We start from the raw sequence: 144,179 nt of genomic DNA on the forward strand, positions 1-144,179 counted from the left end.
ATCAATAGCCGACAAGAATATTGTTGCTGATACAACAGCTAAAAGAAAAGAGCTTCTTACCTTCCATTGATCAAATAAAGAAGGAATTGAACTTGAAAATTCCAGTAAAAGCCCCAACAGTTTCGGGCTATCTTTGTATGGGATCCTCGCATCCTTTAGTTCTGCAATGTAGGTTTTGTAGATTTATGATGACTGAAAAAATTAAAAATATAAAATGCATAAAAAATTTAGAACTAGAAAACCATAAAAATGATTTAATCAAAACTGGACAAATGTTAGAGGGGTAAACCTCTAAGAACAAACGAAAAAATGTTCGTTTAAGGCATTGCTCATAAGATTCAATGGCCAAAGTTATATTGCCGGCATCTCTATAAAGAGGCCCTATACAAAAATAATTTTAAGAAACTAATCGATAATAAAACTGAGAGAGAGAGAGAGAGAGAGAGAGAGAGAGAGAGAGAGAGAGAGAGAATTTCAAAACAGAACATTATTTTTGTGTCCAAATAATAAAAATGTGTAAGATTGGAAAACCTAGGATACTAGACATCACCACTAAATAGAATCAACAGACACAATATGTAGTATTGATTTTTCAAATGCAGTGTCAACAAGCATTCTTTTTCTCTTCTTCTTCTTCTTCTTCTTCTTCTTCTTCTTCTTCTTCTTATCTCTTTTTTGTTTTTTTGTTTTTTCTTTCTTTTAGAGGTAAATTAATAAAGTGACAACAAAGGGGCACATCCTCCATCCATACACTAGGGGTCTACAAAAAGCCAACTATAATCCATCCACCATAGATAACTCTCCCATAAAATCAACAAACGCAAAAGAAGTGTCACAAAAATTCCCTTTCAGCCAAAAATGAAAACAGCGTAAAAAAGCCAATTCAAGTTTGTGAAATGCAATCCCAATAAAAAATAAAACCATTAACTTCAGTATCAAATGAAAACTACATTTATGTAACCTTGAATTTTGGCAGAGAAGCAACATTCACAAATATAATCTTTTTTTATCCCCCTTGACAAGTAACACCAATAATACCAATGACAACCAAAAGAGCAGCAATAACTACCATGTTAACAAAAAGAGGAAGTAACAGCATGCCAAAAACATGATGACCACAGGGTGAGAGAGAGAAACTAAGAGACCTAAGTTATTATATGCTTCCGCATATGTAGGGTTTGCAACAATAGCTTTCTGAATCATGCTTGCAGCAACATCCATTTTACCCTGTAAAAAGAAATAAAACGTAAAATCGATCAGCAGCTGCATATTGTCCTTTCCAAAAAAATGATTTTTTTGAACGGGTATAGGTATTGAACCTAGACAGTGTAGACGACACCAAGATTGTTCAAGGACTGTGAGAAATTTGGTTTGATGGATAAAGCCAACTGCAGAAGAATAAATAATTTTTATAATATCAAGCGCACGATGATTTGAGACTTAAAATTTGCACATAAGCATCATAATTTTGCCTGATAACACTCCACAACTTTATCAAGGTTGTCACGGTCTTTGTATATCACTCCTAAATTGTTGCATGCCTCTGTACAATGAGGATTGAAGTGGAAAACAAGTTCATAAAACACAATTGCCTGCACAGATATTAAATAAATATTCTCAAGTTCTAGATTTGAAATGCATCAAATTTCTCATTAAAGCAACTAACAGAAAGGAAGAAAATGAACGATGATTGCAAAAAGGAAAAAAAGTAAAATAAAGATAATATACTTTCTAGTAGAGAATAATGTTTGAGGAGATCAGTTTCATTCATGTGAAGTTTGCTTCAGATTGAAAGACATGACAAGCAGAGAGATAGAGAGACACAAAAGTTTTATTTCCGACAACTTTACCATGTCAAACTTCAGCATTTCCCCATATGCAACGCCTAGATTATACATGGCATCAGCATAGTGCCAATTATAATACAGAGCCTTCTTGTAGTATTCCACACCATGGTTAATGTCTCCCTCCAATTTAACCTGAATATATCATTAATTCACAATTTTTTTAAAAAATAAAATTGTGAATGATAAAAAACCAGAACAAAATGATTTCTACAAGCAAGTGTTTAATGTAGGAAGATAGACTATTACAAATGATCCTTGGAGTTTCTCTCCTTCTTCCATGTTTATTATGGGGAAATTTTGGCACTATTGCACTATGTTGTTTCTCAAGACCCCTATAGGTGAACACTAAAAAGTAAAATTTATTTTTGACATCAACTTGTGTCATCTAAATAGATCTAATATGTGTCATTGATGAATGGAAGACTAACAATTATATTCAAGAAACATGAAATGTGTTATAGCACAAAATCACCAAAAAATTGCATCAACTAGAACTAATCTAACATTAGACCATCCAAATTATTGACCATAGTACTGCCAGGAGTCACAAATCAAAGCCTAAGAAAAAATATGGGTACGGGACACGGACACGACACAGACAAGTAGATACGGCATTTTTCCAAAAGTAGGACTAGAACATGTAGAGCACTTTTCCAAAACTAGGACACATACACGTCAAATAATATATTAAAATTTTATTTTATATGTGCATATATAATTTTATATAAATTAAATAAAATCACTTTTTTCAATAAATAATTTTTGTCTAAAATAACCATTATACAATTGAATTTTTATTCTCTAACATGTGGCCAAAAATTGGCCAGGTCGAGGATCTACTACATTAACAAAGCCAACAAGGCACATGAGTCTACAACATAAAAAAAAAATATTCAAAACGATCGCTTTGACTTCTTCCTTTCACAACTCATCTACTACGATTTGTACATTTTGTCTCTAGATGTGTCTCTGCAAGCTCAAGTCGAGCAACTATAGCCTCCCCTCCACTGAGGGCTTGGGTCTTGATGAGGTGTCATCAGTCTAGGAAATCAATTCTGATGGGGGCTTTTGCAAGGGCTTCAATCACAATTAGGTGTGGTCATTCTAGGGCATCGATCACAATGGGGGCTTCGACGAGGGCTTCAATCATGATGCATGCATCTATCTAGGGCTTCAACAAGGGTTTTAATTGTGGTTGTTAAAGCCTTCGATCTAGGGTTCCAATAACACTGGCATCAATTGCAACGAGAGTTTATTTTATCCATGGTCAATTTCTTTCAATAAATTTCTTTCTTTTAGAGGGAAAAAATAAATAAATAAAAGCAAGTATCCGGCAATGTGTCTGGTCTTGTCCATCACATGTCCATAATTTAAAAAAAGAAAAAAGAAAAATTGGATGCTATTTTTCGCTTCTCAAACACAAGTCGGTGGCATGTTCGGAAGTATGTGTCTCAGACATCTAGGACAATAATACATGAGATGATAGTGTGTCGGTGCTTCATAGACCAAAGCTAATAATAAAATTGTCAGGGGATAGCAAAAGTTCTGCAGGTAACTATGGAATGTAGTTTAGCATGTGACTAATTCAACCCTATGTACACAAGAAGAACCTGAAAACAGATGAAAGTAAAAATTGAAACATATAAGAGTAAAAAAGGAGAGAGAATACATTATAACAAAGATGGAGGAGCAAAAGAATATAATATAAAAAAAGAGAGCCCTTTGACATATATAAAGAAAACAAGAGATATGCTAATGACCAACCAATGGGTGGTCATTAGTCATAATGTATGTGTAAAAAGTGTAGAAAATGTATAAAAAGTGTATAGAAATGTGTAAAAATGTTTAAGAATACATGGAAAGTGCATCGGAATTTTAACTATTTTTTCATTATTTTCACCTTAAACACCCATATGGCCATGCATTACCCAAAAACAAAGGGCAATGTGGAAGACCAGAAAAGAGAAATGGATTTGCGTGCAGCAGTTGCCAGCAACAACCAAAAAGATCAAATGCCAGCAAAAATTTTAGAGAGATGACAATATGCAGCTGCTGATTGCAGAGGACATTCCCTGTTACATGGACTCTTCTACTTCTTCTAAAGTATCCGTGTCTACCGGATATGACAAAGATAAGGGTGTAGGACATGTGTCTTCCAAATCCTCAAACTTTTTACGATATTTGAAGAATAAGAATTTCACATTAGCTAGTAAAGAAACATTTGTAGCTCTAACATAGAAAAGAGATGAAAATTCTGTATTTTCTCTAAATTCTATTTAATTTCAAGTACATTTTTACATAATTTACCACATCTTATTCAAGAATATTATACAATATGCAATATATGTGTCATGACGAGTCCTCATTCTCATATCCAACTTTTGGATACAAATCCCTCTTTTGGATACAAATCCCTCTTTTGGATACATATCCCTATATCCTTAGATTTAGATTTACAAAGGTCTAATACTTAGACACACACACACATACACCCCTAGTACTTGTAGCCGAGTCCATGTAACATAGGACATTCCCATAGAATAAGACTAGGATCGATATAAATAAGTGCTTCTGGAGTGATGTGTAACGTGGAAGTAGTGAAAAATGAAGGGGAAGTTTTATATGGCAAGCATGATACCACATTGCACATTCCTTTCTCCTTAGATTTAATCAGCCCCTCCAATTATGCCATAAGTTTAAACTTTACCTAGCCTAATCTGTTCTTACTCATAGAACAGATAAGATTAAGTAACATTTTGGTTTCACAAACAATACCCCTTTGCAAACTCATAGAAGCACTTATACACTAGTAGTTATTATAAGTTCCTAATGACCAATAAAAGTCCAAAATGAGTATCACTACATCAATTTCCTTCATATTCTTGTGAAATGATACATATAGTGGGAAGGATGCCAGCAAGTGACCCTGCAAATGCAACCATTAGTTTCAACTCTTAACAGATTTAAATATACACTACAAACAAAAAAAATCCAATACCGAAGAAAGACATTGCCCTCCAGAGATCAACTCTCTCAGTTCATTCTCAAGCTGAGACACGGATGGAGCTTCCACCACACAATTTGCCTTTCCTTCAATCAAGAATGTGATTTCTCCTTTTGGTTGGCGAGTCAAGAATGCTCCTTTGGCTTCTTCCAAAGTTCCACACCAAAACTATAAAGGCATGATCTATATTAGTAAATCAAAAGAGAACAACACCCGCAGACATGCTGACATGACCAGCAGTGAAAACATGTTTATCCACTTACAAACCATGATTGTCACAGCATACTAACGCGTCTAAGTCATTAAAAGACTATCATTGTAGTATTATAGTCAAGTAAAATATGGGACTAAATATTCTGAAGGGTGTCAATTGGGAGAAACCATTGACTTCATAAATGCATCCTAGATTTGCAGGGTATATAACCAGCAACATAGTGAATTTCTAGAAAAACCATGTGCAACCAATAACAATTATCAAAGAGAAGAGAAACTATAGCAAATAACTTAAAATACAAACCCACCTCTTCATGTATTTTTGTCATCTCTCGAGCTATGGCACATTGTCTGCAACACATCAAAACAATGGTCATAACCAATCCTCAGGCAGCGTGCATCTTTTGGTTAAATAAAGAAGAAATGATAGGAATATATAGAAAACATAGGAGCCAAAATCTTGCACTGCCAATAAAATTAAATTTATAAACCAAAATTTATTTAGTTAGACCCTTCTTCCCGCCTCCTGCCCCAGTGCGGTGCCCTGGGGAATCTATGACAACACATTTATACAGTTCTCGAGTGAGTTATGACTGCAACTGCATTATAGTGAAAACTTATTAGGATTGACTTTTATTCCTTCTTATTTTGATGTAATAAGTGATTTAACTTTAACACAAGGCAACACAAAGATGTCAAGAAGGTCAAGAAGGATGTGGCTTGAATTGATGAGGAACTAAGCAAGGGCCTATAAAACAATGAAGAATCTAGCTTTTGATAGAGCTTATAGACATAAATGGTGAATGGATTTGTGTGCACAACCCCAGCAACATATACAAACTTCATTTAATTTGGTTGAATATCTAATTCTTTCATGCAAACATTTGTCCCAATACCAACAGTTTCCAACGTCATTTTTCCAACTGTACCTGGAATACTAGAGAACATTCATTAATCCAGGTACTTAAAAGATGAAAATACATCAAAGTAAATGAAGGACCAAAGCAAAGAGTCAACTAATAAGCTTACCAATCCTTATCAAGTGATATCTCTGAATAGATATAGTAAATGAATTTTTACAGTGTTAATAGATATAGTTTGCTTGAAATAGTTCTCAAAATTAAATTCACAATACTTTAGTGTTGCTTGATCCAAGAAAATGATGATTACTTCTCAGCAATCCTTCATGTGTTGCACAGAGTTGTGATCTCTTAGAACTACAAGAACAAAACAAAATGCCTAAAGAACACATAGAACGTAACACTGTAATGCCAATGTTCAAAGAAAAAAGAAGCTTGCCCTCTGAAACAAACTAGACTAGACCTAGACATGTCCATCTCTTACTAGATTAAGAACAAGAAAGGGCAAGACCATGGCATATGCTTAACAAGCTGACATGATAAGTTCACACACATCCCCATTTTTTATGTAACTAATTTAGTAGTCATCCAAGACATAAATACCCAATGAAAACATTTTAAAATGAAACTTAAATCATATCAGAGATACTGTAACATAAATTTTTTATATTAAAAAGAATTTTCTAGTCCCTCTACTATTTTTCAAAGTGTATTCAAGTCAACAAAAAGATTTTAAAGAAAATGTATTCGGCTGATAAATATTCTCAATATACATTTAATCAAAAGAATTGCCATTTGCTTGTTCTATGATACACTATATGTAATGCCCTCAAAATAATACATAAAACCCATCACTTTAGACATGCATTGATATAAAAGAAACCAACCATTTCTATTCATCAGAGTAATTCTTACAACTGTATTACATGTTAACAACAAAAGCAAATGCCCTATGGGCTTACAGCTTTCCAAGTCAACACCTGGTTACACAAAAGAAGAGTGCTAACTCTATACAAAATAAGCCCTTGGCTTGATATACATGTAATACAAACAAAATAAATAAAAAGAGTCTTCAACTCTCATCATCATCCAAGCTATGTCCTTGGAGGTGGCATACTACATGTACCTGAAAATAATGTCCCATAAAGGGTGAGCCAACGCCTAGTAGAGATATGCTAAACACAGTATGAGCAATAACTAAGACATTAGCAATTGATAAATGTTCAATTTTCATAAATCAATTCATAACTCATTTCCATTTCATGACCACTATGTTTATGTTTCATTTCAGTTTCCATTTCTTATCAATTTCACAATTTACATCAACGGCTCAGAACCTGGCCAACCACTTATATGAGACAGTGACTCATATTAAACGTTTCCCATTTTACAATAGATAAACATACTAGTTGTATCAACATCTCAACAGATAAGCATACAAGCTGTATCCACATTTCAATAGATAAACATATGAGCTATATCAACACTTCCATAGATAAGCATATAAGCTATATCAACACGTTAACTGATAAGCATATGAGCTGTATCAGTGGAGTCCATCCCTTATCTCCTCCCAAACAACATCCGGTTTAGAGGTCCATCCCCTATCATCCCCTAAACTGTGGAGTACATCCCCTATCTCCTCCCAAACAACATCCGGTTTAGAGGTCCATCCCCTATCTTCCCTTAAACCGTGGAGTACATCCCCTATCTCCTCTCACACATACAACGTATATATACACATAGGTCATATACACAATCAATCAATACATAACGTTGATGTATTCTATCAACCGTCATACTCTATGACATATCCAATTGATTAGTTTTAGTTTGCCTAATCATCATGCATTGTCTACAACAATCAAAACTACCCTCCACCGGTAGCCCAAGCAATTATTTCTAAACAGATAACAAAAGCTCTAACAGATAAAATATCAATGTTTTCAAAAGTGAACGATTAATAAATCCAACTCCACTATTCTACTATATAATGAGTCAATTTCATTATTTCCAACTCAATTCCATATAACCACAATTTTCCCAAATTAATCATACCAATTAATTTATACAACCAATTAGGGTTTTCTACCCCATTTCCCAATATTGACCCAATGGTCTATATATCAACAACCAACAACAATATCATTATTTTGAAACCCACAATACACATTTTAGAATCAAAATAACAAAACCCTCTTTTAACATTTTGAAACCCTAAGTCCCAAAATTACCCAACTTCAACACTTTATCAAAACAACCAAAATCTATGTCAAAGACCATAAGAGTAAGTAGGAATCCCTACCTCAAAAGATGACACCCAACGAAGAAGATGACGAAAACGAAGTTGCTCCAAATCACAAGTTTCTCGGATCAAAATGTAGCCCTCGACGATCAACCCAACTTTTACAAAGGCCAATGGTGAGGAAACAACTCCTACGAGATCAATACTTAGAGAGAAGTTTGAGTTTCAGAGTAAGGTGCTCTCTAATGGCCTTTTCGGAAAAGTAAGAGAGAGAGAGAATGAGAGAAAGTGACTTAAAAATGCCCCACAACCAACTAATATACGACATTCCCGCTCGAGCAAACAACACAACGCTCGAGCGTCAAGAACAAAAACTAGGTCCGCTCAAGCGCAAGAAAGCCCGCTCGAGCGCCAAGACACAAGAATACAGTACCTCCGCTTGAGCGCGAAAACCAATCCGTTCGAGCGTAGATTTTCATCTCCCAGAACTTTTCAGAAAAAGAACTACCCGCTCGAGCTCTAACAAGACCGCTCGAGCGCGACCCGCTCGAGCGCAGTACACCCGCTCAAGCGTAGAAAACACACCTGCAAAAGTTTTTGCAGGGACATGAAATGCTGGAAGGGTGTAAACCACGCTCGAGCGCAGAATGACCCGCTCGAGCGGACCAGACAAAAACTGGGCAACAACAATGGCAGCCAAAGCTCTACCAACCTGTAACAACCAAGCCCAACACAACCTATAACTCAAACAAATGGAATCAAAGGATGACAACAAGGTAGATACAACTACCAGCTCCACGGAACCAAAGTCCAGAATACAACAGATACACAAAGGGAAAATCGAGATCGCTATAACCTTCCCCCCTTAAAGAATTTCGTTCCCGAAATTAAATAAAGGTTTTTCAAAAACAAGATTTTCGCAATTCCCAACATTATTACAATGCGAAATTTAACAACTCGACCCATTACCGGTCTTTCCATCTCTATTCAAGAGGCAATTCACCACATATCTCAATATGTATCAACAACATGCTTTTCCGAAATTCAATAATTTCTACATACATGTTTCACAATTTTATATCATATATCTCCATTTCTACAATACATTGAACACATGCAATGTTATAACAAATTTCCATTAACCAAAACATCCACAATGTTTTACAACTTAAGACATATATAATGCTCTTAAAGTTCAACGATATTACAAAATTACCAATGCATGGTTACACATCAACAAACAAGTCCGGATATTTCTCATGGACTTCCAACTCACGTTCCCAAGTGGCTTCCTCCGCTCCATGATGTTTCCACAAAACCTTTACCAAAGGAATGGTCTTGCCACGCAGGACTTGATCCCGTCTATCCAAGACCCGAACCGGTCTTTCTTCATATGAGACATCCCCATCTACCTCTAAGTCGGTCCAATCTAACACATGCGACGGATCCGGCTCATACTTCCGAAGCATACTCACATGAAACACGTCATGCACTCCGGACAACTGCAGTGGTAAAGCTAAACGATAAGCAACCTCCCCAATCTTCTCAAAGATCTCAAAGGGACTAATAAACCGAGGGGATAACTTCCCACTCTTCCCAAACCTCATCAAACCTCGCCTAGGTGATATTTTCAAGAAAACATGATCACCTACCTCAAACGCCAAAGGCCTCCTCCTACGGTCAGCATAACTCTTTTGGCGACTGTGGGCTGTAACAAGCCTCCTACGGATAAGCTCAACTTTCTCCGTCGTCTCCCTAACCAACTCCAAACCCAACAAAGGTGCATCACCCACCTCGGCCCAACACACTGGAGACCTACACGGTCGGCCATACAAAGCCTCAAATGGTGCCATACCGATGCTAGACTGAAAACTGTTGTTGTAGGCAAACTCCCCCAAGGGCAAGTGCCTCCCCCACGTCCCACTAAAGTCAAGGACACAACCTCGAACCATATCCTCAAGGATCTGAATAGTACGCTCAGACTGCCCGTCAGTTTGAGGATGATAAATCGTACTAAAGGTCAACTTAGTGCCCAAGGCACTCTGCAAACTCTGCCACAACCTAGCAGTAAAATGAGGATCTCTATCTGAGACGATCATCACTGGGACCCCGTGCAATCTCACTATGTCCCGAATATACAAGTCGGCGAGCTGATCTACCGAATCTTTCACGCGCATAGTAATGAAGTGCGCCGACTTAGTCAACCGATCTACAACCACCCAAATGGCATCACTACCCTGCTGAGTCCTCGAAAGACTTAGAACGAAGTCCATAGTGATATGCTCCCACTTCCACTCAGCAATAGGCAAGGGTTGCAACAAACCCGCTGGCCTCTGCTGCTCGGCCTTCACTTACTGACAAATAAGGCACTTAGACACGAGAATTACCACATCTCTCTTCATACCCCGCTACCAAAACTGGCAACCCAAATCCCAATACATCTTAGTGCCTCCCGGATGCACCGCAAGGCATGAATGATGGAACTCTCGGAGTACTTCCTCTCAGCAAGACTCCGGCACAAACAAACGGCCTCGGTATCTCACACTCTGGTCGGGATACACTGTCAAACACTTCTCAACCTTCCCACTGGAGATCTTCTCTCGGAGGGAATCTACCTCAAGGTCACCTCTCTGTGCCTCTAACACTCGAGTCACAAGTGTAGGCTGCGCAACAACAGAAAACAAGGCTGCAGCCTCAATAGATTCGCCCAGAAGCAAATCAGACTCGCCAAGTGCACCCAACATCTCCCATTCCCGGATGGCTATACAAGCTACATCACTAATGGGTTTCCTACTAAGGGCATCGGCCACAACATTGGCCTTTCCCAGGTGATAGTGCAACTCAAAATCATAGTCCTCAATGAACTCCATCCATCTCCTCTGCCTCAAATTCAAGTCTCTCTGTGTAAACAGATACTTCAAACTCTTGTGGTCCGAGAACACCTCGAGCCTCTCACCATAAAGGTAGTGCCTCCAAATCTTCAAGGCGAAGATCACTGCTGCTAACTCTAGGTCGTGTGTAGGGTAATTCTTCTCGTGTATTTTCAACTGACTTGAGCCATAAGCTACCACTTTCCCCTCTTGCATCAACACACCACCCAAACCCTCTCGTGAGGCATCACAATAAATCGTATAACCCAACCCTCTCTCCGGAATAATCAAAACCGGAGCGGTGGTCAATCTAACTTTCAACTCCTAGAACGACTTTTCGCAAGTCTCACTCCACACAAACTTGACCCCTTTCCGCGTCAATCTAGTCAGCGGCGAAGCTAGCCTGGAGAAATCTTTCACAAACCGACGGTAATACCCAGCTAACCCCAGAAAACTACGGATCTCAAACACACTCTTAGGTTGTGCCTAATCTTGCACTGCCTCTACCTTGGATGTATCAACAGACACCCCTTCCCCGGATACCACATGGCCTAAGAATTTGACCTCTCATAGCCAGAACTCACACTTCCCAAACTTGGCATACAACCTATGGGCTCTAAGCAATTCCAGCACCACTCTCAAGTGTTCCTCGTGCTCCTCCTCAGAAGGCGAATAGATAAGAATGTCGTCCACGAAAATGACTACAAAGCGATCTAGGAATTTCTTAAAGATCCGGTTCATCAAGTCCATAAAAACTACTGGTGCATTGGTAAGCCCGAATGGCATTACCAGAAACTCATAATGGCCATACCGCCTACAGAATGCCGTCTTAGGAATATCCTCCTCCCTGACCCTCAACTGGTGGTAACCCGATCTCAAGTCTATCTTAGAGAAACAACGGGAACCCTTCAACTGGTCAAACAAATCATCTATACGGGGCATAGGGTACTTATTCTTAACCGTAGCCCGATTCAACTTTCGGTAGTCGATAAACAATCTCAAGGCACCATCTTTTTTTTTTAACAAAGAGGGTCGATGCTCCCCACGGCGAAACACTAGGGCGAACAAAACCCTTATCTAGCAATTCCTGGAGCTGAATCTTCAACTCACTCAACTCGGCTGGGGCAAAACAATAAGGTGCCATAGAAATCAGCGCTGTGCCAGGCACTAAATCAATAGAGAACTCTATCTCTCGATGAGGTGGCAAACTAACGAGATCCTCAGGAAAAACATTCGAATACTCACAAACCACCCTCGACAATACTATATGGGTCTCATCACACTCACCACTCATAAAGCTAGCAAGTAGACCACTAAGTTTATTCTGCCCTCGCGGATCATACATCGGTGGCAACACACTACCAACCCGATCCCCCAAGAAATGGAAACACTCCCTGCTCAAGGTACATACTGTGACCCTCTGGCGGTAGCAATCAATAACAGCCCGGTATGATGATAGCCAGTCCATACCCAAAATAACATCAAAACCTTTCATGGGCATGACAACAAAAGGAAAAGGAAGCCTATGGTCGGCGACCTCTATATCACAACCTCTACATCCATGTTTCAAAATCAATTCACCCCCAACAGGTGATACAACACAAATAGGAGATGCTAACAGTGCGAACTCCAACTCCAACACAGATGCGAATGCAGCAGATACAAAAGAATGAGATGCACCCGTATCAATCAATACACTAGCAACCGAGTTGCAAAACAGAAAGGTACCTCTCACTACTGATGGAGCCGGTACTAGGTCCTGTGCGGTAACAGCATACATGCACCCAGTAGGCCCCTGATCCACCTGCTCACCTCTAGGAGCAAAAGACTGCTGCACTGACTAGGATAACGAAGCTCCCGGATTGGCCCTCGAGGCCTGCACAGACTGAGCTGGCTGATAACTCTGCGTCTGCCTAGAACCAGACGCTCCTGAAGTGGCAGTCAACTGTGGGCAATACCTCTTCAGGTGCCCAGGCTGACCACACTGATAGCAAGACAAAGGCTAGCCCCTGCCCTGACTCTGGCCCTGAGGTCTAGCTGAAAAAGAAGCAGCTCGCTGACACCCTCCCTTCTGCGGGCAAACCGAAGACTTATAACCCAGCTAGCCACACGTAAAACAAGTCAAGCCTCCCTGACTACCTCTCCCAGAGCCCACACTTGGCACTGGAAAGGTCAATGTAGCCAAACCACCCTGAGACTGCTGAGGGTTAGAACCCCTCTGTCACTTGCCGTTACTCTGACCATCTTGGCTCCTCTTGGAGCCTCTCTGCCGTTTATCCTCCTCCTGCATCATAATCTCCATATGAGCTGCAACATCAACCAAACGTCTGTATTCTCGGATAAAGGACCCTCCAACTCTCAGTTTGAGTCCACGCCTCAACTTCCGCTCAAACTCGAAGCAACAACGTTCCTCGGATGCCACAAGTTCAGGTGCAAACCTGGACAGACTAGTAAAAGTAGCCTCAAACTCGGCCACTGACAGGCCCTGCTGTTTAAGCTGGCAAAACTGCTCCCTCAGCTTCTCCCTAGCAGCTAAAGATAAAAACTTCTCCTGGAAGGTATTCACAAAAGCCTTCCATGCACACCCAACTCTGCCCTTCTCGTATTTCCACCATTGACCCGCATCTCCCTTCAGTTGGAAGGATGCCAAGGTCACCTTTAAAGCCCCGTCCTCGATGCCAAGCATCTCGAACGTCTTCTCCATCTGTTCCAACCACTCGTCAGCCTTAAGTGGCTCCTTCGGATCCCCAACAAACTCGTCCAGATTGGACCGGAAGAATTCCCTCTTCAAGAAGGAAGGCCGTGCCTCAGCTGCGTGGGCCTGTTCCTGATTCCCTGCTCTGAGAATACCCAAAGCTCCTGCTATCCCTCGGGCCAAGGCACTCATAGCCTGCTGACCCGCTGGCTCGGCCACATTGGCCTGACTAACTCCCTCCTACTGTGCCGGAATATCATCTGGTAAAGGCATCTCCTGCCTACCACGCCTACCACGTCCTCGTCCTGACATCCTAATAAAGGTGACCAAGACTATTAGCACATTCACAAATGTGCCGAAGCTATAACACTCACGTCCTAATGCATGGACAACTGCAATTCACTCCACGTAAGCACATAATCACATAAGCAATTACGAATTTCATTTCTGGATAATGATAGTCCCGAGGCGTTAATAGAGTTCCGGTTAGAAACAGCATTGATCAAGTGCTTTTCCAACAAGACTCCCAGAAACCCAAGGATCCAATCAACATCCTAGAAACTACATTCCATACCCACATAGTCACATAAACATGTTATCATATAAGCACATAACACTACATCTAAGTCCCTATCAAGCGAGACAAACCCATTGTGATCCTAATCACTAACCCATCACTTTAGACATGCATTGATATTAAAGAAACCAACCATTTCTATTCATCAGAGTAATTCTTACAACTGTATTACATATTAACAACAAAAGCAAATGCCCTATGGGCTTACAGCTTTCCAAATCAACACCTGGTTACACAAAAGAAGAGTGCTAACTCTATACAAAATAAGCCCTTGGCTTGATATACATGTAATACAAACAAAATAAACAAAAAGAGTCTTCAACTCTCATCATCATCCAAGCTATGTCCTTGGAGGTAGCATACTACCTGTACCTGAAAATAATGTCCCATAAAGGGTGAGCCTACGCCCAGTAGGGATATGCTAAACACAGTATGAGCAATAACTAAGACATTAGCAATTGATAAACGTTCAATTTCCATAAACCAATTCATAACCCATTTCTATTTCATGACCACTATGTTCAAGTTTCATTTCAGTTTCCATTTCTTATCAATTTCACAATTTACATCAACGGCTCAGAACCTGGCCAACCACTTATATGAGACAGTGACTCATATTAAATGTTTCCATTTTACAATAGATAAGCATACTAGTGGTATCAACATCTCAACAGATAAGCATACAAGCTGTATCCACATTTCAACAGATAAGCATATGTGTTGTATCAACACTTCCATAGATAAGCATATAAGCTATATCAACACGTTAACTGACAAGCATATGAGCTGTATCAGTGGAGTCCATCCCCTATCTCCTCCCAAATAACATCCGGTTTAGAGGTCCATCCCCTATCTTCCCCTAAACCGTAGAGTACATCTCCTATCTCCTCCCAAACAATATCCGATTTAGAGGTCCATCCCCTATCTTCCCCTAAACCGTGGAGTACATCCCCTATCTCCTCCCACACACACAACGTATATATACACATAGGTCATATACACAATCAATCAATATATAACGTTGATGTATTCTATCAACCGTCATACTCTATGACATATCCAGTTGATTAGTTTTAGTTTGCCTAATCATCATGCATTGTCTACAACAATCAAAACTACCCTCCACCGGTAGCCCAAGCAATTATTTCTAAATAGATAATAAAAGCTCTAATAGATAAAATATCAATGTTTTCAAAAGTGAGCGATTAATAAATCCAACTCCACTATTCTACTATATAATGAGTCAATTTCATTATTTCCAACTCAATTCCATATAACCACAATTTTCCCAAATTAATCATACCAATTAATTTATACAACCAATTAGGGTTTTCTACCCCATTTCTCAATATTGACCCAATGGTCTATATATCAACAACCAACAACAATATCATTGTTTTGAAACCCACAATACACATTTTAGAATCAAAATAACAAAACCCTCTTTTAACATTTTGAAACCCTAAGTCTCAAAATTACCCAACTTCAACACTTTATCAAACAACCAAAATCTATGTCAAAGACCATAAGAGTGAGTAGGAATCCCTACCTCAAAAGATGACACCCAACGAAGAAGATGACGAAAACGAAGTTGCTCCAAATCACAAGTTTCTCAGATCAAAATGTAGCCCTCGACGATCAACCCAACTTTTACAAAGGCCAATGGTGAGGAAACAACTCCTACTAGATCAATACTTAGAGAGAAGTTTGAGTTTTAGAGTGAGGTGCTCTCTAATGGCCTTTTCGGAAAAGTAAGAGAGAGAGAGAATGAGAGAAACTGACTTAAAAATGCCCCACAACCAACTGATATACGACATTCCTGCTTTAGCAGACAACACAACGCTCGAGCGTCAAGAACAAAAACTAGGTCCGCTCGAGCGCAAGAAAGCCCGCTCGAGCGCCAAGACACAAGAATAAAGTACATCTGCTCGATCGTGAAAACCAGTTCGCTCGAGCGTAGATTTTCATCTCCCAGAACTTTTTAGAAAAAGAACTACCCGCTCGAGCGTGACCCGCTCGAGCGTAGAAAACACACCTGCAGAAGTTTTTGCAGGGACACGAAATACTGGAAGGGTGTAAACCACGCTCGAGCATAGAATGACCCGCTCGAGCGAACTAGACAAAAATTGGGCAACAACAATGGGAGTCAAAGCTCTACCACCTGTAACAACCAAGCCCAACACAACCTATAACTCAAACAAATGGAATCAAAGAACGACAACAAGGTAGATACAACTACTAGCTCCACGGAACCAAAGTCCAGAATACAACAGATACACAAAGGGAAAACCGGGATCGCTATAACCACTATATGTATCAAAGATATGATGAATATGTATTCTGCTACTCTTTAAAACTTATATACATAGAAGAAAAAAAAATGGTCTGCGACTATCTCAAAAAATCATACGAAAGGAAACACAAATTAAGATTTTTTTTTGTTTTTGTTGATGTGGCACATACCCAAAGACATGAAAACTCCTATTATTATCCTAAGATATGATAAAGATCTTCCTCAAATATTTACCTACAGTCACCAAAAATAGAAGAAGCCTCTTCAATAAATTGATGAAGCTTATGAGGAGGAACATAGAATATCTGTGTTGCTACTTCCTTTGCAGATACAATCAACCTCTCCTTCCTTGATCCGGCATGTTTGGGCAGAAATCCAACTACAGACAACCAACAATACATATGATATTAGCTACTACCCTACCACTATCACCAAATTGTTGCCAACACTAAGGGTGTCGAATTCATGAGCAACTTACCAAATGTAAACTCGTCAGTAGCCAACCCTGAGGCAGAAAGTGCAGCAACAAAAGTAGAAGGACCAGGGATAGGAATAGCAGGAATATTTTCATCCACACATAACTTAACCTACATAAAGTTTCCAAAATACATTGTTTATGTCCATATCAATTAATTAACCCATGAAGCATCCAATTATACTGTCATCTCGACTAAAATCTGAGTTCCTTTCAAACCTTTAGAGGACACATTACAAATTAAAGTTAGCAATATTTTTGAATTTACAATTTTAAGGTCATATTATTGCAAAAAGATTATTTAAAAAACTATTAGAATGAAAATTGTGATTGTTTATGGGATCCTACATCTTAAGAGATTTGGTTTATTCAAAAGGAGCATTGCATGCTTTCAATCTATGTGAACTAGAGAAAATACCAAATTGATTGTCAGTTATCACAATATAAAATTTAGTAAACCAAAATAAAAGAAGAAAATAAATTAAAGTGTACGAGTGTGTGGAAATTACAAACAGTTGTCTTCCCCTGCTATATTTGTGCGCTATATTAGCAGACTTGGGTGACCAAATCAGTCGAACAATCAAATATAACCATAAAAAATAAAAATAAAAAATTACATCAACAAAGAGTGTAGGATTAATGTGTGCGGGAATGAAGTGTGGTAAAGTCCATGATAGCATATGGAGGTGTATATATATGCTCTAATACTGTGATGTAAACCTTACAAGCTAACAATAAGGATTCAAATGTAATGCAGTCAAGTAGAGATTGACATGACAGCCGTCATTTTTCCAAAGGAGAACATTCAGTTCTTCTCATCACAAACAAACAGAAAATTATAACATGCTCAGCAATTCCATACCAGGATCACTTATGCCTGGTGTTCCTGCATCATAGATTTGGGCCACAATTTCACCTGTTGCAATCTCTTCAGAACTGCTTGTTCTCTTTGAGACTCATTGAATTTATGATAACTTAGCTGAAAATCTAAAGCTTACCATTAGAAAGAGAATAAGAATGCCAAATATCAGTTAGCGTTATCAAACAAAATCGATAAACCTATTCCCAGTTCAATTCCTTCCTAGATCTAGTTCAAGAACCTGGAATCCCTTAGGGTTCTCTAATTTTAGATTCAAGAAATTTTTTTTTTAATTTTTTATTTTATACAATCACGACTAAGTTAAAGGATCCTAATTTTTGTAACAGAACAACAATTGTTTTAGATTAACAAATTTTTTTAAAAAAAAATTTGTGTTCAACCCATTAAAGAACCCAATTTCACAATACGCAATTGACATTGAACATATTTTTCCCAACTCAGATTCAAGAAGTATATAAAAAAAAGAATAAATTCACAATCTAAAACAATACAGTCGCATGCTTTCAAAATTAATTCAAGAACCTAGAGTTCCTTAAGGTTCTCTAATTTTACATAATTTTGGAGTTGCTCAATCAAAACCTTGATTTTTCAGTGAAAATCCCCAAATCAAAACCCTAGTTTGAACCTACAAACCTGATTGAATGGTGGAAGTGTTCTTCTTCGCGTGCGTTCGTCTCTTCTGTCTCCTCTCAGCTGTCTTCTCCCTCCATCGTTACTTCTCTTTCTTCGTTCTTTTCTTCTAGCTCAGAGCTCCGTCTGTGTGTATTTTCTTTGTCCATCTTCTCCTTCTCACTTGTTGTTATGCCGATTGGGGTTTGGGTTTGGGATTTGGGGTCTGATAAAGAGAGAGAGTGAGGGTTTTGAAGAGTTTTTGCAAAGAGATGAAAAAAAAGAGAGAGGGGGGTTTGGGATTTGGGGTCTGATGGAGAGAGAGGGTAGGGGTTTGAAGAGTTTTTGCAGAGACATGAGGGTTCGAACCCTCTCTCTTCTCCCTCTCTCCTAGTTTTATCCGAATACAACTTTCTATCTTCCTTAACCCAATTAGAAGCCAAACAATTTGATAAAAAAAAAAAAAAATTCTAATATATTTTTGGTCATTGGCGCCACATGTATCTCATTTTGGCACTTTTTTAATTTTCAGTTGTACCATTCACGGCATAAATTATGTGTCGTAAAAATATAATATTTTAAACGGTTAGCATTTTGTGTGTCATAAAAAGTATAATTTTTAACGATTGAATTTTTGTGTGTTGTGGAATATTCAATATTTTTAATGGCTGCTGTATGCATGCCGTTTATAGTTAATGTATTAACGGCATGCCATATGTATGTCACAAAAATGTTTTATTATTTACGGTTAACATTGCAAGCCGTAAAAAAATCATCGTTATTAGCATTCACGACTTACGCAATAGACATGTCATGGTTGGGAAATTATTTACGACATGCAAAAAAAGCAAGTCATAAAAGTGAGAAACCACAGCTTACATTTACTGTATGTCGTTGATGTGAAGTCGTAAAAATCCAATTTTGTTGTAGTGACAAAAAAAAAAGATGGAATTTTAAAAGGGAAATGTCCTCCGCCGATCAGCAGATCACCCCAAAAAAATAAATAAAATAAAATAAAATATTCAAAACAATTTTTAGATTTGTTTTTTTTAAAAAAAATTAAAAATAATTTCAGAGCAATAAAAATCAAAATTATATTTTTAAAATTTTAAAAAGTATTAATGACCTAAAAGATTTTAAAAAAATCAAAAAAAAAATTTAGATTTGTTTTTTTTTGAAAAAATTAAAAATAATTTGAAAGCAATAAAAATCAAAATTATATTTTTAAAATTTTAAAAAGTATTTATGACCTAAAAGATAAAAATATACAAAAATAATAAGTTTTTTTTTTCACCCAATTTTTTTTTTAGTTTTTTAGGAAAAAAAATTTGAAACTAGTTTCTGAAAATAAAAACAAACATATTGAAATTGATAATCTAACCATATTCTTTGAAAAAGTTTAAATTATCTCAAATTAGTCATCTCCACTTAAGAGTGTGTTTGGGCTCAATGGGTTCATTTTGTGATCTAATTCAATGATCATTTTAATTTTACAATTCAGTAACTAAAATATTTAAAACTCTTTCAAAAATTATAATCAAAAACACAAATCACTAAATCACATCATTCCACTAGCAAAACTTTTACCAACGAATAGTGTCATCGTCGCTAAATGGTTAACTCTTTGCCCACGCCAACTTGTCGTCGCCAAAAGTAAGCAAACTAATAGCAACACTCATTGTGTTGCTAAAACATAAGCCTCGTAGGTAAAAGTTTTGAAATTTTGGCGCCAACCAAAAAATTTGGCGCTAAAATAATGTTATGCCATTTTAGCGACAGCAACAAATTACGTCGGTAAAGATATACTTTTACCAACGACATTGATCACTGTGTCGCCAAAAATATACTTTTGGCCATGAAAAATTGACGTCGTTGCCAAAAGTAGTCGCCAAAAGTGCAATTTCTTGTAGTGAAATTTGTTGTAAATTTTCAAGTGTCTATTGTTAAACATTATATTCTACTTGCTTGCTTTGGGAGTTTGGAGTTTTGATCTTTGATCTTTACTTCACATTCATCGTATTGTTTTATTTATTTATTTTCTTCTTGCTTGATTTTGATATGATATTCTTTCATAGTGCATCTCCGAGTGCATTAGTGAAAACATCATATACTTAAAATACACAAAATTACAATATATAGAAAAAATAGAAAAAAAAGAAGAAGAAGTAAGCGATTGCCCAAAACTAAAACTACTTTAGGAAAAAAATAAAAAATAAAAACAAAAATAAAATTGTTTGAAATAGAAAATGATTTATTTATTTATTTATTTATTTATTTATTTTAAAAAATAAACTTTTAAAGAAAACAAAGAAAACTATATTAAAAAAAAAATACAGAAACCAAACATAAAATATAACACAAAAACTAAATGAATTATAGGATTTTCAAGAAGTCTTACTTGATTTACACATGATACTTCTTTCATAGTACATCTCTAAGTGTATTGGTGAAAATATCATACACTTAAAATGCACAAAATTACGATATATAGAAAGAAAAAAAAAAGTAAGTAATTGTCCAAAACTAAAACTACTTTAAGAAAAAATAAAAACAAAAATGAAATTGTTTGAAATAGAAAATGATTTATTCATTTATTTATTAATTTTTTAAAAATAAAGCTTTAAAGAAAACAAAGAAAACTATAGAAAAAAAAAAGTATAAAAACCAAACATAAAATATAATACAAAAAATAAATGAATTATAGGGTTTACAAGAAGTAATATTCACAAACAAATTTTGTAAAATCTTGTCTATTCATATACTTTTTGTGTATGTTTTTTGTACTTCTAATCCCGATAATGACATTGAAATAGTCTGCATTTCTTGCATTAGATCCATCTAATAGCTTTGGCGAACACAAATGTAATAAATTTCATAATAAAAAACACAAATAATTGTGAGACAAAGTATCTAAAAAAAGAAAGGAACGTTCAATGATGATGTAGAAGCACACCTGACGTTTTAATTGGAGGTATAACTAGATAAATCGTTGTAGAAGGGGAAGACAACCTTTATTTTTCATTACAACAATTATATAACTCAATATATAATTTTAATGTCTCTCATTCTTCCTCATGCTCAATTCTCTATCAATATTAGAATAAATGTACGAACCCAAAAAAAAAGGACATTTGAGAAGATAAAGAGATGTAATTTAAGACATTTCAATTGTTGAATTCTATTAATTAATAGTTGTTAGGTTTCAATGGCTGGGCTTCTAATATTTGTTAGCCATTAAAGCTGAGTTCTTTGGTTTCATCTATATTCACTTGATAATTTGAGAGTGGACACGTATCAAGCTTTTACACAAACACTTAGCACATTTTTTTAGCATTATTAATGAAATGCACAGTGTAATTTTTTTTTCTTTTTTTTTTCGCAATGGCAACCTATTATTTTTTAATAAGAATGTATATTTGTTTTAGATATTTTTTAAATATCCAAAGTATTTTTTTTAAGATTTTTTGTAAAAAATAATTTAACAATCTCATCACTAACCATACTGTATGGGAGAAGTTAAAAAGGGTGCAACAGTAAATATGAGAGAAGTAAAAAAGACTTGTGGGTTGGGAGAAATCAATAAATGTTGAGTTTTTTTTTTTTTTTTTTAATCAAAAAATTAGAAAATCAAGATTAGGATATTGAAGCTCCCGCAAGGCTTGTGAGTTAGAAATCCCATTTTCCTTATATAGTACTAGCATAATTACCCGTGCTATGCACAGGTATAAATAAATAATGAAAAATTAATTTTTAAAATTAAATAATAATCTAAAAAAAATCTCTACAATATATAGCAAAAATAATTTAGAATTAATTAAATTTTATTCATTTTTATCATAGTTACATATAAGAGAATTTTTTTTTATTCTTATGTCATTAATTGTGTGTTCTAAGTTCTTAATAACAAATATATGTCATAATTTAAGAGGTAAAAATTAAAAAATAAATCACAAAAAATATATTTATGATAAAATATAAATACATTTCATCTTATGAGTTTCGTAAATTTAATTTATCATATGATAGTGGTAAATTACATTTGTCAATATAGTAATTTTTTCATGTTTTGTGAAGTTTAAAAATTATAATTTATCTTATGTTATAAGATTTACGTAATAATGAATTAAGATTCACTTGTGATATTAAATTTTGGTTTAAAATTAGATTTACGCTAACTTGTCATTCACCTAATCATTAAAAATTGTTTTGTTTTGTTTTGTTCCTAACTTAAATGAATTATTTGACCTATCTTGTAACACCCTCAAAATAAACCCATAAATCATACATTCATGACATCCATGAACTTAAGAGAATAAAGCATAATTCTATTTATCAGAGTATTCATTACAAAAGTATTACATGTTGACATCAAAAGTAAATGCCCTATAGGCTTACAACTTTTCAAGTCAACACTTGGTTCAACAAAAAAATAGAGTTCTAATTCTTTACACAAAATAAGCCCTTGGCTTGATATACATGTAATACACAAAATAATCACCAAAAGGAAGCCTTCAGCTTCCACAACCTCCCAAGCTACGTCCTTGGAAGTGGCATATCACCTGCACCTGAAAATAATGTCCCATATAGGGTGAGCCAACGCCCAGCAGAGATATGCTAAACATAATATGAGCAATAACTAAAACATAAGCATTCGATAAATGTTAACACTGGTTAACCAACTTTCAATACAATCCAATTCCATGACAAATATGTTCATGTTTCATTTTACTTTCCTTTACTTAACCAATTTTCAATTCATAAACATGGCTCAGAACCTGGCCAAACAATTAAATGAGATTACAAGCCATAACAACAATACTTCCATTTCAGATGAGATAACAACTCATATCAAAACACTTCCATACTTCGCAATAGATACACATATTTGCTTTATCAATATCATATTAAAACACTTCCATACTTCACAATAGATACACATTTTTGTGCTGTATCAATGGAGTCCATCCCCTATCTCCTCCCAAATAATATCTGGTTTAAGACTCTATCCCCTATCTCCTCCCAAACCGTGGAGTACATCCCCTATCTCCTCTCGCACAATACAATGTATATAAACAATTATCATATGCATGATCAATCAATAAACATATTTGATGTATTATTCCAATCGTCATATTCAATGACATATTCAATCGATTAGTTTTAATTCACCTAATCATCATGTTGTGTCTACAACAATCAAGACTATCCTCCACCGATAGCCCAAAGCAATTATTTCTAAACAGATAATAAATGTATCAACAGATAAATTATCAACATTTTCAAAAAGTGAGCGATTAATAAATCCAACTCCACCATTCGGTATCATCTTAAGCCAATTTCATCATTTCCATCCCAATTTCATTATCTCATAATAAATGTCATTAGTTTCACAAATGACCCAATTAATCCCAACTAAGGTATTTTCTCCTTTTTCTCAATATAGACCCAAAGTTCCAAATATCATCAATAGACCTCAATAATTTCATTGTAAGGCCCAAATACATATATATAGTTCAATGGAACAAAAACCCCTCTTTACACATTTTAAGGTTTGAAACCCAAACTCCAAAACTTTCCCAAACACAACATTAAATCAAAATGACTACAAGCTTATGTCAAAGGCCATAAATATGAGTAGTAATCCCTACCTCAAATTCGGAGCTCAAAGGAGAAGATGAAGAATTTCGAAGTGCTTCAAACTCCAAGATTTTCGGATGAAAATGTAGCCCAAGCCAAGCTCTACACTTTTTACAAAGACACTAAGGTAGGAGATCACTCAAACTAGATCAAACCCTAGAGAGAAGTTGAAGTTTAAAGTGAGGAGTTCTCCAATGGAGGTTTTGAAAAATTAGAGAGAGAAAGAATCAAAGAAAAGTGATCCAAAAAGTCATTTTTCGGACTGATATAAAAGTCGCCCCGCTTGAGCGTGGAACTCCCCGCTCAAGCGTCAGACACAAACTCACGCTCGAGTATGAAAAGCACCACTCGAGCATCGATCGCACACTACTAGAAGTTTTGCAGACCATGGTCCCCGCTCGTGCGTCAGAATCCCCGCTCGAGTGGAGGAGCAAAATCAAAGGGGCCCGCTCGAGCGTCCGATGACCTGCAGAGAAAAAAATACTAGGAGATGGAAAATCACACTCAAGCGTCAAAATGCCCGCTTGAGCGGAGAAGCAAAATCAAAGGGCCCGCTCGAGCGTGAAGGCCAAAACCTGGGCATCAACTTTTGGTTTCTAAACACAGCCAACCAGTTCCCACCCTGCCCAACACAACCCAAGACTCAAATATAAAGAGTAAAGGATAGAAATAAGAATAAGATAGCCACACACTCACGGAATCAAGTCTGGAGTACAATAAACAAAGAAAGGGAAAACCGGGATCACTATAACCTCCCCCCCTTAAGGAATTTCGTTCCCGAAATTAGGTAAATAAGTTTCAACAATAAGATTTCTCAATTCTCAACAATATTACAATTCAATATCCATCACCCTGACCCATTACCGATCATTCCATCCCTTCTCAAGGGGCCAATTTCAACATATTCTCCAATAAGCATTATTAACATGCATTCCTTTGAAATTTACCAATTTCAACACATATTTCACCATTCAATTACATATTCAATGCCAATCAATATATTTGCATTTCTAAAACCGAATTAACATATGCAATGTTAAAACAAACTTCCATTTCAAGGCAAGTTCCATAATATTTCCATAAACCGAAACATATACAATGTTTTACAACTTAAGACATATTCAATGCTCTTAAAGTTTATCAATACAACAAAATTCCCAATACAAGGTTAAACATTAATGAACAAGTCCGGATATTTCTCACAGGCCTCTAACTCACGTTCCTAAGTGGCTTCTTCCACTCCGTGATGCTTCCACAAAACTTTCACCAAAGGTATCGTCTTGCCTCACAAGACCTGATCTCGCCTATCCAAGACCCGTACCGGTCTCTCCTCATACGAGGCATCCTCATCTACCTCTAAGTTGGTCCAATCCAATACATGCGATGGATCCGGCTCGTACTTCCGAAGCATACTAACATAAAACACGTCATATACCCCAGACAACTGTGGCGGTAAAGCTAAACGATAGGCAACCTCCCCAATCTTTTCAAGGATCTCAAAGGGACCAATAAACCGAAGGGACAACTTTCCACTCTTTCCAAATCTCATCAAACCCCGCCTAGGTGATATTTTCAAGAAGACATGATCACCCACCTGAAATGCCAAAGGCCTCCTCCTACGGTCGGCATAACTCTTCTGACGACTCTAGGCTGTAACAAGCCTCATATGGATAAGCTCAACTTTCTCCGTCGTTTTCCTCACCAACTCCGAGCCCAACAAAGGTGCATCACCCACCTCGGCCCAACACACTGGAGACCTACAAGGTCGGCCATACAAGGCCTCAAACGGTGCCATACCGATACTCGACTGGAAACTGTTGTTGTAGGCAAACTCCACTAAGGGCAAATGCCTCTCCCATGACCCACTAAAATCATGAACACAACCTCGAAGCATATCCTCGAGGATTTGAATTGTACGCTCGGACTGCCCGTCAGTCTGAGGATGATAAGCCGTGCTAAAGGTCAACCTAGTGCCCAAGGCACTCTGCAAACTCTGCCACAGTCTAGCAGTAAAACGCGAATCTCTATCTGAGATGATCGACACTAGGACCCCGTGCAACCTCACTATGTCCCGAATATATAAATCGGCAAGATGATCTACCGAGTCTCTCACGCGCATAGGGATAAAGTGCGCCGACTTAGTCAACCGGTCTACAACCACCCAAATAGCATCACTATCCCGCTGAGTCCTCGGAAGACCTACAACGAAGTCCATCATGACATGCTCCCATTTCCACTCGACAATAGGCAAAGGTTGCAACAAACCCGCTAGCCTCTGATGTTCGGCCTTCACTTGCTGACAAGTAAGGCACTTCGATACGAAAATTTCCACATCCTTCTTCATACCTCGCCACCAAAACTGGCGACCCAAATCACGATACATCTTAGTGCCTTTCGGATGCACCGCAAGGCGTGAATGGTGAAACTCTCAGAGTACCTCCTCTCGGCAAGACTCCGACACAAACAAACGGTCTCGGTATCTCACACTCAGGTCGGGATACACAGTCAAACCCTTCTCAGTCTTCCCGCTAGAGATCTTCTCTCGGAGGAATTCTACCTCAAGGTCACCTCCCTGTGCCTCTAACACTCGATTCACAAGTGTAGGCTGTACAACTACAGAAAACAAAGCCGCAGACTCAACAGATTCACCCAGAAGTAAATCAAACTCGCCAAGGGCACCCAACATTTCCCATTCCCGGATGGCTATACAAGTTACATCGCTAATGGATTTCCTACTAAGGGCATCGGCCACAACATTGGCCTTTCCCGGATGATAGTGCAACTCGAAGTCATAATCCTCAATGAACTTCATCCGTCTCCTCTGCCTCAAGTTCAAGTCCTTCTGTGTAAACAAATATTTCAGACTCTTATGATCCGAGAACACCTTGAATCTCTCACTATAAAGGTAGTGCCTCCAAATTTTCAAGGCAAAAATCACAGTTGCTAACTCTAGGTCATGTGTAGGGTAATTCCTCTCGTGTACTTTCAACTGCCGCGAGCCATAGGCTACCACTTTCCCCTCTTGCATCAACACACAACCCAAACCTTCTCGTGAAACATCACAATACACCACATAACCCAAACCTCTCTCCGGAATAACCAACACCGGAGCGGTGGTAAGTCTAACCTTCAACTCTTGGAACGACTTTTCACAAGTCTCACTCCATACCAATTTGAACCCTTTTCGCGTCAATCTAGTCAACGGCGAAGCTAGTCTAGAGAAATCTTTCACAAACCGGCAGTAATACCCAGCTAACCCCAGAAAACTGCGGATCTCAAAAACACTCTTAGGCTGTGCCCAATCCTGCACTGCCTCTATCTTGGATGTATCAACAGACACCCCTTCCCCGGAGACTACATGGCCTAAGAATTTAACCTCTCTTAGCCAGAACTCACACTTTCCAAACTTGGCATACAGCTTATGGGCTCTAAGCAACTCAAGAACCACTCTCAAGTGTTCCTCGTGCTCCTCCTCCGAAGGTGAATAAATCATAATGTCGTCCACGAAAACGACTACAAAACGATCTAAGAATTCCCGGAATATCTAGTTTATCAAATCCATAAACACTGTCGGTGCATTGGTGAGCCCAAAAGGCATCACCAGAAACTTATAGTGGCCATACCGCGTACGGAATGCCGTCTTCGGAATATCCTCCTCCCTGACCCTCAGCTGGTGGTAGCTCGATCTCAAATCTATCTTAGAGAAACAACGGGACCCCTTCAACTGGTCAAACAGATCATCTATACGGGGCATAGGGTACTTATTCTTAACCGTAGCCCGATTCAATTTTCGGTAATCGATACAAAGTCTCAAGGCACCATCTTTATTTTTAGCAAAGAGGGCCGGTGCTCTCCACGGTGACGTACTAGGGCGAACGAAGCCCTTATCTAGCAACTCCTGGAGTTGAATCTTCAACTCACTCAACTCGGTTGGGGCAAAACGATAAGGTGCCATGAAAATCGGCGCCGTGCCGGGCACCAAATCAATGGAAAACTCCACCTCTCGATGTGGTGGCAAACTAACAAGATCCTCGAAAAAGACCTCTATAGCGATCCCGGTTCTCCCTTTCTGTATCCGTTGTATTTCGGACTTTGGTTCCGTGGTGTAGGTAGTTGTATCTACCTTGTTGTCATCCTTTGATTCCATTTGTTTGAGTTATAGGTTGTGTTGGGCTTGGTTGTCACAGGTTGGTAAAGCTTTGGCTCCCATTGTTGTTGCCCAGTTTTTGTATGGTCCGCTCGAGCGGGTCATTTTGCGCTAGAGCGTGGTTTACACCCTTTTAGTATTTCGTGTCCCTGCAAAAACTTCTGCAGGTATGTTTTCTATGCTCGAGGGAGTTTACTGCGCTCGAGCATGTCATGCTCGAGCGGGCTTGTTGGAGCTCGAGCGGGTAGTTCTTTTTCTGAAAAGTTCTGGGAGATGAAAATCTATGCTCGAGCGGACTGGTTTTCGCGCTCGAGCGGATGTACTTTATTCTTGTGTCTTGGCGCTCGAGCGGGCCTTCTTACGCTCAAGCGGACCTAGTTTTTTGTTCTTGATGCTCGAGTGTTGTGTTTTCTGCTCGAGCAGGAATGTCGTATAACAGAGGGCAGCTGGATATTTTTGAATCATTTTTTACTCTCTCTCTCCCTCTCTTACTTTCCCAAAAATGTTTTTGAGAGCCTCTCTCTTTAGAACCTTGCCCTCTCTCTAGGTATTGATCTAGTAAGATTGTTTCCTCACCTTTGGCGTTTACAAAAAAAGTTGTTGATCGTCGAGGGCTATCTTTTGATCCAAGAATTTCGGGATTTGGAGCATTTCCATTTTCTTCATCTTATTTGTTGGGTGTTAACTTTTGAGGTAGGAATTCCTACTCACTCTTATGGTCTTTGACATAGATTTTTGGTTGTTTTGATAAAGTGTTGAAGTTGGGTAATTTTGGGACTTAGGGTTTCAAAATGTTAAAAGATGGTTTTGTTATTTTGATTCTAAAATGTGTATTGTGGGTTTCCAAACAATGACATCGTTGTTGGTTGTTGATATATAAACCATTGGGTCAATATTGGGAAATGGGGTAGAAAACCCTAATTGGTAGTATAAATTAATTGGTATGATTAATTTGGAAAAATTGTGGTTATATGGAATTGAGTTGGGAATAATGAAATTGGCTCATTATATAGCAGAATAGTGGAGTTAGATTTATTAATCGCTCACTTTTGAAAACATTGATATTTTATCTGTTGGAGCTTTTATTATCTGTTTAGGAATAATTGCTTGGGCTACCGGTGGAAGGTAGTTTTGATTGTTGTAGACAATGCATGATGATTAGGCAAACTAAAACTAATCAATTGGATATGTCATAGAGTATGACGGTTGATAGAATACATTAACGTTATATATTGATTGATTGTGTATATGACCTATGTGTATCTACGTTGTGTGTGTGGGAGGAGATAGGGGATGTACTCCACGGTTTAGGGGAAGATAGGGAATGGACCTCTAAACCGGATGTTGTTTGGGAGGAGATAGGGGATGGACTCCACTGATACAGCTCATATGCTTGTCAGTTAACGTGTTGATATAGCTTATATGCTTATCTATGGAAGTGTCGATACAGCTCTTATGCTTATCTTTGGAAGTGTTGATATAGCTAATATGCTTATCTGTTGAAATGTGGATACAACTTGTATGCTTATCTGTTGAGATGTTGATACAACTAGTATGTTTATCTATTGTAAAATGGGAAACGTTTAATATGAGTCACTGTCTCATATAAGTGGTTGGTCAGGTTCTGAGCCGTTGATGCAAATTGTGAAATTGATAAGAAATGGAAAATGAAATGAAACATGAACACAGTGGTCATGAAATGGAAATGGTTATGAATTGATTTATGGAAATTGAACATTTATCAATTGCTAATGTCTTAGTTATTGCTCATACTGTGTTTAGAATATCTCCACTGGGCGTTGGCTCACCCTATATGGGACATTATTCTCAGGTACAGGTAGCATGCCACCTCCAAGGACATAGCTTGGATGATGATGAGAGTTGAAGACTCTTTTTGTTTGTTTTGTTTGTATTACATGTATATCAAGCCAAGGGCTTATTTTGTATAGAGTTAGTACTCTTCTTTTGTGTAACCAGGTGTTGACTTGGAAAGCTGTAAGCCCATAGCGCATTTGTTTTTGTTATTAACATGTAATACTATTGTAAGAACTACTCTGATGAATAGAAATGGTTGGTTTCTTTTATATCAATGCATGTCTAAAGTGATGGGTTTTATGTATTATTTTGAGGGCGTTACAACTTGGTATCAAAGCTACCGGGTTCGAATACTTTGGGTACGTGGGACGTGATTAGGATCACAATGGGTTTGTCTCGCTTGATAGAGACTTAGATGTCGTGTTATGTGCTTATATGATAACTTGTTTATGTGACTATGTGGGTATGGAATGTAGTTTCTAGGATGTTGATTGGATCCTTGGGTTTCTGGAGTCTTGTTGGAAAAGCACTTGATCAATGCTATTTCTAACCGGAACTCTATTAACGCCTCGGGACTATCATTATCCGAAATGAAATTCATAATTGCTTCTGTGATTATGTGCTTATGTGGAGTGAATTACAGTTTTTCATGCATTAGGACGTGACTGTTATAGCTTCGGCACATTTGTGAATGTGCTAATGGTCTTGGTTACCTTTATTAGGATGTCAGGACGAGGACGTGGTAGGCGTGGCAGGCGTGGTAGGCAGGAGATGCCTTTACCGGATGATATTCTGGCACAGCAGGAGGGAGTTAGTCAGGCCAATGTGGCCGAGCCAGCGGGTCAGCAGGCCATGAGTGCCTTGGCCCGAGAGATAGCAGGAGCTTTAGGTATTCTTAGAGCTGGGAATCAGGAACAGGCCCACGCAGCTGAGGCAAGGCCTTCCCTCTTGAAGAGGGAATTCTTCTGGTCCAATCCGGACGAGTTTGTTGGGGATCCGAATGAGCCACTTAAGGCTGACGAGTGGTTGGAACAGATAGAGAAGACGTTCGAGATGCTTGGCATCGAGGACGGGGCTCTAAAGGTGACCTTGGCATCCTTTCAACTGAAGGGAGATGCGGGTCAATGGTAGAAGTACGAGAAGGGCGGCGTTGAGGGTGCATATGAGGCTTTTGTGAATACCTTCTTGGAGAAGTTTTTATCTTCAGCTGCTAGGGAGAAGTTGAGGGAGCAATTTTGACAACTTAAATAGCTGGGCTTGTCAGTGGCCGAGTTTTAGGCTACTTTTACTAGTCTGTCCAGGTTTGCACCTGAACTTGTGGCGTCCGAGGAACACCGTTGCTTTGAGTTTGAGCGGAAGTTGAGGCGTGGACTCAAGCTAAGAGTTGGAGGGTCCTTTATCCGAGAGTACAGATGTTTGGTTGATGCTGCAGCTCATATGGAGATTATGATGCAGGAGGAGGATGAAGGGCAGAGAGGCTCCAAGAGGAGCCAGGATGGTCAGGGTGACGGCAGGAGACAGAAGGGTTCTAACCCTCAGCAGTCTCAGGGTGGTTTGGCTAGATCGACCTTTCCAGTGCCGAGTGCGGGCTCTGGGAGAGGTAGTCAGGGAGGCTTGACTTGTTTTGTATGTACATTGAGTGGGGAGTGTTTCCATTTCTTGGGGGATCGGGTTGGTAGTGTGTTGCCACCGATGTATGATCCGCGAGGGCGGAATAAGCTTAGTGGTCTACTTGCTAGCTTTATGAGTGGTGAGTGTGATGAGACCCAGATTGTATTGCCGAGGGTGGTTTGTGAGTATTCGGATGTTTTTCCCGAGGATCTCGTTAGTTTGCCACCTCACCGAGAGATAGAGTTCTCTATTGATTTAGTGCCCGGCACAGCGCCGATTTCTATGGCACCTTATTGTTTTGCCCCAGCCGAGTTGAGTGAGTTGAAGATTCAGCTCCAGGAATTGCTAGATAAGGGTTTTGTTCGCCCTAGTGTTTTACCGTGGAGAGCACCGGCCCTCTTTGTTAAAAAGAAAGATGGTGCCTTGAGATTGTGTATCGACTACCGAAAGTTGAATCGGGCTACGGTTAAGAATAAGTACCCTATTCCCCGTATAGATGATTTGTTTGACCAGTTGAAGGGTTCCCGTTGTTTCTCTAAGATAGACTTGAGATCGGGTTACCACCAGTTGAGGGTCAGGGAGGAGAATGTTCCTAAGACGGCATTCCGTATGCGGTATGGCCATTATGAGTTTTTGGTAATGCTATTCGGGCTTACCAATGCACCAGCAATCTTTATGGACTTGATGAGCCGGATCTTCCGGGAATTCCTAGATCGCTTTGTGGCCATTTTCGTGGACGACATTCTTATCTATTTGCCTTTTGACGAGGAACACCTGAGAGTGGTGCTTGAATTGCTTAGAGCCCATAGGCTGTATGCCAAGTTTCAGAAGTGTGAGTTATGGCTAGGAGAGGTCAAATTCTTAGGCCATGTGGTATCTGGGGAAGGGGTGTCTGTTGATACATCCAAGGTAGAGACAGTGCAAGATTGGGCACAGCCTAAGAGTGTGTTTGAGATCTGCAGTTTTCTGGGGTTAGCCGGGCATTACCGTCGGTTTGTGAAAGATTTCTCCAGGCTAGCTTTGCCGTTGACTAGATTGACGCGGAGAGGGGTCAAGTTTGTGTGGAGTGAGACTTGCGAAAAGTCGTTCTAGGAGTTGAAAGTTAGATTGACCACCGTTCCGGTTTTGATTATTCCGGAGAGAGGGTTGGGTTATGCGGTTTATTGTGATGCCTCACGAGAGGGTTTGGGTTGTGTGTTGATGCAAGAGGGGAAAGTGGTAGCTTATGGCTCACGTCAGTTGAAAATACACGAGAAGAATTACCCTACACACGACCTAGAGTTAGCAGCAGTGATCTTCACCTTGAAGATTTGGAGGCACTACCTTTATGGTGAGAGGTTTGAGGTGTTCTCAGACCACAAGAGTTTAAGGTATCTGTTTACACAGAGAGACTTGAATTTGAGGCAGAGGAGATGGATGGAGTTCATTGAGGACTATGATTTTGAGTTGCACTATCACCCGGGAAAGGCCAATTGTAGTGACCCTCATTCCTCACCTTAGCTTCGGGCATGAGCATTGTATAATTTTGTTTTGCTAAGTTGCAGTAGTGAATTTTCTTGACTTGTCTTAACTAGAATGAGATTTTTGTCTTGGTTGTACTTATGTGAATTTACTTGTAGAGTCTTGTTCTTTTCTAGTGAGTCTAGCTGAGGTCACCTTAAAGCCAGAACCACCTTGAAACCACTTTGGTTGACCTCTACCTTCGTCCTGGCATATTGGCCGAGATGTCATTTTCTAAGCCGAGGTGTATCATCAAGGCCGAGAGGTGTATCATCTAGGTCGAGATGTTATCCTTGAACCCAAGTGATCTTGTTCCGGAATGGTGCGACCTAGACCGAGGTGTGGCACATCTAGGCCGAGGTGTGGCACAGCTAGGCCAAGTGTTGTCCGTCCTAGCCGGGATCATAGATACCTCACCTACCGGAGCCGATGTTTTCACCCGATGTCAGTACCTTGTCAGAGTGCCATGCCGCTTTTCTTGTTAAACACCCTTTCGCCATACTTTGTCTAGTCTGTCAGCCACCTTTTCGGGGAGAACCAACCAGCCGTTGCCACGTGTCCGAGCTGAGTGTTAAATCAGCCGGCAGTGAGTAGAACCTATCATTTTGTATCATATCTTTGCCTTGAGAGAGAGAAGCTCTAGAAGGAGTTTTAGAGTGAAGGAGTGGATCTTCGAGCTTGATTCTTAGAGATCTAACTGTTAGATTCGTGTATTAAGGTTAGATTCTTGACCTACTCTTGTAGTCCTTGTTAATCATCTAGCTGCATTGCATGATCGAACCTGATTTGCAAGCCATGCATTGATTGAAAGTTTGGCTTTAGAAAGAGAAAGTAGTATTCATATGTTCTTGAATAAAAGCCTTGTTTGATCCAAAAGTTTGCATTAAGATTCATGCTTTTGTGTTTGTTTCCATAAGATCTTCGAGTATGGGTACCCAGGTCCATGTTTTTGAATTCATAGCATGAAATCTCGGATTTTGTAATAGCAAATTATGATCTTGCATTCATCCTCCTCATGTTCATGTTCTTCATGTTTGATATGTTCTTCAAGAGAGGGAAACCCAGATTTTCCCGACCTCATTTCCTTTAATGTGGCCATCGAGGCAACACCTTGGCAAGGAGGTGTAGGACCTCGGCCTAGACCTGGTAGTCGCCTAGCATGTTTTCCCGAGATGAGAAACTGTGTTTTGTTTCGATTTGATTTAGCCTTTGAAGAATGCCGAGGTCATTTGCATGCATGCTAGACTTGTTTTGAGAAGTGCATTCAACAAACTTTGCCATGTGTTTGTAGGACTTGGACTTGCCTTGACCCCGACGTCTGAAGACCTAAGTGAGTGGTATTTTTAATAAAGTTATGTTATTAAGTTTTGATAAAAGTTTTTCCTTGACTGTTTTGGAAAAGTATTTTGTGAAGATCCCTATTTTGTATATCAAGTATTAGCCTTGTTTTGAATGACAATCTTGAAAAGTCCATACGTGCTAGGGGTCTATAAGCATTTGTAGCACAATCTTGAAAAGTCCGTACGTGCTAGGGGACTATAAGCATTTGTAGCACAATCTTGGAAGTCCGTACGTGCTAGGGGACTATAAGCATTTGTAGCACAATCTTGAAAGTCCGTACGTGCAGGGGGACTATAAGCACTTGTAGCACAATCTTGAAAGTCCGTACGTGCTAGGGGACTATAACCATTTGTAGCACAACCTTTGTTAATGTTATCCCTTGGAACTTGAAAGACTTTAATTGTCGAGACTTAAAAGATTTGCTAGATAAACTTGATTTACTCTTGGATTTTGTACAAGATGTGTTATGCTTTGATTTGATAAGGATCTCGGATATCATTCATGTAAACCCCTTTATTATCTGTACCATTCACTGAGTATCCAAGCTCACCCCTCGATATATATATGTAGGTGACGAGCAGCGGTGACGCCTAGATGTACTTGCCACTTGTTTTGGACTTTGCACTTTTGCTGCATCTTGAAGATTATGCTTCTTAGTTGTATTTCATTGTATGTTGTATTTGATGGCTGAGAAGCCTTTTGGTCAAGATGTATTTTTGTACTTCATTTGTTGTATTAAAGCTATGTAAAGATGTATGCCATTCCATTTAAACTTATGCACTGCTCCCATGGACTACTTAGCTTGAAATTTATTGCTTCCGTATTTGTAAGCCCCATATGTATACTCTGATTATGTGTGAATCTTGAAAGTTGGCCTTCGGCAATCACGAATTACTGGCCATCATGGCACCATTCTACTAGGGGCGGAATGGGGTCGTGACACCACTGTTGTGGCCGATGCCCTTAGTAGGAAACCCATTAGTGATGTAGCTTGTATAGCCATCCGGGAATGGGAGATGTTGGGTGCACTTGGCGAGTTTGATTTGCTTCTAGGCGAATCTGTTGAAGCTGCGGCCTTATTTTCTATTGTTGCGCAGCCTACACTTGTGACCCGAGTGTTAGAGGCACAGAGAGGTGACCTTGAGGTAGAATCCCTCCGAGAGAAGATCTCCAGTGGGAAGGTTGAGAAGGGTTTGACAGTGTATCCCAACCTGAGTGTGAGATATCGAGACCGTTTGTTTGTGCCGGAGTCTTGTCGAGAGGAAGTACTCCGAGAGTTCCATCATTCACGGCTTGCGGTGCATCCAGCAGGCACTAAGATGTAACAGGATTTGGGTCGCCAGTTTTGGTGGCGGGGTATGAAGAGAGATGTGGCTGTTTTCGTATCAAGGTGCCTTACTTATCAACAAGTGAAGGCCGAGCATCAGAGGCCAGCGGGTTTATTGCAACCCTTGCCTATTGCCGAGTGGAAGTGGGAGCATGTCACTATGGACTTCGTTGTAGGTCTTCCGAGGACTCAGCGGGGTAGTGATGCCATTTGGGTGGTTGTAAACCAATTGACTAAGTCGGCGCACTTCATTCCTATGCGCGTGAGAGATTCGATAGATCATCTCGCCGACTTGTATATTCGGGACATAGTGAGATTGCACGGGGTCCCAGTGACGATCGTCTCAGATAGAGATCCTCGTTTTACTGCTAGGTTGTGGCAAAGTTTATAGAGTGCCTTGGGCAATAAGTTGACCTTTAGTATGGCTTATCATCCTCAGACTGACGGGCAGTCCGAGCGTACTATTCAGATCCTTAAAGATATGCTTCGAGGTTGTGTCCTTGACTTTAGTGGGACGTGGGAGAGGCACTTGCCCTTGGTGGAGTTTGCCTACAACAACAGTTTTCAGTCTAGCATCGGTATGGCACCGTTTGAGGCCTTGTATGGCTGACCGTGTAGGTCTCCAGTGTGTTGGGCCGAGGTGGGTGATGCACCTTTGTTGGGTCCGGAGTTGGTTAGGGAGACGACGGAGAAAGTTGAGCTTATCTGTAGGAGGCTTGTTACAGCCCACAGTCGCCAAAAAAGTTATGCTGACCGTAGGAGGAGGCCTTTGGCGTTTGAGGTAGGTGATCATGTTTTCTTGAAAATATCACCTAGGCGAGGTTTGATGAAGTTTGGGAAGAGTGGGAAGTTATCCCCTCGGTTTATCGGTCCCTTTGAGATCCTTGAGAGGATTGGGGAGGTTGCTTATCGTTTAGCTTTACCACTGCAGTTGTCCGGAGTGCATGACGTGTTTCATGTGAGTATGCTTCGGAAGTATGAGCCGGATCCGTCCCACGTGTTAGATTAGACCGACTTAGAGTTAGATGAGGATGCCTCGTATGAAGAGAGACGGATTCGGGTCTTGGATAGGCGGGATCAAGTCCTGCGTGGCAAGACCATTCCTTTGGTAAAGGTTTTGTGGAAACATCATGGAGTGAAGGAAGCCACTTGGGAACGTGAGTTGGAAGTCCGTGAGAAATATCCGGACTTGTTTGTTGATGTGTAACCACGCATTGGTAATTTTGTAATATCGTTGAACTTTAAGAGCATTATATATGTCTTAAGTTGTAAAACATTGTGAATGTTTTGGTTAATGGAAATTTGTTATAGCATTGCATATGTTCAATGTATTGTAGAAATGGAGATATATCATGAATGTTGAATATGATATAAAATTGTGAAACATGTATGTAGAAATTTTTGAATTTCGGAAAAGCATGTTGTTGATACATATTGAGATATGTGGTGAATTGCCTCTTGAATAGAGATGGAAAGACCGGTAATGGGTCGAGTTGTTAAATTTCGCATTGTAATAATGTTGGGAATTGAGAAAATCTTGTTTTTGAAAAACCTGTATTTAATTTCAGGGACGAAATTCTTTAAGGGGGGAAGGTTATAACGATCCCGGTTCTCCCTTTCTGTATCCGTTGTATTCCGGACTTTGGTTCCGTGGAGTTAGTAGTTGTATTTACCTTGTTGTCGTCCTTTGATTCCATTTGTTTGAGTTATAGGTTGTGTTGGGCTTGGTTGTTACAGGTTGGTAGAGCTTTGGCTCCCATTGTTGTTGCCCAGTTTTTGTATGGTCCGCTCGAGCGGGTCATTCTGCGCTCGAGCGTGGTTTACACCCTTCCAGTATTTCGTGTCCCTGCAAAAACTTCTGCAGGTGTGTTTTCTACGCTCGAGCGGGTTTACTGCGCTCGAGCGGGTCGCGCTCGAGCGGGCTTGTTGGAGCTCAAGCGGGTAGTTCTTTTTCTGAAAAGTTCTGGGAGATGAAAATCTATGCTCGAGCGGACTAGTTTTCGCGCTCGAGCGAATGTACTTTATTCTTGTGTCTTGGCGCTCGAGCGGGCCTTCTTGCGCTCAAGCGAACCTAGTTTTTTGTTCTTGACGCTCGAGCGTTGTGTTTTCCGCTCAAGCCGGAATGTCATATAACAGAGGGCAGCTAGGTATTTTTGAATCATTTTCTACTCTCTCTCTCTCTCTCTTACTTTCCCAAAAACGTTTTTGAGAGCCTCTCTCTCTAGAACCTTGCCGTTTCTCTAGGTATTGATCTAGTAAGAGTTGTTTTCTCACCTTTGGCCTTTACAAAAAAAAGTTGTTGATCGTCGAGGGCTATCTTTTAATCCAAGAATCTCGGGATTTGGAGCATTTCCATTTTCTTCATCTTCTTCGTTGGGTGTCAACTTTTGTGGTAAGGATTTCTACTCACTCTTATGGTCTTTGACATAGATTTTTGGTTGTTTTGATAAAGTGTTGAAGTTGGATAATTTTGGGACTTAGGGTGTCAAAATGTTAAAAGAGGGTTTTGTTATTTTGATTCTAAAATGTGTATTGTGGGTTTCAAAATAATGATATCGTTGTTGGTTGTTGATATATAGACCATTTGGTAAATATTGGGAAATGGGGTAGAAAACGCTAATTGGTAGTATAAATTAATTGGTATGATTAATTTGGAAAAATTGTGGTTATATGGAATTGAGTTGGGAATAATGAAATTGGCTCATTATATAGTAGAATAGTGGAGTTGGATTTATTAATCGCTCACTTTTGAAAACATTGATATTTTATCTGTTGGAGCTTTTATTATCTGTTTAGAAATAATTGCTTAGGCTACCGGTGGAGGGTAGTTTTGATTGTTGTAGACAATGCATGATGATTAGGCAAACTAAAACTAATCAATTGGATATGTCATAGAGTATGACGGTTGATAGAATACATTAACGTTATGTATTGATTGATTGTGTATATGACCTATGTGTATATACGTTGTGTGTGTGGGAGGAGATAGGGGATGTACTCCACGGTTTAGGGGAAGATAGGGGATGGACCTCTAAACCGGATGTTGTTTGGGAGGAGATAGGGGATGGACTCCACTGATACAGCTCATATGCTTGTCAGTTAACGTGTTGATATAGCTTATATGCTTATCTATGGAAGTGTCGATACAGCTCTTATGCTTATCTTTGGAAGTGTTGATATAGCTAATATGCTTATCTGTTGAAATGTGGATACAACTTGTATGCTTATCTGTTGAGATGTTGATACAACTAGTATGTTTATCTATTGTAAAATGGGAAACGTTTAATATAAGTCACTGTCTCATATAAGTGGTTGGCCAGGTTCTGAGCCGTTGATGCAAATTGTGAAATTGATAAGAAATGGAAAATGAAATGAAACATGAACACAATGGTCATGAAATGGAAATGGGTTATGAATTGATTTATGGAAATTGAACATTTATCAATTGCTAATGTCTTAGTTATTGCTCATACTGTGTTTAGAATATCTCCACTGGGCGTTGGCTCACCCTATATGGGACATTATTCTCAGGTACAGGTAGCATGCCACCTCCAAGGACATAGCTTGGATGATGATGAGAGTTGAAGACTCTTTTTGTTTGTTTTGTTTGTATTACATGTATATCAAGCCAAGGGCTTATTTTGTATAGAGTTAGTACTCTTCTTTTGTGTAACTAGGTGTTGACTTGGAAAGCTGTAAGCCCATAGAGCATTTGCTTTTGTTGTTAACATGTAATACTGTTGTAAGAACTACTCTGATGAATAGAAATGGTTGGTTTCTTTTATATCAATGCATGTCTAAAGTGATGGGTTTTATGTATTATTTTGAGGGCGTTACAATGTCCGAGTACTCACAAACCACTCTCGACAATACAGTCTGGGTCTCATCACACTCACTACTCATACAGCTAGCGAGAAAACAACTAAGCTTACTCTGCCCTCGCGAATCATACACTGGTGGCAACACACTACCAACCCGATCCCCCAAGAAATAGAAACAATCCCCGCTCAAGGTACATACAGTGACTCTCTGGCGGTAACAATCAATAACAGCCCAGTATGACGATAGCCAGTCCATACCCAAAATCACATCAAAACCGGACATAGCCATTATTACCAAAAGAAAATGGAAGCCGGTGGTCGGCGACCTCTATATCACAGCCCCGACACCCTTGTTTTAAAATTAACTCACCACCAACAGGTGACACAACACAAATAGGAGATGCTAACTGCGCCAACTCTAACCTCAAAATAGATGCAAATGCAGTAGATATAAAGGAATGGGATGCACTCGTATCAATCAACACATTAGCAACTGAGTTGCAAAGCAAAAAGGTACCTCTCACAACAGATGGAGCCAGTACAAGATCTTGTGCAGTAACAGCATACACATGCCCTGAAGGTCTCTGATCTACATGCTCACCTCTAGAAGCAAAAGACTGCTGCACATACTGGGACGATGAAGCTCCCTGATTGGCCCTCGAGGCCTGAATAGACTGAGTTGGCTTAAAACTCTACCTCGACCCAGATGCACCAGATGTGCCACTCAACTGCAGGCAATACCTCTTTAGGTGTCTCGCCTGACCACACTAGTAGCAAGAGAGCGGCTGGCCTCTGCCCTAACTCTGGCTCTGAGGACGAGCCGAAGATGAAGCTACTCTCTACCCTCCGCCCTTCTGCGGGCAAGCTGGAGACTTGTGGCCCAGCTGACTACACTTGTAACAAGTAATGTCTCCCTGACTGCCTCTCCCAGAACCTGCACTCGGCACTGGAAAGGTAAACCTCACAAAAGCTCCCTGGGACTGCTGAGGGTTAGAACCCCTCTGCCTCCTGCCATCCCCCTGGCCATCCTGACTCCTCTTGGAGTCCCTCATCCTCTCCTCCTCCTCGTGTATCATAATCTCCATATGGGCCGCGGCATCCACAAGACGCCCATGCTCCCGGGTCATGGATCCCCCAACTCTAGTCTTGAGTCCATGTCTTAATTTCCTCTCAAATTCCAGACAACGGCGTTCCTCAGACGCCACAAGCTCAGGTGCAAACCTGGATAAACTGGTAAATGCGGCCTCAAACTTGGCCACTGGCATACTCAGCTGCTTGAGCTGACAAAACTGGTCCCTCAACTTCTCCCTGACAACTGGAGACAAAAACTTCTCCTGGAAAGCATCTACAAAGGCCTCTCATGTATCACCAACACGACCTCTCATGAACTTCCACCACTGACTCGTATCTCCCTTCAACTGGAAAGACGCCAAGGTCATCTTCAAAGCCCCGTCTTCGATGCCAAGCATCTCAACCGTCTTCGTCATCTACTCAAGCCACTCATCAGCCTTCAATGGCTCTTTCGGATCTCCAAAAAAACTCGTCTGGATTAGACCGGAAGAACTCTCTCTTCAGAAAGGAAGGCCCTGCCTCAACTACATGGGCCTGGGCTTGATTCTCAGCCCTGAGAATGCCCATAGATTCCCTCGACGCTCCTACCATCTGGTGGGCTAAGGCGCCCATGGCCTATTGACCTACTGGCTTGGCCACATTGGCCTGACCAACCCTCTCCTACTGCGTCGAAATTTCATCCGGTATAGGCATCTCCTGCCTCCTAGGCCTACCTCGCCTACCACCACGTCTACGTCCTGACATCCTAATAAAGGTAACGAAAACATTAGCACATTCACAAATGTGCCAAAGCTATAACACTCGCGTCCTAATGCATGGACAACAGTAATTCATTCCACGTAAGCACATAATCACATAAGCATTTACGAATTTCATTTCCGGATAATGACAGTCCCGAGGCGTTGCTAGAGTTCTAGTTAGAAACAGCATTGATCAACTGCTTTTCCAACAAGACTCCCAGAAACCCGAGGATCCAATCAACATCCTAGAAACTAAATCCCATACCCAAATAGTCACGTAAACATGCTATCACATAAACACATAACATTACATCTAAGTCTCTAACAAGCGAGACAAACCCATTGTGGTACTAACCACTTTCCGCATACCCAAAGTTTTCGAACCCGGTACGCTCTGATACCAAGTTATAACGCCCTCAAAATAAACCCATAAATCATACATTCATGACATCCATGAACTTAAAAGAATAAAGCATAATTCTATTTATTAGAGTATTCACTATAAAAGTATTACATGTTGACATCAAAAGTAAATGCCCTATAAGCTTACAACTTTCCAAGTCAACACTTGGTTCAACAAAAAATAGAGTTCTAACTCTTTACACAAAATAAGCCCTTGGCTTGATATACATGTAATACACAAAATAATCACGAAAGGAAGCCTCCAGCTTCCACAACCTCCCAAGCTACGTCCTTGGAGGTGGCATATCACCTGCACCTGAAAATAATGTCCCATATAGGGTGAACCAACGCCCAGTAGAGATACGTTAAACATAATATAAGCAATAACTAAAACATGAGCATTTGATAAATGTTAACACTGGTTAACCAACTTTCAGCACAATCCAATTCCATGAGAAATATGTTCATGTTTCATTTTACTTTCCTTTACTTAACCAATTTGCAATTCATAAACATGGCTCAGAACTTGGCCAAACAATTAAATGAGATTACAAGCCATAACAACAATACTTCCATTTCAGATGAGATAACAACTCATATCAAAACATTTCCATACTTCGCAATAGATACACATATTTGCTGTGTCAATATCATATTAAAACACCTCCATACTTCACAATAGATACACATTTTTGTGCTGTATCAATGGAGTCCATCCCCTATCTCCTCCCAAATAATATCCGGTTTAGGAGTCCATCCCCTATCTCCTCCCAAACCGTGGAGTACATCCCCTATCTCCTCCCACACAATACAATGTATATAAACAATTATCATATACATGATCAATCAATACACATATTTAATGTATTATTCCAATCGTCATATTCAATGACATATTCAATCGATTAGTTTTAATTCACCTAATCATCATGCAGTGTCTACAACAATCAAGACTATCCTCCACCGATAGCCCAAAGCAATTATTTCTAAACAGATAATAAATGCATCAACAGATAAATTATCAACATTTTCAAAAAGTGAGCGATTAATAAATCTAACTCCACCATTTGGTATCATCTTAAGCCAATTTCATCATTTCTATCCCAATTTCATTATCTCATAATAAATGTCATTAGTTTCACAAATGACCCAATTAATCCCAACTAAGGTATTTTCTCCTTTTTCTCAATATAGACCCAAAGTTCCAAATATCATCAATAGACCTCAATAATTTCATTGTAAGGCCCAAATACACATATATAGTTCAATGGAACAAAAACCCCTCTCCACACATTTTAAGGTTTGAAACCCTAACTCCAAACCTTTCCCAAATACAACATTAAATCAAAATGACTACAAGCTTATGTCAAAGACCATAAATATGAGTAGTAATCCCTACCTCAAATTCGGAGCTCAAAGGAGAAGATGAAAAATTTCGAAGTGCTCCAAACTCCAAGATTTTCGGATGGAAATGTAGCCCAAGCCAAGCTCTACACTTTTTACAAAGACACTAAGGTAGGAGATCACTCAAACTAGATCAAACCCTAGAGAGAAGTTGAAGTTTAGAGTGAGGAGTTCTCCAATAAAGGTTTTGAAAAGTTACAGAGAGAAAGAGTCAAAGAAAAGTGATCCAAAAAGTCATTTTTCGGGCTGATATAAAAGTCGCCCCGCTCGAGCGTGGAACTCCCCGCTCGAGCGTCAGACACAGACTCACGCTCGAGTATGAAAAGCGCTGCTTGAGCATCGATCACACACTACCAGAAGTTTTGCAGACCATGGTCCCCGCTCGAGCGTCAGAATCCCCGCTCGAGCGGAGGAGCAAAATCAAAGGGGCCCGCTCGAGCGTCCGATGACCTGCAGAGAAAAAAATACTAGGAGATGGAAAATCACGCTTAAGCGTCAAAATGCCCACTCGAGTGAAGAAGCAAAATCAAAGGGCCCGCTCGAGCGTCAAAAGCCCCGATTGAGCGTGAAGGCCAAAATCTGGGCATTAACTTTTGGTTTCTAAACACAACCAACCAGTTCCCAACCTGCCCAACACAACCCAAGACTCAAATATAAAGAGTAAAGGATAGAAATGAGAATAAGACAGCCACACACTCACGGAATCAAGTCCGGAGTACAATAAACAAAGAAAGGAAAAATCGGGATCTCTACATATCTATTTATTAAATTAGTAAACAAATATTTGTAAATATTTTTTTATAATAAAAATAAGAAATATGGACTTATTTTATGCATACTTATTAAAAAGTTTGAAATATAGTTTTTTTTTTAAAAAAAAAAAACTATATATTTATGTTTAAAACAATTAAATGAATAGTTATATTTATGTATAAAAAAAAAATATTTAAGATAAAGCCACCCTAAATTATAGGTCATATTCTAGTCCCAATAAATTTAAATTTTATATTTAAATTATATCATAATTTATCAGTTCGTAACTGATATGAGCTAATTTGGGGGTTTTAATATTAGATTAAACACTAAAAATAAGCCAATAAAATTTAGCTCAAGTTGATTTTTTTGCCAATAATTCTTGATTTAAGCCCAGTCCTTAGAGAATCGTCCAGTTCATGTCCAATCCATGAGTTAGTAGGCCTACCTATTTATTTAATTTTTAATTAGTAAATATATATTTTTTTTTAAAAATTATAACAAAAATAGGAAATATGTACATATTTATTTGGTATATTTATTAACAATTTCAAAATTAATTAAGAAATTATGTACTTATTCTTAAAAGGATAAATTACATTGGTAATCCCTATATTTTAACTCTTGTGTTATTTTTGTCTTTGCAATTTTATTTTGCTCAATTTTGATCCTAAATTTATAATTTTTTCTCAATTTGGTCCAACTGTTATAATTGCTAGTTTTACATATATATATATATATATATATATTGAAAATACACGCATGAGTAGCATCTGTTATACTTTTATAGACAAAATTATAAACTTGTTCAACTCAATAAGTTAATCTCAACCAACTCAATAACTATTTTCTTTCAAAAATCTTAACCGACATTATTAATTGGACCAAATTAACATAAAATCTAAAATTAGGGGTAAAAATCAAACTAATTGAAAGTACAAAGACCAAATTGACAAAAGAGACAAAATGCGGGGACTATCGATATAATTTACCCTTCTTAAAATATGTCTAATATTGATTGTATTAATATTAAGATATATTTATATCTGAAAAACTATTTAAAACCAGATGAGGCTAGAACCTAAATAAAAAATTAATGGCTTATTAAAAATATTTAATAATTATAAATTCAAATTTGATCAATTTTTCATTTAAGTTTTTTCATAGAATTAGGTTGTTTGATCATTTTAATTTATAGTTCCAATTTTTCCTTGTATTTTTCTAAAAATATTTTTAAATTATATATAATTATAATTTCTTTTGAAATTTCCTTTTCAATCTCAAATTAGTTATAACTTGAATTTGGTTAAAATTTATTTTTGACTTCTCATCTACAAAAACTAACAATAAACATAAATTAATTGTTTGAACATTGTAAAAAGGTAAATAAAGAAATTTATTATCAATAATAATAATAACAAAAAATATTTTTATTTATCTTGTGACGTCTCACCACTGCATTGATAGTAGACATTAATAATAAAATTCATTACGATAATACAACAATAATATATCAAATGATGAGTAACATGTGATCACAATAATTTTTTATAGTAATACAAAAGTACCCAAAATTATATATAAAAAACAATATATGATCCATATTCAATTTTTATTTGGTAAAATTCACAATTAATATCAATCACACATTAGTTTTCTAAATTAATTCATCACCCAAACTATCTATTATTCTTTTAATATTCACCTTTTCAAAATCCACCCAAACAATGCTTTTGGCCGAGCTCATCATCACCCTTGTTGTTGCCATGCTCACCACTTCCACTAACCATTATGTAACTCTAGTCTAGTTTTTTTATTTTTGTAAATATAAAAAGACAATGTTGTGGAAATAAAAAGGTACTGTTAGAGTTTTAAAGAGTTAAAAATGAAAAATAGAAAAATGCGTGATTTTAGGTTTTCTTATTCCATATATGGGTTTTAATTTTTTTTTTAAATCCATAAATTATGGTATAGTATTCATTATTTAAAATTTTATTTATTGATGGGCAGGTCAATTAAATATTTTTAATTTTTTACAAATAAAAAAATTGAAAATTTTGTTTGAGAAATTTAAAAAATGGCCAAATCATAAAGAACAATATAAGGCGCCTTATTCTATAAAAAATAATAATAAAAAAAAACTCATAACTATATTATCAATTCACATATATCAAAAGAAATAATAACAACAATATAAAAAATACACAAACATCCACCCAAAAAAAAAAAAAACTTCAAATCAACTCCCAAAACAAAGATAGTTAACAGAAATATATTTATTATCATTTTTGTTGGAAAAAAAATACATTGGAAAAAAAAGTCATATAGAGAAAAAAAACTATTCACACGAAAATATAAATTTTAAAAAAAAAATCTCAAACAAACAAACTTGAAATAAGTTTGGACAATTGGCAAAGAGAGAGAAAAACCATTGCATCATTACATTTGGGGAGGAGTTGGCCAGACTGAAAAAAAGATCAAATATTGAGTATTTTAAAGAGAGAATTGTCTTGAATTTTTAATTTGATTGGGTTTTTAAAATTTTAGATTTATATTATTTTCGGAAAATGTGAGAGTGGGATGAAGGTGGCTTAGCATATTATTTTGAATTTTGAAATTCAAAATCACAGATAATTAGTGTCTTTATTGTTTTTTTATTTGAATTGTTTTGATCAACATTAGTTTTGGAAAGAGTGAGGGTGACTTATCATAATGTTTTGAATTTTAAAATTCAAAATTTTAGATAATTAGAACTTTTTTTGTTTTTGAATTTTTGACTTAAGGAACTAACCAATAGTTTTTTTTTTAATTTCTTTAAAAATTAACAAATTAACAAAATTAGTTTGGGAGTTTGGAACTTCCACAATCATTGTTTTTAAAAAGACCCTTTTACTTATATATATATATATATATATATATAAATTAGGCTTCAATGGTCGGATTTGTAATATTTGTTAGCCATTAAAACTGAGTTCTTTGGTTTCATCTATATTCACTTAATATTTTGAGAGTGGACACGTGCAAGCCTTTACATAAACACATAGCACATTTTTTGAGCATTATTAATGAAATGCACAGTGTAACTTCTTTTTTCTTTTTTCTTTTTTTGCAATTGCAACTTGTTATTTTTAATAAGAATTTATATTTATTTTAGATATTTTTTTATTACTCCCTCCGTCCCAAAATATTAGTCTCTTATTCTATTTTTCATTATCCCAAAATATTAATCCCTTTTCAAAAATCAAGGAATAAAATAAACTATTTTGCCCTTTTTTTAAAATTCATTAATAACACAAAAACTACAATTATGACAATTGATGTTCTAAAAAAATGTACTATCAACGGGTAATTTTAGAAAATTAATATTTTTAGAATATAATAATTGTACTATCAAAAAAAAAGTTGGATTCCTCAAAAGGGATCATTATTTTGAGACAGAGGGAGTATACAAAGTACTTTTTAATATTTTTTATAAAAATAATTTAACAATCTCATCACTAACCATAGTGTATAGAGAAGTTCAAAAGGGTAAGGTAGTAAGTATGAGAGAAGTCAAAAAGGTTTGTGGGTTGGGAGAAGTCAATAAATACTGAGTTTTTTTTTTAAAGTAAAAAACTTAGAAAATTAAGATTAGGATATTGGAGCTCCCACAAGGCTTGTGGGTTAGAAATTCCCTTTTCCTTATATAATATACTAGCATATCACCCGTGCTATGCACAGATTGTGTTTACAATTATCTATATATGTGAATTGTGATTTTTAAATTTTTTTTTTAAAATGTCTTCTTTTTTTCATTTTTTTATATTATATTAAAGTTTAATATTTTGATAATAATAATATGTGTTTGAATTTTCAAGGAATTAAATGTCTTTTTTTTTATTATATTATATTAAAGTTTAATATTTTGATAATAATCATATGTATTGGACTTTTCAAGAAATTTTTTTTATACTTGTTCTTAATGCATTAAAGTGTTATTATGAGATATAATAATCATATGTGTTGGAACTTTTCAAGGAATTCATATGTGTTGAATTTCAAAGAATTTTTTTTTTTGCTTGTTCTTAATGTATTAAAGTGTTATTATAAGGGTAAGACTTGGGAGTTGGGAGAAGTTAATAAATGCTAAGATTTTTTTTTTTAAATCAAAAAATCAGGAAATTTAGATTGGGAGATTGGAGCTCCCACAAGTCTTGGAGTTAAAAACCCCCCTTTGCATAATATATAGTACTAGCATATTACCCGTGCTATGCACAGATTGTGTTTACAGTTATCTATATATGTGAATTGCGATTTTTAAATATCTTCCTTTTTTTTTAAAATGTCTTCTTTTTTTCCTTTTTTATATCATATTAAAGTTTAATATTTTGATATTAATCATATGTGTTAGACTTTTCAAGGAATTAAATGTTTTTTTTTATTATATTATATTAAAGTTTAATATTTTGATAATAATCATATGTGTTGGACTTTTTAAGAAATTTTTTTTCTGCTTGTTCTTAATGCATTAAAATGTTATTATGGGGGATAATAATCATATGTGTTGAGACTTTTCAAGAAATTTATGTGTTGGATTTCAAAGAAATTTTTTTATGCTTATTCTTAATGCATTAAAGTGTTATTATAAAGGTAAAACTTGGGGATTGAGAGAAGTTAATAAATGCTAAGGTTTTTTTTTTTTTAATCAAATATCTTCCCTTTTTTTTTTAAAATGTCTTCTTTTTTTCATTTTTTATATAAAAAAGATTGGGCAAATTACATACACTCCCCTCGAAGTTTAGCAAAGTTACAGATACCCCCCTGAGGTTTGAGAAATTACAGATACCCCCTGATGGTACTATTTGCGTAACAAATTAGGGAGCAAATTGTTATAAAAATATAAACCTCATGGGGCAATTTGTTATGAAAATATAAACCTCAGGGGGGTATCTGTAATTTTCGAAACCTCAGGGGGTATCTGTAATTTAGCTAAATCTCGAGGGAGGTATATGTAATTTGCCCTATATTAATATTTTGATAATAATCATATGTGTTAGACTTTTTAAGGAATTAAATAATTTTTTTATTATATTATATTAAAGTTTAATATTTTGATAATAATCATATGTGTCACGCCCCACTTTTTATTACTCGGAGTCATTACCAAATTCATTAACTTAATACAATTTCAGAGATATCATGCGGAAATAAACTCATACATAAGTGATTAACAATACTCTCATTCGTATGCAAAGTAAATATTACATGAACTAACTTAATAAATTGCCCTTGGGCTTACATCATTAAAAGTACAAGAAGAAGGGTGTAACCCTTTACAACAATGGCATTCCGCCAACATAACAGAGGCCCCGTGGCCAACAAATAAGAAGATCCAAATCTTGTAGCACACCCTGCTAAACACCTGAAAAAAATTCAACAACGTGGGATGAACATATAGTCCAGTAGGGAACTCAACATGCGCCTTAACAATAACAACATTACAGATAGCTATGATCATGAACACCCATTCTCATACTAGAATAATAATGTGACAGTTTATACAAAATATATATATAAATATATATATAAATATATATATGAACTTTTCTTGAAAACAATCATTTAATTCACCGCTATAAGCGATTTATCCTTCCTTTTTCCTTTCATTAACCCCCGTTCCCAATCTTTTATAACATAAACAAATATTTAGAAAAATAGATCCACTAAGCCCATTACTCTTCCATTTGCCACACATACAACAGATGTGCCTTTTCAAAACATATTTGGCATTTCAATGCAATTCCAATTATATCATAATTATCCATACACACCTCTATAAAAGATAACAACTCAACTACATCCATAAAATCAATTAATGAGTCAACTCGTCCCTCTAACACTGTAACAAATACAATCCACAATGTTTCTAGATACACTGAAACAATAACAAAACAACAATGCACTACTAGCTATATGCGTAGTAAGCCAAAGATACACTTCTCACAACAATCTACCAGTTTACCAGGCGCTAGCTGGAAGGGTATGGTACCTTAGATTATCAGCGCGTCAGTTCTCCAGGCGCTAGTTGGAAGGGTATGATACCTCTGATTATAAGCGCTGAACACATAAGTGTGTGGAGTTCATCACCTATCTTCTCACACACACTGGAGTACAACCCCTCTCTTCTCCTCAACCGGTATACAAATATAATGTAGTTCAGCATTTCATTACATATGATGTTCAATCAACAATGGTGTAATACATACACAACAATTCAACACAACCTTATCATCCTTCACCGATGACCAGAATCTCCAGATGCATGCATATTATACATCAATTAACAGATCCAACTAACATGAGATTACAAAACTCAGCAACAACATGAACATGGTAGTTAAAGTTATACCCCACACTAATGTGTTCAACACTCAAGATACAACATTCCAATTTTCTTATACTTGTTTCAAAATATCTTTCCCATTTCACCAAATGAATTCCACTTCCTATGTTTTCACAAAAATCAATCCCATGGACAAAAGCCATACCTCATTTAAATTCACTACATTCTTTTCAAAGCCATTTCAAACTAATTATGCAAATTAAGCCAAAACAATAAATTCGGGTCTTTCCTTCCTCTTTCTCAATATTGATCAAAAAGGCCCAATTAACATCAACAAACAACAATAACCACAATTTAGACTCAAAATACCTAAGTATTTGCCCAAAGATCTAAACCCCTCAATTAATCTATTAAATCAAATAAGAAAATTTAGGGTTTCCTCTCCTTTCAACAATCACATGCTAATTAACACTCCAATTAGCCCAAACCACAACTAATGATAATAAACCCAAATTCAACAACCAACCCAAGGTTCAGTCCCATGATTTTCACAAATTCAACATGATACAATTTTTATGCAATACACAAACTACCACATGTCTATCTATAGATGAAGTATTGAAAAGAAACAAGGAGAATCCCTACCTCAAAAGAGAACTCAAAAAGAGATGATGACCCGAAATCCAAGTGCTCCAAATCCACTATTTTTTTCAGATTAGAATGAAGCCCAAGCCGCCCTCTATCTTTCTTACAAAGAACTTAAGATGGATCCACACTAGAAGTAGATGAAAACCTAGAAAGAAGATGAGTTTAGAGAGAGAGAAGTCGGACCTAGGGTTTGGAAACTAGAAGAGGATGAAAAGACTGATCAAAACCCGCTGCTGCCTATTTAAACTGGACAGGCTCGCTCGAGCGAAGACTTGGTCGCTCGAGCGACCAGACACAGGAAAGTCTCACTCGATCGAAGAAACGCTCGCTCGAGCGGAGAAACACTGCTCTCAGGTCTATACAAGACGCAAACGCTCGCTCGAGCGAAGGAACCCTAGCTCGAGCCACCAGACACAAAACTCAACCCTCGCTCGAGCGACCAAACTCCCGCTCGAGCGACCAATCCAAATTCTGGACAGTAACACCTGGTTTCCGAACCCAACCAATCTAAAACAAACCTGCCCAACACATCCGATAACTCAAAAAGAGAAAATAAAGGATGACAACCACAATTATACAATGAGAGAATCCAGGGAACCTAAGTCCGGATACAACAACCAAAAGGAGAAAGACCGGGGTCGCTATAATATGTGTTGGACTTTTCAAAAAAAAAAAATTTATACTTGTTCTTAATGCATTAAAATGTTATTATAAGGGATAATAATCATATGTGCTGGGACTTTTCAAGGAATTCATGTGTTGGATTTCAAAGAATTTTTTTTATGCTTGTTCTTAATGCATTAAAGTGTTATTATGAGGGTAAGACTTAGGGATTGGGAGAAGTTAATAAATGCTATGGGTTTTTTTTTTTTCAAATCAAAAAATCAAGAAATTTAGATTGGGAGATTGGAGCTTCCACAAGGCTTGGGGTTAAAAACCCCCTTTTGCTTAATATATAGTATAGTATAGATAGATAGATAGATTGAGTTTAATAACTAAAATATTATCTATACTATACTAGTCTATCACCCGTGATATGCACGAGATAATTATAGATATTTATATTTGTGTTAGATTTTTTTTAATATATAAATTATGTTTTTAAAGATTTTTTATAAAAATAATTTAACAATTTTTATCACTAACCATAGTGTATGGAAGAAATTGAAAAGGGTACTGCAGTAACTATACACAGGTTGTATCTATAATTATTTGTATGAGGAGATTTTAAATGCTGATCAAGAGATTTTGACCAAATCAATAAATGCAGGCATGTGGAAAGACATGTGGAGTGAAAAAAAGTTAATAAATGCTGATCAAGAGATTTTGACCAAATCAATAAATGTTGAGTTTTTTTTAAAAAAAAATAAAAAATTTAGAAAATTCAAATTGTGATATTGGAGCTCCCACAATCCTTAGGGGTTAAAACCCCCTTTTGCTTAATATATAGTATAGATAGTATAGATAGATAGATAGATTGAGTTTAATAACTAAAATATTATTTTTCTTTCAATTTTACTTAACAAAATAAACAAATGATTTAGATTGAAAGCAAATTAAAAGATTGGGTTTTTAATTAACAAAATTAAAAATTCAAGATTTATTTTGTTACAAGTTTCAAATCCTATATTTTTTTTTAATTTTTTAATTTTTATAATTGTCCCAATTAATTTCTTAAAAGAACACTTGGTTTATTAAACAATTATTTCTTAAAAAATTTCAATTTTAAATTTGCACTGATTCTAAGTGTGAATTTGATTTTTGGTGTAAACTAATTTTAGTATGTTTTATTAATTTAAATGATTTGATTTTGGGGATTTCAAGAGTATGTTATTTTAGCTTGACTTTTGGTGCTCCTTTCGGATAAGCCTAGCTCTACAGTTCGGACTCCCGTGGTTCTGAATCTAATTCCACAAGTGCAATGTGAAATAGATGAACACAAATGAGTCCAAATCCAGCAAAACTTTTGAAAAATCAATTTTGAATCAAAATGCCAAAAATGGATTGCTTTGCCAGATACAGAGTCGCCACCTAAATGTTTTTTGGAAAATTTAGGAAACCCGGGACTCGTGCCAAAGGCCACTTATCCGTCATCACCAAAGTGTCTCAGCTTGGGAACTTAGGTACGAGAGGCGAAGGTCATGAATTGAGCACCCCTGCTCGCCCGATCAAAGATCGACCTCTACTAATTATGATGTGATTCTTACTTACATTATATGCTCTTGTTCTGTTTATTAGACTGACTTTACTATGTGTTGCTATAGCGACCCCGGTCTTTTCCCATTTAATTATTGTATCCGGACTGTTCCGTAGATTCTGTCATTGTATAATGGTTGTTGTTGTTATTCCTTATTTTCTCATTTGGAATTATAGGATGTGTTGGGCAGGTTTGTTTCAGGTTGGTTGGGTTTAGAAACCAAGTGTTGCTGTCCAGGTTTTTGGTTCTTCGCTCGAGCGAGGAGTTGTTCGCTCGAGCGAGAGGTAGTGTTTGATTTGGACCTGTAGCTGTGCATTCTTGGCTCGAGCGAGCTTTTCTTCGCTCGAGCTATAGTTCCTTCGCTCGAGCGTGTGTCTGGGTTCAGACCTGAGGGTTTGAGTTCTTCGCTCGACCGAGCTTTCTTTCGCTCGAGCGAGCATTTGAGTTGTTGGCTCGAGCAAGGCTTCCTTGGCTCGAGCGTAGTTTCTCTGTGTCTGGTCACTCGAGCGACCAAGTCTTCGCTCGAGCGAGCCTGTCCAGTTTATATACACAGCAGCGGGATTTGATCAGTCTTTTTCATTTTCTTTTGATTCCAAACCCTAGGTCCGACTTCTCTCTCTCCCTACTCACCTTCTTTCTTAGATTTGATCCACTTAGGGTGTGTTTCTACCCTAGATCCTTCAGTAAAAGATAGAGTGAGGCAAGGGCTACCATTTAATCTGAGCATTTGGCGATTTGGAGCACTTTGGTATTTGGGCACTCATCTCTTTCTTCACCTTTTGGGTTGTTTTCTTTGAGGTAGGGATTTCCTACTCCATCTTATAGGTTTTGTTCTAAGTTTTGGTAATTTGATATGTTGGGAATAATTGGGTAAATTTTGGAAAAAATCCTAGTTGTATTATTGAATTAATTTGTATAAGTAATTCATGAAATTGGGAAAAGAGGGTTAAATTCACGGAATTGGGGAATTTATTGATTAAATGGCATAATTGGGTAATTGGTATCATTTGTCCATTGAATTGTTGACATGGTTATTTTCAGTTTAGAAATAACTGTTTTGGGCTATCGGTGGAGGATAGTCGTGATTGTTGTAGACAGTGCATGTGAATTAGGAATAACTGAAACTAATCACATTGGTTAAGTCATTACTTTTGACTGTGGCATTAATACAGATAATACGTGTATTGATTGAGCATTGCATTTGCATATATTGTTTGTGTGTGGGAGGAGATAGGGGATGTACTCCACGGTTTAGGGGAAGATAGGGGATGGACCTCTAAACCGGATTTTGTTTGGGAGGAGATAGGGGATGGACTCCATTAGCATCACTTTTATGTGTGCTTATTTATATAGAAGTGTTTTATTGATACAGCACTAAAATGTGTATCAATCTGGAAGTATGAAGTGTTTGATTTGAGCTTGAGTCTCATTTGTTGTTAATATTGGAAGGATGTGAATATGATATATGTGAGTTCGCTGTTATATGTTTGGCCAGGTTCTGAGCCATGTTGATAAAACTGGAAAGTAAAACGTATCTTTGGCAATAATGTCATGAGTCTGTAAAATGAAGTAATTGATTATTTTGGTTAACCATCTGTTGAATGCTATTGCTTTATTCATTGCTTATATGTGGTTTAGTATATTTCTACTGGGCTGTGGCTCACCCTATATGGGAACATCATTTTCAGGTTCAAGTGATAAACTACCTCCAAGGACTTAGCTTGGGAGGGTTTGGCTTCTGGATTGGAGAAGACTACTTTTAGTTAATTGTCTTTAATTATTATTACATGTAAACATTCAAGCCTAGGGCTTTTCTTGTTTTGAGTTAGAACTCATATTTTTGTATCCAAGTGTTGGCTTGGAAAGATGTAAGCCTGTAGGGCATTTTATTTGATGTTACATGTAATGCTTTATTTAGTAATACTCTGATGAATGAATTAATATATATTGTCTTCTTTAAATAATGCATGTCAATGATATATAATGGGTTAATTTTGAGGGCGTGACAACTTGGTATCAGAGCGTACCGGGTTTGAATACTTTGGGTACGTGGGAAGTGATTAGTATCACATTGGGTTCGTCTCGTTTGATAGAGACTTAGTGTAATGTTATATGCTTATGTGATAACATGTTTATGTGATTATGTGGGTATGGAATGTAGTTTCTAGGATGTTGATTGGACCCTTGAGTTTCTTGTAGTCTTGTTGGAAAGGCACTTGATCACTGCTGCTTCCAACCGGAACTATAGTAACCCTTTGGGACTATCATTATCCGGGAATGAAATTCGTAGGTGCTTATGTGATTATGTGCTTACGTGGAATGAATTATTGTTGTCCATTACGTTAGGACGCGAATGTTTAGCTTCGGCACATTTATTAATGTGCTAATGTCTTTGTTTCCTTTATTAGGATGTCAGGACGAGGACGAGGACGCGGTAGGCGTGGTAGGCCGGGTAGGCAGGAGGTGCCTGTGCCAGAGGAGATTCCGGCAGTTCAAGAGGGAATTGGCCAGGCCAATGTGGCCGAGCCAGTAGGCCAGCAGGCTATGGGCGCTCTAGCCCGAGAGATAGCAGGGGCATTCAGGGAGTCAGTAGGCATTCTTAGAGCTGAGAATCAAGCTCAGGCTGGTATTGCGGATGCAGGACCTTCCTTTCTGAAGAGGGAGTTCTTCCGGTCCAATCCGGATGAATTTGTGGGTGATTCTAAAGAGCCACTTAAGGCAGATGAATGGCTCGAACAGACAACGAAGACGTTTGAGATGCTTGGCATCGAAGACGAGGGGTTGAAAGTGACCTTGGCATCTTTCCAGTTGAAGGGGGATGCGGGTCAGTGGTGGAAGTTTACTAAGGGGCGTATAGGAGGTACGTGGGAGGCTTTTGTGAATGCATTCCAGGAGAAGTTTTTATCTCCGGCAGTCAGGGAGAAGCTGCGAGACCAGTTTTGTCAGCTTAAGCAGGCGAGTTCTTCAGTGGCCGAATTTGAGGCTGCATTTACTAGTTTGTCCAGGTTTGCACCTGAGTTGGTGGCGTCTGAAGAACGCCGTTGTATTGAGTTTGAGAAGAAGTTGAGGCGTGGCCTCAAGCTGAGAGTTGGGGGAACTATGATTCGGGAGTATGGGCGTATGGTTGATGCTGCAGCCCACATGGAAATCATGATGCAGGAGGAGGAGGAAGGGCAGAAGGGCTCCAAGAGGAGTCAGGATGGTCAGAATGATGGTAGGAGACAGAAGGGTTTTAATCCCCAGCAGTCTCAGGGTAGCTTTTCTCGATCGACTTTTCCTGTACCGAGTGTTAGTTCGGGGAAAGGCAGTCAGGGAGACATTACCTGTTTCAAGTGTGGCCAGCAGGGCCACAAGTCTCCAGTTTGTCCTCAAAGGGGAGGAGTTCAGAGAGCAGCATCTTCTTCGGCTCGATCTCAGAGCCAGAGTCAGGGTAGAGGTCAGCCACTCTCGTGTTATCAGTGTGGTCAGCCAGGGCATATGAAGAGGTATTGCACGCAGTTGGGTGGCACATCTGGTGCATCTGGTTTGAGGCCGATTCAGGGTCAGCAGCCAGCTCAGTCGGGTTAGGCCTCAAAGGCCAATCAGGGGGCTTCATCGTCCCAGTCGGTGCAGCAATCTTATGCTCCTAGGGTTGAGCAGGTTGATCAGAGGTCGTCTGGGCGCGTGTATGCTGTTACCGCGCAGGATCTTGTGCCAGCACCATCAGTTGTGAGAGGTACCTTCTTGTTTTGCAACTCGGTTGCTAATGTTTTGATTGATACGGGTGCATCTCATTCCTTTGTGTCTGCTGCATTTGCATCTGTTTTGGAGTTGGAGTTAGCACAGCTAGCATCTCCTATTTGTGTAGTGTCACCTCTTTGGGGTGAATTTATTTTGAAACAAGGTGTTAGGGGTTGTGATATAGAGGTTGATTATCATAGAATCCCATTTTCCTTTGTAGTTATGCCTATGAGGGGTTTCGATGTTATTTTGGGTATGGACTGGTTATCGTCATACCGGGCAGTTATTGATTGCTACCGCCAGAGGGTCACTTGTTGTACCGTGAGCGGAGAGTATTTTCATTTTCTGGGGGACCGGGTTGGCGATGTGTTGCCACCGGGGTATGTTCCACGAGGACGGAGTGAGCTTAGTGGTCTACTTGCTAACCTGTCGATTAGTGAGGATGTTGAGACTCAGATTGTGTTGCCAAGGGTGGTTTGTGAGTACTCGGACGTTTTTCCCGAGGATCTTGTTGGTTTGCCACCGCATCGAGAGATTGAGTTCTCTATTGACCTGGTGCCCGGCACGGCACCGATTTCTATGGCACCTTACCGTTTTGCCCCAGCTGAGTTAGTTGAGTTGAAGATCCAACTCCAGGAGTTGCTAGATAAGGGCTTTATACGTCCTAGCGTTTCGCCGTGGGGAGCACCGGCCCTCTTTGTTAAAAAGAAAGGTGGTGCTTTGAGACTTTGTATAGATTATCGGAAGTTGAATCGGGCTACGGTCAAGAATAAGTACCCTATGCCCCGTATAGATGACCTGTTTGACCAGTTGAAGGGTTCCCGTTGTTTCTCTAAGATAGACTTGAGATCGGGTTACCACCAGTTGAGGGTCAGGGAAGAGGATATTTCGAAGACGGCATTCCGTACGCGGTATGGCCATTATGAGTTTCTGGTGATGCCATTCGGACTTACCAATGCACCGGCAGTCTTTATGGACTTGATGAACCGGATCTTCCGGGAATTCTTGGATCGGTTTGTAGTCGTTTTTGTGGACGACATCCTTATCTATTCGCCTTCTGAGGAGGAGCACGAGGCACACTTGAGGGTGGTGCTTGAGTTACTTAGAGCCCATAGGCTGTATGCCAAGTTTGGGAAGTGTGAGTTCTGGCTGAGGGAAGTCAAATTCTTAGGCCATGTGGTATCCGGTGAAGGAGTGTCTGTTGATACATCCAAGGTAGAGGCAGTGCAGGATTGCGCACAGCCTAAGAGTGTATTTGAGATCCGCAGTTTTCTGGGATTAGCTGGGTATTACCGTCGGTTTGTGAAAGATTTCTCCAGGTTAGCATCACCGTTGACTAGACTGACTCGGAAGGGAGTCAAATTTGTATGGAGTGAGACTTGTGAAAAGTCGTTTCAGGAGTTGAAAGTTAGACTGACTACCGCTCCAGTATTGATTATTCCAGAGAGAGGGTTGGGTTATACGGTCTATTGTGACGCCTCACGAGAGGGTCTGGGTTGTGTATTAATGCAAGAAGGGAAGGTAGTTGCCTATGGCTCTCGTCAGTTGAAAATTCACGAGCAGAATTACCCTACACATGATCTAGAGTTAGCAGCTGTGATATTTGCCTTGAAGATTTGGAGGCATTATCTTTATGGTGAGAAATTCGAGGTGTTCTCGGATCATAAGAGTTTGAAGTATTTATTTACACAGAAAGACTTAAACTTGAGGCAGATGAGGTGGATGGAGTTCATAGAGGATTATGACTTTGAGTTGCATTATCATCCGGGAAAGGCCAATGTGGTGGCCGATGCCCTTAGCAGGAAACCTGTTGGTGACATAGCTAGCATAGCCATCCGAGAGTGGGAGATGTTGGGTGCACTTGGAGAGTTTGATTTACTTATGGGCGAATCCGTTGAGGCTGCGGCCTTGTTTTCTGTTATTGCACAGCCTTCACTTGTGACTCGAGTGTTAGAGGCTCAGAGAGGTGACTTTGAGGTAGAATCTCTCCGTGAGAAGATTTCCGGTGGGAAGGTTGAGAAGGGTTTGATGGTATTTTCCGACCTGAGTGTGAGATACCGTGACCGTCTGTTTGTGCCGGAGTCTTGCCGAGAGGAGGTACTCCGAGAGTTTCATCATTCACGCCTTGCGGTGCATCCGGGAGGCACTAAGATGTATCGGGATTTGGGTCGTCAGTTCTGGTGGCGGGGTATGAAGAGAGATGTGGCAACTTTCGTATCTAAGTGCCTTACTTGTCAGCAAGTGAAGGCTGAACATCAGAGGCCAGCGGGTTTATTGCAACCCTTGCCTATTGCTGAGTGGAAGTGGGAACACGTCACTATGGACTTCGTTGTGGGTCTTCCGAGGACTCAGCGGGGTAGTGATGCTATCTGGGTGGTTGTAGATCGGTTGACTAAGTCGGCGCACTTTATTTCTATGCGTGTGAGAGATTCGGTAGATCATCTTGCCGACTTGTATATTCGGGACATAGTGAGATTGCACGGGGTCCCAGTGACGATCGTCTCAGATAGAGATCCTCGTTTTACTGCCAGGTTGTGGCAGAGTTTGCAGAGTGCCTTAGGCACTAAGTTGACCTTTAGCACGGCTTATCATCCTCAGACTGATGGACAGTCCGAGCGTACTATTCAGATACTTGAGGATATGCTTCGGGGTTGTGTTCTTGACTTTAGTGGGTCGTGGGAGAGGCACTTACCGTTGGTGGAGTTTGCCTACAACAACAGTTTTCAGTCTAGTATCGGTATGGCACCATTTGAGGCCTTGTATGGCCGACCGTGTAGATCTCCTGTGTGTTGGGCCAAGGTGGGTGATGCACCTCTGTTGGGTCCAGAGTTGGTGAGGGAAACGACGGAGAAAGTTGAGCTTATCCGTAAGAGGCTTGTTACAGCACAGAGTCGTCAGAAATCGTACGCCGACCGTAGGAGGAGACCTTTGGTGTTTGAGGTGGGTGATCATGTTTTTCTGAAGATATCACCTAGACGGGGTTTGATGAGGTTTGGGAAGAGTGGGAAGTTGTCCCCTCGATTCATTGGTCCGTTTGAGATCCTTGAGAGGATTGGCGAGGCTGCTTATCGTTTAGCTTTGCCGCCGCAGTTGTCCGGAGTACATGACGTGTTTCATGTGAGTATGCTTCGGAAGTATGAGCCGGATCCATCACATGTGTTGGATTGGACCGATTTAGTAGTTGATGAGGATGTTTCATATGAGGAGAGACCGATTCGAGTCTTGGATAGGCGGGATCAAGTTTTGCGAGGCAAGACCATCCCTTTGGTCAAAGTTTTGTGGAAACACCACGGAATGGAGGAAGCCACTTGGGAACGTGAATTGGAAGTCCGCGAGAAATATCCGGACATGTTTGTTGATTTGTAATCTTATAATTAGATTCTGTTATATTGTTGAACTTTAGAGCTTTACATATGTCTTAAGTTGTAAAACATTGAGTATGTTTTGGTAAATGGGTGTATCTTGAAACTTGTTTCATTATAGAAAGATTAGTGTAACATTGTATATGTTGATTACATTGTTGGATGTGGTATATATATCATGCAGTTGAATATGATATGGAAATTGTTAACATTGAAAGGAATAATGCATAATAGTGGTGCAGGTTGAAATATATGTTGTTTTATATATATTGTGGGATGCCTCTTGATAAAGAGATAAAGTGACCAGTGTTGGGTCAAGTTGTTTATTATTGTTATATACTATCTTTGGGTATTGAGAAAAAAAAAAAAAAAACCTGTTTTCAAATTTGTGCCTAATTTCGGGGACGAAATTCTTTGAAGGGGGGGAGGTTATAGCGACCCCGGTCTTTTCCCATTTAATTATTGTATTCGGACTGTTCCGTAGATTCTGTCATTGTATAATGGTTGTTTTTGTTATTCCTTATTTTCTCATTTGGAATTATAGGATGTGTTGGGCAGGTTTGTTTCAGGTTGGTTGGGTTTAGAAACCAAGTGTTGCTGTCCAGGTTTTTGGTTCTTCGCTCGAGCGAGGAGTTGTTCGCTCGAGCGAGAGGTAGTGTTTGATTTGGACCTGTAGCTGTGCATTCTTGGCTCGAGCGAGCTTTTCTTCGCTCGAGCGAGTTAGTTCATCCTTCGCTCGAGCTATAGTTCCTTCGCTCGAGCGTGTGTCTGGGTTCAGACCTGAGGGTTTGAGTTCTTCGCTCGACCGAGCTTTCGTTCGCTCGAGCGAGAATTTGAGTTGTTGGCTCGAGCAAGGCTTCCTTGGCTCGAGCGTAGTTTCTTTGTGTCTGGTCGCTCGAGCGACCAAGTCTTCGCTCGAGCGAGCCTGTCCAGTTTATATACACAGCAGCGGGATTTGATCAGTCTTTTTCATTTTCTTTTGATTCCAAACCCTAGGTCCGACTTCTCTCTCTCCCTACTCACCTTCTTTCTTAGATTTGATCCACTTAGGGTGTGTTTCTACCCTAGATCCTTCAGTAAAAGATAGAGTGAGCAAGGGCTACCATTTAATCTGAGCATTTGGCGATTTGGAGCACTTTGGTATTTGGGCACTCATCTCTTTCTTCACCTTTTGGGTTGTTTTCTTTGAGGTAGGGATTTCCTACTTCATCTTCTAGGTTTTGTTCTAAGTTTTGGTAATTTGATATGTTGGGAATAATTGGGTAAATTTTGGGAAAAACCCTAGTTGTATTATTGAATTAATTTGTATAAGTAATTCATGAAATTGGGAAAAGAGGGTTAAATTCACGGAATTGGGGAATTTATTGATTAAATGGCATAATTGGGTAATTGGTATCATTTGTCCATTGAATTGTTGACATGGTTATTTTCAGTTTAGAAATAATTGTTTTGGGCTATCGGTGGAGGATAGTCGTGATTGTTGTAGACAGTGCATGTGAATTAGGAATAACTGAAACTAATCACATTGGTTAAGTCATTACTTTTGACTGTGGCATTGATACAGATAATACGTGTATTGATTGAGCATTGCATTTGCATATATTGTTTGTTTGTGGGAGGAGATAGGGGATGTACTCCACGGTTTAGGGGAAGATAGGGGATGGACCTCTAAACCGGATTTTGTTTGGGAGAAGATAGGGGATGGACTCCATTAGCATCACTTTTATGTGTGCTTATTTATATAGAAGTGTTTTATTGATACAGCACTAAAATGTGTATCAATCTGGAAGTATGAAGTGTTTGATTTGAGCTTGAGTCTCATTTGTTGTTAATATTGGAAGGATGTGAATATGATATATGTGAGTTCGCTGTTATATGTTTGGCCAGGTTCTGAGCCATGTTGATAAAACTGGAAAGTAAAACGTATCTTTGGCAATAATGTCATGAGTCTGTAAAATGAAGTAATTGATTATTTTGGTTAACCATCTGTTGAATGCTATTGCTTTATTCATTGCTTATATGTGGTTTAGTATATTTCTACTGGGCTGTGGCTCACCCTATATGGGAACATCATTTTCAGGTTCAGGTGATAAACTACCTCCAAGGACTTAGCTTGGGAGGGTTTGGCTTCTGGATTGGGGAAGACTACTTTTAGTTAATTGTCTTTAATTATTATTACATGTAAACATTCAAGCCTAGGGCTTTTCTTGTTTTGAGTTAGAACTCATATTTTTGTATCCAAGTGTTGGCTTGGAAAGATGTAAGCCTGTAGGGCATTTTATTTGATGTTACATGTAATGCTTTATTTAGTAATACTCTGATGAATGAATTAATATATATTGTCTTCTTTAAATAATGCATGTCAATGATATATAATGGGTTAATTTTGAGGGCGTGACAGTTGCACACAAGTATTGTCACGCCCCCAAAATAATACAATAAACCTATCTACCATGCGGAAGAATATAATAGAAATACAATACCTGGATTCATCAAAGTTCAGTGTTTAACAAACAGTTAAATGCCATGTAGGCTTACATCTTTCCAAGTCATTACTTGGTTACACAAATTAAGTCTCGCTCGTTACATCTTAAGCCTTTGGCTTTACAAATAATAAAACATACACACAACAAGACATAATTAAGAAGCTTTTGCTTCCCAAAACTCCATCCACACTATTGCCTTGGAGGAAGCATCTCACCTGCACCTGAAAATGGTATTCCCATATAAGGTGAGCCAATAGCCCAGTAGAAATAATCTAACACAATTTATGAGGTTTAGCAAAGGTATAAATACCACGTACATAAACAATACCGATCCTGAAACATCCACAAGACTTGCATATCCATAGGCCACTAAGACCAACCTTATTCCATTTTCCTTCAATTCATTTCCAGTTCATATATACTACTCAATTCATGAGTTAAATTCATTATCTTCCAACAACCAAAATGAGCCTACAACTCAATGATTTTCCAATTATGCAAAACTCACATGAACACTTCAAACCTGCCATTTTACGAATATTTCGTCCGAAGGAATTGGCACCCATTTATCTACAAAATTTTGGGTCTTTCACCCAAGACACCCCGGCCAACTTGCTTTAAATAGAGGCCATCCCCCTTTCTCCTCCCAAACAAATATACATATGCAATATATTTATAAACATAATCTCATATGGAGTATGTCCCCTTTTCTCCTCCCAATAAACATACATATATAATGTATCTATAACATGGTCGTATTCAATGACACCAACAATGGATTAGCATTAAATCGCATAATCTTCATGTAATTTCTACAACAATCATAGCTATCCTCCACCGAAGCCCAATGCAATTATTTCTAAAGAGATGTTCAATATCAAAATAAATAGTTTATTCAAAACTTCCATAAGTGAGGTAATACATATCCAATATCACCATTTATAATCACAACCTTCCAATTTCACGTTTTCAATGTTAATCCCAATTATTTATGCAAAATAATAATTTAATCAAAATTAAGGCAGAATTCCCCTTTCACCAAATATCAACCCAAACACCAAAATCAACTATTTTGGCACAACATGATCTTATGTTCAAGCCTCATACTCGTTTTCCTCATATTCATCAAAATCTCTTTTTTCATTTCACACCCAAATCCTAGATTTGTCCAAACCACAACCAAATCTCATCATCTATACACAATAGCAAATAATTAAGCTAAAAACCATATTAGAGTGTAGAAAATCCCTACCTCAAATTTGAAGAAGAAACGAGTTGAAACCCCAAAATCAACGACGCCTAAACTCGATCTCCACCGCACACAACGTAGCCCTCGCCTAGATAACCAACTTTGATGAAGGACTTGGATCTAAATCCCAATGGATTTGGAGATATCAAAGATCTTGTGAGGTTTTTGGTAGGAAATGTAGAGAGAAGGGAGAGGAAATGTTTTTAGAGCGAGATATATATATATATATATATATATATATACAAAAAGTGACATTCAATCAGCCCAAAGAGAGAAGAAAAGGAAAAGTTCCGAATCTACCTAACTTCCCGCACTTCCAGCCGCACCTGCCTTTTTAGCAGTGTGCTTCCAGCTGCCAGGGCGCTACCCTTGGACCCTCACTAGCTGACCAAGCAGCTCGACCCCTGACCAGCCCAGTCGCAGTGGCAAAAACATGAAAGAATGATCAAAACCGAGATCGCTACAAGTATAGACTAATTTTCAAAAATTGGAACATTTGATTTCAAGTTTGTTTTTGAAAATTGTTTTTGAATATGTGTTACTTGGAACTCATATGTACTTCGATCAAACTATTTCAGTTTAAGCAATTAGCCTTCATCCACAGGCATTCAAGCAAGTATATCAATTAAGCACTTAGCCTCATGGTAATCATGCTTGTCATGGCAACAATCACACACATGCAATATGCTAAAGCAATAAAGCTTACCCCAATTCCCGAGGTGAGCCAAAAGAAAAGAGTTAGAAAGTGGCATGGTGCTAACTAATGCAAAATATGCCTAATGCAACACATATAAGATGTTATTAATAGGCTCGGCTACTAATATGGCATTTGAAACAACTTGATAGCATGCGGTTTGAACACATTTTCACCGAAGTATGTAAACTACAATGCTTTGTTAGAATGATGAAGGAGCCTCAATTCATGCAAGACAAATGGATACAAACATGGGAAATGCTAGAAGAAACATGATGTTCTAAACTACCCATTATAAGCAAGTAAGGGAGAAAGACGTGGCGTTGGAAGACATACACATTATTACAAGTTTGCCCTCGCGCAGGAGGGTCTGAATAAATGGACTGGCTAATTAATTACCTAATTAACTAACTATTACAATACCCAAAATAAATAAATTAACTATGCTAACTAATTATTACAACACCACAAATTAATTAACTACTTTAGCTAATTAATTAAGTACAATACAAAATTTAAGCTATTTTATTTAGTTTAATACAAAAAACTAACTAGCTAATTACAATGCACAATTATTTAACTAATTAATTAACTATTATGAGCCTGGGGGAACGAGGGTTGATCCATGCATGCACACGGATTTCCACCCAAAAAATCCCATGTTTTACTGCCAGAATGCCTCTGTTGCACAGTTAGAAAATTGCACTGTTTTTCCACCTCAGCCTCTGCTCTGCTTTGTTGGAAAAAGGACATTGCTTGGCTGGAAAAAGTGGCCGACAGGCTAGAAGTAGTGGCCTGCCGCCCGGTAAAAGTGGCCTGTCAGCCACTAATGTTGGCTCTTTCCTGCTGCAACAGAGAACAAACAGAGTACAAACAGAGTATTCTCCGGGGATGTTTGTCCACCCTGCCTCTCCTTAGCATCAAACAGCTCAAAAGAGGGGTAGGTTTGATTCGTAAGCCATCAATCGGCGTATTTTTATTGCGTGACGACTTATGAACCAAGGGAAAAAATTTCAATAAATGGTAAAAGAAGACCAACAAAACCTTCTACTTATCATGGATTGATCAAGGGAAGGGGTTGACATTGACTCTTGAACCGTTTTTATCACTAACAAGTATGAAATGACTCAAGACTCAATAGGCTCAATTAATGTCCGATTGAACCCAAACCATTTTATTATCTTGTTCCCTTTTAAACCCCAATTTTATTACTCCATTTTAATTACCCTCCATTCATTAGTCAATTGAGTCCAATAATGAGCTTTAAGTCCACTATAGGAGGTAAGTACCAAACCAAATGTTGTTTTAGGCATGAAAGAGAGATCATGTTGTTGGTAATGAACCCCCAAAGGGATTAAACCATTAAGCACAACATCACCCTTCAAGCTTAAACAACACCCTTTTTGGAGCAACTCTCAAAATAAAGAGAAAAAACCAAGAAATGAGGGAGATTGCAGATATGCTTAGAGGTGAACACAATTATGGAAAGCAATAAATAAAGGCTATCAACTCAAATAGGTTGGTGTTTAATGCCTAAAACACCAGACCTGTGAAGACTATTACACTACAAGCATACAATACAAAGCATGAATGAAGCTAACTCATATAAATAGTCCTAAAATAGTAATAAAAAAAAATTTAAAAAAAAAGTGTTGGAATGAAGACAAAAACAACTACAACAACAAGCTAAAATATTGAGGGATTAGACCTAGCACACAAGCACAAGGAGGGAAGGCTAACCTCTCCATTTTTGGGACTTCAAAACATGATTTTAGCCTTTGAAAAACTCTAAAATTCAGGGGTAAAAAAGCTCAAAAACAGTTGCTGAGAAGATGGGAAACACAAGGGCAAAGGCTTAAGAAGCAAGGTTCAAAGAAGGGTTGTCAACCCCTCTACCTTTAATGGCCTTAAACCACAAGTTTTAGCCCAAAAATGCAGGTGAAAAAAAAAAACTCAAAAACAGTAAGAAAAGATGAGAGAGAGATGGTACAAAAGAACTAGAATGTATACCTCTTGAAGAGGAATGATCCCTTGAATTCCCAAATCACTATTTCACACTCTCAAGTGCTAAAATGCAAGCTTAAGCACCTCAGCAAAGAGCCCTCAAAATTTGGTTTAGAGTGTCTAGGAAATGGTTATGTAAGTTGCAAGAGAGAGAGAGAGAATTGTAGAGAGAGAAATTTTTCAAATTTTTGCTCTCCAAAATTTTCTAAATTCAAAATTTTTTCTAACCTCTCTAACAAAAGGTAGGGTTATCTATATATAGAAATATATGAGAGACCCTCAAAAATATCCTTACAAACACAGCTGGAATGATGTATATATCTGTGGAGACAACTGGCCAAAAATATATGGTTTTTTGCACTAGTGGCCGGCAGGCCACATTAGTGGGTGGCAGGACACACTAGTGGGTCTGCAGGTCCCTGGATGCACAGGCCTGAAAAACCATTGTTTTGGTCCAAAACAATGCACAGGGTTTGTAGGTTCAAAATTGAGACTTCCTGCTGAGGAAATCAAGCATTTGATAAGCGTACACATTCATCATTGAGCGATCAATCAGTGGCACCCAAGTCTTACGGGATGTCAAAAATAAGGTGTCTACAGTTATGTAAAAAATTTATGGCGTTATGCATATAACAACCTTCATAATCCAAAAATGTGAACTATCATGATTTTCACAAATAATAACATAATGCGGAAAATAAATAACATACGTGAATCAGTTATGCGAAACCTTCAAGTGACCCAAATTTGATTGAACATAAATCTAATAATAATATTAGTAGAAAAAAGTTTTTCTCTCTTGACCCTCTTTAGAATACATTGAATTCAAAATTATTTTAATGGGTAGTTTGAATGTCCTTTTATAGATAAAGAGAGGACCAGTTTCCTTATTCAACAATGATTACACTTTCCCGTCAAAGTAGGATACTTGGAAAACACTCTTCTTTATTTAACAATTAATTGTAGCAAAAAATATGGAATCATAATCCTACCAAATCTCTAATTCATATTACCATATGATGTGGGTCAATATAATGACTAAACAAATAATTTAGTTTTACATTCTCCCACTTAGCCCATATGAGAACTTACGTCAAGATTTAACAAGGTTAACATTAGGCACGCAATAAACCATATTCAATATTATCTTTAATTTGGTCATCATAATAATGCTATAATTAAATAGTTTACTAATATGAGTCATGGCGGTTCTACACCAATAGTGCGATATAGTCCCTTCCATGTACTACAACACTAGTAACTAGTTTAACATAGCCCTTTTAAGTGAAGAGTATAAAGAGGTCCAACGACAATGTCTTTTATGAAAGACTATACCTATTGTCATTTATTCATTCTCATATATGTACATACTCATTTCATAACAGGAAATACATCAGAAACACAATTATTGAGATCTCAATGTGTCAAATAACACAATCAATCATAAACAACTGTTATGGATTACAATCAAGACCCAATTGGCAAGTTTCTTAATTGTCTTTAAGAGTAATCTTTTCATCAATAGATCTGAACTTAAACAGTTCCGTTTTATAGCTCGAATTTTGTTTGGCTCGAGTGGCTCGACTGCCCAAAACGACGTTGTTTTGGGTAGTTTTTTTTTTCCTTTTCTCTCTGCAGATGAAGAAAAAGAAGAAGAATGAGGAGGAGGAGGAGGAGGAGAGAGAGAGAGAGAGAGAGAGAAAAGGGAGCCATCCTCTATTTTTTTTTTTTCTTGAAGATGAAGATGAAGAAGAAGAAGATGCAGAAGAAAAAGAGATAAGAAAGAGAGAAGAGGGAGCTGGGCATCATCATCAAGAGCTGGGCATCTTCATCGACACATCATCATCATCAACAATTTTTTTTTTCTTTTATTTTTCCTTCATCTTCAGATCCATGAAGATGAACAAATGAACAAATGAACAAATCAATGAAGATGGAAGAGCTGGGCATCTTCATCAACACATCATTATCATCAACAAATTTTTTTTTCTTTTATTTTTCCTTTATCTTCAGATCCATGAAGATGATGAACAAATGAACAAATCAATGAACAAATCAACAACAAATGAACAAATCAATGAAGATGGAGGCCTCTACCCTGTCGATCACCGCCGTCACCGCCATCTCCATCTTTTCTCCTTCTTCTCTCTCTCTCTCTCTCTCTCTCTCTCTCTCTCTCTCTCTCTCTCTCTCTCTTTCGCCTCTTCTATCTTTTTGTCTATCTTAGAGAAGAAGGGAAGGGAAAGAAAGAAAAGGAAGAAAAAAAAAGGAACCCAAAATGATGTTATTTTGGGTTTCGAGCCAATTCGAGCCTGTTATTTTCGAGCTACCAAATATTATTCGCACTTAAAAGTCATTTACTTATGTGTTTTATTGACGCTTTCTGTTTTTGAAATTCTTCTTTAACGACAAAGTATTTCAATTCTTTGTGTTTAGCATCATTAGAATACATGTCATTCTAAGAAAATAAAACAATTGTGAAATTATCACAATAAATTCTCAACGACTTGGCAATAAAGGTCGACAATCCCAAGTCCTGAGATAAGGTTTCGTAATAACAATTCATGAATTGTGGTCTCAAAGCACACCACAAATTCAACTTTCATAGAGGATACTTATGATAGTTTGTTTTACACATTTCTTAATAATTGCTCCTCCACATAATAGAAACAAAGAACCAAAAGTGAATTTTTTGCTATCAATATATCATCTAAAGACTAAATCTAAGTAGCCAATCAATTCAAGATTATCAGACTTCATAAATGTGAGCAAGTAATCTTTTATTCCTTATGATTACCTTATCACTTCCTTATTTAAGCATTAAGCTTCTTACAATAAATGTATAAAGAATCATTTCCATTCCAATTGATTTTATAAAATTTTTGCATAAAATTGGACTTATTTCCTTTCGGAACATAGATAACTTTATATGAATATTCTTTCATTTTGAATCTTTATAGAACTTTTAATATATACATTATGAGACAATCTTAACAATTCATGTGATTCATTCAGAAATATTTCAATTTCTATCACATAGATAGTCTTATTAATATATTTCATATCAAAATTCTTAAAGAAAATTTTTTTTAACTCGTGCAATAAATCATGTACATTATTGACAAGCAAAATATCATCAACATACAAAATCGTAAATATAAACTTTCTCCCACTGATCTTTGGATATGTACACTAATAAAAAATGTTTTCTTTAAATCCAAAGGAAAAATAGTATCATAAAACTTAAAATACAATTTTTAGAAAGCTTGTTTAAGTCCATAAATTGATTTCTTAAGTTTGCAAATCACATTTTCATTTTCCTCAATTGAGAAACCTTTGAGTTGATCTACACAAAATTCTTTATCTAAACTCTCTTTCAAAAAATTAATTTTTGCATACATTTAATGCAACTTAATATCATAATGAGTTACTAATGCTATAATGATTCTAAATCAGTCCTTTAAGATACAAATGAAAAAAATATATATATCTCATTGTAATCAATGTCTATTTTCTGAGTAAAATCTTTAGCCACATATCTTGCATTATATCATTTTATATTGCCCTTAGAACAATAAATATTTTTATATCCTTAGGCAATTCAATGAAATCCCAAATTTCATTCTAGTCCATTGATTTCAACTCATCATTCATGACATCAATTCATTTAGTAAAATCAATACTTTCTATGGCTTGTGACAATAAAACCGAGTCTTTACTTATCCCAATATTATAATAAGATTGTTATAGATATACCACATAATCATTCGAAATGACAAATCTCTTTACCTTATGAGATCTTCTTAATATTATTTCTTGTGGTTCTTCTACAACTTTTCATTGGTGATAATTATTGAAAAATCTAGAAATCCCCTAGATATTGATTTGTGATTATGTATCAATTTTAACGAGTAAATAGCAATCCCAATCAAACAATCAAAGACAATCAACACAATGATTTAAAGTGGAAAAACCACAATTGGACTGCCTCTAATTGTGATAAAAAAACCACAGGCAAAAGCCACAACACAATCCACTAAGAAGACATAAAGGAATTACACAAGTATACTTTCAACTACCTAGCAAATCTACGCCCGAATCTAACTGACCCCTATGTGCCTCTTCCAGCCCCGTCTTCACCTCGGAATTGTCTTGCCCAACGTTGAATCCACAACACCGATGTCGAATCACGACAATGAGCCACTTCAGAATCCACCAAAGCTTCAGGCCCGAATTCTATGGAATCTACCGAAGAACAACACTCTCTTTTGTATTGAACGAAACAAACAATCCTTTAATGTATACTTTTCAAACCAGATTTAAACTCAAACAAATATCAAAGAAACTAGCAAAGAAGCTCTAGATATAAACCCTAATATCCAAGAAGAAGATCTGGAAGTCATAAACCTAAAATCTGACTGAACTGCATATTTATAGAAAACAGAACTGCGATCTCCACTTGAGCGCAGGAATGGTCGCTCGAGCGGACCTCGCTCGAGCACAGGAAAGTTCGCTCAAGCATAAAATCCCAATTTTCCCCTTTGGCAATGCCATAACAAAACACACCTAACAAATAAAATCCTAATCACCCCAACCTATTACAGCCAACACTAACAAACTTCTTTCTCAAGGTCTCAACTACATTATTCTGCTGAGGCCTTATGCTGTAATAACCCCGTTCCATGATTAATGTATAATCCATGATTAAGAAGACTTAATAAGTAATTAAGGTGGAATTCTGCATTTCTTGTCTAAGTGCTACGTTACATGCATTTATATCTGTTTGTAATAGGAAGATCTGTTCATGTTTATGTTTTGTTCTGCGAATTGAAAGTTTTTTCGACATCCGATTCAGAAATTGACTTGATTTATGTGTTAATTGGAATTTTTAGAATTTTATGGTAAGTTTAATTGAAATCGATTCGAAACGAATTAATTAGAATAATTTAATGTCTACTTGAGTAATTTGATCAACCGCTTAACTAGACCATTACTTTAGCCCATATAAGGCATTAGTAGACCCTCATTCATACTTTTACGCTCTCATATCTTCATTCTTAGTGATAAAAACGTGAGAGAGAGAGAGAGAGAGAGAAAGAGAGAGAGAGGGTAGGAAGATTTGGTTCTAAGCTTGGGAATTTTAAGAGACTTGGGCTCAATTAAAAGGAATTGCTAGAAAAGTGAAGGATTTGGAGAAAACTTGGAAAACGAAGCTCTTACACTTGAGAATTCAAGGCTTGAGGTAGAAATTCACTCCTTTAGTTGTATATTTGTAGTCCTTAGTGCATGAATTCAAGAGAATTAGTTAATTAACCCAAGAATTAAGCTTATGAAGAAGAATTGAGAAGATAATCATACATGCATGTACATATCATGAAGTTTTGAAGTTGATTTTATAAGAATTCTCACATGCATGCTCATATCCTAGTTTTTTCCAAAGAATTCAACTTGTTTTTGAGCTTAATGACTCATTTGATCTTGTTTTAGAAGCTATGAACTCAAGTGAATATATGCATGTCATGTTCTTGTGTTTCAAGTTGAATTTTGCACAATTGACATGCTTTTGGGCCTTGATTTCATGAAATGATCTTCAAATCATGATATTTTACAAGTTTCTAAATGTTTTCCAGAATTTTAGCCCAAGGAGATGAGTTTTGAGGTGTGAAATTCGAGTTTTGAGCTTGGGAGTAAATCTGGAAATTCCAAAATTCTGCTCCTACGCTCGAGCGACCACTCTGAGTGCGTGAACTTCCGCTTGAGCATGAAATGTATGCTTCCAAAAGTTCTTATGTTTTGCAGTCCGCTCGAGTGACAAAAGTTGCGCTCGAGCAAGGGCATGTCTCTCACAATCGAGCAAGCATCAAGCGGAAAAATCAAACAACCAGCACTTTGGCAAAAGTTTACAAACCGCTCGAGTGATAGATCTTCTGCTCGAGCGGCCCCTCATGTGTTTGCATGTCCGCTCGAGGGAAGGAAGTTGCGCTCAAGTGGAGATCCTGTTTTTAGCAACTTTTGACTAACTTTTTCAAATGCATTTTTACATCCTCATTGCATCCTAGGCATTCCTAGGCCAAGATTAAGACATCATAATGAGGATAATGAAGTAGAAACACACCAAGAGAAGAAAAGAACTAAGTTAATGTTTCTGGGTGTATAATTCAGTACGTGTTCATTCCATAACTGTGTAGGTCACACACCGCAAGATGTCTGATTTGCTTATCCTGTCTGTTTTCCTTGGAGCCCTCTGTTATCTATGAGTAATAACTTTGTAAAGCTATGTTCAATTTATGAGTATTTTTTGAATGATAAGATGATCTGTTTTCTGAATATTATTTTCTGCATGAATAAATGGTTGTCCAATATTTCTGAAACGTATTTGTGGCATTCTTAGCTTTAGATGACATCTATTATCTGTTCTGTATACGTCCTAATTATGGGTCAACTGTACGTCTCATGAGCCAACTGTTATGAATCCTTCTGTATACGTCCTAATTATGGGCCAACTGTACGTCTCATGAGCCAACTGTACTGTCTCCGTGCATGTGAGTCATCTGTATGCATTTATGGTCGTCCCTTTACGGGTCAACTGTATGCCTTTATGGCTGTCCCTTTATGGGTCAACTATTTCTGATAGCGCTAATGAATGTACCACGTATGATTAACTGCAAATTCTGAATATGCATATGATTCTGAATCTGTATCTCTTATGAACTATGATTTCTGAACATGATTATGAATCCATTTCTGATACCTATTGAATTATGTTTTCTATAACTATTATGGACAACATTCATTAAATCCTTTACTCTGTTATTATTCATTGGGCTCCAGCTCACTGTTTATATATATATGTATATATGTATGTAGGTGATCAGGCACGTAACCAGGCCCAAAATTGATGGCCTACGATTTCGTTTTGTCAGCCACCCTTTGCGCCTCCCGAGGAGGTTCCGGATCAAGTCAAGCCTTGTGGCCTTGTTTCACGAAAGTTTAAAACTTTGTTTCCCCTTTTGTTTCTGAACAAGTTTTTGGTTACCTGGACATGGGGTGACATAAAATTACTGTATTTATGTGATGTCACGTATATGTTTATGAATTTAAAACTTATTTTGTCTCATGTATGTCTACACAGCTCGATGGACGTTGTACTTTCTATATTTGCTTCCGCAGCCCCTAATTATAAGTCATTCTGTTTAGAGGCCTTTGGTAATCCATGGGTTATTGGTCGGTCAAATACTAAACCCATAGGGGCGGGTTTGGGTCTTGACATATGCCTTTCATAGAGTTTAGCAAATAGACTTGTGATTTGCACTATCTTTATATTTTTCACATCTTTGTTTAATTGTCTTTCTTCCTTAATAGTGCACACATCAATGTGCCCATTCATTAGAGATCTATTATGCAATAAATAAACAAAATCATAAAGTGAAAATTCATCTTTAAAAGTGATAAAATAATTTTATTTACCAAACATGAAGTGTCAAAAGGGTACATTAATGTCTATTTGGGTAATATGAAGAAGCCATGTATATCTTGTGGCACTTTACATAATGTGATTGAATTGCTTTTCTTTAATACAACCCACACTCCCACTAAAAGCAATAAAATCTAAATTCAAAAGAATCTCATCTTTACTAGTCTTTATAACTTTTTTTTTTTTTTAAAAAGACAAAATAAAAAATAGTACAATCTTTTATGCCACAAGTTTGAGGAGTTTTCATTTATCAAAGCTATATTTAGGATCAACATAATGACGTAAGATAAATTAAATTTTTGAGAAATCATTAAATTTTAATTTATACAAACCATCATATATAATACCAAAATTAACAAAAGAGGTATTTTCAATAAATTAAACTTTTATTCTAAATTTTGAAAATGACCATCAAGGTTATTTAAGTTTGGACAAATCAATAAATAATTTCCAAAATTAGAATCAATATAAATTTTTGAAATAAAGTCTAAATAATGATCAATGTCCAAAAATAAACAATAAGTCCCAATAATTTCAATTGAGATTTTAACATAATTGGTTTGAAAATAATCTTGCACCGAAAACAAACTCATTCACAAATATGCTTAAATTCTTTAATTGAGCAGTCAAGTTAGATAATTCAATGACATGCTCATACATCTCATGCATACCATCAAACTTTATGTTGGTAAGCTTAACCATAAGTATCCCAGCAAAAAAATTTATTAACAGTTCGAAAACATTCTTTCACATTATTTAGCATTATCAATTTAAGGAAGTTAAAACTTAATGTTTGCTATACTCATTCGCATAAAAACATAAATTTTATTTGTTCGATCCTTTTATACTTTATGAAAAGCCTTTTCTTTCTTTTATACTGCTTGAATAATAGCAGTAAATTTCTCAAATAGTAACACTAAATCAAAATTTAGAACATCGAGATAAAACTGAACTTGTTCTATCCATTTTGAGAAATCTTTTTCATTTAAAATCGAAACAAATAAGGTATAAAAATATAACGAAATAAAACTTTAATCAATAATTCATGCTCACTACATTAATGCTAAGAGTAATCAATAATTGACAATTAATCAAGATAAACACATGTTTAAAACAATAACAAATAGTATCACTGTGATCTACCTTCGGGATAATCTAATGTCATACTATTTAACAATTATGGTGATTCCCTTTCACCAATAGAACTAGTTGATAAAATATTCATAATTAAGTAGGTTTGTTACCTTTGGGTATTCATTCCAATATCAACTATGAATACCCATCAACTATCCTATTCCAAGTCAACAATTACTTAGAAGTGGTGCACCTTTGGGCCAACATAATATCTTTGTAATTAAAGAATTGCGATATGCAAAGTCATTATATTTTTTTTATTTTTTTTTATAAATACTTGGGAAGGGTATTAAATTTCAATTATTTGATTTAATATCTACGTGTCATTCCTATTGGATCCCTTTGGCAACTACCAATGGTATCCTAATTTAAATTTCAAATCACAATAAAAACTTTGCATGGACATTATTGAATAAATAATAAATTATTCACAATTATTCATCATCATATGCATATTACTAAATCATAAGAATAATATTAAGACAATAAATATTAATACAATTCATATTCTATGTCACATAAGAATATATACTTTTGTACCTCATCAAACCACCTATAAAAATCAAGCTTATACATAATGGTCGTAATAACATCATACTGAAATAATTTTTTAGAGGTTCCATAAATAGCAATATGCTTAGTACTATAAAGATCACAATAACACTTTAATATGCCTCACAGTAAAATTTGATAATATAAAATTCAGCAAAACATGAATAATAATGATTCATTATGTAATACGAATATCTTTAGGCATTACTAAATCAAACAATAAAATGGTCATTATCCACTAAACCTTTCTCGTAATAAAAATAATTAAATCATTCATAGTATTCATTTATCAAAATATTAAAATATTTGGTTTATCATTAAAGAGTTAGCACTCATTAAATAAATATTAGTTATATAATATGCAATCCAATCTAAAGTAGGAACATGAGAGTTGCATATTAAATTTTATATCATGTTTAGCGAATTGAAGATTTTTTGATCGAAGCAATCATAATTGTAATCAAAATTAATTGATATTTACTTAATCGGAAAACCATAATATTCTGAAACATGAGCTCTAATACCATATGTAAAAAATTTATGGTGTTATGCATATAACAACCTTCATAATCCAAAATCGTGAACTATCATGATTTTCACAAATAATAACATAATGCGGAAAATAAATAACATACCCAGATCAGTTATGCGAAACCTTCAAGTGACTCAAATCTGATTGAACATAAACCTAATAATAATATTAGTGGAAAAAAGTTTTTCTTTCTCTTGACCCTCTTTAGAATACATTGAATTCAGAATTATTTTGATGGATAGTCTGAATGTCCTTTTATAGGTAGAGAAATGACCAGTTTCCTTATTCAATAATGATTTCACTTTCCCATCGAAGTAGGATACTTGGAAAATACTCTTATTTATTTACCAATTAATTGTAGCAAAAAATATGGAATCATAATCCTGCCAAATCTCTGATTCATATTACCATATCATGTGGGTCAATATAATGACTAAATAAGTAATTTAGTCTTACATGTTACAGCATAAACTAAGGGATTTATATTACTCATAAAAATCTGCCATTAGTGTGGGCTTTTAGGACATATATGTATATCATTCACATATTGTTAAGTAACGTTATATCTATCGAATTTGGGCTCGTCAGTCATCCGGACAGATGCCGGCTGACATGGGTAACAGTCGTAATTGACAAGGGTGACGCCGATCATCCATGACAAAGGTGACGCCGATCATCTAGCCAATTGTCTAATTTACGTAATTCAAACAATCTAAGGGAGCCCAAATTAGGTGGATCAGTCATTTTTCCATAGTTTTATTACGACTATTTAGCAATATCTTTTTAAATTTAAAACTGTGTTCATAGATTCCAAAAACTTGGCATGCTTGTTTATCTAAATAACAGGAAACGATTCTTTTTATAAGTCCAATATATGTTAAGTTGATGTGAGGAAAATGGTGAAGATGCTCAAGCAAGCAAGTTGCTGAGAGTCTGAATGACATACATGGTGTCCTAAATAATTGACAAGAAAGACAAAAACCATAAAAAATGTAAATATGGAAAGTTTGAAATTATACACTTTTGACATTATACAAATAGAAGGAATGACACACATTTAATAAAAGAGGAAATACCATTTTGTCCTCCAAACCTTCATGTATTTTTCAATTTGACCCATACTTCAATTAATATCAATTTTATATCCAAACTTCTGACATTTTGATCAATTTGGCATCTACCGTCACATTTCGTCTACAATTAGACGAAATGTGCTGACGTGGCACCAAAGTTTATTTGAAATTTCATTTTACCCCCCAAACTATACCTTAAAAATCAATTTGCCCCAAAAATATAAAAAAATTAAATTTAAATATTTAATAAATAATTTTTTTATCTAAATAATGAAAAAATTAGATTTTGAATAATATATACTTTGTAAAAAAATAATAAAAATTTTCATTTAGAATTATCTTGAGAATATAAAGCATGGGTACTTTGACAAACATGTCGTACTCATATCGGGTATGTACTAAATTTTGAATTTTTTTCCAACTCAATTTTGAAATTGTTATTAGTACACCAATTCTATTGAAATTAATTTGGGTAACAAACTAGTTTACAATTGCGTCTGTGCACACACATAGAGTAGCCAGGAAATTTTTAGCTCAATAAGTTTCTCCGGGATCGACTTGAGATAATTTGAGACCTATGAAACATAAGTACGGGTATGAGTATTGGTATTGGTACGATATGGGTACGTTAAAATGGTAAAATCCAAAAAAAAGTAAGGTACAGGTATGACATAATACGTTTGTAAACAATGATTTAAAACCCAGATCGGATAAACCGGTCGGACCAGGACCCGGGCCTAGTTTCGGTCTGGAAGAAACCTTAAACCCGGACTAGGCTAAAAACTAGCCTAGATTGTCAAAACTGGTAGAATCGCCGGTTCAACCGGGAAAATCGGTGACCTGGTACTATTGTTGAATTGACTAGGAGGTTGGAAAATATTTTATATGTATATATATATGTATTTTTTTTCTTCTTTTCTTTTCTTTCTTTCTTATATATATATATATATATATATTTCAAAATTTTGATTAAAAAATCTTACTTCAAGAGTCTCCTCTTATGAGAAGGAGTCTCATTGAAGCTTGAGGAGATTATGAAAGTCTATTGCCATTTATAGGAAAAGATTTTTCAAAGAGAACCTACAAAATTTTATGTGGGATTCAATCAAATTATTTGAATCATATTGATTGGAGGGAGAGTTGAAAATTTCATTTCCCTTCAAAATTAAATCTAGCATTCAATCAATTTGTTTGGAGGGAATGTTAAAAAAAATTAAAAAATTAATTTCTTTAAAACAAGTGACTTTTTCGTATCAATTATGACTTTATTAAATATTATTAATAAATATTATGCAACAATTTTTATTTTTATTTGAGTATTTATATATATATTTATTTATTTATAATTTATAATTATACTTTTTAATTATATAATATTAATTATGACGTCACGGTTCGACCGCTTTGACCCGACGATCGAACTGGTGACCCGTCCACCCAATCCCTTTTCTGGTTTGCTCACCGGTCTGATTTTCAAAACATTGTTTGTAAAAAATATTTGTTTATAATTTGAAATAATACAAAAATTGATTAAATGGTTTAATTTGTTAAATCCAACATACAATTGACATTTAATGCCACAAGTACAAGTATAAGATAAACCAAAATTAAATATCATTATATATTAAATAACTTACAAACCATAACTTAATTTTAAAACCATGCTAAGCACAAAACTAAAAATGAAAAAGAAGTCTAGTAAAAAGAATTTTATCTTTGTAGTAGAAGAAAATATTATTTCGATTGAGGTACGACACAGCTTGTGTATATACTAAATATGTCTGGGTACGCCAAAAAATTAAGAAGGAAAAATCTGAGTACATGTTTTTGTATCTAGTATGTATGCAGAAATATCATATGTCGGTAAGTACCCGGTATGGGTACGACATGTTTGTCGAATTATTCATACTTCATAGTTTCAAGATAATTCTAAATGAGGATTTTTATATTTTATATATTTTTTTTTTTTGCAAAGTATATATTATTTAAAATTTAATTTTTTCATTATTGAGATAAAAAATTATATATTAAATATTTTTAATATTTTGGGGGAAAATTGATTTTAAGGTATAGTTTGGGGAGTAAAATGAAATTCTAAATGAATTTTGGTGCCACATCAACACATTCCGTCCAATTGTAGACGGAATGTGACGGTAGGAGCCAAATTGATCAAAATTTCAAAAATTTAGGTGTAAAATTGATATTAATCGAAGTTTAGGAGTCAAATTAAAAAAATGTGTGAAAGTTTGGGGGGTAAAATGATATTTCCTCTTAATAAAAAGGACTTTTAATTTTGTTGTTACAACGTGTCAAATTGAATTCACACTTCCCTTTGCATTGAGTTGACGGAGGCGGCATTCCTTGGTTGGAGGATTTGATGAAAGAAAATAAAAAGAAAATGAGAAATAATTGATAGGGTTTGAATTCCAAACTATGTTTGATTGAGTTGAAAAATGGAGAAAGAAAAGAGCCTTAGTAAATTTAAAAGACAAAAAGTGAGATTGTATTTTTCTTTCACTTTATTTTCCCCTAAGTTTTTCATTTTAACCAAATAAAAAATGGGATTACATTTCCTTTTCCCTTTTCATTTCTCTCATCAAATTTTCTAACCAAAGACAACCCAAATGAAGAGGTAGAATTATTTTAGAGGAATTTATTCTTGTTTTACATTTCTTTAATTTTGGACTGGAGTAGAACTAAAAACAGCAGTTAAAGATAGAAAGAGATTGAAACTAACAATGTGTAGAGGTTGATCAATGATAAAAAATGATGAGAAAGAAAACTCTTTTCTCATGTTTGAATAATAAGTTGAGTGAGAAATAGTTAGAAAAGAACATTCTCTTATTAAGGCCTCGTTTGGGAACAGGCTAATTTAGTAACTTTTTGGCTATTTGGCTAAAAGGGTAGGTAAAAAAAACTTGTATGTTTGGGATGACTTTTTGACTAATTACGAAAAGATGTGCAAAAAGTAGAGAGAAAAGAGAATCTTTGACTTTTTGGTATAAGTTGTTGGCTTTTTGGCTAATTTAGTAACTTTTTGGCTAATTGGCTAAAATAGTCTCTTGCCAAACGAGGCCTAAGTTTATTTCATTTCTTGCTAAAAGTGGTGAGATTTAGTGAGAAACAAGTTCATTGGTTGTAAAATATTTATAAGAATATAATACTAAGATTGACTAAAATATTTAAAATGCAAAGGAAGAAAAAGAAATTCCACAAATTTACTTGTTTATATATAAAAAATGACATAAACAAACTAGCACTGAACTTGAAATATCACATTACATGACTTTCTCTTATTTTCTTACTCTTTTAGAATGATAAAGTAATGACTTACTCCATGTCAATATTTGACAGTATCAATTGCATTGCAGCCACCCAGGCCTCTTCATTCTTGCTTTATCAATTTTTCTGATAGTACCCAGATCTAGATGATATGCAAACAATCCTCTTGAATACCAATCCATCAACAACTAACTATTTTGGATTTTCAAAAGCTTTACTTCAAAGTTCAAATAATATGGATCAATAACACTAAACACAAAAAGGGTAACACCTCACATCCCAATCCAGGTTAACCTTGTATGTTTTCACCCATAACCTATTTTTAATATCCTCCAATACCCATATATCAATTAACCTTGCATCCAAATAACCAAAAGATAATTTCCGTCCCATTTTTCGAGACGCATCTTTTCATGCATTTTCCGTTTTTCCGTGAGTGACATTCCTTACCTGGATGAGGCATAGAACAGAATTCTTCAGTGCCCATGTTAAACCTCATGATGGAGTTGTGGCAAGGAGGAACATTGTATTCATTTTCATATGTGTGTTTAATCATCCAGTACAAATCTCTTTTTACAATTGTTGGGGTTGCAAAACACTTTGGCCGATAAGAGACTGAATCAAGTTTTCTATACAACTTGTCCCCAAGGGTAAATATGTAATATTGAAAAGAATTGGCTTTCTGGTGTACATAAAGAAATTCGGGTTTCCATTGTCAGTGAATGATAGAACCCACATAATTTATCTTGTTTTGCAACTCTTTTAAAAGCAAAATATGGTATTGAAGTTAATGCCAACCACTTCTTGTACACCTTTCGACATTCTAAAAGATAATCAGTTGGGAGTCTATTGAGGATGTCAATGATGATTTCATCGGGAAGAACCTTCTTATGAAGAGTATCTGAACAGACTAGTTGACCCCAAAACCATTGAACGACCATCGTATCTGAAGAAGAAGAAATACCAATCAAGCTCACCAAATAAAACATACTAATTTCATAGTAGCAAGATGGAAAGAATCAAAGTTAAAAAGACATCACAATAAGATTTATGAAACATTTACAAGTCACCTCAGTAAAGTAACATAATGTCATGTTCTTCCAATAGAACTTGGACGTAGAGCTCTATACAATTAAAGCTTCTTTTTCATTATGTTGCAGCAACGTACTAAAATAAATTTGACCATCTATAACAATTGGCTCATCCCACATAGCATCTTTAACTTGGGAGCCTTAGACGCCTTGATTTTTATTTTTATGTTGTTATAGAGTTCTTATATATGTAGTCACCGGGGGGGGGGCCTTAGACGCCTTGATTTTTATTTTTATGTTGTTATAGAGTTCTTATATATGTAGTCACCGGGGGGGGGGGGGGGGGGGGGGGGGGGTGCCTCCCTTCTAATTTCTGTGTTCTTTTTATTTTCTACAAAATTCTCACTTAACAAGAAAAAAGCCTTGTCACATATATGAATGAATATATATACACAAACACTACAAAATAATGTGTGATAAAATTGTACTAACTACCTGTATGTGAATTTGAATCACTGGATTTAGATAATCCTTCTTTTTTTTTTTTGGGTGATAAATATCACTGGATTTAGATAATCAAGGGATTAAGCACACATTTTCATGGTTGACAACATGAACAAGACACTAGAAGATGAAATAGATCTAATAAAAGAATCTCATATCCGATTAAGCATAGCTATCCATAGCTTGACAATAGAGCAAGACATCAAAAGATGAAATAGTTCCAATAAGAGAAGTGTAAGGTTGTTAAGATCGGGATCTTACATATTGTAGGATCAGATCGATGATACTAAAATGACAAAAAATAAAAAATAATTTTTATATGAAAAAGTAATACTATCAAAATGTTTATAGAATAACCAAAAAAACATGGGAATGTAGCTCAAATGGTAGAGCTCTCACACTTGCTTCATAATTACTGAATTATAAAGTTTAGTATGTGCAGATCGAGGTTCAAATCCTTGCATTCTCACTTATAAGGAATTTAAATTATCATTCTAAATCTTTTCTTAACAAAGAAAATTTAATAAAGAGATATAACAATTCAAGGTATCATTCAAACAATTTTTTCCAAAAAAAAAAGAAATAAAAAGCATAATAAAAGAAAATACCAATACTTGCACAACATTCTCATTAATTCTTAATGAAAAGAAGACAAACTAAACAAGGGAAGAACAAATAAAAGACTAAAATAAATCATCATTGTCACCAAAATATCATCTTTGCCACAATCAACATTAATGTCATCGCCACAATCATCATCATCACCCATGGTGTCATCCAACTCAATTTTTTTTTTTTTTGGTTAAAAGAACTATTTTTTCAAACAAAGAAAAAGAACCAAAGTAAAGAAGAAAAAAAAAAAAAAAGCAGTACAGAGTCAATCACGTAAGAGGAAGCAGAAAAAATGGAGGAGGAAGAAGCAGCAGAAAAAGATGAAGAAAAAGTAGGAAAAGTGAAGAACACCAAAAAAAAAAAACACACAAACACTCAGAACACAGTCTAACAGAGATAAGAGGAGGAAAAACACAGAACAGAGACTGTGTCTTGTAATGATCCTGCGCTGATCCTGCTGTAGGTGCGATCCAAAATGTGAGTTGGATCGATTTGTGAATATTGAATCATACGATCCTACGATCTGGATCGTGATCTTAACAACAGTGTACTAGTTGATTCAATGGTGAAATATTCATGGGGTAGTTGAGTGAATGGTAGCCTAATTAATAGTACATGTTTGTTTAGGGGAACACAGTCTTGAATTAAATAAATAATCAAACAATTTCACCTTTGGCTAAGAAAATTGAGGTTCAGAGTATGCTCATATAGGGGACTGTTGTATAACAGTAGTTCATATGTTCAATTTCACTCTCTCAAGTTCTCAACTAGTGCAAATCCATGTTGAAAGCATTCAACATAAGCCAAACACAAAAGATGTTGAGAACTGCTATGGCTCCAATCCAATAATTAAAGACAGAAGATTTATTTCCATTTTGCTTGTTCCCATCAGTTATACATGTGTTCCACACTTTACTTTCGGTTCACAGGGATTTGATGGTTAAAAATAAAAAATTAATCTTAAAATAAATGACTTAATCTAGTTGAACAAATTCTTGAATTTTAAAAGAACAAAAAATAATAAAATTGAAAAAATTGAAAAGGATTTAATCAAATAAATGAAATACCAGGGCAGTAGAATCCATCACATACATAATATTTATAATATTCATATTAATTAACTCTTCAATTTTTATTCACAATGAATTGGTAAGCAAACTATTTTATTGCAGATGATATAATCATGAAAATACTTTTTATTTATTTTCTAAAATATATTTTTCTTTCGTTAAACAAAAGTTTAAAATCCAAATATTCATTGAATCCATCAAAACGTAATTTATATATGCTTTTAACAAATAATAAATTGAATCTAACAAAACATAATGAAAATTCAATCTTAGTTATTTTTAGCTAAAAATAAACGAGTGAACACGAAAAATATTTACTCAATTAAAGCATATATTTATTGAATGAATAAAGTTACATAAACAAATATAAATAATCAAATATGTGATTTCATCCTAACCCTAACAACAACTCTAGCCTTACTAATAAAATTAAAAACAATAATTGAAAGATACTTACTTGAATTCAGCACTAAATAATAAATATTCTTCTCCTCCTCCAATAATTGGAATACTCCTAAAAATATATAAAGAGAAAAATAACTAAACATAAAATAAAACTCTAATAATTTAACTTGCAGGTGTTTACCTATCTATTTATAAGAAAAATAAAAGACAAACCTAAAAGGTTTAGAACTCTAAAGAAACTAGGGAGCTGTTGTAGCGTGCAAGGGTTAAAAGTTGCATATCAATTTTTAACCATTGGATTTGATTGAATTAATTTAAACCGCTCAATATTTTACCAATTTTTTTCAATTTACCCGCTGAACCGGTTGAAACTTTTCCCCCCTCTCTCTCTCTCTCTCTCTCTCTCTCTCTCTATCTCTCTCTCTCTCTCGTTTGCTTTTGGCTAAACAAGACACCCCCTCTCTTCTTCTCTGATTTCTCTGTCCGTTCTCCTTCGAAGGCTTCTTGAAAATCTTAGGTGGTTTTGGGAGGTTGGTTAAAAGTTAGTTTTTTGATTTTTTTTAATTTTTTTTTTTAAAAAATATAAAAAAACAGAGAGATGATAAGACCTTAATCAAGTTTTCACTTTTAATCAAGTTTTCAAATTAGGCCTTCTCCAGTAGCTTATTGGTTCAAAAGAGTTCTCGAAGTGTGGCTTGAAATCCCTAAAGCCTAAATAGGGAATTCCATGAATCAAACTGTATCTAGCACAACTTGATTATAAGATATATTGGGTGAAATTATTTGGTAGAATTTGATACATTATATCCTCACCATGATAATGGTTACTGTTTTATTTGTCCTTCCTTTATTTTTATTTTTCCTTCTATATTTTGTCTACTGTATTTTGGAGTTTCATAACTAATCTTTTTGGATATACATATGATCAATGACTTTTTGCTCATCTGTTTACACATTAATTTTATGTTGGTGTGCCTTTTTTTATTTTATTTTTTTAAAGTCAAATGTCTTGTTTCATTAGCAATTCTATTTACATTCTTGAAATTTAATTTGATCAAATTTATGATGTTTGTATAAAACTAACGAAGAGCAAAATCAAAACGTATGTTTAATAGGTGGATGAGTTTCTTCAAGTTTTGGCAAAGCTTCGAGAATGCTTGAGAGCCTGTGCTTGAATCTCTAGAGTTTTCGCAGAGTCTTCAACCAAATGTCCCTTTCTCCATGAATGAGATCCCCTATTTATAGGTTCAAAGGATGAGGCACTTATTTTGGAAACCCCCTTGAATCAATATTTACTTGATTTTAATTTTCCCAAAAGAGAGAAATTTGTCTCTTATTTTATGAAAATAATTCGTTTTTGAATTTTAATTTAATTACTCCACAATTATTTATTTATTGCGAGATTTTGACAAGTGTCATTGTGGGACCCGCACCTTTGGGTTGACCCAACCACTTGATTCAATTGTCAAAATGGATTGACCATTTAATTTAGGCATGACTCATTATTTAAATGGGTTAACTTACATAATTTTGGTAGGACCCACATTGCTTTGAATATTTTGACTATCTTGATTTTGATCAATCAAAATAATTTAATTTATCTTGATAAATAATCAGATGGTAATTGAATCATCTTAAAATTTTAGTGTCAAAAGGGCGCTTGATGTATTTAAGGGTGACAAAGTTGTGTTAAAAGGAAACAGGGTTGGAAATCTTTATTGTCTTGAAGGTAGTGTTGTGACAGTGGGTGCTACTGTCAAACACCTTGCAAGCAATGCCCAAGTGAAGAAAGGTGTACAAAAGTGAATGGGTGCTATGTGTGGCATGCAAAGAACCATAGTGATGTGACCAAAAATACGCAAAAGTCTGGCTGGGAGCAAGGACATCAACCAACAGTTGACAAGGTAACTTTGGGTAAAGAGACAACAAATTTTGAGGAAGTGTCTATTAAGAAAAAGGGTTTCTTTTGCAGAAAATTTAGTTGTTATTTTTGAATGGGCACCCGAATGAGGGGTGCAATTATGGGAATTTTTCTCATGGACAGAAGGGGGTAATTGTTGAGTTTTTTGTGCATAGAAAAATAAACAAATAATTATTGCAAGTACGTTTTTGGGAAGCTGAATAGTTTAGTTATAGGTTCTGATGATACATATTCATTTGTGATACTATTATATATGTATTTCTCAAGGATTTAAAGTGGTTTGCGTGTATGTGTGTCTTGTTGGCATAGAATTGTTTACTCTTTGGTGATGTGATAGCCGAATTCTACCAGTAATAATGGGGCAGTTGCCTTGGAATAGACTCATGCATGGACATGAGTTGTTGATGGTCTTGGAAACTTGAAAGGTCACAGCAGCTAGCTTTTGGTAGAGATGCAAAAGCTGTGTTTATGTTCTCATGTATTTATGTATACATATATATATATATATATATATATATTTATATGTATTGTGATGTGATGTATTGTGTAACACACTAATACTGTGTTTGGTCGAGAGATTTAAGAAAGAATTTATAAAGGAAAAAAGAAAAAAATAGATAAAATGTGAATAAAATATGCTTGTATTTTATCTAGTTTCACATACATTTTTCCTTTCATTTTCTAAATCCCTTCTCAAATTTCCCAACTAAATACAACGTAAGTGTCCAACGGGTAAAAGGGGGCAAATAGTGTCAGTGATACACACAGTGGGAGCAAAACAGTGTACAAAATATTGATATTGGAATTTCAAAATTCCAACTAATTTAGAACCCTGCTACCAACCTATTCCCTGAAAAAGAACAGGGCATTGGAATTTGGAACCATAACCCACTCCTGTCCACCCCAAAATGCTAACTATAACACCATGGATGTTCTTGATGTTCTTTCTTGCCAAATCATTCCCAACTAACTCATGGCCTCCACGTTCACTGTCAGTTGTGTGCAAACGGGAAGGCAACATTGTGTATGTATCTGTGCGTTTTGTCTTTGTGCGGGTGTGAGGTTAAGAGTAAAAACATTGTGGGTTAAGAAGCACGGGTACGGTTCGGATTTGAATATGGATACGGACAAGTGACATAATACAAACATGCGGATACGTAATTTTTTAAAAAATGTAAGACACGATATGTTGGGGACACGATATGTTGGGGACACTTGCAAACATGTGCAAAGCGTATAATTTATATATTTATTATGTCATATTTTTAAATATTTAATATCTATTTTGTGTCAAATATTTAATTTTATCAAATTTATCAACCCTAGGTATCCTATTTTAGTAAAAAAAAATTAACTTTTTTAGTTAAAAAAATAGTTCTCGTTTCCTCAGTGTGTCCCTAGCGTGTTCGCAACGTGTCTCAAGTGTCCTAGTGTGTCCGACACTTATACGTGATCTCCGAAAAGGTGTATGTGCTTCATAGATTGTGGGAGTGTGGGAAAATACCAAGGAGTTGTATTTGTCTCACCATTGTAATTTTCTATTTTAAGTGGATTGCTTCTCACTCACCGTGGATTTAGGTAATTTTACTAAACTACACAAATCTGAGCAAATTTCATTTATACCTCTATACGATTTTCAATGACCCCCCAGATTACTCTTATTTTTACATGTACCCTCAAAGTTTTTAAAATCATATCAATTCTGGCCCCAAATTTCAAAAAAAAGATGCAGACCCATCCTTTCCTTACCAAACATGAGTTTTTATGTAAGCATCGTACATGTTTTGAGAATGCGAAATATTGATAATGTTATGTTACTTGGAAAGCATTGTATATGCTATGTGAAATTTGAGAACTTGGGCCCTGGTTTAAACATTGTATATGTTTTGGGAAATTGTAAATTTCATTTTTTTTTTTTTATGTGGGACTTGTGCATCGAATCAATGAGGATGGATGACCAGAGAATGGGTCATGGTATTGAATGCGTGACAGTAACGTTATTGTGGATGGTTTAATTTTGATGTTGAACTTAATTTGTAATTTTATGGGCGAAATTCTTTAAAGGGGGAGGTTATAGCGATTCCGGCCTTGACCCATTACTTATTCTATTTCGGACTCGGGTTAGTATGGTTTTGAGTAGTTATTCGTATCTATTTCCCTTGTCTCCCCTCTATTTTTGGTTGTCGCGTTGTAATTGTGCGTTTGAGACAGGTTGGTTGCTTACTTTTCAAAACCTGTATTGCCCAGATTTTGGCCTCTCCGCTTGAGCGAGCATTCCTACGCTCGAGCGGACTTCTCAATTCCTCTCCTTCACTTGAGCGACCATTCTTGCGCTCTAGCGGGAATTGTCAAGTCTTAGTATTTCTTTTTGCGGGTCTGAAATACTGGAAATGTGCATCAGACGCTCGAGCCTCTAGTCCCACGCTTGAGCGGGGACCTTCGTTTGCCGAATTTCTGAAAGTGTGCATTCCACGCTCAAGCGACGCCTTTCACGCTCGAACGGAACCTTGTGTCTGACACTCGAGCAAGGCTTTCCATGCTCGAGCGGACTGCGTATTTTAGTCTGAGGAGAAGACATTTTGAATCACTTTTTCTTTTCTCCCTCTCTCTCTGAAACTTTCAAAAAAGCTAGTTCTTGAGCCTCTCTCTCTAGAATTCACCTTCTCTCTAAGATTTCATCTAGATCCGCCAATCTACTCACCCTAGTGCCTTTGAGAAAAAGGTAGAATGCATCAAGATCTTCCTTTTGATCCGATTAAAAGAGGGTTTCATCATTCTTGGAGTCTCACTCTTGCTTGGCTCAACTTCTTCCTTTGAGGTAGGGATTTTTCTATACCTTCATATGTTATGTAGCTTGGATATTAGTCATTTGTGTAACAATGGTGTTATTTGGGTTAGTTTGGAACAAACCTAGGGTTTGGGTATGAAGGAAAAGAGGGGCATTTGGTGAATAAGATAAAAATGATTATGGGGTTTGAAAATGATGTTGTGATGCATTTAATTTGATAATTTTGGCACTTGGTTAATGTTTGAGAAAAAAGGGAAAGTTTGCCCTAATTTGATCAAATTATTTTTTGTATAAATAATTGAAATTGTCATTGAAAATATAAAATTGGATGATCCTTGATATAAATGGTGGAATTGAATGTGTATTATTTCACACCTTTGAAAGTTTTGAATAAACTATCTGTTTGAGATTGAATATCTGTCTAGAGATAACTGTATTGGGCTATCGGTGAAAGATAGTTTTGATTGTTGTAGAAATTACATGTGGATTAGATGAATTGGAACTAATCCTTTGATGTTTGTCATTGAATATGACCATACTTAAATACATTGCACATGTATAGATAGTTGTTTAGGAGAAGAGAGTGGATGGACTCCATGATAATTAAGTTGGCCGAAGTGTCTTGGGTGAAAGTCCCGAAATTATACATGGGTGCCTAGCCTGCGGACAAAATATCTGTAAAATGGCAGTTGTAGTGCTTGTATAGCCTACGTTTACATGGGTCCCGTTTAACGGCTACCCGTAGACGAAATTTTCGTGAAATGAAAGCTTGGAGTGCTCATACATATGTGTTATTTAATTTGAAAGTTATTGAATTGTAATCTCATTTGGATTGTTAAGGAAACTATGAAATTGATTTACGAATTGGGATAACTTAACGAATCGGAAATGGATTGGAAATGAATTGGAGGAAACCGGATTGTAATTTGAGATTTGATATCTTTTGAGAATGATAATCTTGGATGCTTTATCATAAGCATTGTTTACACTCCTTGTACTTATATTTTTGCTAAATTTCATATATTGTACTAGATAATTTCTACTGAGTTGTGGCTCACCCTATTTTGGAATGACATTTTCAGGTAATGATGGTATGCCTCCACCAAGGCAGTAGCATTGAAGGGACCTTTGAGAAGCTAAAGCTTCATGTTTTGTTTATTTTGTATAGCCTAGGGCTTAAGATGTAATGAGCGAAGCTCATGTTTGTTATAACCAAGTTAAGGCTTGGAAAGGTGTAAGCCATTAGGGCATTTATTTCTATTAAAATCTTTACTATCATTGACTTCATGTAATGAAAGAAATTATTTACTCAGATTGGTGTAGTTATTAATTATGCTTGGTTAATGTTTAAGTATTAATTTGGGGGCATTACAATTTGGTATCAGAGCGTATCGGGTTTGAATACTTTGGGTATGTGGGCAGTGGTTAGTACCACAATGGGTTTGTCTCACTTGCCAGAGACTTAAGTACAGATAATATGTGCTTATATGAAAACATGCTTATGTGATTATTTGGGTTTGGGATTGAATTTCTTGGATGTTGATTGGGTCTACGGGTTTTTAGGAGTCCTGTTAGAAAGGCACTTGATCACTGCTATTTCTAATTGGAACTATAGCAACGCCGTGGGATAGTCATTTTGCATAATAGTCTCGAGATGGGCCGTCGCCTCCACAAGGCACCCATAGTCTTTAATCATGGACCCAGCTACTCGGAACATGAGTCCGGTCCTCAACCTCTTCTCAAATTCTAAACACCGGCGCTCCTCTGTCACCACAAGCTCAGTTGTGAACCTAGACAAGCTAGTAAAGGTGGCTTCGAATTCTGCCACAGGTATGTTCAACTGCACTAGCTTACAGAATTGGTCTCTCAACTTCTCCCTAACAGTAGCGGGTAAGTACTTGTCCTGGAAGGCATCAACAAAGGCCTCCAAAGTCCCTCTAATATGCCCCCGTGCATACTTCCACCATTAACCTGTGTCTCCCTTCAGCTGGAAGGACGCCAAGGTCACTTTCAAACCTCCATCGTCCATGCCAAGCATCTCAAATGTTTTCATCATCTGTTCAAGCCACTCGTCTGCTTTCAGTGGCTCCTTGGGATCACCTAAAAACTTGTTCGGATTCGACCGGAAGAACTCCATTTTCAGAAAAGAAGGCCCTGCCTCAGCTGTTTGGGCCTGGACTTGATTCTCAACCCTGAGAATGTCCATGGATTCCCTCGACGCTTCGGCCATTTCGCGGGCTAAGGCCCGTATAGCCTGTTGACCTATTGGCTCGACCACGTTGGCCTGACCAACTCCCTCTTCCTGCACCGGAATGTCATCCGGTATAGGCACCTCATGCCTCCTAGGCCTACCATGCCCGCCACCACGACCACGTCTTGACATCCTAATAAAGGTAACAAGGATAATTAGCACATTTACAATGTGCCGAATTCACTCGTGTCCTAATACATTGGACAACAGTAATTCACTCCACATAAGCACATAACCACGCAAACATATACGAATTTCATCTCTAGGAGGAAATGATAAGGGGCTCTAGGAGGAGTCAGGATAGTCAGGGAGATGGTAAGAGGCAGAGGGGTTCTAACCCTCAGCAGTCCCAAGGGGTTCAATCGAGGTCTACCTTTCTAGTACCTAACTCAAGTTCTAGGAGAGGTGGTCAAGGAGACATGACTTGTTTCAAATGTGGTCAGTTGGGTCACAAGTCTCCAGCTTGCCCACAGTGAGGAGGAGGGCAGCGAGTAGCATCATCTTCGCCTCGATCTCAGGGCCAGAGTCCGGGTAGAGGTCAGCCGCCCACTTGTTATCTGTGTGGTCAAGCAAGGCACCTGAAGAGGTCATGCCCACAGTTGGGTGGCACATCTAATGCGTCTGGTTTGAGATAGACACAGAGTCACTATCCAGCACAATCAGCACAGGCCTCGAGGGCCAATTAGGTAGCTTCTTCAGCTCAGTCAGTGCAGCAGACTTATGCTCCGAGGGGTGAACAGGTAGATCAGAGACCAATAAAGCGTGTGTACGCAGTTACAGCGCCAGATCTTGTGCCTACTCATTTAGTAGTGAGAGGTACCTTTTTGATTTGTAATTCAGTTGCTAGTGTATTTATTGATATGGGTGTATCCCATTGATTTATTTCATCTACATTTGTATCGGTTTTGGGGTTAGAGTTGGCACAGTTAGCATCTCCCATTTGTGTAAAGTCACCTATTGGTGGTGAGGTTTCCTTGAAACAGGGGTGTCGGGATTGTGACATAGAGGTTGTTGGTCGTCTACTTCCATTTTCATTTGTTTTGCTTGACATGACTAGTTTTGATGTTATTCTAGGTATGGACTAGTTATCATCATACCGAGCTATTATAGACTGTTACCGCCAGAGGGTTTCTATATGTGCCTTGAGCAGGGATTGCTTTTACTTTTTGGGAGATCGGGTGGATAGAGTCTTATCACTGGTATATAATCTGCGTGGGTGGAGTGAACTTAGTTGTCTGCTTGCTAGCCTTCAGAGTAGTGAGTGTGATGAAGTCCGGGTTGAGTTCCCAAGGGTAGTTTGTGAATACCCTGATGTCTTTCCTGAGGATCATACTAGTTTACCACCTCACTAGGAGATTGAGTTCTCTATTGACTTAGTGCTTGGCACGGCATCGATTTCTATGGCATCATATCAGTTTACACCTGCTGAGTTGAGTGAGTTGAAGGTTCAACTCCAGGAGTTGTTAGATAAGGGTTTTATACGCCCTAGTACTTCACATTAGGATACATCGGCTCTCTTTGCTAAAAAGAAAGATGGAGAATTGCGACTTTGTATCGATTATCGAAAGTTGAACCGGGTTGCTGTTAAAAATAAGTACCCAATGCCTCGTATAGATGATCTGTTTGATCAGTTGAAGGGGTCTTGTTGTTTCTCCAAGATAGACATGAGGTCGAGTTACCATCAATTGAGGGTAAGGGATGAGGATATCCCGAAGACGGCATTCCGTACACGGTATGGCCATTATGAGTTTTTAGCAATGCCTTTTGGGCTAACCAATGCTCCAGCTGTATTTATGGACTTAATGAACCGAATCTTTCGTGAGTTCCTAGATCGATTTGTGGTCGTCTTTGTGGATGACATTCTGATTTACTCACCCTTTAAGGAGGAGCACGAGGAACACTTACGAGTGGTGCTTAAGTTACTTAAAGCCCATAAGTTGTATGCTAAATTTGGAAAGTGTGAGTTTTGGTTGAAAGAGGTTAAGTTCTTAGGCCACGTGGTATCTAGGGAAGGGGTGACTGTAGATTCATCCAAGATAGATGCAATTCAAGATTAGGCACAGCCTAAGAATGCCTTTGAGATCCGTAGTTTTCTGGGATTGGCCGGGTATTATCAGAGATTTGTGAAAGATTCCTCTAAGCTAGCTTTTCCTTGACTAGACCAACGAGAAAGGGAGTTAAGTTTGTGTGGAACGAGACTTGTGAAAAGTCATTCCAAAAGCTTAAGGTTAGACTTACCAATGCTCTAATATTAATTATTCTGGAGAGAGGTTTGGGTTATTCAGTTTATTGTGATGCTTCACAAGAAGGTTTGGGTTGTGTGTTGATACAAGAAGGGAAGGTAGTAGCCTATGGCTCGCGGCAGTTGAAAACTCATGAAAGGAATTACCCTACTCACGACTTAAAGCTAGCGACAGTGATATTTGCCTTGAAGATTTGGAGGCACTATCTATATTGTGAGAGATTCGAGGTGTTCTTTGATCACAAGAGTCTGAAATATTTGTTTATACAAAAAGATTTGAATTTGAGACAAAGGAGATGGATGGAGTTCATAGAGGACTATGACTTCGAGTTGCATTATCATCCCGGGAAGGCCAATGTTGTGGCCGACGCTTTAAGTAGGAAGTCTATTAGTAGCGTGGCCTGTATTGCCATCAGAGAATGGAAAATGTTAGGTACTCTTGGGGAGTTTAACTTGCACCTTGGTGAGTCCGTTGAATCTATGGACTTGTTTTCTGTGGTTGCACAACCTACACTTGTGAATCGAGTGTTAGAAGCGCAAAGGGATGACCATGAGGTAGAAACCCTCCAGGAGAAGATTTCTAGTGGAAAAGTAGAATGGGGCTTGAGTGTGTATTCTGACTTGAGTGTTAGATATCATGATCGTCTGTTTGTACCGGAGCCTTGGCGAGAGGAAGTACTTCGACAGTTTCATCATTCACGCCTTGCAGTACATCCGGGAGGCACAAAGATGTATCACGACCTTAGTCGCCAGTTTTGGTGGAGAGGTATGAAGAAGGATGTGGCAGTGTTTGTATTGAAATGCCTTACTTGTCAGCAAGTGAAGGCTGAGCATCAGAGGCCAGCGAGTTTGTTACAACAATTGCCTATAGCCGAGTGGAAGTGGGAGCATGTCACGATGGATTTTGTTGTGGGCCTTTCCGAGGACTCAATGGGTAGTGATACCATTTGGGTGGTAGTTGACCAGTTGACCAAGTCATCGCATTTTATATCTATGCGCGTGAGTGATTCGGTAAACCATCTTGCCGACTTGTACATCAAGGACATAGTAAGGTTGCACGGGGTACCTGTGACGATAGTTTCGGATAGAGATCCGCTTTTTACGGCTCGATTATGGCAGAGCTTGCAGAGTGCCACGGGCACTAGATTGACCTTTAGTACCACGTATCATCCTCAAACTGATAGGCAGTCTGAGCGTACTATTCAGATCCTTAAAGATATGCTTCGAGGTTGTGTGCTTGATTTTAAGGGGTCGTGGGAGAGACACCTGCCCTTAGTGGAGTTCGCCTACAATAACAGTTTTCCAATAAAGTATTGGTATGGCATCGTTTGAAGCCTTGTATGGCCGACCTTGTAGATCTCCGGTGTGTTGGGCCGAGGTGGGTGATGCACTTTCGTTGGGCCCAGAGTTAGTTCGGGAAACGACAGAGAAGGTGGCATTTATTCGTAAGCGGTTGGTTACGGCCCAGAGTCGCCAAAAGAGCTACACAGACCATAGGAGGAGACCCTTGTCTTTTGAGGTGAGTGATCATGTGTTCTTGAAATATCTCCTAGGCGGGGTTTGATGAGATTTGGGAAGAGTGGGAAGTTGTCCCCTCGGTTTATTGGCCCTTTTGAGATCCTTAAGCAAATAGGAGAGGTCACTTATCGGTTGGCGTTGCTGCCACAACTTTCCTGAGTTCACGACATGTTTCATATTAGTATGATTCGGAAGTATGAGCCGGATCCATCGCATGTATTGGATTGGACCGACTTGGAGGTAGATGAGGATGCCTCATATGAGGAGAGACCGGTGAGAGTCTTAGATAGACGGGACCAAGTCTTGCGAGGCAAGACAATTCCCTTAGTAAAGGTATTATGGAGACACCACGAGGCTGAGGAAGCAACCTGGGAGCGTGAATTGGAAGTCCGTGAAAAATATCCGGACTTATTTGTTGATGCTTAGTTTTATCTTCAGGCTTTCAATATGTAAATGAAATGTAAATACATTGCATATGTTATGAGCATTTTGGAAACATAAGTTTTTATGTAAGCATTGTACATGTATTGAGAATGCGAAATATTGTTAATGTTATGTTACTTGGAAAACATTGTATATGCTATATGAAATTTTGAGAACTTGGGCCCTGGTTTTAACATTGTATATGTTTTGGAAAATTGTAATTTTTTTTTTTTTTTTTTTGTGGGACTTGTGCATCGAGTCAATGAGGATGGGTGACCGGAGAATGGGTCATGGTATTGAATGTGTGAAAGTAACATTATTGTGGATGGTTTAATTTTGATGTTGAACTTAATTTGTAATTTCGGGGACGAAATTTTTTAAGTGGGAGAGGTTATAGCAATTCCGGTTTTGAACCACTACTTATTGTATTTTGGACTCGGGTTAGTATGGTTTTGAGTAGTTATTCGTATCTTTTTCCCTTGTCTCCCCTCTATTTTTGGTTATTAGGTTGTAATTGTGCATTTGGGACATGTTGGTTGCTTACTTTTCAAAACCTGCGTTGCCCAGATTTTGGCCTCTCTGCTCGAGCAAGCATTCCTGTGCTCGAGCGGACTTCTCAATTTCGTTCCTCCGCTCAAGCGGCCATTCTTGCGCTCGAGCGGGAATCGTCAAGTGTCAGTATTTCTTTTTGCAAGTTTGAAATACTGGAAATGTGCATCGGACACTCGAGCGGCCAGTCCTACAGTCGAGCGAGGACCATCGTCTGCAGAACTTCTGGAAGTGTGCATTCCACGCTTGAGCGACGCTTTTCACGCTTGAGCTGAACCTTGTATCTGACGCTCAAGCAGGGCTTTCCACACTCGAGCGGACTACGTGTATTTCAGTCCGAGGAGATGACATTTTGAATCACCTTTTCTTTTCTCTCCCTCTCTAAGACTTTCCAAAAACTAGTTCTTGAGCCTCTCTCTCTACAATTCACCTTCTCTCTAAGATTTCATCTAGATTCGCCAATCTACTCACCTTAGTGCCTTTGAGAAAAAGGTAGAATGCATCAAGATCTTCCTTAAAAGTGGGTTTCGTCATTCTTGGAGTCTCACTCTTGCTTGGCTCAACTTCTTCCTTTGAGGAAGGGATTTTTCTACACCTTCATATGTTATTTAACTTGGATATTGGTCATTTGTGTAACAATGGTGTTATTTGGGTTAGTTTGGAACAAACATAGGGTTTGGGTATAAAGGAAAAGAAGGGCTTTTGGTGAATAAGATAAAAATGATTGTGGGGTTTGAAAATGACGTTGTGATGTATTTAATTTGATGATTTTGGCACTTGGTTAATGTTTAAGAAAAAGGGAAAAGTTTGCCCTAATTCGATCAAATTATTATTTGTATAAATAATTGAAATTGTCATTGAAAATATAAAATTGGATGATCCTTGATATAAATGGTAGAATTGAATGTGTACTATTTCACACCTTTGAAAGTTTTAAATAAACTATCTGTTTGAGATTGAATATCTATCTAGAGATAACTGTATTGGGCTATCGGTGGAAGATAGTTTTGATTGTTATAGAAATTGCATGTGGACTAGGTAAATTGGAACTAATCCTTTGATGTTTGTCATTGAATATGACCGTACTTAAATACATTGCACATGTATGGATAGTTGTTTGGGAGGAAAGAGGGGATGGACTCCATAATAATTATAGCGATCCCGGTTTTACCCTTGTTGTGTGGTGATCCGGACATGTGTCCGTGGATGATAGTAGTTGATTATTACCTGGTGTACATCCTTTCTTACTTTGTATTTGAGTTATAAGATGTGTTGGGCAGATTTGTTACAGGTTAGTTGAGGTTAGAAACCAAAACTAGTTGCCCAGATTTTGACCTGTCCGCTCGAGCGGGGGTTTTGGCGCTCGAGCGGGAGTTTCACCCATCCAGTATTTCCTGTGCAGTGTTCGACGCTCGAGCGTGGGATTGGCCGCTCGAGCGGGATTGTGTGAGTGCCGCTCGAGCGGGGAGTTGGAAGCTCGAGCGGGAGACCTGTCTGCAAAAGTTCTGGGAGTGTGTATTCGCCGCTCGAGCGGGATTGTTGACGCTCGAGCGGGAGTCTGTGAGTGACGCTCGAGCGGGGCGTTGGACGCTCGAGCGGGGAGACTGGGTTTAAGTTCCGAGTTTTGACTTTTCAAATCACTTTTTCACTTTCTCTTCTCTCTCCTACTTTTCCAAAAACACCATTGTTGAGCCTGTCACTCTAGAACTCTACCTTATCTCTAGGTTTTGATCTAGTATGAGTGATTTGTTCATCTTTGGCCTTTACAAAAAAGTTGTTGATCGTCGAGGGCTACTTTTTAATCTGAAAATTTCGGGATTTGGAGCACGTTGGGTTTTGTCATCTTCTCCCTTGGGGCTCCGGATTTGAGGTAGGGATATCCTACTCCTTTCTATGAGCTTTGTCTTTAAATTTTAGTATTTTGAGATGTTGGGGTTGGTTTGGTAATTTGGTGTAAATTTACAAAGTTGGGGTTTTAGCTATATAAAAGCCTAGATGCATGTTTGGCATGGAAAAGTAGAATTAATGTTAAAACATTAATGAAAATGGAACCTAAGGGTTGTAATGTTAATTAAGGAAAATGCCCTAATTACATTGATCGATTAATTTGTGTAATTAATTGTTGGAAACGAGGAATTGAATTGAGAATGTGGAAATTGAAAAGGGAAGGGGTTAAAGGGTGTAGTTGGATTATTTATCGCTCACCTAATTGAAATGTTGATTATATATCCATTGTTGCATTTATTTTCTGTATAGAAATAACTGCTGTGGGCTATCGGTGGAGGATAGTCGTGATTGTTGTAGACAATGCATGATGATTAGACAAACTGAAACTAATCACTGGAATGTGTCATTGAGATTGACGATTGAAAGAATACATCAAATTTATGTATTGTGTGGTGATGTGTATAATTGTTGTTTATATGCATTGTGTTGTGTTGGAGGAGATAGGGGATGTACTCCACGGTTTAGGGGAAGATAGGGGATGGACCTCTAAACCAGATGTTGTTGGGAGGAGATAGGGGATGGACTCCGTAGATAGAGCTCATATGCTTATCTAGTGATGTATTGACAGAGCTCATATGCTTGTCATTGGAAGTGTGATAGTGCTCATATGCATATCTGTGGAAGTGATGATATAGCTTGTATGCTTATCTATTGGTGTGTGATATAGCTAGTATGCTTATCTGTTATGAAATGGGAAGTATTTGATATAAGTTATTGTCTCATATGAGTTGTTTGGCCAGGTTCTGAGCCACGGTTATAAATTGAGAATTGAAAGGAAATGTAATTGGACTGTAATATGGACTTGTGTGTCATGAAACCGTAAAGTGTGATAAGAGAAAGTATCAGTGTTCGCCATCTATCAACTACTAATCTTTTAGTCATTGTTCATATTTGGTTTAGTGTATTTTTACTGGGCTGTGGCTCACCCTATATGGGAATATCATTTTCAGGTACAGGTAGCATGCCACCTCCAAGGACATAGCTTGGGAGGCTAGAGGCGGACACACTTTTGTCGTTTTATTTTTGATGTATTACATGTAAATTCAAGCCAAGGGCTTAATGTGTAAATGAGTTAGTACTCTTTCGTGGTAACCAAGTGTTAACTTGGAAAGCTGTAAGCCCTTAGGGCATTTGCTTTTGTTGTTAACATGTAATACTTTTTGTAATAGAACTCTGATGAATAGAAAAATGTGGGATTTTTATATATCAATGTTTGTCTATATTGATGGGTTTATTGTTGTTATTTTGAGGGCGTTACAATAATTAAGTTGGCCGGAGTGTCTTGGGTAAAAGCCCCGAAATTATACATGGGTGCCTAGCCTGCGGACGAAATATCCGTAAAATGGCAATTGTAGTGCTTGTATAGTCTACGTTTACATGGGTCCCATTTGACGGCTGCCCGTAGATGAAATTTTCGTGAAATGAAAGTTTGGAGTGCTCATGCATATGTGTTATATAATTTGAAAGTTATCGAGTTGTAATCTCATTTGGATTGTTAAAGAAACTATGAAATTGATATATGAATTGGGATAAGTAAACGAATCGAAAATGGATTGGAAATGAATTGGAGGAAACTGGATTGTAATTTGAGGTTTGATATCTTTTGAGAATGATAATCTTGGATGTTTTATCATAAGCATTGCTTACATTCCTTGTACTTATATTTTTGCTAAATTTCATATATCGTGCTAGATGACTTCTACTAAGCTATGGCTCACCCTATTTGGGAATGACATTTTGAAGTAACGATGGTATGCCTCCACCAAGGTAGTAGCATTGAAGGGACCTTTAAGAAGCTAAAGCTTCATGTTTTGTTTATTTTGTATAGCCTAAGGCTTAAGATGAAATGAGCGAAACTCATTTTTGTTGTAATCAAGTAAAGGCTTGGAAAAGTATAAGTCAGTAAGGCATTTATTTCTGTGAAAATCTTTTGTATCATTGACTTCATGTAATGAAAGGGATTATTTACTCAAATTGGTGTGATTATTAATTATGCTTGGTTAATGTTTAAGTATTAATTTGGGGGCGTTACAGTCTCATGGGGTTTGTTTTGAGTCTTATTTTGATAATCAAACCATTTATTTTTAAAAAAATATTGAATAGAACATATTTGTAAAAAATCAAGTTGATTGGATATTGATAATTCTTTTATTTAATTATATTTGTAATCATATTTACAATTCATTTTTTTATTTACAAATGTGATTTGATAAAGTTGCTATTGATATCCAATGAATTTAATTTTTTATAGATATGTTCTACTCTATTTTATTTTTTTTAAATGAATAATTAAAATTATCAAAATAATACTCAAAACGGACCCCACAGGGCATACAAAAATAACTGTTGTGCCCATTGCACAATAGTGACCCCATATCCGATTTGTTTGTATAAAAACTTTTAACCTACTTCACCAAATTTTAGAAAAATAATACTATGATGACTATATTTTTCTATTATATTTTGCTTACCAAACTTTTAACCCACTTCACCAAACTCTTTCATTTAACAAAGATGAGTGATTGAATTCATTAAACCAATATATATATATATATATATATATGAGTAGTGTTACACTTTATGAAATAAATATCATGAGAAGATTCATGAAACTAATCAAAGGGCGATTGCATAACGTAAAATAAAATATTACAAACTAATCAAAGGATGATTGGATAACATACAATAAAACATTACAAACTAATGTAAGGGTGAAGAATCTTTATGAAATTTTTCATGATATTTGTGGACAATATTGGAAACACATCTCATACTCAATCAGGAGTGAATATAAGCAGTCAAAGTTCAACACTAGCTTCAAAATTTGTTGACTTCAATATAGATGCAGATCAAAATTAGTTTTGCACTAGTAATTTTATGACTATTATTTGTAAACTTTTGATAGTTTGGTTTCATTTGGCTTAGATACATTTTCTAGGTTTTTTTGGCTTCATTTGTAAACATTGGTTGGACTTGAACATTTATGGGGGTTATTTGTTTAATTGAATTGAATTGTTGTGGTTCATTATGTAAATGAAGCAGGTTTTGATTAATTGAGTCAAAGTTCAATTGGATAGATGTGGTCATGTTTGCCAATTGTGGCTTGTTGTGTAAATGAAGCAGGTTTTGATTAATTATGACATGAATCTCATTTGGATAGATGTGGTCTTGCTTGCCAATTGTGGCTCATGTAGATCTAAGATTTTTGCACAAGTTTTACATGGCTTTTCTATGATTTTAACGGATTGAAAAAATAAAAATGAGAAAAAGTGAAACCTAACATTATTGTATATATATAGTGATAAAGAAATTGTGAGGTAATACCATGATCATAATTACAAAAAATTAAAAAAAAAAATTTTGATTTATAACAAAACACCACATAAGGTATAACTAAAAGGGCCCTAGGCTTCTTTTCAGTCCAAGATTGGACTGGAATGTGTTGTTGAACCCATAGGGGCTCACCACAGGTTCTGTTTCGATAATCCGAACCATTCAATGTGGAGAATTCGTCGATTATTTTATTCGTGTAAGAAATCACAATGATCGGATATCAATAGCTACTTGATCAAATCAGATTTCTGTCAATGGTAAATTTAATTTTCAAACTAAATTATTGACCAAAATCTGATCCGATCAAGTAACTATCGATATCCGATCAACGTGATTTTTTACAGAGATAAAGTATTCGACGAGCTCTACACATTGAATTGTTCGGATTATCAAAACAGGACCCATGATTGGCCCCACGGGTCCAACAACACCGTCCAATCCAAAAAGTGGGCTGGAGACAAGCCTGACCCTAACTAAAATAATGTCATAATCAACAACATTATAATGAGTTATCGCTAACACCACAATTTGTATAACCAAATCATAATTAAGTCATAACTAATAAGACAATCAATAATAACTAAAGATTATAAATGTCATAATTAAGGCATATGGTACACACTCAAAAAGCGGGGTGTATGATAAAATTTCTCAAAAAAAATATAATCATCCAATTATTCTGAATTTTGAACACCCTTATTGTAACAGGGTCCACTCGACTCCAAAAAAATACTTGATTAAGTTGCGTTTTTTTTTTATATATTGATTTTTGATATATTGAAATGTGTTTAAAATGTTTTTTGATTGAGGTCATCTGTTTAAAATGTTCGTTCGTCTTTTTATTTTACTATTGAGACATTATCGCGATTACTCGAAGTGTCTACTTTTATATTAAAAAAAAAATAGATAAATGAGAAGGACTTAAACGTTGGGCGTTTAGTCAAATGAAAGAGAAAATCTTACAACTTAAATGACATACAAAATATACTAAACATTTTGTTTTATTTTTATTTATTTGAATTGCACATAAATTGTGTGTGCCAACTACTAGTTTATATTGTGAGAACATATGTTTTGAGTATGATTATAGCATCTACCTTTTGTGAATAATTTTTTTTTTTTTTTGGGTTAGATAATGTTTATTTGTATTGATTAGTATCTACCAAATTGAGACAATTAAAAAAAAAGTGACCCTTGTAACCAAAAGGTAATGAGTTTTTAATTTTATCAATTTAAATTTAAATTTTATTTATTTATTTTTCAATTTAAATCATTCGTCTATTTTCATTAAATAAAATTGATAAAAAATAATATTTTAGTCATTAAACTCATAAAATGTCTAAAATACACTTTTTATTGAGTTTAATGATTAAAATATATATTTTTCCACCGATTTTACTTAATGGAAATAAAAAAAATGATTTAAATTGAAAACAAATCAAAACTTTAGAATTTAAATTGATAAAATAAAAAATAAAAAAATTATTTTGTTACAAGATTGAAACTTGCGATTTTTTTTAAAATAATTTTTCCTAATTTATTTTTTATTTGTCATGCCATTATGGATATAATTATGAAGAAGAAAAAATCTATTTTACAATATATATTATTGTACTTTCTTTTTATAATTTGTAAAAATTAGCTCTGTATGGCTTAGTTTTGAAATTAGTAATGAATTGTATTTTGAAAGATAAATTGTCGAAAAAAGTTTTAAAAGTTAAAAATTTGCTTGGTTATGAATTTTAAAAATAGTTTTGAGATAATTTGTAATTATTTTTTATTTTTTATTTTTTTGTAGTTAAATAGATAGGTGTGAGAAAAAATTGATTTTAGAATGTGAGAGAATGAGTAATGAGAGAGGATAGAGCAAAAACGATTGATTGATTTATTAATAATAAAAAAAAAGATAAGGAGAGAGTAGAGAGAAAATTGAATTTTGCCTTGTATTTTGAAAGTTTGTTAACCAAATAAAATTTTTATTTTTTTTATCCAAATCATGTTTTAACTATACCAATTAATACATACTGCTTTATTCATCCCGATTTAATGGAAAGATAAAATGAATGAAAAAGGAATAAATGAAATAATGATGATTCCAGTAAACATTTTGGTAAGCAATAATTAAATACAGTAAGCATTTTGGTAAGCAATAATTAAATACATTTACTGCTTCTTCATTCTGAATTGAAAACATACTTTTTAAGACCCAAATTTTTTTTCTTCTTTTTATGTCTTGGTCAATTTACGTGCATTTCAAGTGGATTTGGCAAATCTCGAGTAGATCTCATGGTGTGGCCCCAAAAAATTAATAACACCTAATAAAAGTTAAACCTAAAACTTAAAAAGAAGCACGCCCAGACCTTAAACTGCACCCACTAGGCCAACACCTTGATTACTATTTAAGCTCCAATGAGGATTACAATACTTGACAAGTAGTGCATTGGCAAAGACTAAACAGAAAATCATGGACAAGGCAAATTCGTCATTTTGTTTTGTTGCTTTCTTGCTCTGCATTGTTGCTTGCACTTGCTCTATAGACTCCCACACATGGGCCGAGCAGAACAAGCAACTGGTATGTGTAGTGTTACATAAATAGAAAAATTATTTAGAATGATACAGTAAGCTTAAAATTGTTCACTTTATAACAAAAAAATGTCATTGATCGATCATGAAAATTCTTGTCACTAATTGGTTCCAATTATATCTTATATATGACGACGATGCAGTCAGATACTTGGTGTGTTGCAAACCCTTTGGCGTCAAATATTCTGTTGCAAAATAACATAGACTTTTTCTGCACGAAACCAGGGGTTGATTGTAGTGTGATAAAGCCTGGAGGCCCATGTTTTTTGCCCAACACTGTGCGTGATCACGCATCAGTAGTCTTTAATCTCTACTATAAGACCGGCGCTCTCTGCCCATCGCGTATTGGCAACATCGTCTTTACTGATCCTTGTAAGTTGGTTATTAAAATCTTTATAACTCTGTCTTCAATGCATTCTCAATCATACGATGTGGTCGAAATCTTGAAACATGAGAATTTCGAAACTCAATTGTTCAACTGAGAATATATTGGGACAAAAAAACAATTATTTTTAAGTTAAAGAATCTCGTATCACAAACAAATTTCTCTCTCTATCTCATTCACCCGCTCACTTTCTTTGTGTTTAATGTTGATCTTGAAACATGGTAATTTTGAAACTCAATCATTCAACTAAGAGTGCATCGAGACAAGAAAACAATAATTTTTAACATAGAGAATTTCGTACCATAAACAAATTTCTCTCTCTATCTCACTCACTCATTCTTCACCCTTTATGTTTAATGTTGATGCAGCTCATGGATCATGCATATTCCCTAAATGATGGATTTTACAATGAAGCAAGGAAATTTTGGCCGCAGTGAATAAAATGCATCAAAAATTCGTCTAGAATTTTTTTTTCCCTTGTAGGGACTACCCAAGGAACTAACTGTATGATGCACTTTTTATATGATAGTATATGAAGTTTTTTTTTTGATCAGCATAGTATATGAAGTTTTTGCTGGTGGGAAATTTTTATTTACTCAAGTTCTTGTGATAATCATGTTTCAGTGAATTTAAAGTGAAAGTCAATGGTTGCAACAGAAAAGTTAGGTGATTTATAATCACACGGTTTTGTATTATTTGTCTCTTATTTGTCTTATCTTTTGTTACATGTCTCTTGTAAATCGTAATATTTAGACATACAACAAGAAGAGATACGTGACAAACGATGACAGTGAGTGAAACGAACAAACTGAACTCTAATTATGTATCTTTAAAGCAACATGTAATTTTGAACACCCTCCTCCCTCTCTTCCTCCATTCAATCTTGGAGAATTTTCTTAAAATAAGATAATGATAATTTTTGAGGGAATATTAAGAATAAAAACTTGAATATTTATTACAAAAGTTTTTAACGTAAACTTTTATGAGTGATCCTATCAGTTTTTTGTTTTTTGATAGTGTTTTTTGATATCATTATCAAGTACAGTGAATTGATGCAAAATTCAAAATTCAAGTGACCAGCCTCACAGTGTAATTTGTTGTGCAATTATGGTGAATTAAATGTGTATTGTATGTTTATGTAATAACATTTTGGAGATGGGTAGCACAACAACTACTGTTGTGTGGTCATATGAGCTCATTTCTGGATCCGTTGTGATGATTCAAACCATTCACATTTTAGAGTATATCGAGTAAAATATACCTGTAAAAAATTAAGTTGATTGGATATTATTAACTCATTCATCCACTCACATTTGTATTCAATTTTATACTTCAAATCACAATTTTTATTTATTTTTCTAAATACAAATGCAATTAGATGAAATTGTTAACAGTATCTGATCAAGTTGATTTTTTGCAAAGATATTTTACTCGATATATTCTAAAATGTGAACGGTTTCGATTATTGAAACGAGCTCTGAAATGGGCCCATGTCACAGCACAACAGTGGCTACTACAAATAAAAATAAAACTTATATTTAATTCTTTCAATATTTTGGTTGTTACAAATTTTATTACTAAAATAAATGTATTTAAATATTACAAATTAATTCATTATTTAGTCGGTTCGTGACCATTATTCATTTCAGTTACAAAATTATTATCAATTTTTATTATTTTAATTATTTAGTGATTAATATATATAATTGTTATGTATTATTTCCCATAAGTTTCTCACCTATATATATACACACTCATATATGAGTTCGAGAAGAAAGATACAGAGATTTTACATGTCAACCCAAGTGAAAGAGTGCGAATTTTTTAAGGAGCTGTCTTTGTATATTTTATGTACTTTTATGTGAACACTGGACGTGAAAGATTGCGAGCACTTGAATTATATCTTGAAATTAATGCTCCTCAATTTTACAGGTTAATTTTTTGGCTCCTTTTGGTTTATTTTTGGAATCATAATTCTAAAAGTAAAATTTGCAAATTACTTTTTAAAATTTATAATCAAACACACAATTCAAAATTACCCAAAATTCCATTCAAAGTTAATTTCAAAACTCATAACCAAACACACAATTTAACACTCAATTCAAAACTCTTTTGATGAATAATGTTGAAAATGGTTAATGATGTGATTATTAAATTATTTTTATAAAAAATCTAAAAATAATAATTTCCACATTTAAAAATATCTAAAACAAATATATATATATATATATATATATATGTCAAATAGCATGTTGCGATTGCAAAAAATAGAAAATAATAATAATTTGCATTATTCCGGTCAACCGGCCGGACATTCGAGAGGGCAATTGGGTAAACCTAATCCGCTCTTTTCAAAATTTAAAATTCAAAAATTCCTTTCAAAACTCATAACCAAACAAATTTTCTCTTTTCAAAACTCAATTCACAATTTCACTCAAATCACAACTCCAAAAAGATAATCACAATTTCAAAACTAAACCAAACACAACCTTTTTATATGTCATCAATCTCTTAATCATTTTATTGAACAAAATTATATTATTGAATAATATTTTTCTAACAGACTAATATCTCAATCAAACTAATGGTTGTCATGAATTAGGATAAATTACAAATACACCCTTTAAAATTTACTTACCATTATCTTCATCTTCTTCTTCAAATTAAACCATAATCCTAACCAAACCCTAACCCTAATTTTTATTTCTTTTGTAATAATATATATATATATATATATATATGTTTAATTTAAAGTATTATTGAATAAGAAATTGGGTTAAAAATTAAAAAATAGATTGAGCTAATTTCTATGTTAATAATAAATATGGTGTTTAGTATAATTCATGGTTTAGTTTGTTATATATGTGGTTAAGATAGGAAATTATGACATTCAAGTAATTTCCCCCCCTACTGTTAATAGAGTTAACTTTGCTTTTTAATCCTAAATCAAGAGGATTCTCTGTTTCTATTTAAATCATAAGAAGGTAAAGTATTCTGAAATGGAAGCAGAGTAGAGTAAATATTGTTCTTAAACTAATCAAGTAGTGTGTTTGGTTTACATACTACAAGGGTGGTTGATGTGCCTCATAGCAAGAGTTGTTGTGCCATCAATTGGGTCCGACCCAGATCCATTATCATGATTTAAATTGTTCATTTTTCCGAAATGGTTGAGTAAATCATTCATAATATTAGTAACCACATGATCCAATCATATTTTTTGTTTAAACAAAATGAATGTGATTTTGGAAATAAATTGGAATTTTTTAAAGTCAAATATAATCAAATCATGTGACTATCGATATTTGATCAATCTAATTTTTTACATTAATAATAAACTCAATGTGTCCTAAAAGATGAATAATTTGAACCATAATAATTGGTTTGGGATTGAGCCCACTTACTAGAGCATGGCTGGAGAGAGAGAAAAGATTAATTACACATATGTCATGACCCACTGAGTTGGTTACACAAAATCTCCATTTGGGGATGGCTAAAACATTAGAGGCTAGTGAAAGATTCCAGAAACTCCTAGAAGGTTTGAGAGAACGCAAGAACATTATATATAATTTTATATTTTTTAGATAGTTCTAAGGAGGGTGCCTATATAAAGTGGAGGATAGTTCTAAGAATGATGTCAAAGCCTCTATCTAAAATAAAAGATTCCAGAAACTCTCGGAAGGTTTGAGAAAACGCAAGAACGTTATATATAATTCTATATTTTTTAGATAGTTCTAAGAAGGGTGCCTATATAATGGGAAGGATAGTTCTGAAAAGGATGTGGAAGCCTCGATCTAGAATACTCCTTAAAAGCTAGAGTGTCTATGTAAAAGGAAGGCTTCATTTGGCCAAGCCATCCAAAGGTAGTGTAATATAAGGATATCCAATACAAGCTAAAGCATTCTTCAAATCAGATAATAAGACCCACCTGCATATAGAGAGATTTGAACTACTGGATTATTGAGAGTTCTGATCAATCGGGCTAACTTCGTTGGTTGTGTTCTATTTGTGTTATTAATATTTTTTTTAGTACATCGAAGACAGAGTATGAGAAATTATGTATAAAACCTATAAGTTTATATTTTGGCATCTTCCTTTCTTGACAAAACCAATTCTTTTTTATTTCTTGTGTTTTCTCTATCGCGTTTCCATGAGATGATGTTTAAGTGTCTGTCAACGTTTGAAAAACATAACACAGCATGCTTCATACTGATTTTGACTATATCTATTTAGGACTTTGTGGTGTGATTGGTCAAAAGAACTATCTTTCTTGATTTATGTTTTTCTTGGATGACTTAACATGCGACTGTGTGTTTTGTTTGGTTGTGAAGAGGATGGTTGACATTTACAGATAGTTGAACAAAAGAGGAGGCTGGTTGTTTCGTAAAACAATAAAGAAAGGCATGCCTCAGAACATGAAGAAAACAAGGTTTGCAAAAGTCAAAAATTGCAGCATGTCAACCATGCTTGATCACGCCCATGAACCACATCATTGCACCCACGAGAGGCCGTGGACAAGACGCGACTAGGGCCACGAAGGAAAACACTCTCAATACTTTTTCTCTGCAACCTGCGAAGGGGTCTCGTGCCTACAATCACCATCTCGCGCCCGCGAACAAGAGGGTCGTGCCTGTGAAGCTATTATGTCTATAAATAGCAAGCTCGGTCAGTTGTGTTTTTGGGGATCTATTGAGTCTTCATTTGGAGGGTGTCTTCGGAGAGTGTTGTAGTGAGGTTACATTGTATATTTCTCTCATATTTACTTGATGATTCATTCTCATTTGTTCTTTCATGAAAGCATCAAGTCTAAATTAAATCACCAATTAACCTGTGAGTGTTCTTGAGGAGTGAGTGTGTCGTGGATTCAACATTTCTTTGCAAAGGCAAATGTCCACGGTTGATGGTCAGACGTGTGCCTGGATTGGGTAGTGTAATAAATCTCTAGTACTACTCTTCTTTATAGTGGATTATTATTGTGGCTGAGGGCCCGTGATTTTTTAATCACATGTTGGTGGATTCCAATTGTAGTTTTTTCACGTAAAAAATCTTTGTGTCGTGTTTGTTATTTATTTTTACCCTTATTGTTAAGCTCGGTTGGTTTGAATCTATTAATGCAATAATCACAAGATCATGGTCCTATAATTTTTCCTATTGAATATATAATATACTCATACAAAAATTAAAATGCGGTTTTTTTTTGCGGTTTTTTTTTTTTAATATCCTCCAGTGGAAGAGGCTTTATTTCTCTGTAGCTGACTATTCAATTGGACAGATTTCATTTTTTTTTTTTAACTTTTAAATTATTTTATATGAATCCCTCTGAAGTTTTTACTTTTTAATGGATTGTTACATGGATGATATTAGTGAGAATGCTCGGTTTTGGGAAACGGATAGATTTCCCATTTGGTAAAATTGTGAAATATCTCAATTTCCAAACATTGTAGTTTTTCAGTTTTTGCCAAGCTATGCTGTTTGTATGTGTATTTGTGGGTGATTAGATTTATTTTCTTTTAGTTTTCAATCGGTTGGAAAATAAGAAATTGCAAATTTGATAATTTCATTATTTTCAAATTCAAAACCGATAATTTTTTTCAAAAGTAAGAAATTGGAAATTTTAAAATTTCTCTATTTTTTTAAACTTTGAAATTTGCAAATTGTTTAGAATTTTTCATTATTCATCAATGATAATTGAAAAATTTTAGAGTTTTAACATGAAATAGGGAATTTGAAATTTCTCAATTTGAAACTCTGAAATTTGCAAAATGTTTATACTTTTTTATTATTCGACAATGAGAATTGAGAAATTTGAGAGTTTTAAGAAGAAATTCAACTTGAAATTGAAAATTTTCATAGATTTGGTGAAACTTCTCAATTAAATTTGATAGTTTTGATATTTTTCAATTTTGCTCACATTTTTTTTTTCGGAGAAATTTCTCATTTTGTACGTGTTAGTGAGATGTCGGTGAGCAAAATAAAAATTTATTACTCCAATATAATAACAATACCAAGAAACACTCTCCTTGAGCAAACCAACAAAAACTCCCCCTTACCTTTGAACACACACAAAATATATATATATATATATATATATTAAAAAAAACCCCAAAAACACAAAAACAAAAAAGAAACGAATGTTGGCAAATATAATGTGAAAGAATAAGAGCACTCTCAGATTAAACATTAATTCATTGAAGCTCACAGTAGTCTGGACAACCCAAGGTTGTCATTCTCCAATTTAATCAGGTCCACAACCTCTTCACACCTTTAATTCAACACCATTGAACATATTATCTGGTTTCGTGACTGTGGGGACATATTTTTTGGATAGCAACACGTGGCCAAGGTGGCACCGAAGTGCCAGCCGAGGTGCCACGTGTCCTTGACTTGATGCCGAGGTCATCAGGCTAAGCCGAGGTAATCTGCTGAGAAACCGGAATTCGAGATGAGCGGATAAGTTACAAGAGTCCTAGAATGAGGGAGGACTTTAGCTTGGATAAGGATAAAGCTCTTAGGGAGTTTATTTTTATTTATTTGAGAGTCCTGGATAGACATTGAGCTAGAGTCCATTAAAGCTAGGCTTCTACAGGGATCAGGTCAGTGTTGGTTATAAAATTAAGGCACCCTCGAGGGACTAAGGTGCACTTTTTGTATTCTAAATAGTGAGTTAAGCACTTTTGCTATCTTTGAGAGATAACTGACTTGATCGTCGAAGTCCTCTTGGGTGGACGAACCACCACCGGAGTCTTTTTTTTTCTGTGACAGGTCGTTCAGGCGCAATCTATTCTGCCAGTGTTCTCCAGCTGAGTACCTATTTGGCAGTGTGGTCAGAAAACAACACACACAATTTGGCACCGTTTGTGGGAAAGAAAGGAGAATAGATGGCCAACGACGAACATAAAGAAAAGGTTGGGGACGACATCCCTACTGGAAGTGGTAAGTACATTGATCCTAACGTGGAAGAGGATAACTGTAATGAAGAAACTCAGGATCAGACTCCCGACGAGAAAGACGTCAACATATAGGGCGACATACTAAAGAAGTCAGACAATGGTGGGTATTGTAACAAGGACGACCTCTAGGTATGGAAGGATAGATGCCTACGGAGGGACGGCGAGATGAAGGGACTGGCAAACAAATTGCCAGACCTGCAATCGATCATCAATTTCATGATGCAAAACAACGTCATGCAGCCGCCATTCTCGTTACAAGACACACCGATTCCAGCGGCCAAGAACAATGCCCAGAAGCGAGGGCAGAAAATAGTCCCTACAGTCCCCCAGCACACCAAGACCAAGGAACACTCTCACCGACCTTCAAGGGAGGTCGGGCGAGGAGAGTCAAGAAGGGGAGATTCTCGGAGGATGCATCGTACCAAGGAAGCTGACCCCAAAGAACATCGGCATGTTCAAGGAAAGGAACTGTGTTTCGATGTAACTAATGGAGAAAGGTCCAAGAGGACTCATAACAACACTGGGAGTAGCGCACCGAAGAGGCTGAAGTCTGTTGATAGCCGAGCTCCTTGGACAGACCAAGGAGGATCTAAGGGATTACCTGCAGAAGAAACGACAAGATGCCGAGGAAACCTCACCCGTCAAGCCGAGAACACCGTTCTCAGTAGAATTAGACAAGTTTGAAGCCCCGAAGAGGTTTAATATGCCGAGATTCCAGATATACAACGGTAAATCGGATCCTAACTTTCACGTCGGCTTGTACCTGAACTCAATGACATTATACACCGAGAATGAACCATTGCTTTGCAAGGTGTTCCCCTCATCCTTTGGGGAGATTGCATCATATTGGTTTCACAAGTTGTTGAAAGGAACTGTGAAAAACTAGGAAGGCCTGGCCGAGATGTTCATGGCCAGGTTTGTGACAAACAAACTACAGCCATTGAGGGTGGACGTCCCAATGGCCTTAAGAATTGGCGAAGATGAAAGCCTTAGGGCCTATGCCAAAAGGTATTATGAGATGTTCAACCAGATACCAGGATGCAACCAAGAGGTAGCGGTCGTGTCTTTTAAGAACAGCCTGAAAGATAATTGCCTGCTTCGAAAATCACTGGCAAAGACATTACCCAAAGTATAAAGGAACTTATGGCCAGGATAGAAAAGTATGCCAGGGCCGAAGAGGACACACCGAGGACAAAGGCATCAAAACAAGAAAAGAAAAACGGCTCGCCGATGCGAGGCTGAGGTAATGGTGGATACAATAAACAAGAAACAGGACTAAGGTGTGATACCCATGTCCCGTAGTATGCTAATTGGTCCTTAATTTGAGTATGATTATGTGTTTAGCATGATTTTATGTGCCATTATGTGAATATTTGTGATTTTGAAGTCTTATCTGTTCACCGTAGGAATATTTGTCTGAATAATCTGGTTTGGAAATTAAATTGAAGGCCTTATCGGCCACGGAACCCGAAATTGATTACGCCATTGTGATTGGCATAATTTTTAGAGCCTACGGTGAAATTTAATTGAAAATTGATTCATGTCAGATTAAATTGGTTTAATTGATGAATTGAGTACCCAATTATTTTATGTTGAAATAATATGTGAGATGGGCTATTATAAACCTTATTAAAAACCAATTCCTTCCCTTTACATTGATTTTGGGCTGATCAACTCTAAGAGAAGAGGAGGGCCGGCTACTAGAGAGAGGGAGGGCTGAAAAATCTAAGTTTTTCTCTTGATCCTTGAATGCCTTGAAGATAACACAAGAATTGCCATAGATTGTGAAGATTAAACTCCTTGGTGAGTAGTTCATGTAAATTTTTAACTATCATTTTGTGAATTCAAGGTTGAAAGAGGGTCTAGAGCATGGGATTGTTTGACCACAAGGAAATTGAGTTGAATTTGTTATAGTGGAGACCCATATATGCATGCATGTGTGTGATTGTCTTGAATATTGCATGTTTTGAGCTCAAAGGGGTATGATCCATGTAAATTGTAGTTGAAACTCATGTTTTGATCACCAATTGTGCATCTAAGTTGAGAACGTGGCTAATTCGTCACATGCATGTACAAATTATGAAGACATGGGCTTGAATGTATGAATTTGTTATGTTAGAATGAGTTTAATGGGAGATTGGGGCATGCATGTGAATTAATTGTGAATTGAGCTTCATTGGGTTGTGAATTGGGGCTTGCATCATGTTAGTATGATTATATTTGAGATTTGAGCCATTGCAAGCAAGTAATCTAGCTGGAAAATCAATTTGAAGCTCAAGAACACAACCTGGAATTTCCAGAATTTTGACTTCCGCTCGAGCGGGGGAAGGGCCGCTCGAGCGGAGAAATCGTGCTCCCAGCACTTTTTGCAAAAATGGATGTACGCTCGAGCGGGATATCTCACGCTCGAGCGGGGAGTTTTTGTAAACAGGCCTTCCGCTCGAGCGCCCTAACTCACGCTCGAGCTTAATTTTGAAGTAACCAGTACTTTTGTAGGCCTCTTGGGTTCGCTGGAGCGGGGGAGTCCACGCTCGAGCGGGGACCCTATTCTCTGAAATTTTATATGCTCGTTCTGTGTTTTGTTTTCCGTTCTCTTTCACTTGTAAGCACTCTTAGGCATGTGTTAAGCTTTGTAAATGAGTTAATGAGATAAGAATAAAGCCTAAAGAGGAATATGTAAATTAAAGAACGGGTTGAATTGATAATGACCCTTTTGTGTTCATGGAATGTGTAGGGTCAAGCTCTAGGGCGAATCCACAAGCCGATCACTGTGAGTAATATCGATATTTGAAAGTTTGTCAATGTCCAATTGTTATTTCCCTTATAAGCTTTATGAGTTGCTAATTGGGATTGTGGACAAAAGTCTGACATTATAGAAATGAATGGACCGAAGGTCGTTTTGATAGAAATGAATGGATCGAAGGTCGTTTCGACATGAATGAGTGGGCCAAAGGCCGTTTTGACATAAGTGAATGGACCTAAGGTCGTTTTGACACGAATATATGGGCCGAAGGCCGTTTTGACGTAAATGAATAGGCTGAAGGCTGTTCTGACATAGATGAATGGGCCGAAGGCCGTTTTGACATGAATGGAAATCTGATTGGGCCAAAGGCCAGTATGTTTGGAACTACAGTCATTTGATTTGAATTTTGTATAAGTGTATATGTATTAAGCAGAAATATGGATTGGGCCCAAGGCCGTTCGGAGCATGTTATTCTTCATATAGCTCATGCAATTTATGTATTCGATATTATTCACTGGACTATCGCTCACGCTCATTCATGTATTTGTAGGTGAGCCGAGGGAAGTCCAAACCCAGCCCCAGTAAAGTCTGCCAGGAATAACTTGAGTTTTGAGAAAGTCAGCCTTGTGTCTCACGCACGAGACCTATCCTTGCCATTTTGTTATGTAACTATATTTTGTCTTGCTGGGAAGGACTTTATGTATATTTGTAAATAGCCTGTCATGGGTTGACTTAGTTGAATGATCCTGTTTGAAAAGAATTTTATGGTACTGTACTTTTGACGTGGGTTATTAACGTATATGAGTATGGTTTGTCTTGAAAGGCATATAAGCACGGCTCTATGGACAAAGTTTTTTATTATTGCTTCCGTTTGGCCCCCCCTTTACTCTGTTGGGTTATGTCTATTTTGGTTTGAGGCCGTAGGTAATCTCAGGATTACTGGCCGGTTACGTCCTTAACCCATAGGGGGCGGGTTCGGGTCGTGACATAAGGGCTGCACAGGCAGTCACAACCGTATTCTGAATTCCGGTCTATAAAGTCTTGGAAAGAATTCGGAATCAGCCTATTACAGAGCACCAGAAAAGCTTCTCGGTGAATTTATGGGAAGAATTCTGGGGAAACATTGTGCCTACCACAATGAGGATGGACATCTAACTCAAGGGTGCAGAGACCTGGTAAGACGGGGTCATTTAAGAGACCTGATAGATGAGACCAGGACAAGGGAAGAGCAAGCGAGACTACCTCAGGCACCGGTAGCACCACCTCTGCCAGCACCACAACCACAGGCAAGTGAACCTCAAGTAATCAATGTGATTCACTCGAAGATGAATGAGAATGAGATACGAGGGGAAACTCAAAAGGTAAAACACCGGCAACATGTGTATCAGGTCAGGCAGGAGAGACCTAGGGTAGACGAGTGCCAGGGACCAATTGTGTCCTTTACTGAAGACGACCTGAAGATAGTGTAACATCCACACAACGATGCCTTGGTAATATCCCTCCAGATTGGAGAATGCTAGGTAAAGCGAATTCTGATCGACCAGGGCAGCTCTTGCGACATCATGTATGTCAGATGTTATAAGGAGCTTGGCCTTTATCAAGATGATCTAGAGCAATCCAATGGACTAATGGTCGGGTTCAATGGAATGCCGACATGGCCTCTGGAGGCGGTAAATTTGGAGGTGCAGGCTGGCACCAAAAAGGTGAAAACTGAGTTCAAAATAATTGACACTCCTTCCCCTTACAATGTTATCTTGGGAAGGCCATGGCTTCATGCAATGGGGGTTGTTCCCTCAACATTGTACCAGCTGTTGCGATTCCCAACAGAGCATGGAATTGAGGAGGTTAGAGGGGATCAAGTGCTAGAAAAGAATTGCTCCATGGCAGCAATGAAATCCACCTGCAACATACGAGAAGCAGAAGCAGCAGAGATTGAAGATGAGGACATGGAGGTCCTTGAGGATGTCGGCAAAGAACCAGCCGAGAAAAGTGAGGAAGCTCTAAAGAAGATCTTGGTCCTACAAGGGGATGAAGAGCACTTCTTCATTCTCGGCTCAGGCTTGGCCGAGGTGGAAGAAAAGGAACTAGAGGCATTCTTGAGAGCAAACCTTGAGGTGTTTGCTTGGACACCGTATGAGATGCCTAGCATTGACCCCGAGGTCACTTGCCATAAACTGAATGTGGACAGGTCGACAAAACCCATCATCCAGCGAGCAAGGAGGCCGACGTTAATGCATGTTAAGGCAGTGGAAGAGGAAGTGGATAAGCTTCTGGAGGCCAAATCCATTTGAGAGGTAAACTACCCAACATGGTTGTCAAACACGGTTGTAGTAAAGAAAAAGAATGGGAAGTGGAGGGTCTGTATGGACTTCACCAGCCTGAACAATGCTTGTCCCAAGAATAGTTTCCCACTACCCAAAATTGATCAATTGGTGGATGCCACTTCAAGGCATGGAAGGATGAGCTTCCTAGATGCTTATAGAGGGTACCATCAGATAGCCATGTACCCCCCAGATGAGGAGAAGACTACATTTATCATCCCAAAAGGGTTGTATTGCTACAGAGTGATGCCTTTTGGATTAAAAAATGCAGGAGCAACTTACTAGAGATTGATGACTAAGATGTTCAGACATCTAATTGGCAAAACTGTGGAGGTATACATTGATGACATGGTCGTGAAGAGCAAGGAACCTGAAGATCATCTGGCCGACCTAAAGCTAGTCTTTGACATCCTGAGGACATTTCGGTTCTGACTCAATGCATCGAAATGTACATTTGGAGTTGGGTCAGGAAAATTCCTAGGATACTTGGTCACTAGAAAGGGCATTGAGGCAAGCCCGAATCAAATCAAAGCCATTCTGGAGTTAGAGATCCCAACGTCGGCAAAACAAGTGCAGATGCTGATTGGAAAGGCTGCAGCCCTAAACAGATTCATAAGTAGAAGTTTTGATAAATGCAAACCTTTCTTCAGTTTAGTAAAGAAAGCCACAGACTTCTTATGGACAGCGGAGTGCGAAGTCGCCTTAGCCGACTTGAAGAAATACTTGACCACAGCTCCAATTCTCTCAAATCCAGTACCTGGAGAAAAGCTGTTCTTATACTTGGCGGTCTCAGAGCATGCAGTAAGTGCAATAATAATCAGGGAAGATAAGGGAGAATAGAGAGCAGTTTACTACGTAAGTAAAACCCAAGCAGATGCAGAGACCAGATATCTACCTTTGGAAAAACTAACACTAGCTTTGGTAATGGCCTCCAAGAAGCTGAATCATTACTTTAAAGCCCACAAGATTGTGGTGTTAACTGAGCACCCTCTGAAGTCCCTGTTGCAACAAGGGGATCTGACAGGCAGGATAGCTAGATGGGCAGTGGTGTTAGGCCAATATGACTTGGAATTCAAACCCAGAACAACAATCAAAGGCCAAGTGTTGGCCAACTTCGTGGCCGAATTCACACCAAGCGCCATCATACATCGGGCTCCGTTGAGCCGAGGTATACGATGCCCAGGTGAACAAGGAGAAACCCAATTGGGGATAGCCAAACAGAGGAAGTAAGAGAAACTCAGGCCTTGCAGTATTTACGTCGGCAACTCCTTTTGCCTCTTTGTTGACAGAAGTTCAAACCGATAAGGAGCGGGGGCAGGAGTAGTGCTAGTATCGCCGGATAGACAAATTTTGGAACAATCCATTCATTTGAGGTTTAAGGCCTCAAACAACAAAACAGAGTATGAAGCATTGATAGCAGGATTAAAATTGGCAACAACAATAGAAGTCGACGAGGTAATGGTCTTCTGTGACTCCCAGCTTATCGTCAACCAGGCAACAGGCGAATACGCTGCCCGAGATGAAAGGATGGTGGCCTATGTAAAGGAGGTGGGCAGACTGATGGCATTGTTCCAAAATTGCCAACTACAACAAGTTAGCCGAGATGACAACAACCATACTGATACCTTGGCCAACTTGGCTAGTGCAATAAAACCAGGAGAAGCAAGGACAATAATGGTTGACTACTTATCAGGTCCAAGTGTAGAACCACTGAACACAGAGCATGAAGCAATGTGTGTAGAGATGGGACCAAGCTGGATAGATGCGATAATAGTATTCCTTAAAGAGGGGAAACTGCCAGATGATCATAAAGAAGCGCACAAGATCAAACTGAAGTCGGTAAGATTCAGTCTGACAGCAGAAGGGCATCTCTACAGAAGATCTTTTACTGGTCCCCTCTTGAGATGTGTGCATCATTCACAAGTTGAAGACTTCTTGTATGAGATACATGAAGGAGTATGTGGAAGCCACACTAGGGGCAGGTCACTTGCTCATAGGGCCATTACTCAGCGGTACTGGTTGCCCTATATGTAGAAAAATACTAAAGCCTATGTCAAAAAGTGTGAGAAGTGTCAGAGGTTTGCAGCTTTAATATACCAACCAGCAGCAGACTTAAACCCAGTGTCCAGTCCTTGGCCATTTGCCCAATAGGGCATGGATCTTGTTGGATAACTGCCTCAAGCAACTGGACAAAGAAAGTTCCTGCTAGTGGCAACAGATTACTTCACCAAGTGGGTTGAAGCTGAACCCCTTGCAAAGATTCGAGACATTGATGTAAACAACTTCATATGGAAGAACATCATCATCAGGTTTGGGATCCTAAGAGCAATAATAGCAGACAATGGAATACAGTTTGACAATAAGCTAATCAAAAGCTTCTGTGCAAAGTACAAGATCAAGAATTACTATTCCACCCCAAGTTTTCCTTAAAGCAATGGACAAGCAGAAGCATCCAACAAAGTTATCTTGGATGGGATCAAGAAGAAGCTGGAAGCAGCAAAAGGAAAGTGGGTGGGTGAATTGCCCAGTGTACTCTGGGCATATCGGACTACGCCAAGAAGATCAACTGGGGAATTCCCATTTGCCATGGCTTATGGCACAAAGGCAGTAATTCCACTAGAGGTCGGCATCCCAGGGATCAGAACCTAAGGAGTAGAGAATGAAACTAATGATACATTTTTAGCCCGAGATCTGGACTTACTGGAAGAAAGAAGGGAGAAAGTAGCAATTCAGCTGGGGGCATACCAGCAGTAACTTGCCAAGGCTTACAACAAAAAGGTCAACCCACGAAAGTAGTTGGGGACCTCGCCTTGAAAAAAGTCGTCGGCAACAAGAAGGATCCCAGGGAGGGCAAGCTTGGCCCAAATTGAGAAGGTCCTTATAGAATCATCTCGGTCCTGGGTAATGGGGCATATCGGCTTGAAGACAGTGAAGGCAAAGAATTGCCAAGACCTTGGAATACTTGCAACCTGACGTTTTTCTATCATTAAGATTTCCTTTTGTTTTTAAGCTTTTCTGTTATTAGCCGAAGTAATTAATAAAATCTTAGCTCGATTTTTGATCTCAAACTTGTGTAAAACAACTGACCAGTTACCTAGCGATGTTTTTTATTGAAACATGATGAATGACTTAGACTTTTTATATGGCAGAGTTGAATTATACTTGCATATAATAGAGTTGAACTAAGTCGGCGATGTTTCTGATTGAAACACGATGAATGACTTAGACTTATTATATGGCAGAGTTGAATTATACTTGCATATAATAGAGTTAAACTAAGTCGGCGATGTTTCTGATTGAAACATGAAGAATAACTTAGACTTATTATATGGCAGAGTTGAATTATACTTGCATATAATAGAGTTGAACTAAGATTTGCTGTATTGACAGAATGAAAACTTTGAAGGACACTAAATACATATCAGTTAGATTAACAGAGACCGAGGTTGATAACCTCGGCCAGTCTCTGTTTGAATTTGATCTCGGCGACAAAATCATAGGAACATACTTAATGTGAACATAAGTGAAACTTAAGTTCACATTAGGGGGCAGAGAGTTGGAGAATAATGCTTGGAAGTTGGAATTTACATGCTAAAGTTGGTTTAACACTTGTTGAAATTTTAAGAAAAATTTACAAGTTGAAGTATAGCGATCCCGGTTTTCCCTTTCTGTATTTATTGGTTTTCCCTTTCTGTATTTATTATTTTTCGGACTTTGGTTCCATGATGTTGGTGGTTTTATACCTTGTTGTCATCCTTTAATTCTGCATGTTTGAGTTTTAGGATGTATTGGGCAGGGTTGTTGCAGGTTGGTTAGGCCTTGGTTTCAATTCCTTGTTGTCCAGTTTTTAGAAGGTCCGCTCGAGCGAGTCTTCTTGCGCTCAAGCAGAGATTGCACACTCCCAGTATTTTGGTGCTCTGCAAAACTTCTGCAGGTGTGATTTTTACGCTCGAGCAGATTTCCTGTGCTCGAGCAGGTCGCGCTCAAGCAGGTAGTACATTTTTTGTGTGAGTTCTGGGAGAGGAAAATCTACGCTCAAGCAGACTGGTTTTCGCGCTCCAGCGGATGTACTTTATTCTTGTGTCTTGGCGCTCAAGCGGGCCTTCTTGAGCTCGAGCGGACCTAGTTTTTGTTCTTAACGCTCGAGCGTTGTGTCTTCCGCGAGAGCGGGAATCTCATATAACAGAGGGTAGCTGGGCATTTTTGAATCATTTTTCTACACTTCCTCTCTCTCTCTTACTTTTCCAAAAATGATTTTGAGAGCCTCTCTCTCTAGAAACTCCCTTCTCTCTCTAGGGTTTGATCTAGTTATAGTGCTTTCCTTTCCTTCAGCCTTTGTAAAGTTGGGTTGATCATCGAGGGCTTCATTTTGATCCGAAAAGTTTGGAGTTTGGAGCATTTTGGTTTTGGTCTCTTCTCTCCTTTGTAGCTCCGAATTTGAGGTAGGGATTCCTACTCACTCTTATGCGTTTTGACCTAGATACTGAGTTTTTGTATAAATGGTTTTGGGTTTTGGAAACTAGGGTTTCAAATGCATAATTTTGAAAATAGGGTTTTGTTCATTTTGGACCACAAACGTGTATTTGGGTTTCAAAATGAGTATGTTGATGTTGTTGGTAATATTTGGACTCTTGGAGTCAATATTAAGAATAAGGGGAATTATGCCATGTTTGGGTATATTTGGGTCATTAGTGTAATTAATGACATTTGTTGAGAAAATATGGAATTGAGTTGAATATAATGAAATTGGTTCATTATGAGATGGATTAGTGAAGTTGAAATTATTAATCGCTCACTTTTGGAAATATGGATATTTTATCTATTGATGCTTTTATTATCTGTTTAGAAATAATTGCTTTGGGCTACCGGTGGAGGGTAGTCTTGATTGTTATAGACAATGCATGATGATTAAGTAAACGAAAACTAATCAATTGAATATGTCATAGAGAATGACGGTTGATAGAATACATTTAATTTTGTATTGTTTGATTGTATATGACCTATGTGTATATACGATGTATTGTGTGGGAGGAGATAGGGGATGTACTCCATGGTTTAGGGAAAGATAGGAGATGGACCTCTAAACAGGATATTGTCTGGGAGGAGATAGGGGATGGACTCCGTTGATACAGCTCATATGCTTATCAGTTAATGTGATGATATAGCTCATATGCTTATCTATGGAAGTGTTGATATAGCTCGTATGCTTATCTGTTGAAGTGTGGATACAGCTCATATACTTATCTGTTGAGATGTTGATATAGCTTATATGCTTGTCTATCGAAGTGTTGATATAGCTAGTATGTTTATCTATTGTGAAGTGGGAAATGTTTAATATGAGTCACTATCTCACGTAAATTGTTGGCCAGGTTCTGAGCCGGAGTTGTGAATTGTGAACTTGATAAGAAATGGAAAATGAAATGAAACACGGACACATGTGTCATGTAATGAAAGTGGTGCATGAATTGGTTTAAGAGAGTCAAACATTTATAAATTGCTAATGTCTTAGTTACTGCTCATATTGTGTTTAGCATATCTCTACTGGGTGTTGGCTCACCCTATATGGGACATCACTTTCAGGTACAGGTAGCATGCCACCTCCAAGGACGTAGTTTGGGAGGCTTGGGACTGTTGAACCGTTTTGTGTTTTGGTTGTATTACATGTAGATCAAGCCAAGGGCTTTCATTGTATAGAGCTCGTGCTTTTTTTTTTGTAACCAAGTGTTGACTTGGAAAGTTGTAAGCCTTTAGGGCATTTACCTTTTGTTGTCAACATGTAATACATTTTGTAAGGATTACTCTAATGGAATACAATTATGCTTTATCTTCTTATGTCTAAGCATGCTATTGTTGGTTGATTTATGGGTTTATTTTGAGGGCATTACATGAAGTTAAACCAAGGTTATGTTAAAAGAAAGTTAGTTTAACACTTATTGAAATTTTAAGAAAAATTCACAAGTTGAAGTTAAGCCGAGGTTATGTTGAAAGGAAATTGGTTTAACACTTGTTGAAATTTTAAGGAAAATTTACAAGTTGAAGTTAAACCAAGGTTATGTTATAAGAAAGTTGGTTTAAACACTTGATAAAATTTTAAAAACAATTTACAAGTTGAAGTTAAGCCAAAGTTACTTTTAAAGAAGTATCTACGCATTTGTTGAGATTACCATGTTACCAAGATTCGAAAAATAATGGAAGACAGAAAGAAAGTGAAGTGGCATGTTTTAGCTAAACACTTGTGAAAATTTCTTTACAATGTATTTCAAGTATCAAAGATAAAGCCAAAACAAACAACACAGTGGGTATATCTGAGGTATTTTACCCCGAGGAGATTGCACAGTTAAGATGTACTCTGAAGACATGCAAAATATTCTAAGTATTGAAGTACACAAGATAGTAAAAGAAAGACAAGCATTCAAACACTTAGTAAAAGCAAGAGGAAGTTGTACTTGTATTAATAGAAGAAAAAGGGCACTACGGCCTAACAAAGAGATTACTTGTTCTGATTATAAAAGTGGCACGTCGGCTAAATATGGAAACTGAAAACATTTGTTCAGAAAATTACTAAACACAAAGAAAGGTCAAAAAGCAAAAACTACTCGGCGTCAGTAATGGGCCGTTTCTCGGCCCCAGAAGACAACTGGGGAATTTCCTCGGCGGCCTTCTCAGCCTCGAGTTCAACGTCGATCTCTCGAAGAGTTTGATCAATGCCCCTTTCGACGATTGGCACCTCGAATGTTGTCCTCTGGGATGAGGCACCTTTGGAGACCTCACCATCCTCATCCAAAGTCAAGTCTAAGACTTGCTCATTCATAGTTAGGGACTTGGCCCCAGCTTCTTCAGCCTTCTCAGACTTATCGGCCTCAGCTTCCTCCTCGGACTCAGCCTTGTCCTTAGATTGGCTTAGAGTAAAGGGGAATGGCAGGACGAGTCGGCTACCGTCTTTAAGAGGGGAGTCCTCGGGGATAGCCAACTCCTTTAAAGCGACCAACCAACCAAGGGTGAAACCCTTGTTGCATGCCTGTTTCACTTGCTTCTTGTAGTCCTCACGGACGTCGGCTACCCCCTCGACGCATGTTTTCTCATCCGCTACCTTGATCTCGGCGTCCTTTGTGGCCAAGGCTGCAATGACCTCGACTTGGGCTTTGGCAGTCTTTGCCTCGGCCTCTTTTTTCTCGGTCTCATGCACCTTAGCAATGGCCTCAGCAGCGCCCACCCTCTCATCGGCCTCTTCTTGGGCTTGTTTTGCTGCCTTGGCTTGATCCATCAAAGTCTTCATCTTGGCCTCGGCCTTATTAATACTTTTCAGTAAGTTTGCAGCCTCTTTGGCCTTGTTGACCAACTCTTTCTTGATGTCAAAAGCTTGTATCGCGAAGGAGTAGGTGTGCTGGATCGCCTAGAAGAAATGGATAAAACAAAAATTAGTAAAAAATTCTCTAAGCATGGAAAAGCAAAAGATGAAAAATACCAAGTGTTAGGGGCTTACTTTTACGGAGTGATGCAACATCATAGTGAAATTTTCATATTCGCTGACCTCGGCGTTGCGGTCAAGGTCTTTTGGAAGGAGCAAGGCAATAGAGAGGACAACACCGTCTTCGATATCATCGGCGCTGTCACCAGCTCTGACTGGCTTGTCCTCAATTGTGATTGAGGGGCCTAGGGGGCATCAGATTTGAGAGAACCCAAGGTGGCCATAGAGTCTGACCTCGGCCTCTTTGACTTAGTGGATTCAGATGGTTCAACCTCGGCGGCGGAGGAGGTCTTCTCGCCCTCGGCTAGTTTTGAAATTTGCAAGGTATCCTCAGTGTCAATCTGAGTCACCATTGCCTTAGGTTGGGCTTTCTTCAGCCTCTTTGGTTTTGGTTTGGGTTGAGATTGGGAAGATAAAGATTGGACGGCGACAACATTCGGGATGTCGGCCAGAAGATCATCAGCAACTGCCTTCTTGCAACCCATTTCATCGGAAGAGATGGGAACAGTAACTCTAGTGCCAAGTTAGATGCTGGTACAACTATTGGTGGGTTAGCTAGATCGTAAGAGGATGCCTCGGCACTTTGGCATCTTCGGCTTCGGGTCCTGCCTGCCGATGCAAACAATGGAGCTTGACACCGGCGTTGGCGTTGAGAAGGTGGGATTAGTTGTGGAGCAAAGGTTGATGGTTGTTCCACAGGACCAGATGTTGATCCTTGGTCAGGCCTTGATGATTCGACTTGAGGAGTTGTTGCTGATGGAGGAGACTTGCTTTTCTTTTTTCTTGGGACGTCGAGAAGTACAGAGTTGTACGTCAGGATAAAGTTGAGCAACAAAGAAGCCTTGCGCTGATTAACAGGCAAGTCCAACAACTTCTTAAAATCTTTACTAGGAAAAAAGTTTTTGCGGAAGTCCTTTGGGGGCTAAGGAAGAACTACAAAATAAAACCAAACAGACGTTAGAACATACAAAAATATTCAAGTAAAAAAGACTTGAAAGCGAGTAAAAGTAACACTTGGCTCTTACCATCTCCCTCTCTGAACAGTGTACGGCTTAAAGGGTACAGGTGGAGATCATCATTTAGAAGGAACTCCCAGTTGCCCGAGACGATGAAATAATCGTCCCCGACTCCCTTGTTGGAATTAGGGAGGTCAGTAATGAGTTTGTATTCTATTGACCTCGGCTTAAGGTAGTAAATATAGCATTTTTCTGACTTAAGGCCGCACATGGTGTAGCAGTACTGGATGTCAACAAGGGTAACTCTAGCATTCTCTCTTTTGGCTAAGACAATTATACCATTGATAACTCGGTAGAAGTTAATGGCAAGCTGCATTGGGTTCAGTTTGTAGTAGTGTAGGACTTCTAGGAAGAGAATATCGAGAGGAAGCCTAAGTCCACATTCTATGAAGGCTACGACTGGAAAAGGCATGGAGTCGTCCTTGGGTATAATGGAGTCCTCCTCTCCAGCCAACCTAAGGTGGACATTGGCAGGGATGGCGAACTCCTACCCGAAATATTCTAGCTTAATTGGGGTGTCTACCTTCCACCTCCACATACCCATGACGTCGGCTTAAGGGGAAAAGTATTGGATTGCAAAAAAAAGTGGTTTGTTAGGGTTTTAAGGACCTCGGTAAAACCTAAACGAATGCTGGGGCAAGGGTTTTTTAGGATCTAAACGGAATTTGTTTCAATTTTTCCTAGAGCTTGGAGTTCTAAAGCAAATCCCAATCCTAGAGTTACTAAAACAGGAGGGTTTAAGGCAAGAATCTGGAAAAAAAAAAAAAGAAGCAAGAAAATAGAAAAGAATAGAGATTCAAACTCAAGAAAAACAGAAAGGGTTCAAGGACATTGCATGAAAGACAAATGTGCATAAGAACAAGAACAGTGACAAGCTATCAAGAATGTCAAAGTGTATGACAACATGTGCGTGTGTATATAAGCAAACAAGATTATACAAAATCAGAATCATGAAACAGATGGCGAATGGGGGAAATCAACACACAAGTAGCAAATTAAGAGCATGAATAAAAACACCATGGCAGTGTACAAGCATAACAGTTTGAAGCAAAACAAGAAATTGGAATAAGAGGAGTAGTGGCTTACCGAGAAAAATAAGGCCGGTGTGAAGTACGCCAGTGTCAGATGGTGGCAGTGAGCAAAGAAGTGCAACAAAAGCCTCCCCGGAGGGGGAGAACAGAGTAGTTGCAGAGAGCTTAGGGAAGAAGACAATGGCAGTTTTAGAGAGAGAGAGCTTGAAGCACAGAGATAGAAATCAAAAAATGTAAAGTGAAAAGACAAAGAAAGAGGAAGTGTTTTTGTCAAAACACGAAAAGGTGGCAAATCACAATTAGTATGCCTAGGACGACGTGCTTGTCAGATGGCGCACGCAAGTGCAACGTGACTTGATGGCGCATGTCAAGTACAGTTCGATAGGAAAGGGACGCGTGGCAAAAACGATTGAAATACCGTGCGTGACAGCTCATACGCGTGATGAAACTCTTGAGGTCCTTGATTTAATGAAGCAAAGACCTCGGCTAGGGGACGATCTCGGCTAAATAACTTGAACAAACTTGGTTAACTTGTTCTGAAGTATTAGTGAAAACAGATTACAAGTCTTGGTCATATGGAGCCGACAAATGATGACCTTGGTAACAAATGATAGAGCAAGTTTAGCCGACGTGCTATGGGTTCAAATGATATAAGTTCCATCACCTCAGGATGCCGAGGTAATAGAACCTAGGGGGCAGTTGTGGAGACATATTTTTTGGATAGCAACACGTGGCCAAAGTGGCACTGAAGTGCCAGTCGAGGTGCCACGTGTCCTTGACTTGACGCCAAGGTCATCTCAACTAGGCCGAGGTTATCTGCGGAGAAACCGGAATCCGAGATGAGCAGATGAGTTACAAGAGTCTTAGAATGAGGGAGGACTACAGTTTGGATAAGGATAAAGCTCTTAAGGAGTTTATCTTTATCTATTTGAGAGTCCTAGATAGGCATTGAGCCAGAGTCCATTGAAGCTAAGCTTCTACAGGGATCAGGTCAGTGTTAGTTATAAAAGTAAGGCACCCTCGTGGGTCTAAGGTACGCTTTTTGTATTCTGAATAGTGAGTTAAGCATTTTTGCTATCTTTGAGAGATAACTAACTTGATCATCAAAGTCCCCCCGAGTGGACGAACTACCACCAGAGTCTTTTTCTTTCTATGACAGGTCGTTTGGGCGCAATCTATTCTGTCAGTGTTCTCCAGCTGAGTACCTATTTGGCAGTGTGGTCAGAAAACAGCACACACAGTGACAAACAAAACATTTAGACAAAAAAAATTATCAAATGGGTCATGTTTTACTTTTTGTAATATATATTTGGGTAAGTTACATTGTCTTTTATGAACGAAATTATAGTTAGTTCCACAATTTTTACATAATTGCACTTGCACTAACATTTCTTTTAGTATGGTTAAAACTGTCGAAACTAATGCCAATGGTCTATGAAACAAGTACCGTATCCATGCCAGTCACACGGATACTTCAAGGACACGCGAACACTTCGGGAACATGTATGAGACAATCCACATGGCATGTCCCCTTATTTAATTAATTTATTTTTAGGGAATATGCCAGGAACACAATAGGGACATGCTGGGTGTTGACACCAAAAAATAATTTTCTGTCGATTATGACTTGTTGATTATGGCCAAGTCTCGTATAATTGATTGTTACATGTCGATTATGACCAAATCTAATCTCATTGATTATAACCCATCGAGTTTGATTCGTCAATTTAAGTCATAAATTATTTTTTAACTGCTTATGGTCATATTTCATCATCATCATCATCATCATCATCATCATCATCATCATCATTATTATTATTATTACTACTATTACTACTACTGCTGCTGCTGCTGCTATTTTTGTGCAATGTGTAGCAGACGTTGGGCATAAAGGTGTTGTGTGCAAAGAACCCACAATGAGCAAAGAAGATGGGAACGTGATTGTGAAGATTTTACTTACAAAGTGAAGCAGTGGAATATAAACTTGATGTGGAAGTTGGCTGCTTACAGCTCTTACAAGAGAAGGACGGTTTGAAGCCTATAAATAGGCAAGGAGGAAATGAAGAAAGGGATCAACAAATCATCAACACTCAACATGAGTTAGAATAGATCTGTAAGAGTAGAATTTCTTTAGGAGTAGTCTATCATCATAAGAGTAGTTTTAACTATAATCATTTTCCGATTCTTGTAATCAGTAAACTTTTTTCTAATTTTTTTGTATTTTTATTTTTGTTCTTATTCAAATCTTTATAACAAGTAACAATTTCAGTAATACAATATCAATTTTTAGTTTGTTTCTCTCTATTGATGACCTCCAAAGAATAAGTCAAAGCATAGGATACTAACCACAATTACTTAATCTGTTTGTTGTTTGTGAAATTTTGGTTTTTCTGTCTAATCCATTTCGTTGATTTGACCAAAACCAAATTTTGCTAACACTAGGAACACACTAAGGATATGTCAAGTAGTCTTTTCTTCTATTTTTTTAATGTTTTTGATGAATGTTGAATAGTGAATGTTTAGGAGCAGTAAAATGAGAAGAAGACAACCACGTTGCTACTCCGACTGTGGATTAAGGGCAAGGCGATTGCACTGTACGGAATTGTATTATAAGAGTGTATCTTCAATCCTTTCTTTAAATCTCTACTATTTATAATTGCAACACATTGTTAGGTTTTATTTTTTATCTATATGTTTTTTTATAAATTTTATATCATTAAAAATTATGTGTCATAATATAAATTATTACCCAATAGGTCCCTATAATATAATTGGTTTAAATATATACATATATATACACACACTATTATATCACTATTATATAAGTAAGAATATTACTGCTTTTTTTCAAATAGTTTTTAATTTAAGATTTTATAAAATAGAAGATATGTAACATTTTTATAGTAGTTGAGATCTTTTAATAGTTTCATAGAGAAATTTTCATTTTTCATAGAGAAATTTTTCTTTAAAGAGAAATTTCATCTCTTCACAGAAAAATTTCTCTAATGAGATGAAATTTCACAAATAATATTGTTGGGGGATCTTAACTAATAAAAAAAAAACATATTTGACCTCTCCTACTATTCAAAGTTAGAGAGAGATATTTTACTAATTTTTTCCTTTTTTAAAATTGAAAATTTAACTTATTTGAATTCAAAATTGTAAGTCTGGTCTCTGTCTCTCTCTCTCTCTCTCTCTAAGCAATTGTATCCAACTTATCACCTATATTGATTTTGATCAACAAGTAGAAGGTTGAAAACTGTATGAGTAAAAGTCTAGACCACATGTTTTCTGAGAGAAATGTCTTCTTCTGAGTTTTGATAAACGATATTGAATGATGAAAATTATTATTAGATAATTGAATTTAGTTTCTTAGATAAAAATTTATTATTAAATATTCAAATTCAATTGTATATATATACATATATTTTGAGAGGGTAATTTTTGGTAAAAATTGGGCCGAGCTATGTGATAGGCTTCGTGGCCCAAAGTGCCAAAGACTTGGTGAAAAGGCCGCAAGGTTACTCCGGCCCAGGAGGGGTATGGTTACTCCGGCCCAGGAGAGACAGGGTTACTCCGGCCCAGGAGAGGCAAAGCTACTCCGGCATAAGAGGGACAAAGTTACTTCGGCACAGTGACTGTAGAGGTATTTCGGTCCGAAAGCAACTTGGAGTTGTGCCGGTCTTGGGGTTATACCGGTCGAAAGTCGCTGGTTTGGTCTAAAACCGTACTATGGGTTCTATATGGAAAGCCGAGATAAGAAAGGGAAGACAAAAGAACCGAACTATGAGTGAGTTCGGTCCACTCGGTGGCTTAAGGATAGCCAAGATTTATTTCGGTTAAATGGTGTTCGGCCATGGAGGAAACCATCCCACTTGGTTTAAGCAGTGGGGGAGGGTGTAAAAGGATAAGCATTATCCTTAGGAGTATGAATCCTAGGAGGACTCTGTATGGAGAAATAAAAGTCCTACTAGGATTATGCCACTCAAAACCTATAAAAGCTCACAAGCACCACCTTGGAGGAGGTAATTGAACACAATTCTTTCTGAGAACATAGAGCTTTGTCTATTTGTCAAGCTTACTGACTTAGGCATCGGAGAGGTTTCCGGCACACACCCGCCGGCTAGCTCACGTTTGTGTTTTCAGGTGATAAAGCGACGTCGTACGGAGGATCGTGGACTTGGTCAACAGGATTATACGAGGAGAATTATTTCCTCCCCGTACAATTGGCGCCGTCTGTGGGAAGAACAGACAAGAACAAAAACCTCTTGACTAAGCTTCTCTTTTTTTTTAAATCAATGGCACACATTGAAGAACTACCGCAGTCCGTCGTCGACGAGCTAAGTCCAGACGGAGGTGCAAGGCGAGAAGGATTACCCTCTGTCCCTCCTATGGCAGATCTGGAGCCCCAACAACATAATTCCAGGAGGAGTGGCAGGGGAAGGCGAAATAGCAGCCCTCGTCACTCTCAAAGTCCTGACAGGCAAAGGAGGAGGATTGATCCTCAAGCCCTGGAAGATCGCGTAAAGGAACAAGATGAACTAATTCGAAAGATGGCGGCGGACATGGAGGCTTTGAAACGCCAGATGAAGACTAAAGATGTGGCGACAGGAGAGGGGCGCAAGCACAAGACGCCCCCTCGCCACTCAGAGAATCATAGTAGGAATACTACACCCTCCCAAGGAAGGAGCAGAAGCCTCAGGACAGGCGACACTCATTCCTTATCTTCCAGAACTCGTCACTCCAGGTCTGAGAGGACGAGATCCGAAAGATCATACACTGAAGGAAGCACGTATTGGCCTTCACATTCACACCAAACCAGATCTAGACAAACAGAGCTGCCCAGGTCATCCGACTTACGAACCGTGCTCGAAGAAAAAACACGATGCAAGGAGGATGCCAGGGCAAGGGATCCACACCGAGTTTCGGCCTTACAACGGTTGGCTCCTCGGACGCATGGAAGCGTCGAGGTTGGAATGCCAATACCGCGACCGGCCTACGAACCAACGGACAAGGCATTGGCAAGACTACAGACTTCGCCGTTTGTCCCAGCGATCGAAAACGCGCCCCTACCATCAGGCTTCCTTCAGCCGAAATTCAATACATATGAAGGGAAGACGGACCCGTATTCACACCTGAGCCACTTTCGCCAAGTCATGGCTGTGTACAGACGAAACGAGGCCTTAATGTGTATACTCTTCCCATCGAGCCTTGGCGACTTGGGCTTGACTTGGTTCGAGAAACTCCCAGAAGGCAGCATAGCCTCCTGGGCTCAACTGGCGGAAGCGTTCGTAACGAGGTTTCGAACAAACACTAAAACGCCGGTGGAGATAGACCAGTTACTCTCCATCGACATGGGTGAAAAAGAGACCCTCAGATCTTACAACAGTCGCTACTGGGAGACATTCAACCAGATTGGAGACTGCCCCACCAATCTAGCCATTGCGCAATATAAAAGAGGCCTACCAGTAGGGAACAGACTAAGGGATTCGATTACCATGACACCACCCCTCACCATGGAGGCCCTGATGGAAAGAGTGCATCAACACATCAGGGTAGAAGAGGATGGCGCACGTGCAAAAGCAAAATCTAGTGCAACTACAGTACCAGAAAAGAAGGCCTCAGCAAAGGTCAATGCAGTAGATCGGCAGAATAAAAACGGGCGTGGCAGACGAGATAACGGAGAAGACCCAGACAAAAGATGGTTGAGAATCCGCACTGCCATAACAACGGTGTTCAAAAAGCCAATATATCGGATTCTGAGCGAAATAAAAGATGAGCCTTTTGTCAAGTGGCCAGCCAAGCTAGGGGAAGCTCAGAAAGATTACAACGACAGATCGTGTTGCACCTTCCACAAAGAGAAGGGGCACCGAACTGAGAATTGCACACCGTTAAGACAACACTTGGAAGAGTTGGTGGCAGCAGGCCACTTGGACAAATATATTGACGGAGGGACACAACCAGCCCTCCAAGATCATAATAACCATCCCAATGGGATGCCGATCGACGCCCCACCACAAGGCATCATCAATGTAATACATGGAGTCTTTGAACCTGAGCGTGTATGCGAGCTCAGAGGATCAATCAAGAAGGCTGAGCACTTTAGGGAAGTATTAAGTGCCCAACCTGCCATCAAGAAGGGAAAAACAGAGGCAACAAACGTCATGTCTTTTTCAGATAAGGACCTGGATCGAATATACTGTCCTCACAATGATGCCCTGGTTGTCACTCTCCGAGTCAAAGATTTTGACGTCAATCGGATTCTGATTGACCAGGGTAGTTCATGTGAGATCATGTACTACGACACATTCAAGCAACTGAAGCTGCAAGACAAAGACTTGGCGCCTGCAGTTTCTCCCCTGATTGGATTCAGCTCCATGCCAGAGTGGCCTGTCGGCAAAATAATCCTTCCAGTCAGAGCATGGAGCGTAACAAAACAAGTGGAGTTCTGGGTATTGAAGGTCCCCTCCACCTACAACATCATCTTGGGCAGAACATGGCTGCATGCCATGCGTTCGGTAGCATCATCATACCACCAGGTAATGAGGTTCCCCAATGACACCGGCATAATTGAAGAAGTCTATGGCGATCAGATCATGTCAAAACAATGCTTCGCCACAGCGAATGGAAGCCGAGCTGCCAAAGGATACGTTCATTCGGTGGAAGAACCAGAGAGTAATGAACTATTCACGGACGTCGGCAAAGAGGCTGATCAGAAAGCGGTGGAGGACTTGGTGAAGGTAAAAATAGATGAGAAGAACCCGGATAAGTTCTTCTTGCTTGGCTCATCATTGTCCAGCACTGAGAGATTAGAGGTCTTGGAATTCTTGACCTCTAATATCGAAGTGTTTGCCTGGACACCCTACGACATGCCAGGTATTGACCCAAACTTCATCAGTCACCAACTCAATGTCCACCCATCCGCCAGACCAGTCATCCAACGCACACGCAGATCGGCACTCCACCACGCCGAAATAGTGGCAGAAGAGGTAGGCAACCTGCTGGAGGCAGGAGCAATAAGAGAAGTGCACTACCCAAGATGGATCTCCAACACAGTTGTAGTGCCAAAAAAGAATGGTAAATGGCGTGTCTACGTCGACTACAAAACAGTCAACAAGGCGTGCCCAAAAGATAGCTTTCCTCTACCAAGGATAGATCAACTGGTGGACCTAACGGCAGGGCATAACCGACTTAGCTTTCTGGATGCATACAGAGGCTACCACCAGATCGCCATGCATGAACCAGACCAAGAGGTCACATCCTTCACAACACCAAGGGGGTTATATTGCTACAAGGTCATGCCCTTTGGCCTAAAGAACGCAGGGGCGACATTCCAAAGGATGGTCACCAAGATGTTCGAACCATTGTTAGGCAGAACAATGGAGGCTTACATCGACGACATGGTGGTCAAAAGCAAGGATGAGAATGACCATCTTAAAGACCTAGGCGAAATGTTCCAGATCCTGAAGAAACACAAGTTGCGCCTCAATGCGTCCAAATGCACATTCGGAGTTGGATCTGGCAAATTCCTGGGCTTCCTGGTGACCAACCGAGGTATAGAAGCAGACCCCTCTCAGATCAAAGCAATCCAGGAGTTGGAGAGACCAAACTCAGTCAAAGAAGTGCAGCATCTCACTGGTATGGCAGTTGCGCTCAACCGGTTCATAAGCAGGTCATCAGACAGACTACGACCATTCTTCCAAGCTTTAAAGGCCAAGTTTGAGTGGGATGAAGAATGCGACCGAGCTCTGGAAAGCTTGAAGGAGTACATGTCTTCCCCACCACTACTTGTTACTCCAGTACCTGGTGAAGAACTTTTTTTGTACTTGGCAGTCTCTCAGCACGCAGTCAGCGCAGTGTTGGTTCGTGCAGAAGGAATACAACACTTGCCCATCTTTTATGTCAGCAAGACATTGTTGGGAGCCGAAACAAGGTACTTGCCCCTGGAGAAACTGGCATTAGCATTAATGATGGCATCCAGAAAGTTGGCGCACTACTTTCACGCCCACACCATAGTCGTCCTCACAGCCTTTCCATTAAAAGCTCTGTTTGAAAGGGCGAACTTTAGTGGGCGAATTTTGAAGTGGGCAGTAGAGTTGGGACAATTCGACATCAAGTTCCAACCCAAGACCGCAATAAAAGCCCAATCTTTGGTAGACTTCGTCGCAGAGTTTACTCCTGGAAGTCATCATATCTGCCCAGTCGACCTAACTAACACAACCGAACTAGGGACGGAAGTTGACGCCGGAATAGCGCAACCCCTAGTAGAAGGTAGTCAATCAAGCACCAAGACAGACTATACTAACGACAATAAGGAAGAGACAAACAAAGGCTCACCAGCAGTTCAAACAGAGGACGAAGGGCAGACAGCTAACATGGACCTTGAAGAAAACACCACTCTAGACCCCACGACATCATCTGATCCTTCCACGTGCTGGAAGCTATTCGTTGGAGAGATGTGGAAGCTCTTTGTCGATGGAGCATCCAACCGACATGGTGCAGGGCTTGGCATAGTCCTCATCTCTCCAGACGGCCTGGTTGTAGAGCAAGCAATCAACCTTGGCTTCCCAGCATCCAACAATGAAGCGGAGTATGAGGCGCTTCTCGCAGGACTTAAGTCAGCATACTACATGAAGGCCACCGAACTAATGGTATACAGTGACTCTCTGCTGGTGGTAAACCAAATTTCTGGCGAATACGAAGCAAAGGACGACAGAATGGCCAAGTACCAAGAGTTAGTCAGAACAGAGATCAAGAAGTTTGATGTAGTAAGAATAGAACAAATTGGCAGAGAGGAAAACTGCCGAGCGGACGAACTAGCAGGCCTTGCCTCAATGGCAGATACAACAATCCCCCATCCATTACTCATCGACTTCTTACCAAGACCAAGCATAGAAGACCCCGAAGCAAAAGAAGTATGTTGCACAGAATTAGGCCCTTCATGGATGGATCCCATCGTCCTGTTCCTAAAAAACGGCATCCTACCAGAAGAGAAAAAAGAAGCCAACAGAATAAGAGCAAAGTCGCAACGATTTTGGCTATCTCCATCTTTGGCATTATACAAGAAGTCATTCTCTGGGCCTTACCTCAAGTGTGTTCATCCCAGCAAAGTAGAAGCATTCTTATTTGAAATACACGAAGGGGTGTGTGGAAGTCATCAAGGGGGAAGGTCGCTCGCTTACAAGGCTATTTCGCAAGGATATTGGTGGCCATATATGCAAGCAGACTCAGAAAAATATGTGAGGAAGTGTGAGAAATGCCAAAAATTCGCGCACCAAATACATCAACCAGCAAGAGAACTCCTACCATTAACTAGCCCCTGGCCTTTCGCAATGTGGGGCTTGGACATAGTAGGTCCACTTCCAACAGCGCCTGGGGGCAGAAAATTCTTTCTCGCAGCAACAGACTACTTCACAAAGTGGGTAGAAGCAGAAGCATTGGCGTCAATCAAAGAAAAAGACGTAAAAAAGTTTGTTTGGCAGAATATCATCACTCGGTTTGGTATACCAAAAGCACTGATCTCAGACAATGGAACTCAGTTCGACGGCAAAATCTTCAGAAGCTTTTGTGAAGAATACAAGATAGAGTTCTACAATTCTACACCGGCATATCCTCAAGCAAATGGGCAAGCCGAAGCATCAAATAAAGTCGTCTTGGATGGACTAAAGAAAAGGCTAGAGAAAGAAAAAGGCAAGTGGGCAGATGAACTTCCTCACGTCTTATGGGCTTACCGCACCACGCCCCGGCGATCAACTGGAGAAACACCATTCTCCTTAGCCTATGGAATGGAAGCAGTAATCCCACTAGAAGTTGGCCTCCCCACAATTCGAAGCGAAAATTTTGATCCAAACTTAAATGGAGAAGCCATAGCCTTAGAACTCGACCTTGCAGAAGAAAGAAGAGAAAGAGCACTAGTCCACATCGCCTCATACCAACGAGAGTTAATCAGAAAATACAGCAAAAAGGTTCATCCAAGACAATTCAAGATTGGGGATTGGGTACTACGCAAAGTAATGGGAAACACTTTGATCCCAGGAGACGGCAAGTTAGGCCCAAATTGGGAAGGTCCTTATAAGGTGGTTAGGTTAGCAGGCAAAGGGGCATACCACCTAGAAGACAAGGATGGCAAGGCAATCCCTAGGCCATGGAATACGGCCAATCTCAAGTTATTTTACTTTTAGCTTTTCTTTTTCAAACACATGTAATTTTCTCTTCCTTCAATAAAATGAGAAATTCTTTTTAGCAGAAGTTGTTCCTTGTAGAAGTTAGCTTTAGTAAAGATTAAGTATATTGCAAGCATTCTATTCTAAGTTAGCGGGAAAAACTAACTTAGAGGTTGGCTGGATTAAACCAACACCCTTCCTAAGCCCAGGATAAGGATCCAGGCTGCAGGACATTTGGTCGGAATAACCAAATACTATAAGTTAGCTGGAAAAACTAACTTCGATGGTTGGCTGGAATAAACCAACACTTGTTACTCTTCAGCCGAAGTAAGTGCAAGGCTGAAGAGTGGTTGGCTGGAATAAACCAACACTTTGTACTCTTCAGCCGAAGTAAGGGTAAGGCTGAAGAGTGGTTGGCTGGAATAAACCAACACCTGTTACTCTTCAGCCAAAGTGCAAGGCTGAAGAGTGGTTGGCTGGAATAAACCAACACCTGTTTCTCTTCAGCCGAAGTAAGTGCAAGGCTGAAGAGTGGTTGGCTGGAATAAACCAACTCTTGTTACTCTTCAGCCGAAGTAAGGGTAAGGCTGAAGAGTGGTTGGCTGGAATAAACCAACTCTTGTTACTCTTCAGCCGAAGTAAGGGTAAGGCTGAAGAGTGGTTGGCTGGAATAAACCAACTCTTGTTACTCTTCAGCCGAAGTAAGTGCAAGGCTGAAGAGTGGTTGGCTGGAATAAACCAACTCTTGTTACTCTTCAGCCGAAGTAAGTGTATGGCTGAAGAGTGGTTGGCTGGAATAAACCAACACTTGTTACTCTTCAACCGAAGTAAGGGTATGGCTGAAGAGTGGTTGGCTGGAATAAACCAACTCTTGTTACTCTTCAGCCGAAGTAAGTGCATGGCTGAAGAGTGGTTGGCTGGAATAAACCAACACTTTGTACTCCTCAGCCGAAGTAAGCATATCGGCTAAGGAGTGGTTGGCTGGCAAGTATAGTTTAACCATCTAAAACTGAAATAACAGTTGGAGTAACTGAAGCATTACAAAGTACAGACATACCCATCAGAACCGGAACGAGAGTTGAAGCAAGATTTTTTATTCATTGAAACTATTACAAAGGATGTTCATAGTTCGGTTACAACGGCAAAAAGCAACAAAGAAAAAATACACAATCAGGAAAAAAGTTCTTCAATTTCGGCGTCAAAAGCAGCGTCACCAGCAACTTAAAGACCGGTTGCAAGAGGAAGTTCACTCTCGGTTGCCAGAATGCTTTCGGTTGGAACCACGGTTTCATTTGGCTGTTCGATAGGTAGGTCATCCACCATGGGCTCCAACCGAAGTGACGGGTCTGCACTTACAACCGGAATGTCTTCGGGAGCAGAGGAGTCATCAGAGTCTGAGTCCTCCAGAAACTCTTGTTGCAAGGCGTTTGCATACTCCGCAAGGGACTTCGGTATAAAGTAAGCTGGAGGGTCGAAGACCTCGGTCTGTTGATCATGACCGAGCTTCTCCACAGCCGCCCTCCAACCGCACTTGAAGAACAGCTCCTTGGCGGCGTCGCATTGTTTGACATAGGCGTCTTCTGCCTCCTTGTAACCTCGCTTGTACCCCTCCTTTTCGGCCGCCTCCACGCTCTTTTTTAGTTCGCTTATTTCGGTGTCTTTTCTCTTCTCAAGCTTCACCAACTCCCGCAGATATTTGTCCTTCATAGCAATGGCCGCTTTCTGCCTTTCTGCCTCCGCCGAACTAACCAGATCGGCAAGACGGCCGTTCTCCGCTTGTAGCTCGGCCATTCTCTTTTCGGCTTCTTCTAGCTCGGCCGCCTTTGCCTCGGCTTCCGCCATTGCTTGCCTTGTGGTTTTTCTCAGTTCTTGGACTTTCTTGTAAGTAATATTGTTCTTTTGTAAGGCCTGGCAAAACAAAGATTTCCTTTGAGCCGAAGTAAAAGTTGGAAAATTTAGGCAGAAAAAACAGACAGAGCTACTTACCAAGATCATGGACTTCGATGTGGACCGGATTGACTTCATTTCGGTGTTTAATTGCTTTAAGTGGTGCTCCATGTCCTTGGGGAGGCACACACTTTTGGCCAGGTTAAAGGCCAATTGGTGATCTTTTTCAGCCACGACCGAGTCAGTAGCTTTGATGTCTCGGTCGTTGAAGGTCAGCGGCGGAGCCCACTTCGGAGATTCAGCTCGGTCAGTTTGCTCCGGTTGGGGGGAAGGTTGAGGACTTTGGGGGACAGATTCAACCTCATCGACAAGTTGCTGTTCGGTCGATGTAGATCGGGCGTGTTTGGAAGGGCGAGATGAAGAAGGCCGTTGAGAAGGGAGGGCCACAACGGCAGGTTGCGCCTCAATAGTTGGTGGTACTTCGGCCCTGGTTGTTGCGGTCAGAAGGGCCCTAACTCTGCTTTTCTTTGCCATCTCTTCTTCAGCAGTTAATGGGACAAGTCGTATTTCGGGTAAGGTTGGGTCCGGTTCTGGTGCTTCCTCGAGAAGGAAATCGGTCACTCGAGCCTTCCGACGACCGCTATATCGGTAGGTCGGTTCAAAGTTTAGAAGTTTGGCCCAACTCCTTTCTTTACACCGTAGTGCGGCTCGCAAAATCGCAAGGTTGGGATAGCTGTATAGTGAACGGAGGTGGGCGAAATCTGCAAAAAGAGAAGTGTTAGTTCGGCTAATAGACTAAAAAAACCGAAATAACATACAAAGAAGAAGACCGAAGTTAAATTACCAGGTTCTCCCTTTTTCCAATTTATAGGTCGGCCAGGAATTTGGGCTTGAAAATCCTCAAAGTTCCCAGAGACCCAGAAAAAATCATCGTCGTTAAGATCTTTGTCCGATGTGTGTTTAACTATCTTCTCTCGGCGGCGGCGAATCCTAAGGTAATAGACCCACCCAGCATCTTTTGAGCCGATGGAGTATTGATGGAAAATTTCGGCCAGGCCGAGGTTCAGTCCGGTTTGGTGGTTCAGTGCGGCTATTCCCATTATGATGCGATATGTATTGGTGGACAGTTGGGTGGGGCATAATCTAGTCTGCCTAAGAAATTCACAGATCAACGGTTGGATAGGAAACCGTAGTCCGGTTTCTATTATGGATTGAAGGGTAAAAGGGACGAAGCCTTCATTTTCCCAAGGAATAACATCTTTTTTGGCCAGCGTCAGATGGACGTCATCAGGAGTTTGGTAATCTTTCCTAAATTCGGCCATGCCACCAGGGGTCTCAACTAGATACCTATACTTACCCATCTGATGAATAATTTACTTATAATTTATATCGGTGCAAAAATCGTGCTCAGTAGCTCGGTTGAGCGCACGCAGGAGTGCCTGGGTAACCTAAGTCTGCAAAGTAGAAAACAGAGGGGGTTAAAGCACTGATCGTTGGACCGTGCTACAATTTAAAAGCAAGGTATAAGAGCCCTACTTCGGCCTCAAAAACTGGTTCTATCTCGGTTCATCAAAAGGTTTGGTAGCTCGGTTTGGGCAGTTTGCTCGGTAGACCGGTTTAACGTCTAGGGGCAGCTTTCTGAGTTCGGTCTAAAAAACTAAGAAAGCTGGTTTAGCCCCAAGGCCTAAATCGGTTGCAGTGTGAATAAAGTTATTTCGGTTAAGCCTCTAGGGGCAGCTTTCTGAGTTCGGTTTAGAAACTAAGAAAGCTGGCTTGGCCTCAGAAGCTTAGTTCGATTGAAAACCGAGGTTCCTAGTTTGATATGTTCAAAACTCGGTGATCTTATTTCGGCTAAAGTGAGTCAGGCTCTGGTAACCCTTTGAAACTTTCAAGTTCTAGTTCGGTTATTGACTACAGTGATCTACCTATTTGGGGCAAACAGGATCCTAGTTCGGTTGCTACCTAGTTTTGGATCTAAGGCAAGTTTTTTACAGGAGTTCATGCATATATAAGCTCTGCTATTGTTTTTTCGTGAAAGTACAAAAGCGAAGCGTCAAAAATGAAAGAAAATGTTTGCAAAAAACATACAAAACAAGATATACAGATGCGAAAGCAAAATAAAGGAAGCAAAGTGAATCTACTTACCAGGTGGAAGAAGTGGGATCTGATGATGGGAAAGTGGCAGCAAAATTAGTTCTCAAAAGTGAAGGAAGAACACGAACGGCAAGAACACAGAAAGAGGAGATGAAGAATGGAAGGTGAATGATCCAAGAAAAAGAAGGGTTGTTTTGTGAAAGAGGAGAGAGAAAAACGCGGCAAAAAGGGGCGGGACTGTTCAAAAAGTTCGAAGTACAAAGGCGGCGTGATGACAGCTCACGGCCTATCAGAGCCCGCCACGTGGCAAGGGAAAGGGAAGCGTTACAGACGCTATGATTGAAGAGACGTTTTTGACCGGACAAAACGGAGCCCGGAGTAAAATTAGCTCGGCTTAAAAGTTCGAGAGTTTTTAGCTCGGCTGGAGAGGCTAAAGTATTTTTAGCTCGGCTGGAAAAGCTTAAAATGACGCCAGCTCGGCTGGTGGACTGGTAATCCCAATCATGCTATGCAGATGGAATTAAGGGGCAATTGAGAGGGTAATTTTTGGTAAAAATTGGGCCGAGCTATGTGATAGGCTTCGTGGCCCAAAGTGCCAAAGACTTGGTGAAAAGGCCGCAAGGTTACTCCGGCCCAGGAGGGGTATGGTTACTCTGGCCCAGGAGAGACAGGGTTACTCCAGCCGAGGAGAGGCAAAGCTACTCCGGCATAAGAGGGACAAAGTTACTTCGGCACAGTGACTGTAGAGGTATTTCGGTCCGAAAGCAACTTGGAGTTGTGCCGGTCTTGGGGTTATACCGGTCGAAAGTCGCTGGTTCGGTCTAAAACCGTACTATGGGTTCTATATGGAAAGCCGAGATAAGAAAGGGAAGACAAAAGAACCGAACTATGAGTGAGTTCGGTCCACTCGGTGGCTTAAGGATAGCCAAGATTTATTTCGGTTAAATGGTGGTTCGGCCATGGAGGAAACCATCCCACTTGGTTTAAGCAGTGGGGGAGGGTGTAAAAGGATAAGCATTATCCTTAGGAGTATGAATCCTAGGAGGACTCTGTATGGAGAAATAAAAGTCCTACTAGGATTATGCCACTCGAAACCTTTAAAAGCTCACAAGCACCACCTTGGAGGAGGTAATTGAACACAATTCTTTCTGAGAACATAGAGCTTTGTCTATTTGTCAAGCTTACTGACTTAGGCATCGGAGAGGTTTCCGGCACACACCCGCCGGCTAGCTCACGTTTGTGTTTTCAGGTGATAAAGCGACGTCGTACGGAGGAGCGTGGACTTGGTCAACAGGATTATACGAGGAGAATTATTTCCTCCCCGTACATATTTATATATATATATATATATATTTAGGGGCTAATTAATATTTTAGAGATAGTTAGGGAGGCAAAATAAAGTTTCAATTGAAATTTTGGTATCACATCAGTAACTTTCGTTTGATTATAGTTAGTACCTGACGACAGGATAAAATTGATTCAAAATTAAATATTTAGATGTAAAATTAATATTATTACTAAAAAAAAGTAGTAGTTATATTGATTTTTAACTGATAGTTCGTAGGGAAAAATGAAATTTTTCCATGTGTTGATACTAGTAAACGCTACATTGAAGATAGGAGATAGGTTCCTGTTGTGCCGGATGGGCACATCAGGCACTATTGTGCAATCAAATGGATCCATTTTGTGGTCTGTTTTGATAATCTAAACTGTTCATATTTTAGATTACATTGAGTAGAACATACCTGCAAAAAATCAAGTTAATCAAACATTGTTAACCGTTTTATCAAATAGCATTTGTATCTACAAAAATAAATGACAATTGTGATTTGAAGTGTAAAAATGAAAAAAAAAATGTGTGTAGATGAAAGGTTAACGATATACGATTAACTTGATTTTTTGCAAGTATGTTCTATTTGATATATTCTAAAATGTGAACTGTTCGGATCATCAAAATAGGTCCCGAAATGAGCTCATTTGATTGCATAGCAGTGCCTACTGTGCACCCAGCGTAGCAGGGACCCCGGTTCCTTGACGAATAACATTAGGGGAGAGAGATGTATCATAAAGTGAGAGAAACATTAATAGAAACGGATTGGCTTTCTAGATTATTAATTTTAAATACTTAAAATAAAGGGAAATTGGTGAAAAATTCATCCTAAAGGGGTATAAGGCATTAGATCCAAGGTAAAATATGCTGAAAAAGTCATTGACGCTAGAAAAGTCTTCGAAAAATTGGCCAAAAAAGTCGCCGGCGATCAACGGCAATAGATGGTCGAGGTGAGATAGAGAAATGTGTGATATTCAACAAATATGTTGTTAAATGAGTGACATGTGTCACATTTCAACCCTAACCGGACCCTATTTGTTTTAATCCATCATTATTGCATTCTACTTCATATTGAAATCAATAATGGATAATAAATGACATTTCCAAGTAATTTTTTGTAAAAAAAGTAAGTTTTTAATTATTGCTTATTGTTTTTTGTATGTTGATTTTCTTAATTGATTCAGAACTGAGTATCCAAACAAACACTTCATAGGTTCGGAATAAAGTATCCAGACAATAAAGTATCCAGACAAATATATTTTGTTTGGCACTGACTATTGATATGAAACTACTGGAACCAATTTTCTTGTGTTTAATACTGAGTATCCAAACAAACTTCATAGGTTCGAAATTAAGTATTCGGACAAATATATTTTGTTCAGCACTAAGTATCTATATAAAACAACTAGAACCAATTTTCTAGTGTTCGGAATAAGTATCCGGATAATTATATTGTAATTCACTGAGTGGGAGACCTTCGTCTCGGAATCCCCCTTCGTCTCGGATGAACTCAAAATCTCTTTTCATTGCTTGGAATTCTAGAGACCCCAAATGTGGTTTGATTTTGTTCCTTTATTTATGGGTAATGGGGTGTACAAAGTAGAATTGTATAGGGTTTTAAGGTTTTTAGGATTAAGATAGTTATTATTTGGAATGTCCAAACAAATAAATAAAATTTCAAATTTATTATTGGGGTGCTCAACCTATTTTTTGAAGTGCAAATAGAAGTTCCCGTTGATTTTAATAGATAGTTGTCATTTTGGACAAATTTCGTCTTTTTGGTCCAAAGATATAAGAGTTTGGGCCTAATAACCCAAAAAATTCAGAAATGGACTTATGACCCGAGTCCCCAAAACTAAATAACAACTTTATTTGGTATAATTTTCCATAAAAAAGTAAAGCATTTAATTAAATGATTTGTTATAATTGATACACTAAGAGCTTATTTGATAACGTTATATTTACTGTTTTTTGTTTATATTCATAGTTTTTGAAAATTGTAAACAAAAACTTGCATAGTTTTTGTTTTTGTTCTCAAAAAGTTGTAATCAATTTACAAAATTTTGTAAACACAAAAAGTTAGTTTCGTTTTTTGTTTAAATTTTTTTTTTTTTCATTTCGTCTTTCTCCTACTCTTTCCTATTACTACTCATTGCTCTCCCATCTCGATTTACACTGTCCTTGCCTCAATTTTATTTGTTAAATATATATATATATATATATATATAATATTTATATAATTTAATTATTTTAATAAAATAAAACTAAAATATTAAAATATTATACTTAATATTCATTTTCACTCATTTATTTATCATATTACATCTTCTAAATCTCATTAATTATAAATTATTATCTATAATATGCTATATTATCTTTAATTTTTATTAATTTTTTATTTTTAAAAGTACAGAACGATTCTATCCTCACCCCCGATATGATATGGGGTGGGGGCGGAGGAAGACAAATCCGCTCCAAACCCGCCTCATTACCATCGCTTCTCATCATTATCAGCTACCATCACCAACAATGACCTTATCTGTCAGACACATTTTTTTTGGAAAAATATGATTTTATAGGCTTATTTTGGGCTAACTTTGAGCCCAATTTAGATAGGGCCAACACGTCTTTTAAGGTGGGTCCAAAGAGGTGAAGTGTTCCTTGTCTCATGGCAAGTCACATAGTAAAGAC

The 144,179-nt window shown here is 37.8% G+C and overlaps 1 protein-coding gene across 1 annotated transcript; it reads right to left on the reverse strand.

The window, feature by feature from the left end:
- Nucleotides 1-4,738: 4,738 nt before the first annotated feature.
- Nucleotides 4,739-96,714, reverse strand: LOC114273455 (uncharacterized). The gene is made up of 6 exons (XM_082909442.1): nucleotides 96,652-96,714; nucleotides 17,996-18,058; nucleotides 17,083-17,191; nucleotides 16,839-16,983; nucleotides 5,373-5,415; nucleotides 4,739-5,019 (listed from the first exon to the last, which is right to left on the reverse strand). Exons 1-6 carry the CDS (start codon nucleotides 96,712-96,714, stop codon nucleotides 4,822-4,824), a joined length of 621 nt encoding a protein of 206 aa, XP_082765568.1. The 3' UTR covers nucleotides 4,739-4,821.
- Nucleotides 96,715-144,179: the final 47,465 nt, after the last annotated feature.

Source organism: Camellia sinensis, chromosome 2 (assembly GCF_055761805.1).
Source record: "Camellia sinensis isolate YWXY chromosome 2, ASM5576180v1, whole genome shotgun sequence".
NCBI classification, from domain to species: domain Eukaryota; kingdom Viridiplantae; phylum Streptophyta; class Magnoliopsida; order Ericales; family Theaceae; genus Camellia; species Camellia sinensis.

What these genes read in the sequence shown, in the direction of transcription:
- LOC114273455 (XM_082909442.1), bottom strand. Translation starts at nt 96,714, where the DNA reads ATGACGAAACCCACTTTTAAGGAAGATCTTGATGCATTCTACCTTTTT. An exon ending in TTCTGAAGAGATTGCAACAG is followed by an intron (nt 17,192 to 17,995) that starts GTGAAATTGTGG and finishes AACTTTATGTAG; the next exon opens with GTTAAGTTATGTGTGGATGA. An exon ending in TACTGACGAGTTTACATTTG is followed by an intron (nt 16,984 to 17,082) that starts GTAAGTTGCTCA and finishes GGTTGTCTGTAG; the next exon opens with TTGGATTTCTGCCCAAACAT.